The 131,791-nt window shown below is 37.6% G+C and overlaps 12 protein-coding genes across 31 annotated transcripts in view; 4 read left to right on the plus strand and 8 right to left on the minus strand.

Moving 5' to 3' along the window:
• Positions 1 to 4,424, minus strand: part of hjv (hemojuvelin BMP co-receptor) — a 4,629-nt gene extending 205 nt beyond the window's left edge. Inside the window, exons 1-5 of one of the 2 annotated variants that reach the window (XM_060870342.1) lie at positions 4,237 to 4,424; positions 2,447 to 2,473; positions 2,025 to 2,199; positions 1,399 to 1,910; positions 1 to 1,170 (exon numbers count right to left, since the gene is read on the minus strand). The exon at positions 1 to 1,170 is cut by the window's left edge and continues 205 nt beyond it. In XM_060870342.1, the coding sequence (XP_060726325.1) occupies positions 574 to 1,170; positions 1,399 to 1,910; positions 2,025 to 2,127 (1,212 nt within the window). In that variant the 5' untranslated portion in view covers positions 2,128 to 2,199; positions 2,447 to 2,473; positions 4,237 to 4,424 and the 3' untranslated portion in view covers positions 1 to 573. Of the gene's footprint in view, positions 1,171 to 1,398; positions 1,911 to 2,024; positions 2,200 to 2,446; positions 2,547 to 4,236 lie in introns of both variants that reach the window. The other variant, XM_060870341.1, reaches the window with a different exon arrangement.
• Positions 4,425 to 9,625: 5,201 nt separating this feature from the next.
• Positions 9,626 to 24,684, minus strand: thbs3a (thrombospondin 3a). Its single transcript, XM_060870343.1, has 23 exons — positions 24,453 to 24,684; positions 21,965 to 22,171; positions 21,333 to 21,586; positions 21,029 to 21,131; positions 20,857 to 20,883; positions 20,677 to 20,759; positions 20,486 to 20,537; positions 20,080 to 20,228; positions 19,849 to 19,989; positions 18,374 to 18,448; positions 18,084 to 18,236; positions 17,722 to 17,832; positions 16,734 to 16,841; positions 16,430 to 16,589; positions 15,270 to 15,388; positions 14,876 to 14,928; positions 13,846 to 14,048; positions 13,177 to 13,355; positions 12,941 to 12,989; positions 12,622 to 12,818; positions 12,226 to 12,398; positions 10,516 to 10,655; positions 9,626 to 10,323 (listed from the first exon to the last, which is right to left on the minus strand). The coding sequence occupies exons 1-23, from the start codon at positions 24,541 to 24,543 to the stop codon at positions 10,265 to 10,267; spliced, it is 2,886 nt and encodes a 961-aa protein (XP_060726326.1). The 5' UTR covers positions 24,544 to 24,684; the 3' UTR covers positions 9,626 to 10,264.
• Positions 24,685 to 29,805: 5,121 nt separating this feature from the next.
• On the minus strand, positions 29,806 to 42,474 carry mtx1a (metaxin 1a). Its single transcript, XM_060870344.1, has 8 exons — positions 42,363 to 42,474; positions 34,975 to 35,044; positions 34,334 to 34,413; positions 33,457 to 33,549; positions 32,723 to 32,905; positions 32,252 to 32,328; positions 30,936 to 31,093; positions 29,806 to 30,686 (listed from the first exon to the last, which is right to left on the minus strand). The coding sequence occupies exons 1-8, from the start codon at positions 42,441 to 42,443 to the stop codon at positions 30,472 to 30,474; spliced, it is 957 nt and encodes a 318-aa protein (XP_060726327.1). The 5' UTR covers positions 42,444 to 42,474; the 3' UTR covers positions 29,806 to 30,471.
• Positions 42,475 to 46,972: 4,498 nt separating this feature from the next.
• LOC132845936 (uncharacterized protein DDB_G0271670) lies at positions 46,973 to 51,942 on the plus strand. 2 transcript variants are annotated; one of them, XM_060870346.1, is made up of 5 exons: positions 46,973 to 47,231; positions 48,168 to 48,215; positions 48,443 to 49,752; positions 50,010 to 50,147; positions 51,529 to 51,942. In XM_060870346.1, the coding sequence occupies exons 1-5, from the start codon at positions 47,165 to 47,167 to the stop codon at positions 51,538 to 51,540; spliced, it is 1,575 nt and encodes a 524-aa protein (XP_060726329.1). In that variant the 5' UTR covers positions 46,973 to 47,164; the 3' UTR covers positions 51,541 to 51,942. The 2 variants fall into 2 exon arrangements, with proteins under 2 accessions (XP_060726329.1, XP_060726328.1); XM_060870345.1 differs by having other exon boundaries at positions 46,980 to 47,231; positions 51,544 to 51,942.
• A 1,092-nt stretch (positions 51,943 to 53,034) lies between these two features.
• nudt17 (nudix (nucleoside diphosphate linked moiety X)-type motif 17) lies at positions 53,035 to 57,807 on the minus strand. The gene is made up of 8 exons (XM_060870347.1): positions 57,553 to 57,807; positions 57,357 to 57,473; positions 56,920 to 57,103; positions 56,501 to 56,526; positions 55,269 to 55,364; positions 54,543 to 54,641; positions 54,264 to 54,400; positions 53,035 to 53,856 (listed from the first exon to the last, which is right to left on the minus strand). The coding sequence occupies exons 1-8, from the start codon at positions 57,625 to 57,627 to the stop codon at positions 53,685 to 53,687; spliced, it is 906 nt and encodes a 301-aa protein (XP_060726330.1). The 5' UTR covers positions 57,628 to 57,807; the 3' UTR covers positions 53,035 to 53,684.
• Positions 57,808 to 59,160: 1,353 nt separating this feature from the next.
• si:dkey-7j14.5 (uncharacterized protein LOC556563 homolog) lies at positions 59,161 to 66,085 on the minus strand. 3 transcript variants are annotated; one of them, XM_060870351.1, is made up of 8 exons: positions 65,775 to 66,085; positions 65,510 to 65,575; positions 64,774 to 64,884; positions 64,363 to 64,419; positions 63,498 to 63,614; positions 62,866 to 62,934; positions 61,498 to 61,611; positions 59,161 to 61,224 (listed from the first exon to the last, which is right to left on the minus strand). In XM_060870351.1, the coding sequence occupies exons 2-8, from the start codon at positions 65,567 to 65,569 to the stop codon at positions 61,138 to 61,140; spliced, it is 615 nt and encodes a 204-aa protein (XP_060726334.1). In that variant the 5' UTR covers positions 65,570 to 65,575; positions 65,775 to 66,085; the 3' UTR covers positions 59,161 to 61,137. The 3 variants fall into 3 exon arrangements, with proteins under 3 accessions (XP_060726334.1, XP_060726333.1, XP_060726336.1); XM_060870350.1 differs by having other exon boundaries at positions 65,510 to 66,085; XM_060870353.1 differs by lacking the exon at positions 62,866 to 62,934 and having other exon boundaries at positions 65,510 to 66,085.
• A 134-nt stretch (positions 66,086 to 66,219) lies between these two features.
• On the minus strand, positions 66,220 to 70,665 carry si:dkey-7j14.6 (uncharacterized protein LOC556585 homolog). Of its 2 annotated transcripts, none has more exons than XM_060870349.1 (7): positions 70,576 to 70,665; positions 69,070 to 69,279; positions 68,615 to 68,716; positions 68,099 to 68,155; positions 67,769 to 67,939; positions 67,477 to 67,596; positions 66,220 to 66,547 (listed from the first exon to the last, which is right to left on the minus strand). In XM_060870349.1, the coding sequence occupies exons 2-7, from the start codon at positions 69,244 to 69,246 to the stop codon at positions 66,464 to 66,466; spliced, it is 711 nt and encodes a 236-aa protein (XP_060726332.1). In that variant the 5' UTR covers positions 69,247 to 69,279; positions 70,576 to 70,665; the 3' UTR covers positions 66,220 to 66,463. The 2 variants fall into 2 exon arrangements, with proteins under 2 accessions (XP_060726332.1, XP_060726331.1); XM_060870348.1 differs by lacking the exon at positions 70,576 to 70,665 and adding an exon at positions 70,264 to 70,421.
• Positions 70,666 to 73,138: 2,473 nt separating this feature from the next.
• adam15 (ADAM metallopeptidase domain 15) lies at positions 73,139 to 97,763 on the minus strand. Of its 8 annotated transcripts, XM_060870354.1 has the most exons (26): positions 97,097 to 97,763; positions 94,526 to 94,620; positions 87,418 to 87,494; positions 87,211 to 87,289; positions 86,824 to 86,900; positions 85,664 to 85,868; positions 85,059 to 85,124; positions 84,751 to 84,816; positions 84,128 to 84,297; positions 83,937 to 84,021; positions 83,512 to 83,660; positions 82,517 to 82,694; positions 82,323 to 82,415; positions 81,990 to 82,185; positions 81,258 to 81,366; positions 80,846 to 81,041; positions 80,451 to 80,528; positions 79,566 to 79,677; positions 79,312 to 79,462; positions 79,120 to 79,179; positions 78,661 to 78,769; positions 77,719 to 77,787; positions 76,499 to 76,579; positions 75,439 to 75,507; positions 75,158 to 75,327; positions 73,139 to 74,036 (listed from the first exon to the last, which is right to left on the minus strand). In XM_060870354.1, the coding sequence occupies exons 1-26, from the start codon at positions 97,341 to 97,343 to the stop codon at positions 73,967 to 73,969; spliced, it is 3,057 nt and encodes a 1,018-aa protein (XP_060726337.1). In that variant the 5' UTR covers positions 97,344 to 97,763; the 3' UTR covers positions 73,139 to 73,966. The 8 variants fall into 8 exon arrangements, with proteins under 8 accessions (XP_060726337.1, XP_060726338.1, XP_060726340.1 ...); XM_060870355.1 differs by lacking the exon at positions 79,120 to 79,179; XM_060870357.1 differs by lacking the exon at positions 77,719 to 77,787.
• A 794-nt stretch (positions 97,764 to 98,557) lies between these two features.
• On the minus strand, positions 98,558 to 106,342 carry dcst1 (DC-STAMP domain containing 1). Its single transcript, XM_060870552.1, has 17 exons — positions 106,329 to 106,342; positions 105,969 to 106,036; positions 105,750 to 105,875; positions 105,549 to 105,623; positions 105,314 to 105,442; positions 104,746 to 104,885; positions 104,288 to 104,459; positions 103,969 to 104,112; positions 103,713 to 103,834; positions 103,356 to 103,513; positions 103,011 to 103,110; positions 102,848 to 102,943; positions 102,070 to 102,196; positions 101,855 to 101,971; positions 100,319 to 100,461; positions 99,066 to 99,176; positions 98,558 to 98,797 (listed from the first exon to the last, which is right to left on the minus strand). The coding sequence occupies exons 1-17, from the start codon at positions 106,340 to 106,342 to the stop codon at positions 98,558 to 98,560; spliced, it is 2,082 nt and encodes a 693-aa protein (XP_060726535.1).
• Positions 106,343 to 106,396: 54 nt separating this feature from the next.
• Positions 106,397 to 115,833, plus strand: dcst2 (DC-STAMP domain containing 2). Its single transcript, XM_060870553.1, is given in 15 exon segments — positions 106,397 to 106,643; positions 107,523 to 107,693; positions 107,870 to 107,971; positions 108,092 to 108,286; positions 109,199 to 109,264; positions 109,403 to 109,616; positions 109,979 to 110,136; positions 110,272 to 110,436; positions 111,742 to 111,909; positions 112,340 to 112,440; positions 114,340 to 114,470; positions 114,762 to 114,889; positions 115,176 to 115,266; positions 115,702 to 115,775; positions 115,778 to 115,833. Coding segments are annotated over 15 exon segments (2,067 nt in total).
• Positions 115,834 to 116,665: 832 nt separating this feature from the next.
• On the plus strand, positions 116,666 to 119,538 carry LOC132845942 (protein S100-A13-like). The gene is made up of 3 exons (XM_060870362.1): positions 116,666 to 116,816; positions 118,575 to 118,700; positions 118,888 to 119,538. The coding sequence occupies exons 1-3, from the start codon at positions 116,805 to 116,807 to the stop codon at positions 119,056 to 119,058; spliced, it is 309 nt and encodes a 102-aa protein (XP_060726345.1). The 5' UTR covers positions 116,666 to 116,804; the 3' UTR covers positions 119,059 to 119,538.
• Positions 119,539 to 124,156: 4,618 nt separating this feature from the next.
• trim33l (tripartite motif containing 33, like) overlaps positions 124,157 to 131,791 on the plus strand; it is a 15,542-nt gene continuing 7,907 nt past the window's right edge. For 5 of the 8 annotated variants that reach the window (XM_060870365.1, XM_060870366.1, XM_060870370.1 and 2 more), the window contains exons 1-3: positions 124,157 to 124,612; positions 129,116 to 129,192; positions 130,330 to 130,462. In XM_060870365.1, the coding sequence (XP_060726348.1) occupies positions 124,414 to 124,612; positions 129,116 to 129,192; positions 130,330 to 130,462 (409 nt within the window). In that variant the 5' untranslated portion in view covers positions 124,157 to 124,413. The remainder of the gene's footprint in view (positions 124,613 to 129,115; positions 129,193 to 130,329; positions 130,463 to 131,791) is intronic. The other 3 variants (XM_060870363.1, XM_060870364.1, XM_060870368.1) reach the window with 1 other exon arrangement.

Here is a 131,791-nt window from a genome sequence, read left to right on the forward strand (position 1 = left end):
CAAACTGTTTTAAAACTGGAAGCCATTGTTTCAGGTAACAGAATCCTTACATTCTAATACTGTTTAATCTTTATATCACAAACTGAAAAAGAAATACCAAATTTGACCAAGATTTCATTATCATATTTTAAAAATAAAAAATACTGAATTTCCAAGGCACAGTTCCAGACTGTATTCTCGAGTACATCCCATGAGACATTCATTACAGTTTTCAATGATCTTTCAATGAAGGATTCAAAAATCTAATCAAATTAGTCACAATAACAAAGATTAATACATTAAATAATATTCTAGTATTGAAATATTTTGTCACTTTAACTTAAATCAGAAAATAAAAATAACATCCCGTGTTCCTGGAGAATATTGCAGGTCACAGATAATAATACATCAGGACATATTACCCCATTTTTCGAATCGAAACAAAAAATCTGTTTGATTGTTCAGTTACCAAGGTTCTCAGAAAATATTATGTGAAAGTGGTATAACTAATTTTTTTTTTTTACATCTTAACAAAATGTCACAATATGAAATAGCTGCCATTTTAGTGATATCAGTATAATCACATTTAATGATTTAAATTATGAGTCTAAATGTAATTAGTGTCATAAATACTGTTATGAGACATAAGGGTTGCCTGCTTGCTGCAGCTGCCAGTAGATGCACCTTTTCTGGGTCAGCAATCATGGCTCGGGCATCCTCCAAAGCCTCGAGTGCAGATGAGCTGGAGTTCATGTCTCCAGTGGCCAGCAGATCAAAAAGGCATGCCTGGAAGTAGACATCCTGGGCTGGTAGTAAAGATGAGCAGTGTATGTATGCAAGTGTGGTGGGCCAAACAGACGGTGTGTTTAAGCGCTGAGAGGCCGGACATCCCCACAAACACAGCTGCAAGTCCTGCTCAGGCGTATATGACTCAATAATAGCACGTGGAGTGCGCACAGCCAGCCCCAGTGAGTGGCCGCTTTGACGTACCACCACTGTTGTGCCGATGTGCGCTGCCCAGATCTCCGCGTGGCTTCCCGGGGCCTGGGAACGCACCTGCAGGCTGTGCTGACCTCGTCGCTCACCACTGCTTGTAGAACCATCTACAAATGCTGCAGGGACATTGTCCACCTCTGCCTGGTAAATCTGCTGCTCAGCACACTCCCGCCAGTTCTTAAAAATGATCGTGATCTGTGGATGGAAAGTATATAAAATGTACCTCTATTATATTACATGTTGATCATCCTAGCTGTTTGAAAGCACACAGTTCACTTTTAGAATGTATGCTGTAGCATTATGCCATTACAATTTCCTTTTATTGTAACCCAACAGAGGTACAAGCAGATTGCATCATGACAATGCACTTGTGAAAGTTCATGCCATGGTTACATATACAGTAGTGTATTTGTCTGTACTCACCTTGGTGAGTGCAGTAGCATGAGAGCTCTCAATAGTGTGTGAGCTGGTGGCCTGTATGTACAGAAATTGGTTGTCAATGAGGGGCCAGGCACCAGGTACAGCACACGTCTGGAACTCATTGTTAAAAGTGCGGATATGAGGGTCTCCAAACACACCACAGTGTAGGTACTCTGGTGCACGGCCTTCACGTTGCACATAGCTTTTCTCATAAAAGCAGGCCTCCACAGATACCGGGGCCTGAGGTAGAGGCCGGGGTTGAGCTGTCGGCCCTGACTTAGGACAGTGGTGTTGGATGAGCAAGTCTTCGATGCCCTGCACAGCAGAATGGTATGCCAGGTCACCACGGCAGGCGCTGGCAGTGCGCCGAGTACAGGTGGCATAGGAGCGCAGGGCACTGCAGTAACCCACATTGCCTGCATCTTTCCCACCCCCACCACCACCACTGCCTCCCAGGTCTAATGTTGCAGCTACAAATTCTGAGTTACACCTCATGATCCTACACTCTGCCCTTGCTGCAACAAAGGGTAGTCAGACAGATGTAAACAAACAACATCCAATGCCAAATAATTGCTTCATATCATCTTAGTCTTGATATGACAAAAGGGAAAACAAATAAAAAGTCATACCTTGTGAAGCTAGAAGGAGAACAAGCAGCAGTATGATGAAAACATGAAGTTTCCATTTAATTTGTTCATGGTTACTGCAGGTAGCCCGTGTTCCCATTCCCATCCATACAGACAAAGCCTTAGTACACTGCTGAACTCTTTACACTTTGACTTTGACTTGGAAGACAGAGGTTCACTGCACCCAATAGCCACGTGATGGAGACACGTGCAAACACAAATAACATATAAACGCTCTGCATGGCCGTTAATCTGTCAGCATTTACATGTTTGGTAAATTACCCAATAACAAAAATATTGATTGTCCCTTTTAAGCAATAGGTTTTAAGATGATGTACAAACTGTTTTGGAGTATTAAATCAAAAGAAATAATGTGACATTATCATGCAGTTCATTATCATAATATGCACATAAACTATTCTTACCTTAAGAGTCAGACTGATGCTGTTGCTCTGCAAAAAATTTAATAAACCAAGGTGAAAAACCCATCCACTGAATTGTGACATCCTTAGCACATTGTCCAACCTTGGAAAAATAAAAGAAGCATAAAAACACATGTAATGAATAACATCCAGGACCTGAGGACTAGCATTTTGGATGTGTAGACAAGGGGGAAAAGCTTATACTGTACACACACAGACATCATGGTTCAGTGCAATTTAAATAAAAATGCTGCAGTTGACTATTGAAGTGACTGGCCTGCCCTATCAACATGGACATGCTGCAGTTTGGACCTTGGCTACAGTTCTGTTATTTGCAGAGTGTAGAGCAAACACTAAAATAAAGCAAGCACACTCCTGGGCATTTGTGTGTATTTGCATTGAGATCACAAGCACTAATTTAAAGTGGTTGTGCCAAAACTCTGTAAGCAAATGATCTGAATATAATAATAATATAATAATGATGAGAAGGATAGAAATCTTTTGTCAAATGTGCACAAGAATACCCAGGATCATATTTCAGATAAAATGTTTATTATAGAGTCCTTCCTATTACATTCCAGTTGATTGAATCCTAAATGGGGCAGTAGGAAGAGGGGCAGTTGCAGGACAAAAATACAGGGTGCTAAACAAACTATGTCATGTTAGTTGCACATAACTACACACCCCTTTACCATCTGAAAAAGCATGACCAGAAACACTGGGTGAGTAAGACAGGTGTTGGAAACACAGTCGAGCTTCCAGCATTTTGGCTCACATGGGCTATCTTCTTCCCTCAGCAATCTAATTTCATCTGGTGTCCCAATGAGTAGAATAGCTGAGCTATTTCTGACATCTGCCCCTGCAGTGGGTCTCTACACTAGTAAAGACCATGTGCCCCATGCTTTTTACAGTTTGGTTGGCCAATTGTTGTGTCTATAGAATGTTAGTGGTTTTTATTCAGCAGCATTTCTGAACACAGACACTTGAATAACTGAAAAGAAAGCAAACAGCATTCCTTGATATGAGAATTCCCTGAAGAACACTGGATTCCTTCTCCCACCAGTTACAGGAACCTCCAATTCACTGGTGAAATGTTAATTCTTGTGCACATTTCTTTGTAAATATTTTTGATTACCTGTATCAACCTATTGCTTGCTGAAAATAAATCAGTTTAATAATACCAACCATACACGATATATGTCCTTCATCTGTTATTGTCAGACAATATATATATTCATATACATATTCACCTCTAGCTTTGTTTGCAGAGAATAATAATAACCTCTCAAATAATATCATCAGCAACACTTTATGTTCTACTGTTTGAGTGCGTAATGTGAAATATGTATATCAGGGATATTAATAAAAACCTTCAAATACCAAGAGTGAATCTGTGACAGCTTCAGTTGCAGAGTCTTTCTCACAAACTCTTTAAATATTAGGTTTAATAAAGCCTACATACACACACACACACACACACACACACACACACATATATACATATATACATATATACATATATGTATGTGTGTGTGTGTGTGTGTCCAAAACCTGTCCAAAACTGTCACCAGTTGCAACTTCTAAGTTTCAACTGATCCAAACACTACAGTGTTCATTCTGTTTGTCTTTTTGACAGTACAGTCTTTTTGGCAGTGTATTAAAGCTTTCTATTTAAACTTCTACTGCATAGAGACGAATGTAAGGTAGTTACCATCCTCACGTGACTCTACATACAACAAGTTTTTCTTAATAATTGATTGTTGTTACTTAAGGGCTTTACGAGGATGACTTACCTCTGTCCACTCCGTTAATCGAGATGTGTAATCACCGCATATCCCGCACAAAGACTGATAAAAGGGCACCCAGTGCAGCAGCGCTAATTGTGCCAAGCCGTGCTGGTCACAGCTGAATGAGTGGGAGAGCGCCTCGGCTGACTGCGTAAATCACCCGCAGCGCACACCTGCCGCTCTGCGCAACAACTGCGCCGCTCAACACGCGTCCAGAGCGCAGGGAGGCTATTTTAAACAGAGCCCACACCAAACCACCCTCCTCTGTGAGCGCACAACAAACCTTAATTTATATAGTTTGTTAGGTTAGAATGGAGTGAAAACGCTCATTAGATAAGTGAACAAAACATGAGCTTCTAAAGTGAGCTTCGTTGTCTTTATCTGTTAAAGGTTATATATCATTTAAAGGCTATAATTAAAAAAAAAAACTGCTATCAAAACGCCTGCTGTGAAACATGTGCGTCTGCTCATCTCCATATGCGAAAAGTATCAGTTTGGCGTGAGCTGTGATCGTATAAACGTGTGGACAACAAATCAGTGCATTAAAGCTCTCAGGAATTTGCAGAGCAGTCTGTGTTACTTCCATCTTTACTAAAGGAAGAAAGGGAACAAAAGACGTGTTGAATACTAATTCATTTTAAAGTAGATTTCTTCTGTATTGGTCACCTAAGATTGGGTTCAGTTCTTACTCTTATGAAGAGCAAGTCATTGTTATTGATTGATAAACCTTAGTATTGACACTTCTGTGACATCAGTGTCTTTGGTACATGGATTCATGCTGTTTTTGGTCAAAAAAATACTCAAAATACTAAGCCAGCCAGTCAACGTTTTTTTGGTCGAAAACTTTCCCCAAATCCAATTCTCACCAAATTCACAACATGTGTAAGGGAACGCAATATTAACTTGGGATGGAGATTGGTTTCATCCTATTATACATAGATTCTGCAATATAGCATTTCAAATTCATTGCTGATACTGTATTAGATATGAAAACGCATTTCAGCTAAAATCTCAGCTTTTGAGCATGATAGGTGCATATTAATGATACCAAAATGTTAGTTTTAACCACCTTTTTCACATAATGCAATTTTAAAGATCAGACAATGTAAATATTTTGGTCAAAAAAATACTCAAAATGCTAAGCCAAAGGGGTCAATGTGTTTTTGGGCGAAATGCTGCAGTATGAAATGCTAAAATTCTTTTAGGCTAGTAAAAGCGAAATCAACATAGATCAAAATAAATAGCCATGTACAAAAGAAATAACCAACTGGAGTATTGGTTAGGACACTGGACTCTGACCACAAAAACCCAAGTTCTATTCCGAAATGGGAATATTATTTTTGGCTAGTAAGAGAGAAATAAACATACTGTAGATCAAAATAAACTTAAAATTCAAGTTCTATAGAAGTAACTTAATGGTGTAATGGTTAGGACATTGGACTCAGAACACAACAACACAGGTTCCATTCCTGCAGAGTGAAATGGCAAACTTCTTTTAGGCTAGCAATAGAGAAATAAACATAGATCAAAATGAACTTAATATTCATGCTCTAAAGAAATAACCTAATGGTTTAATGGTTAGGACGTTGGACTCAAAACACAACACAGGTTCTATTCCCACAGAGCGAAATGCAAAATTATTTTAGGCTAGTAAGAGAGAAATAAACATAGATCAAAATGAACTTAAAATTCTTGTTCTAAAGAAGTAACTTAATGGTGTAATGGTTAGGACATTTCAAAATCATTGCCGATACTGTATCAGATATGAAAAAGCATTTCAGCTAAAATCTCAGCTCTGGAGCATGATAGGTGCATATTCTCACTCACTCATTTTCTACCGCTTATCCGAACTACCTCGGGTCACGGGAAGCCTGTGCCTATCTCAGGCGTCATCGGGCATCAAGGCAGGATACACCCTGGATGGAGTGCCAACCCATCGCAGGGCACACACTCTTATTCACTCACGCAATTACACACACTACGGACAATTTTCCAGAGATGCCAATCAATGTACCATGCATGTCTTTGGACCGGGGGAGGAAACCGGAGTACCCGGACGAAACCCCTGAGGCACTGGGAGAACATGCAAACTCCACACACACAAGGCGGGAATCGAACCCCCAACCCTGGAGGTGTGAAGCGAACATGCTAACCACTAAGCCACCATGCCCCCCAATAGGTGCATATTAATAATACCAAAATGTTAGTTTTAACCACCTTTACACATAGTGCAAGTTTAAAGAAGATCAGACAACATCAAGAAGTTGGACATCAAAATCCCACGAACAGAGCCGATCGGCCCTATACGCTCACTACGCAAGTTAATAAGACAATATGAAGTGGAGCTATCTATCTGGCCATGAAAAGAGAAAAAATAAACAAAATGAGAGTGAAATGCGAGAACAGCAATCAGGTAAACTTGTCTTCTCTTCAAGTTTGATGTCAGCAAGAGCAAATAACAGTAAAGTTAAGTTGATTCTGTCTCTAGTCTCTTTCTGGCTAGCTAAATTAGCTGTGCAGTGCTGCCGGTGCATCTCTTGGCCTGTCTGTCACACAACAATTTATTGCGTGAACATTCGCGTGAATAAACGCCCAAGGGCAAAGGTGTTTATATACGGCTGCTCGATAACCGCGCCGCGCGTGAATATGCGTTCATATGCGCGTGCAATCGTGCACGAAATGACACGCGCGCTTTCCAGCAGCAACATCTGTGTGGGGACCAGTACAAAAAGTAGCGTGATAGCACTCCTAAATGACAATGTTTATAGTCTCTCAATCAAGGTTACATCAACGTTAATGCAATATGGAAACCAATGGATTTACATTGGAATGGGCATAATTCCAGGTCAATATGAATGCACATCCCTCAGTAAATAATAACCATCAGGGATCAAGTATTGCTCTCATGCATACTATAAAACACAGTGATACGGTATGGCAAGCCATTTCAGCTTTTATACATTCACATGATATGGATTTTTGATATCAAGAATTCAGTATTCGATACTTAAAATGTAAATATTAAGAGTGTGATTTCTAGTAGTAACCATATTTTTTATACCAGGAATTACATTTTACACTAGTAAAAACATAATTTCTGATATCTGCTATTGCATATTCATTCATTCATTCATTCATTCATTCATTCATTCATCTTCTACCGCTTATCCGAACTACCTCGGGTCACGGGGAGCCTGTGCCTATCTCAGGCGTCATCGGGCATCAAGGCAGGATACACCCTGGACGGAGCGCCAACCCATCGCAGGGCTATTGCATATTCACTAGTTGAATATTGCAAGAGCCAAGTCATATTATAAATAGTATTTTATATTTGAAAATGGATAAAGAGGAATCTGAGGGAGGCAGTTTAAGTGGGGCTATTGCTAATATTCAACTCAAAATTCTATTTAAAATATTCCATTCAATAAAGATTTGTTTATACCTCATTCAATTCTGTATTGTTTTACTCTTTGACCGAGAGATGGAGCAAACTTTTTTAAAATGAGGGAGGTAGGAGGGCCCCTTAGCAGAATTTTGCTTAGGGCCCCAGGGAGGTCAGGATCGGCTCTGCCCACAAACAACAGAATCTGAAAAATGCAAAGCCAGTTCACTTGGCACCAACAACCATGTCCGAAAACTGATATCATATTTATATCTATGACATTTTCTTTGCTTTGTATCATGTTATGAATTTCAGAATGAAAGAAAATTGCACTATTAAGCATATTGCTTTGTTAATAGAAGTAAATAATAAAATAAAAAAGTACTCAATAGTGTAATGAAAAAGTATATAGTATATACGTTATTAAACAGTATAAGCTTTTTGGCAATTACTAGTTAGAAATATATATATTTTTCCTTCACACCCCTGTTTGTTCCTTCCCATTTAGTACTATTTTGTTTGTGTCCGTATTCTATATTTTCTATTCTATATTCTACATCACTTCACACCCTGAGAGCGCTCTGGCTGTGTGTGTGTGTGTGTGTGTGTGTGTGTGTGTGTGAGAGTGTCCGCGTGCACGCTTCACTGACCAGGCCACACTGCGCTTTGTTGGCCGTGGAGGAGGAGCTCGGCTCTGAGGTGAAGCTCCACATGACGGGATTCACATTGTGCATCGAGATTTGGAGGAAAAGGCATAAAAACGAAAACTGTACACAGGGGAAGCGGAAAAAAACACAAGGACACGGACTATACTAAAACCCCTAATACTAAAAATACTAACGCCGTTATGTATTTAATTAATTCACTTTTTGTGTGTATAAACAAATGGTTTTAATCTTATAAGGAAGGCTGTGACAACAATGGCTCGTTCTATTGTTATGGGTATGTAAATTATTTATTTATTTGCTTCACTTTTGGACGAATTTGACGTGTTTGTGTGTGTGTGAGGTGCAAGTTTATTATTGAAAAGTTAACTATTACATGGTGAAATTTGCTCAGACTCCTTAGTAGGCGAAGAACTACAAGGTTTCTAAGCAACCTGTTGTCTAGGCAACGCTCTCGCGGCTTTATTCATTCAAGTCCCGCTTTATAGGAGCGCACGTGCCCGCATTGTTTTTAGCTAAGTGCTTAGCAATGCACAGGAAAAACAACAACAAAAAAAACAAAGCAAACGAAGAACAAGAAAACCTATTTGTACCGTCATGTATAGGACTTAATTTCTGACGTTCCACTTGTTGCTTGTTCTCTGACCAAAACAGTGAATAAAACAAACCACTAACGTTCATCATGCTTTTAAATGTTGTGTGAGAAAGCCAAATATTGTATTATGTTACTCTATAATATGTTTGTTATGGGCGGTCTCCTCCAACTCGTTTGTTTTTGTTGTGTTTAGCGCTGCTCTGCGGTTGGACGAGCACTGTGTGGACAGCGCATGCGCGACCATCTTGTTTCCCGTCCGCCGGCAGGTGCGGGACGCTGTGCATTGTTGTACGATTTCCCGCCAATATTGCACTCGTCCCGGCCTCCTGGAGCGCGAGGACACCACAAGCTGGTCTGAACTAGATATGGCCGGATTCATTAGTGATGTCAGTGGACGCGCGTGAACCACAGCACAGAAGCAGCAACAATACTGACCATGGTTGTGCTATTGGGACATGAATAATGGCAGGAACTTTGATATTCTGACTGTCTTTAAAACCCTCCCTCATAAAAATAGTAAAAGCAAAAGATTAGGGCCAAAACAATACAAATATTATTTTAATACAAGCAAAAAGCCTTCCCTAGCTGAGGCACAAACTATTTTGTAGTAGTCTTAATCTTGCAATTTAAATGGAGCTGTTATATAATTTCGCCTTAGTTATAATACGTGTTAGAGTCACAAGACTCCGAGAATCCGCACTGTGAACAACCGTCACAATGATTGTAACCAAAGAAAAAAATTGTTTCATCACATTGTTATATATCTGAAGCTAATTCGTTTTAATTATATGTATATTTAATGGTCTATTTCACCTGCAGGTTTTTCATTGTACAGTTGGGACAGGTCTTACACAGGATGGCTCCTTACATGTTATTTTTGGCATATCACTTTCCTATATATTTAAAGGATTAAATTGATATTTACAGTAATAGGATGTCAGATTAACAGCAAGAAGTTAGATGTACAAATCAGTGATCATTAACACATGGTCATCTTTACACATTTTCCCTTTCACTTGTTCTCTCCCACATCATTACACACACGCACACCACACGCACACACACACATACACACGCACACACACGCAGACACGAATACAGCGTTTTGCTTTTTACATTGACCTGAGGCACCTCCTTACTACAACAGTCTCATTCATACAATAAAAAGTCAGTTGTTGATTTCTCTACTTTGATTTTGCGTTTGCGTCTTCAGACGGCTGGTGTCATTTTCTCTTTTTTTGATCTTGTGTTCCCTTTCGCACAAGAGCTTGACAGTCTGGCCTGTGCACAGTGGCTGGTTTGCAGACCCAGAGCAAATGTAGAGACTCTGTGAGTGTTTCTGTATGAAGTTGCAGTGTAGATCGGGGTGGCCAGCTTTGATTCTCCCACTTCTCACACATGAATGTGCATGAACTGTTTATGCTGTGATTCAAAGTCCTCCGGGACTGTGTCTGAAAAAGACAGATATAATTATTTTATAAATATTCAGCCATAGAGTAAATGATCTATACTCATTCATTTCTTATTCTATCATTAATGACTTTTATTATCTCAGTCACTGCAGACCATTACATGATATATGAAAAAGTGGCATTTCACAATTCACTGGATGTTGATCTGAAAGCATTTTAAGGGTAGCGTACCATTGCATCGGTAGCGTAGGTTAGACCAAATGATATTCTCTTGTGAAAAGCAGAATACTCCAAGCCGACCTCCTCTCATAGTCGTGTCAACCAACACATCGGAGTCAGCCACCAAATCCATTCCCTCGTAGAGTTTTACTCTGCCACACAAATACATACTTAAGTTATAGAATTCATATTTTTTAACTCTTATAATCCTGGTCTGGAGTTCATCCACAGACTTCTGGGATTGATTCCCATAATGAATAATAATATTACAAATAAATAGATAGATAGATAGATAGATAGATAGATAGATAGATAGATAGATAGATAGATAGACAGACAGACAGACATATAAAATGCTTTTCTATACCCAGCTAAGAGAGAATACCATCAGAATCCATATAACAGATTATTAAATTAAATCAAGCAGAACATAAATAAAAAGACAAAACAATCTAAATTTAAACACCCATTAAAGAACCCCCATTATCCAATAATAACTGATTCATATAAGAAACTACAAATGAATTAGATAATACTAAATACAAGTGGCATAAGACTGTGGGTATACAGGTAACATAAGCATAACGTAACATAAGTCAATGAAAGGTGCCTGAAATGTATCGCAATATGTCATATCCATGCTAGAGTTTGGTGAGAGAAAACCTGTGGGTGTTTGAAGACACAAGAGTATTGCAGGAGTTTGGAGGATGACGTGATGTTTTAGAGATGGTGGACTGAAGCTCAGTATAGGGTGTGTGTGCGCGCGTGTGTGTGTGTTTAGTTCTATTCACCACTCTAACGGAATACAAAGCAGGTGTTTCTCTGTGTGCCTGAAAGAGCCTGGAATTTCACAGAGAACTGGCTATATACACACAGCAGTCTGACAGAGCTGCCCCCCTACTCCCGGACAGCCCCCATCTGCTGTAAGTATTGTGACAACTTCTCTAAATTCAAATCCAAATTCAAGCCGTTTCTTGTTTTTGTCTTTGTAATTAAAATATTTGATGTTGGTTAGAAGGTACCATTGCATATTTATATGATTAAATATATAGCATACTTATTAGTCTATGACAGGTTTGGCAAACTTTTATTTTCTGAAACACTTGTACTCTGTCATACTGTGTGCATTTGAATGAAAGATATATTACACGAGTTTAGATTGTATATGTTTTTATTACATTAAATCACGCATATTCCTTGTTCTGTGTCGTCAACTTTCCTCACTGTCTCTTTAGCCTTGTCTACTACAGTAGTTTCCGTTGGATCTGCATATCAACAGGCACCAAGGAAATTCTTGCCAAGGATTTCATTGGCATGGCAACCGCAACAATGGAAGGCCAGGAGGCCCAGCCACTCACTAAAGTCACAGAGGTTTTGGAGGACTAGGGCTTTAGGAAAAGGGGGAAGCAGAACAAAAAAGAATACAAAGACAAGCATCCAGACCCCCATTTTCGTGCCTACCAGTGAGGATTTTGTTCACCTCATGTTTGGATCATTGCATCCATTAACTGTATACAGAAGGGCACCCTCTAATGTTTTACAGAATGTGAGGTAATGACAACATATTTCTGTAGATTGAACAAGGAATAAGACTGTAGGAATAAGACCAAGGTACTGTAGTTATGATCAACAATTTTAGAAAGGAAAATTTGTAATGGAAATTTAGGTCAAGATTTTTTATGGGGTGCAAGTCTTTAACCTTGCCACCTTCCATACTCTCACCTGATGTAGCCAACCTGGGGCCGGTGACTGAGCTGCCAGCGATAGGAGGTTTTGTCTTTCCAGCCGACGTTGCGTGGGTCTTTCCACAATAACTTCACCTCACCTTGTGTGTCTCCGGTGTGCCACAAAGCGTTGCGGAGAAATTCACCAGGCCCTGTACGGGACTTTACTGCCTACAGAGGGAACCAGGATTCCAAATCTTAGCCCATTCCTACATAATCTGAGTATACATGGCTCTATATAATGGGGTCGCTAATTTACAAACAAAACACATCACACTGATAATACAGAAACAAGTGGGAGAAGGCTGTTAGGTTAAATATATACATCTATTTAAATGTAACACTTCCAAACCAATGAAGCTGTTCTGAGCTGAATAGTTTTATGTATTGCTACCTTGAGTTGTAGGCCAGGCTCAGCCATGGCTCGAAATGGCACAGACTGCCAGTATGTCTGCTCTGTCTGCTTCCACATCACTACATAGAAGCTAGATGAGTCCTGATATCCAAAGATGAAGCCAGCATAGTCATCATCAGTCACTGTGTTTACATGGAAAGTGCCCTCAAAGTCCACACCGTTGAATGCTGTATAGCCTGCAAATGAAAGTTAGGGGGATTAGAAAAGACTATATGATATACTTATTTTGTTAATTACAAAAAGTGATTTTTTGTTGTTGTATACAAGTAGTGTTTAAATGTACTGAAATGGGACCTACCAACTGCTAATCCAGGGTCACTGTTCATCGTCTGAACAATCTCCATACCCTGAAATGTCACAAATGCATTAGTTTAAATTTGCAATATGCAATTTCTATTGTAGGTGTCAGGTTTATCAAAATAACAGGCTTTGGATAAATTAACTATGTACTTTGCTTGTTAAATGGTTGGAAGTGTATTATTCTCCAGCATTAAAGCAGCACACGAGTTCTATAGAAATGATCATCTGCCAGACCTGATTAAGAACCACCCAGTTAGGATCAATTTGGGCATCACCCTCTGGGTCCAATATGACAGTCTGATAGGCTCTGAAGTCTGTAAGTGTGACCTCAGAACTCTCTGGACACACATCAATCAAATCCAGTACTGCATCATTGTCAAAGTCATTCTCACACACGTCTCCAACACCATTCCCTGGGGAGATGGGAGAAATATATTAAATATAACAAAATCTTGATGGGGTTAAATGGGGATGGACTTTTAATAATATATGGATATTTTAAATTATTAATACCCTTTATTATTATTTTAATAATAATTATTACTTAATTATTATTGTATAGTTTAATTTTTATTCAATTATTATTGTTGAAAAAATGAGTAAACGATATTTACATGGCAGTGACTATGTTTTCTATTTTACCTTACTTACTTAATTATTAGACAGAATAATTTAAATATATTCTTTCTTTCTTTCTTTCTTTCTTTCTTTCTTTCTTCACTTGGTTTCTTAACTTTCTAGACATATACAAACAAATAATCACAATGTTGTTGACTACACTAGCCATTTAGTTAAAGCTCAAGAGTATGAGCTGTACAGAAAACAGGCTGCCTGGAAGCTGATAAACAACGGTGATAATTATCATAAACACTGGTGCAAATAACCATGAGATATGTTCATTACCATCTGAGTCTTTCTGGTTGGGATTGGGAATGAGTCTGCAGTTATCAGGACCGAGACCTCCTGCAGTCTCAGTGTCAGGAATTCCATCATTGTCATCATCATCATCACAGTCGTCTCCAATACCATCATTATCCGAATCAAGCTGAGAGCTGTTAGGGATGTTAGGGCAGTTGTCTCGACTATCTTGGTGTCCATCTTCATCACTGTCCAAACAACCATACAAACAGAAATCAGATATACATTGGGAATGAATACATTCATATAGCATCTGGTTTAGATACGTATATACTGGGATCCTGCAGAAAGCAACAAAAATATCACACAAGCAGGAAAGCGTTTATTTTATTTGCTATTTCTACGTTCATTTCCCCTACTTATCCATTTCTGTTGCATGAGATTATGAACATGAAGGCTAGTGGCACAGCAGGTAGCTATGTCCACCTCATAGCTCCAGAGTCTCATGTTTGAACCTTGAGTTTGTGTTACTGTCTGTTTGGAGTTTCTCACCAATCAGAGAAACTCCCCTCCCCGTGTCTGTGTGGGCTTTTTCTGGGGTTACAGTTTCATCCCTGACATTCGGACAAATACGCCATATAACACTGTCTATGTTGAATTATCCCTAGGTGTAAATGAGTTTATGAATGTGTGTGAGTGGTGCCCTGTGGTGAACCTTTTCCTTATTCTTCTGTATTCCTAGTGTCTTATATGTCTCAATGTTCCCAAGATAGGTCCTGCAACCTCTGCAACCCTGACCAAGTAATGCAGTTAATGAAGATAAATGAAAGAATGATTAGAAACAGATGTGAAATCGAACACACTAATTGTGCTATTGATATAAATTACAATTTCCTTCTTCAGTATACCCTGAGGGTATGCAAACATTTGCAACTCAGTGGTAAAGTATCAAAATATTACCAACCAGGCAGCAAGTCTAGGTGGCGCCAGAGTAATACATAATGTGCTTGTGTGTGTGTGTGTGTGTGTGTGTGTGTGTGTGTGTGTGTGTGTGTGTGTGTGTGTTTAAACTTACGAGTCCTGATTTGTGTCACACACATCTCCTACAAGGTCATTGTCTATGTCAGTCTGAAAGAATATAAGTAGCATTATGTGATTATGTGAACATTTTCATAGCACTTTGATTTGAACTCAAATTACAAACCATTCACTAATGAAAAATTTAAACAAGTCCTTAAAAAGAATTTAGAATTCTAGAATTTATTTCTAATTCTACACATGGAAAAATTAAACCACATTTTGATCATAATGCCATCTTTTTGGTACAAAATAATCATTACCCACCCACTGTGCCCTAGACCACTTCCATAATTGCTGAATGTCCAACAAAGATTAGTCCTGCAGTGGGCTTTTGAATGATTAAACAGATACATTAAAGCTTAGAACAGTGCTTGGTAAACTGTGAGAACCTGCATAGGGTTGTTCATCTCAGGGCAGCTGTCACAGGCATCTCCCACTCCATCATGATCCCGGTCTGTCTGCATAGGGTTCGGCACTTTGGGACAGTTATCCAGCACATTCGGAACACCTGCAATGCACAGATATAATTGCAGTAGTGTGATTCAAAGTTTGGAAAACTAATCGTATGCTTACTTTGGCCCAAAGACTAATATCCACTTCTACCTAATACTAAGCCTAAACTACAAAATTACATATGAGTTTTAAAAATGAAAAAATCTTTACACATATTGTATATGCATTTACAAAAATAGCCCCTGAAAACATTGTTTTAAATTTGCTCATTTAAAGATATTTGGCCCTAAGTAATAATAATAATAATAATAATAATAATAATAATAATAATAATAATAAAAACGATCAAGCTCAAAGATGGCCTTGTAAATATTTAAAGTAAAAATTTACTGTGAATTATATATGGTTACATATATTTATATATAATGTTTTAGTGGCATAATTATTTGAAATTTAAAGTTTAATAAATTTATAGTTTTACTGTTTTAGTTGAAACTTCAGTCACTGTCATGTCGATTTATTTCCACTTGGTTAACAGTTTTCATCATTACCCATGATGCTGATCAACTATTTATTTATACTGATGTCAAATTTATCTCTAGCTAAAGACTGCAATTAAGCAATGAATTTTACTCGTTTAATCTGTACAGCTCTCTCACGTCCTTGCCCAAATGCTCTACTCAAACAGATCACGTTCAAAAAAACTAATGTAATAAACACTATCATACTCGTCATCTTGGAGATCTCTAACTAGCTGAACCGAGTCTCTAATGAGGCTGAACTGCATCATAGGGCTATGCTGCATATTGCAACTTCGGGTTTAACAATTACTTACTTCTACACTTCTACTTTCTCATTAATATGACATTAAAGATCACCGAACAATGGTGTGTGAGAAGAGAAACATGACTGTTATTATTTATTTGTAAGATTGGTAAAAAATTTTTCTCCCATTAAACACCATTGTCCAGTGTCCTTCTGAGTCATCAGAGCAGCAGACAGCTGCTGATTGCTTACAGGGACAACAAAAATGAGCAACAAATATATTTAACGTGCTTATGCTGGTGGAAGTCTGAAACAGAGAAATTGTAATGACCGTCTCCATCAATATCTTGGTCACAAGCATCGCCCTCTCCGTTGTTGTCTGTGTCTTTCTGGTCAATGTTGGGCACATTGGGACAGTTGTCACATGCATCGCCAAAGGAGTCTGTGTCTGAGTTTTGTTGGTCTTTATTGGGTACCAGCCGGCAGTTGTCCTAAAACAAAATGATTAGGAAAACATTTATGTTTAATCTGTGCATGGTATCATTACACTGTCACAAAGCCAGGAAGAAAACTTGGGGTAAATAAATGAAGAGGTGTGTTAGAGAATCCTTATATAATAAGCTCCATTATTATACCTCCACATTCTTAATACCATCCCCATCAGCATCTTCATCACACTGGTCACCTATGCCATCATTATCAGCATCTTCCTGGCCTGAGTTTGGTGTGTATATACAGTTATCCTGTACAAGAATAATTATGAAAACAGACAGTATTAATTTTTATTATGTCAATGTCTGAACTGTTCAAAAATGTGAACAGTTGCAAAATACATAAAAGCAAATCATTAGAATCAAAGCTGTATATTAGGCTTACTGGTGTGTTGTAACAAAATTTTAATTAACCACATTAATGCCAATATAGACTTAATGATTTGATTTGATTATGATTAACATTTAAATACATTTAAATAGATGAAATGTAATTTGTTTATATAGACTGAAACCTCCATGAACACAAAGGCACGATGTATATTTCGATGCACCTATGTATGAACATTTTTTGTGTATTATAAAGATGTATTTTCTTTATTGTTTAAGCAATTTGATGTTTCTCCTAGACAGTTTCTACATACTATCTGAACTAAATGATAGCTTGGTGTGTGAACAGTTAACACATACTTTATATATCACACATCCAGCCAGTAAATAAACATAAAGCTCACATACGTAATCGTATAGCAGCTAAGGAAAGCATCCTTTAAGGAAAGTGGATGTTTGGTACATTTCTGGAAATGAAACACAGAGTCTTGCGTATTTCACCACCTTCAAGCCAGAAAGAAACGAACCCAGCATATATGTTTAATATATGTTTATATTTATACCCTCATTTAGAGCAGTTCAGGGTTAAGAGCCTTGCTTAATGGCCAAGCAGTGGCTGTAGTGGCAGCTTGGCCTTGTTGGGATTTTAACTCACAACCAATAGTACAACATTATAACCACTGAGCGTCCACATCACCCAAGAATTTGAATGATGATGATTTTTTAAATATATTTTACTTTCAGCTGTAAATATGAGAAATTAAATATATAAAAAATGATATACTATGTGATGACTTCAGACCTGTTTGCAGTGCTTGTTATTGTCTATGCAGGGCAGAGCACGGTCAGGGTAGCCATCAATATCTGTATCTACACCACAGGTGTTGCCGTTACCAGCCCAGCCAACATTACACTGAAAAAACACAGACCAGATATAAGACATATGAATCGCACAAACATCCTCGATCATATCGTACATTCAACACTCAAAGTCATTCAAAGTCCAAGTACATTCAACATTCAAAGTCCAAGTAAAAATAATCACGAGTTAATAAGTTAATAAGGCATAATAAATCTGGTATGCACTTAGATGAGGTCTCATTTAAAACAAATGTGATTTACCCTTTATTTTTTAATTTAAAGTGGTATTAGCCATTAGCATACCGCACAAGACACTCCACCATTCCTCTCAATGATACAGTGAGCACGGGAGTGACATGGGTTAAAGTCGAGTGTAGAACAGGTTTTCCGAGGAAAACAGCCTGCCGTCTGATTTCCCACATAGCCAGCTTTGCATTGCCCACATTTAAATGACCCCTGAAAGAACATGAAGAGGAAAGAGTAGGTGAAAGTGAATTGGAACTTTCTTGGCACTTTGACTGACTTCATCAAAGCTTCCATGTCTTATTAGGACATTAGGCTGCTGAGGTCTAAATAAGAACCTTAATACTTACAATGGTGTTTATGCAGACAGAATTGGCTGTGCATGCATTGGCAACTTCCACACATTCGTCTATGTCTAGACATTCCTGGGAAGGAAAAACCCAACAGAGAAAAGAGCAGTTTGACAACTAAAAAATATACGTACAATATCCTCTGTGTATATCTAAGCAGCAGTTGTTTTGTTTTTATTTTTACACCATTTCCCACATTTAGTCATTGCCAGTTCCCAGTTCTCCCCTACTGCATGACAGCTGCTGCTAACACAATGTCAGTAACCGCTCTTTTCCATATACATGAGCTCACAGAACCCTATGATTAGCTAGTGTTCTACTGATAGTAATTTAGCTTTGTACTGAAAATAATAGCACTCTTCCCTCCCAGAAAGCAGGGCAAATTATGTTTCCTTGGACCCCCCAGGCACAGATGGTTGTGGCTTCATCAGGATTAGATGTGACATCTAACTGACCATTTCCCTATGATAAGCCGAATGCTTTTCTGATTATGTAATTATGTATTTATGTATAATGTGAATAAGGTTGCAACCCTCAACATGCTAAAAGTGGACACCCTATGCCCTAACACTCAATATCAAAATTCCATTAGACAAACCTGTAATGTCTCATTCATTCATTCATTTATTCATTCATTCATTTTCTACCGCTTATCCGAACTACCTCAGGTCACGATGAGCCTGTGCCTGTGCATCTCAGGCATCATCGGGCATCAAGGAAGGATACACCCTGGACGGAGTGCCAGCCCATCGCAGGGCACACACACACACACACACACACTCTCTCATTCACTCACGCACTCACACACTACGGACAATTTTCCAGAGATGCCAATCAATCTACCATGCATGTCTTTGGACCGGGGGAGGAAACCGGAGTACACGTAGGAAACCCCCGAGGCACGGGGAGAACATGCAAACTCCACACACACAAGGCGGAGGCGGGAATCTAACCCCCAACCCTGGAGGTGTGAGGCGAACATGCTAACCACTAAGCCACCGTGCCCCCCTCCTGTAATGTCTCTTTCAACAAAATTGACATTTAACCATGGCGAGATAAGCAGTTACTTGTTCTTTAAAATAGTCTTATGGAATTCAGCTCAATGAGAATCCAAAATGAAAATCAAATTCAGATTTCTTCCTTTACATGGTTAGGACATTTTGTTTCCTTTTTGCTTCTTTTTAGGGATTGTTTTACATTTTTAGACTTTTACTGCACATTTTAGACATGCACTGTGGCATACTACAGTTCTGTGTATAAGTGGATGTTGCTTTAAAATAAATGCCAATTATGCAAAATGACAATTGACAATTTGATGACAATTGGCATAAACATTTTCTGTGGGATGGGGAAGTTGGGACAGTCATTTTATATCATTCAATATCATTTTACTGGTTGTTTTTTCCATCTGGAAACCAGAAGACTTGGGTGGGCAGCTACCCTATATAAGTGTGATTGTGAGTGTTAGTGAGCACCTGTTTGTGGTTCTTGGCGTATTCTAGACCAACCCCTAAGACAGGTTTCCCCCAATATCCGGCTGGGCAGGGCTCACATCTGAAGCCCTTCACTGTGTTTACACATGCACTTGTAGAGTAGCAAGGCTGAGCCAATGAACACTGAGAAAAACGCAGAAAGAATACACCAGCATATGCATGCCTTGAATTTATATTTTTAAATGTTAGGTCTTATTATAATGACATACTCACTTCATTAAGATCTTGACAGTGAGTGCCATTGCCTGTCATTCCTTCAGGACAGGGCCCACAGCGATATCCTGGAAACTCAAAAGTCTCCATGCAGGGAACTTCCTTAAAGCAGGGGTTGGGCTGGCAGCGGGAGCGAGGTTCATGAAACCCTATAAAAAAAAGCTAAGAGCTATTGCTGAAAAATAAAAACTCCAATGTTTGTCTTTGTCTTTTCTAGTTTGTATAAAATCATAAATTTATTATCACATTATATTATTAGTAGTAAAAGGATCATTATAGAAGTAAAAAAGTACCTATTCAGAACAGAAAAAATCTGCTCCATTAATGACAGAGTTAAGACTATGTTGGAAATTAAATGAATGTAGTTGTCTTACTTCTAGCTATAACCTGGGCAGAGAAGACTTACCGCATATTTGGCACTCCATTATGGTATTCCTAATAAGAGACATTTCCTTCACCTAAAGTAGGCAGAGAACAGAGAGATATGCACATCCACATACTATCAAAACACAAGATTTTAGCCTGTAAAAAAGTATAGCCAAGGGCCAGCTCATATGATTGATTCTAAAATACACACATACACACACACACACAAACCTGTTCTCTGATATCTTGTCGAAGCTCACCCAAGATCTGATTAAAGATAATGAGTTGTCCAATCAGAGCTTTGGTGTGATCACCTGTGACCAACAAACACATTTCTTTATTATATGCATTCACAAATATGCTATAATTTCTATAGTGTATTCTGTTTTATAGTTGGTTTATAGCACTTACCAAGAATAGAGTTCACTTCCCCATTTACTGGGAATAGAAGCAAAGACAGAGTGAAAGAATACCCCAATAATTCCTTACAGACATTTATTGATACTCTTATCTTAGAATAAGAATATCAGATCAATATTAATGTACATTTCATTATCTAGCAGAGTATCTAATGGTGTGTTACCTATATTGTATGAAGAGGAGTCACCCTGAAAAGGGCAGTCAGTGAGAGCACCTGCACTGGCTACAGTCCCCCCTAGAGCTAGTTTGAGGCTCTCTACTGATCCCTGTAACCAAACACAAACATTCTCACATATTGTAATACCCCCAATGTATTTACTTTCTCCCACAGGTTCAATTAAAAATAGAAATGTCGGCCAAATTAAGTAACTCAAAGCTCTCTGCTGTATAGAGACACTTCTGTTGATCAACATGTTTTTATATGAGCTATAATAGATCAAGTAAAACCCTGAGCAAAGCTACTATACCTGAAGCCGAGCATATGCCTTGTAGCCATTTCTTATCTCCACCAACTCAGCCTCTGCCGGCAGGGTGACCAATTGAGGCAGGCGCTGGGCAGAGTCAGCCAGGCGGCAGTTGACATAAAGCTCAAGGCTGAGGTTTTCTCTTTGCAGGCCTCCTATGCGGAGGATAATGGATTGCGCACGCCCGTCTGCCAAGTTAGAGCTTTGCAGGTTTACTGTTTGCAGCTTGCCGTCTTCACGAACATACCGAACAAGAGCTGTCAGAACAGTAATTTAATTAATATAGACTTTATTATGAATGACCTTAAAAGTTGATCTTACCAATTATAGAGCAGTCAGTAATAAACCAAAGATTATAGTGCCATCAACACAGTTATTATGTTATTAAGGGTGATTTATGCAATGGGGCCTTTGTGGAAGGTAAAAGAGCATCTGTGTGTATATACTGTATGTGTGTATAATAGCAGAGTATTAAAGCTACCCTCTGATGACAGTATTGTTTTTTTTTTTTTTATTATGGAATAGTTCGAGCATTGTTCTGGCTGTCTTTAAAATGTATTGCGCTCTGGTTTGTCCTACCTTCTTGCAGCAATATACAGACACCAACTTAGATCTGATCCTATATCTAAAAGTACCTTTGTTGATTTTGCCCATGATGGCAAGCTCCAGGTACTTTTTATTGTCCTGCTTATTGTAGAAGCCAAGTAGCACTCCACCAAGTTTGGGTGGCAGGCGGAAGGTAGAGACGATATAGAGATCACTAAGAGACTTTAGAGCTCCAGACATCTTCTCCACTGCAGCCACATTCTGCTTGACATCCTGTAGAGCCAGCATGTCTATCACTGAAATACAGGAAGCATGGATTTTAGTGTTTATGCAGGCATTTGAAGCAGGCATTATGATAAATTCTTAATTTTGAGGAAAATCCATTATTCATTCTGCATGTTTCAGTGTTTTCTTTCTTTCTTTCTTTCTTTCTTTCTTTCTTTCTTTCTTTCTTTCTTTCTTTCTTTCTTTACTGACTTACTTACTTGCTCGTTCTACTTTTGCACCACAATTGTATTTCTATGTATTGCTTTTAATCTCTAAACTATAAACAGCTCTGTAGCCTGTGAAAGCTTAGGATATATATTTGGCTTACGTTGTATATTCCTGTAATAGAAGTATGTCCTACAGCTAAACAATGATTGATTATTAAATCCTTAAATCTTTCATTCAATTCAATTTAAATTTATTTGTATAGCACTTTTTACAATTGACATTGTCTCAAAGCAGCTTTACAGAACATAAACTATGTTAACTAAAGGTTATTATAAAGAATAATATAAAGATTAATATAATACAAAATTCAAGATTAATATTAGATATATTTAAGTGTACTGGAGGGTGTGATTATAAATATACAGTCTGGCAAATGTATTGATGAGGATAAATCTTAAATCATTGCAATGCAATAAAAATGATTAAATGTGAAGGGTGATACTGCCATATTTGAAAATATTATAGCCAAGTGGTCTATACTTAAGCTTATATTTTTGTTAACTAAAAATATAAAAAAGGAAAATGTCCTTCCTTCCTTCCTTCCTTCCTTCCTTCCTTATTTCAGTCTATAATCATCATAATATATATTGTTGTCAGATCCCAGATCTAATTACAGTATGAAAGTTTCAGAATATAACTTTCCATTACTAATACAGCAGCAGTTTGCCATCTATCAAGTAGTTAATAAAGCTCACCTTACAAGGCAGGTGCCTTTATTGGCCTGAATTTCTGTCCTTGTGTGTTTGGGTCTGTTGTGGAAAGGGGAGGTTTTTTTTTTGTTTTTTTAACAGAGCCTAAATATTTCCAAGTACAATGCCCAAAGAATTTATAAACAACATGTCCTCTCAATTGCAGAACAAAGTAATGGGAAAAAGAGGAAAATATTTCTTTCTGTATTGCAACATGAATATACCAGTGCAGTTTTAACAAATGTACACATAAAACTTACATACAGTACATACTATTTACCCCGGTATCTCCTCATGGGGAAAATCACCTACTTTTGCTTTTATTTTATTTACAGAATGTACACTAACTAAGTCTACTTTGACAAAAGCATTATGCATTATCAACCATATAAGCACTTACTGTATATGAATATATTTAAGCATATATTCAAGTTACTCTTTTCCTTAGTCATTTCTCACATGTTGACTCACTTACAGGACAGCAGTACTGCAAGCCAGGACAAGGCTGTGTGTGTGTCTTTGTGTGTGTTTGTGTGTTTGTTTGTGTTTGTGGTAAAGAAAGAAGGAAAGAATCTGGCAGTAGACAGATTCAGGGTAGTGGGAAATCTCTGTGTTGTCTCACTCTGTATTCATAGTCCTTAAGTCACCACACAGATACAGCTGTGTGACAAATCAAAGAACAACCCACCCTGATATCTTTCTCTTGAGAAATATGACTTCAACAGTAGATAAAGCTATAGATGGATCAAGTATTTATGAATGCATATGTGTAATCTTACCTTATCTTAATAATAATAATAATAATAATAATAATAATAATAATAATAAAAAGAAGAAGAAGAAGAAGAAGAAGAAGAATTATTATTTGTATTCATATTATATTTCTCAATAATCTACAGGCTTTGAAATCGTCTTGATTTCTCAAAAGGTCCTATCTGGAAACATTTCAGAAGGGGAAACCCTATGTTGTGGGTAATAACCTTTGATGATACTTGGCATGTACACAAAACATAATAATATTTATATTATTTGATGACAAAGCAGGATTCAGCTGCAATGTCCTAGGTCACTGAGGATACTTGAGGATACCTTTGGAAGATATTAAGAAAACCATGACATTTTTAAATGTCTGTGTGTGTGTGTTGCATAGTTTTTTATTATAGCCTTCAATTCTTCGATTCTTCCATTTTTATCAACATGAAAAGACATAAATCATAAAGAAGTCCTACATCCGTCTCCAATGTTTATTATAGCAAGCAGTTAGACATAGAAAACTAATTCTAATTCTAATCAGAAAGACAGTTTCTTTTTTTTTTTGCTTAAATCCATTAAGCATGTAATTTAGCACATGTAGTTCAGCACATGAGACACAGTAAGTTAGTTATAATGATACCTTGTGTGTCTTGTTTCTCCAGAGGTTCACATAAGCAGATCTGCAACATGATCAACACAATCCAAACTGGCACAGAACGCATTGCACCCATGTTCTTGGGCAAAGCGTGACAGGAAGAACAGGATAATGCAGTGGAAGAAGAAAAAAACGAGTTATAAAACAGAAATATTCCTTATTAAACCAGTGCGGGTGAAGTTGCGGGTGCGCGTTCAGAGCGCGCTCCTTCTGACCAACTGGCTCGTGCGCTCAGAGAGAGAGAGAGAGAGAGAGAGAGAGAGAGAGAGAGAGAGAGAGAGAGAGAGAGAGAGAGTGTTGTGTCCAATTAAGCGCGCCGCGATGGGTGTCTAGCGGGTCAATTGTAGACAGTTGTAGACTTTATGACTCACTTTACTGAATCGGTTCTTTTGATTCACCCATTTAAGTGAATCTTTATTGGCATCCAGAAATATTGTGTGTGTGTGTGTGTGTGTGAGATATATATATATATATATATATATATATATATATATATATATATATATATATATATATATATGTATATATATATATATATATACATTCTATATATATATATATATATATATATGAGAGAGAGAGAGAGAGAGAGAGAGAGAGAGAGAGAACAGTATAATATATGGACAAAAGATTGTTTGAAGCCAGTGTTATTCTATGGCTTTGTTCTTATATTTCACAGTATCTGTATAACGATTAAATATTTCAATAACCTAGCTTTTTTCGAGAGTTCTATTTTTCATTATTTTGTAAATTTAATATCCAAACTTCTACATACCCGAAGAGATATTTTGAGATAAACTAACAAAACCCTGAAGTTCTATAATGGTTGTGTCAAATTTACATTTTCAACATGCTGAGGCAATTAGAAAGACTGGCCATAGATGCATATCTATTATTCACTAAGATAAAGTAGAATAGATGTGCGCTGTAACTGTTTTGTATTTAATTTTGTGTACATAATGGAACAAATGTAAAATAACTAGAGATAAAAGGTTTATTTCTTCTAAGAATTACTTAAAAAACTAAGTTGGTAAGTTTAGGCTGTAAAAAATAGCCAAAATCTCACCATGTGATCCATATGTGGTTCTTCCTCAAACTGTTCCCCCAAATGTCTTTCAGCATGACAATGCCCCTTTGCACAACGTGAGCTCCATGAAGACATGGTTTGTGAAGTTTTGTGTGGAAGAGAACCCCACTAAACACCTTTGTGATGAGATGAAACACCAACTGCACCCTAGGCTTTCTCACCTGCCATCAGTGCCTGACCTCAATAATGTTCTTGTAGCTGAACTGACAAATTCCTATAGAGATATAACCCAAAATCTAGATTAAAACCTTCCCAGATGAGTGGAAGCTGTTAAGTATGCAAAGGGGACAAATTAGAAGAAGAAGCCATTATTTGTCACATATACCTTATAGCACAGCAAAATTCTTTTTCTTTGCATATCCCAGCTTGTTAAGAAGTTGGGGTCAGAGCGCAGGGTCAGCTGTGTTACACCTCCCCTGGAGCAGAAAGGGTTAAGGGCATTGCTCAAGGGCCCAAACAATGGCAGCTGAGTGCTGCTAGGGCATGAAGCCTTGACCTAATGATCAGTAACCCTTAACCACTGCCCAGTAAATATCCCACTAAATATCCATGCCTATGGTTATGAAAGGTGATGTTCAACAAGCAAATGTGTATGTAATGGTCACATGTCCACATGCTATTAGATCGGTTATTTTAACAATGCAGTAATAAATATCCCTATATTAATGTAGTCAGCCTATAAACTGCACCTTTGACAGTCAAAGGGTTAAAATAGTGACATTATGTTTTAAAGAAATTTTTCTGATTATTCTGTACTCTGTTTCATCAGATGAGGATACAGGGTGCAATCTAAAGTTAAAATAAACCAGGTATTGTAATAATTAAATGATGGGCTAAACATGCATACAAATTAGATTAGATTATGTCATTTAAAATGGAAGCTAAAAAGACCTGAAAAATATGAGTGTAGTAGCTTTTAAATCTACTGATTTAATTAAATGGATTAAATTTAAATTTAAAATTTAAAAGTTTTGGTTAATTGAAAAATGTAATCCAGCTATTCAGATGTAAAATAACAAACAAGAGTAGACCTGTATGATACTATAAATACTATCATTTTTGTTTCTTATTATGGGGAAGCAAAGTGACCTTATTGAAGTTAAAGTCATATTTTTCTAAAAACATAGTTGGAAAAAGTAAAGACATTAACATAGAATCTCAGCAGTAGTAATAAGTGCAGTGACTGGAAGAAAGCTGAAAAAAGTGTATCAAGAATGCACAGAAAAATGCTTTTCTGGATTTCCACAGTGTGCAAACATATAGTAGAAGAAACAAAAGAGAGAAACAGATGTTGAGGTTGCACACATAATGATTATACACATGTTCTGTTGAGCCAAGGCTTTTTCCATTCATCACCAGGATAAATCACTCCTGTGATCATTTGTGATTGGACTAAATTCAATAGTCCAGTCACAAACATCAGAAAATCACTGTAGAAAAATAAAATGCACTGTTGAGACCTGAGACCTGGCTGTTGACCGCTTCAGGCAAACACTTAACCCTTGATATGACCTCATTGTCCTTTAAGAGTCTTTATAAACACACATCCTTGAAATTCACTGTAGTGTTAAATATAATGATGCTCTTAGATTGATAGATATTCATTCCAAGATGTGTTTAATAAAGACATAATATTGTGAATAGTAATATTAATAAAAATGTGATTAATAGAGCTTGAAGTTTTAAACTAAAACTTTTTTTGCCAGGTTTTAGTGAGGGCAGGCTTGACATCTCCCTCCCATGCACTAAGAAAGTGTTTATTTTTTATTGCTACTGTGTTGCCTCGGCAACGGCTTTTAACAGTCTGTGCCAAGGAAATATTTCCGCTCATACTTCATTATTGCTGGACCTTGAAAGCAGGAGATTTAGAAATGAATGGCTGGTTCGTGCCCATTTCAATCATCATTACACAATTTGAAAGTGTGTTCTAAAAAGGCATGCTAAACATGAAGCAACCTGCCTGTATGGAATGGGCGACTTGTTAAAATCATTCTCTTTCAGAGAAAAAGAAATCCAGCGTTTCAGGAAAAATGTTAGAATGCTTAGCAGTTGTCTAAAAAGGATGACTCACACCTTTTAGTTCCTGAACTAAACTAAAAGCAGATATATTCATGACATACTTGTTCAGGCATTAAACTTCGTTGTTCCTGTTCTATCTTAATTGGAATCTCATACAGAAGAAAGCTGCAGAATATATTTTTTTATACAGTGCTGATTTTTAATGTCATCAAATACACCCACCCACCCACACACACACACACACACACACACACACACACACACACACACACACACACACGCATGCCAAAGAAATACAAAAAACCTGGAGTGAACAGGAGCCAAGGTGGGATTCCTGGGCTGTGCAGTAATACACAGCTGTGTGTCCATAGGGTGCAGTGGAGAGACAGCCCTCAGCCCCTAGATTTTTAGATGTCCTTTACAAAGAGGAGAAGAAATATAAAAATTAAAAGCAACTAGAATGCTGAGTTTTTTTTATTGTGTTGCAAACGCAAAGTGTACTCTAAATTCTCCTGAGATAATAGCTTGCCAGTAGTATTGCACAAAACACTAAGACAAATTGATGAGTTAAAGAAAAAGCCAAAGCCTGTCAAAAATCATTTATCAAAAACTTGATATCAAGTGTCCACTGACCCATTGCCGTACACAACACGTACCGGGTGTTCCAAATGACTTATATAGTCTAACTCACCTTAAGTCAACCTAACAGTCAGTGTAACATTGTCCGAGCAAACCAACATGAAAATATCCCAGGGAAAATAACTTTAGGTCCAAATGGACCAACATCAATCTCTGCATAGCTGATGTGTTCTGATTTTATATATCACTGGGGCAGCACTCATCATTAATGACACTTTCAGTAGGAAACACTTGCATCTGTAGCAATGTAGAGACTGAGTCACTCTCATTAAGACAACTAACATTTGTTTGTGGTGTATGAGGTCATAGTCTGATAAGCCACTACTGAAGGATAATAGCTCCATTAAGCCTAGAAGGATTTCTTCTATGGATGCTGTTATCAATCCTAACATCCTCAACAGCAGCTGGTACCGCACATGGTGACCTGACTGAATCTGATCAGCAAGCTCAATCATTTCTACCACATGTTGAGTTAACAGAGTGGCTACTAGTTTCAGTGAATCAAGCTGCCTGAAAAACAACCATGATTCTAGGAATAGACTGAGGACTAAAAGACTGTTTGATGAGTAGAACCCTTATTTGAATGCTCCTTAGAATTCATGGGTTAGAGCAACAACTTTGTCTGCAAAGCATCCGACTGCCCTCTGTTTCATGGGCAGGTATTCTGTGGTATGGCTTAATGGTTAATGACAATCATTTGCCTTCTAGTGCTGTGAGGCCATTCACTTTCTCTGCCTATGGTGTGTATGATTCAGATGGTCCTCTGTGTGCTGTGGCAATAGGTTGCCACACGTTTCCATTTTTATGTTATGTTGATGATTATGAAAGCTGCCCTCTCCTCTCCAGGTCCACGGTCACTTTCTGACCAAACTGTTATGGGTGAGAGTGCAGGCTTTATAATCACAAAACCAGCACAAAAATAAAACACCTTCTATCAGCAGAGCCTACTAGTTGGCATCCACCAAGGCCATCCTAGACCCAGTCTGTCCATTTCTATTATAATCAGTTTGTTTATTCAGCCACAAGGAAATCAGCTGCATTCAAAGATGCAGATTCAGCCATGTACAAACAGCAGCAGAGTTATACAACTAAGTAGATGTAACTCACTATAATTCATCTGCCAGTTCATCAATTGTTTGTCCTTGATTAAGTTTGTTAAACTTAAAAATGGATGATCCTTTTTTTGTAGACACCTACCCCATGAAGTCACCATAATTTACTGCTGAATGTGAATTAAAATGAAATGGAGGTAAGGACATGCATGAACAAAACTGTGATGGATTTTAGATAAACAAGACAGAAAGAGAACTGCTGGGGGAGGAAAGGTTTGAATACCAAACAATGACTTATAGACCCCAGACAAATTACTTCCTTTCAACACTACTACAAACTCTCATATTGCAAGCAAGTATACACATGCAAGTGTACATACGCGTGCGCGCACACACACACACACACACATACACATATACACACACACACACAGGTTCTGAAGATTGGGGTGAATGCATTTGGACTAATCATGTTAAATAAATTATACACCAGAAATTTAGATGCCACTTTTTAAATACAAAAGAACATTTTATAAAACACTTTGCAACAAGGCAAATAACACTTTATTAAAGCTCCTGTTTCAAATGTTACTTGCAGTGTTTTAAAAGCTTTTGGAACAAACCTAAAAATAAAACAAAAATAATAAATTAATCAGTTACCTAAGCACTTTGTTACTAACATTATTACTAGTGTGAAAATTGCAACGGTCAGCAGAAACGTGTGTCTCAGTGAACAAGGCAACAAGGCGAACAAACCTGTCATCCAGGTGCTAGGAACAGAGACTATTTATCGAGCTGTGATACTTTAATTGGTCCACCAATGGAGTTTGACCAAAACATATACTAATGAACCCAATATGTCAATTAAAATATACTGCATTTAGCACTGATCACAGAACATAGTAACTTTAATAATACATTTCACATTTAGTGCAGTGAAAAGCTAATGTTACTAATGTAGAATTTTAGAATAGGATGAACTGGAAAAAAAAAATGTCATGGATTGTCATATACAGTATGCAGGGAAAGAAAAGCAAAGCCCAAATCTTAGCCCAAATCTTAACCCAAATCCAAAGCCCTAGTCATATTTCTCTGATTAGAAAAAGACATGATAATCTTAACCTTCCTCATAGTAAGAATCTCCAGTGAAAATTTCTGTCTACCAGAAAAATAAAGTGTCATCTTATATTTCCCACTTCTCCCTCCATCATGCATCCTCTTCATCCTGAAGTTCAATGGAGGAGTTTCCTGTTGTCCTCTCCTCTTTAACATGCTCAATAGCAACAATGCCGGTGAGGAGAGCATAACCCAGCATGGCTGCTACAGCTACCAGGACGGACAGCACCTGCTTGTGTCTCTTGTAAGGCTCGTGGTCAAAGTCACTCCCTTCAGGCATCTTGGATGCCGGCTGACCAATTCCTTCTGTTGACAAATAAATAAAAGAACTAAAGAAATTAGTCGCTTTATCCTGAGCTGACTCGCGGTCATTTTGTAGCTGATCCTGATAACACTGGCCACAAGGCACCAAACCGTACAGCATACCACAATAACAGCATCTCACCTCAAGCTTAAACAACAAAGAGTTTATAAACATTGTATGTCATACAGAGGCAGGACACTTGGTTCGTGTGCAGCAAACAGTATTCTCTTTAATAGCGACTGGTAACTCACCTCTATTCTCATCAGGGAAGTACAGGGAGAGGATGTTAGAGCAGAATTTGGGCAGGTTGTCCAGAGCCTTCAGTTGCTGCTGTAGTCTGCTGCAGGGCAGAATGATCTTCAGTAGAGGTGCCAAGTGACCAAACACATAGGCATCAAGGGAGGAGGGCCTGGAGGGTAGATCTCAATGTGAGCACTTTATAGCCTGCTCTTCACAACTAGAAGGAATTTATATAGCTTAATGATTAAAGCAACTCTACAGTAGCCCTCAGTAAGCACTTTATTAGGAACACCTGTACACATACTTATTCACGCAATTATCTAATCAGACTATCATGTGGCAGCATTGCAACACTGATTTAAGTAGTTTTCATGCACATCAGTCTCGAAAGTTTACTTAGAATGGTGCGGTAAAGAAAAGTATTCAGTGAGACAGACAGACAGACAGACAGACAGAAACACCTCGTTGGTGAGAGGTAAGTCATAGTGGTTTGAGCTGACAGAAAGGCTACAATAGATCAGAAAACCTCTGTGTACAACTGTGGTGAACAGAAAAGCTTGAGAAGATGGTAGAGTGGTGTAATGATGAGGGGAATGTTTATACCAATCAACTGCTTGAATTGAATTTTGCTAAACATGTGAATCCCTTCATGGCAACAATTTACCACCTTCTAATGACCACTTTCCACTCGATAAAGTACGATGTCAAAGCAAAAGTCATCTCAATCTGGTTTCATAAACATGACAGTGTTATCCCAGTTACCAGAATCATAGTCCATATGTGCAGAACTATTTCTTAAATTTAGCGAATAAATTTGACACAAATCCACAACATAGATATATATGCAAAACTTTGCGTATAATCTGCAGAAGTCAGAGAAATGCAATTTAATCCAACAAGACTCCTGCATTGGCAAAAAGAAATAAATATTCAGAAAAAGTTCAGTTCAAAAGCCTGCATTGCATTTTCTGAATGTGACACAAATATTGTCTAATAACTTTTACGCATTTATATCTGCCTCTGATGTCTTTTACAACCTCTGAGCTTTTAGAGCTTCCATAACCCCTTCCTACTGATATCTTACAAGTTTTCTAGAACTCGTATATAATCTTCTTTAAATTAGGTCTGCAGTTACATTTGCGTCAGTTAATCCTTGGACGAAGCTGGTTATAAATCTGTACAGACTTATTATTTAACAGATTTACTAGCTTACAAATAAAGTAGTCATCACTTTAGGAACTAGTGCTGTGTGACAAAGAAGGAGGGAAGATTGTTAAATCCATTTTGAAAAGGCCTAATTTAAGCCTTTGTGTGTTGAGTAACTTACGAGTCCCCAAAGAAAAATCTGTTTGAGCCGAGGCGCTGAGAGAGGAGGTTCATGCACTCCAGAGCATCACTGTATAGCTTCAAAGAGAAAAATAAAGAAGGAGGTTTTTTCTTTTCAGGGAAAAAACACAATTACTGTGTCTGTGATATCATGATTAGATAAATCAAACTTGCAGGTGTCTAAAAACGTGTGTGTGCGTGTGTGTGTGTGTGTGTGTAGAAAGAGTCTGTGGTACGCAGAGCAGCAGTACGTCTCTCAACACCTCTGCCTGTAATATTCTGATGATCATCAAGATCCTGTTTGGTTGGATTATGTTATTATATTAGCCGTGGAAACAAACTTGGCCGCAGGGTCGATCCCCAGCTGCAAGTATGGACACCTGGGCTTTAGATTGCTACAATACACATTCCCACTCTCAAAGTCTCAGCCCCAAACTCTCCCTTTCCAACCCATAATTCCATGCCTGTGCACCTCTTCCTCAGCCTCCTCGCCGGCCTCCAGAGTGCTGTTTCCCAGCATGAGTCGCAGTCTCTCCAGCTGCTGGCACTGTATGCGGCCCGGCAGGAAAAAGTTCAGTGGAAAGGAGATGTTCTCTGCATACCAGCGACGTGTCACATCAGCGTAATTCTTAGGATCAACCCACAGAGCATAAATCTGCAGGCGTGTACACAATAGACAAAAGTGAACAGACAGAATAAAATGAAATATGTACAGAAATGTGTGAGTGGAGTATCATTCGTGTAAAATCGCGACATATTAATAGTATAGTAATACCCTTATCGACATGGTTATTAACACAAGGTTTCTATAAAATTCGCTTCATAACAGTTCTTCGGGTGATGGAAGAGTTAAAGCCCCACTGGCTCCAACTGCGGGGAAACTATCTGGAATTGTTATACAGCAGCTATTAAATACCAGAGATAATAACCCAGTAGTGTTTACCTACTAATGAATCGTAGGAAAAGCATAGCAGGAGAGAAAGCTTGTTAAGCCAAACTGCATATAATGAGAAGTAATTAAGAAGATATTTTTATGTAATACTGGCCCCCTTTCAACATTGAGGGAACATCGAGGGAACACCAGGCTCCTTTCTCACCCTTTCAGTCCACCTTTCTTATCATTTGTATCGTTTTGTTTTCACTAACAACACGACTGGTTCATGTATCTCTGCAGACTAGTTTCTGTACTCCTCATGTGAATCTTACCAGAGCAGGCATCAGCTTTTCTTCCAACAGTGAGATAAAAGCGAGTGTATCGGCCCCTTCTTTTGCTGACAGATCGTAGTCCGCGTTGTATTTCTGAAATAAACACCACAATTGTCTCGCACATTAGCAGGCATTCAGGAGGATATATCTTCTGTGTCATCATAATATAAACTAAAGCCAAGAGGTAAGACAGGCGATGTGAGAAATAACACAAAATATATAACAGCAACTTGGCAACAATTACAATTCATATAACGATGAATGACATCACATATTTTTGAACATTTGAAGTTACATTTAATGTTGTGCAATGTCCATAAGACACATTACTTCCTTGCAGTATCACATCTACAATCATTCCCACAGTAGCTTATCTTTTTCCCTTTTACTTTTTAAGTTGAAACCAAAAATGTAGCTCAAAAGCTGCACTTAAAACAAAATGCACTCAAAAGAGCAAAAAAGACATCTTCATCCTACATCTTAAACCTTCACAATATCAAGTTATTTGTTATAACTTGTTAATTATTATCCTTAGATCATTGTGGACTGTCCATCATACAATATAATCATTTATTTAATCTAAATATGTTGCTTGATATTCAGCCAGATCTACTGTTAGAGCTGTGCTGCTATAAAACAAATGCACCTACTGACCAATCAGATGTATGTGCGTAATATGTGTGTAGTAGTCATAGTATGTGCCAAATGTCAGGAAGTAAAGCAAATATTGTGCTATAATGGATTCAATAGGAATAGAGGAGACTTTTTACTGATATTGTTACTGTCCACAATCCACAATGTACAGCTTTTCTTTAAAAGTTAGCTAAGCAAAAATTGGCCAAGAGCTGTGGCTTATGGGTCAAGAACAGTGGGTTACCTGTTTCCTGAGCTGGATGATAATCTTGCCGGGTTGAGAGAAGCTCCCGTCCTCTTTGGTCTTCAGGGCAGGGAGTGAACCTGGGAGCATAGAGTCACAGCACACACATCAGTCTGTGAATACACCTGCTACAATATTCTCCTCACATTATATTATGGCTACTGTGTATAAAATATGTTTTGTGAGTGAGTGATTTTGATTTTGAGTGAGTGAGTGAGTGAGTGATTTTAACGATGTGGTCATGTTACGCAAAAAAAGCAGTTACACAACAAAGTTAAGAGAAGTTGAACTCTCTTGTTCATGGTGATGGTTGAACCATATGCAAATATGGAATGACCTGGTGCCAAGACCACCAACAGGATTAAAGACAGTTGATATCACTAATGCTACTCATACTTATCCTGGCAGAAGAGTAATGCTGAGGAAGAACATAAAGCCTGTGTTGTTCAGTATACAGTGAGCATATACAGTACTGTAGGATAAAATTTCTCATTCCTTTTGCTGCTATTTGTTTATTTCACCATGGTCAACCTCTGTTCCAGTACGGATCAGTCTTCAAAAATTAGTGGTTTAGTCACTTTCTGCAATGTGTGGTAACCTGTTCAGGCTGAAAGCAAAGGTTTACATTAATAATGTATTACCTGTAGGACTCCTCCAGGGGTTGGAGATCTTGTGAACTTTCAGTGGGGTTCCAGCAAATCGAGCATATGCCTGGAAGTAGAAAACATCAGTTTAAAAGCCAACAATGTTATGAGTAAGACTTGTGCTATAATCCAGGCTGGAGCTGCACAAAATTGCAGAGGTACAGTAAGCATTTCCCTTATTTAACACACTCAATTCGACTAGTAAGAACTTTTTAGCAGAAAATGTTGTATTTTGCTATGTTTACACATATGACACACAGACAAGTGAACGGAGATCAATCATTTTCAGTGAGAGCTTTCAACGTGGTCTCCAGTGATGCAAAAAAATGTTATGAAAATATGGAGCAACCTGCTGCAGCAACTACCAGTGGAAGTGACTGGAAGACAAGAGAGCATGTGACCTGTGTAAAAAAAGCACACTTCTTCTCCTTCAGCTCATATGAAAGGATGCATATACAGTATACACTGATGAGTTTTATATGCGAATGCCAAATCTCCCTAAAGAATGTTTCATTTTAGTTACAAGACCTCCTTTTTATTGTAAAATGCTAGTTACACCACCCAAGGTTCTGGATTGTTTGTTGATGAGAAGGTTGGTGGTTTAAGCCCCAGTACGACCAAGCTACCACTGTTGGGCCCTCTGACCTCAGATTCCTAAGCGGGGATGTGTGAAGAAATGTATTTCACTGTGCTCTAATGTAAATGTGACAAATAAAGGCTTCTTTCTCTGTGACATTATGTTACTACCATGGCAACAACTAGTTAGAACGACAAATGATGCGATCATAAAAATCGATAGCTTAAGAAAAAGGAAACCACTAAGGGATATGACGCACCAGGCCCTTTATACTTTTACAGCATTTTGGCAAATGCCCTTATTCAGAGTGACTTACATTTATCTCATTTATGCAGCTGAGCATAAATGAAGGTTAGAGGCCTTGCTTGGGGGCCCATGGGTGGCAGCTTGGTGGTCCTGTGATTCAAACTCATGACCTTCCGATCAGTAGTCCAACACTTCCCCAGTTTTATTCCCCATTCATCTGGTAACATCATTATGTTTTTGCATGCATCTCGCAGAATAACGTTTTAAGCGTTTTAAGTTTACAAACGGTAAAGCTAAAAGTGTAATTAGAGCAATAGGCAGGCATCTGTTCAGTGATTATTTTGGCAAAGCCTTCCTTGACCGAGCTTGTAAAAGATCTACATTAATTGCACATTTAATCAAATTATAACCAGGCCAGACTGGAAAAGCACCAAAGGACCTGTGGACACAAAAAGCATTAACACTCTCTACACATCCTACCAGACATCTGTGGAAGAGAAAAACACAACCAAGTCTTCCTCAGGAGTTGGATATAGCAAAGTATAAAGCATCAAAAGCTAATCATAAACTGTCAATAATAACAACAGCCTTCTAGTACAAGCCAGACACAAACAGAGATGAATAACCATTTCAAAACCTTTTTCTACAGGCAATCTTTTTTTTTTTTTTAGTGTAGAACATTTAGGACAGGATGTGAAGCAATACAACAGTTCAACAGTTCAGCATATAAACCTGCAGGTACTGAGTCTAATTTTCAGTTATGTTATCAGAACGATGTTAAAGGAGCATTTACTGAGGAGAAAGACAGACCTGCGGTGTCTTAGACAAACAGGAATCACAGCATTAGTATAAGGTAACAATTCAAGTCATTTTTAAGGATATTCCTCATAACATAGTAGCATGAGGTTGTGATTTATTGCAACGATGATTTTGGGCTAAACAGACTTGGTAGTGGAAGACAGGAAGCCAAGCTCTGCTTATTTTATCTTGAGAACGGAAACACACTTGCAGCTCTTCTGACTGAAAAGAAAACAGCCACTTAACCCATCAGTGCATGTGGAGCATACTTGAACTTGCCGTTTAATTCCTGTCGAAGACGTTATAGCCACAGAGCCGTGTTATTAACTACTAAAAGCCAAACATTTTTATGTCAAAAGCATCCAGCAAAGAAAGCTTCCAGTTATTTATATCCCAGCATTTTTAATATTAGATTGAGTATAAACATTATTGGCAGAGGAATCAAGACAGAAAGAAGAATATTATTCTTTATAGCTTCAGAATAGTTTGGGTGCCATATACATTAGATGAGAACCATGAAATCTACTTGTATCGACGTTTGAAATTTTTGCTGCAAGACTGTTTTTTTTACGTGGACAGAGACACGTAGACTTTCTAGCATAAAGGACGGGTGAAAGTGCGAGAACGAGAGAGAAAGAGAGTGAAAGAGAAAAAGAGTGAGAGGAGAAGAGGACGTCATGGAAAACACTGCTAAATTTCTTCCACAATGTCTGCAGGTCTTGAGACGACGACCCCCCCCCCCCTTTTTTTAAGCCGCTTCAGGAATTACAAAGAGAATGGACTGAGGAAAAAACAGCATGCCAGAAGACACACACACAAAAAAAGTTAAGTAGTGGTGAAATTACATATCTAGTACAACCACAAACAGAACAGAAAAATCACTGGTTTTTATTTCATTTCAAGTGGTAATAAAATTTTACTGCACGATCATTGTGACAGCAAAACCTCCCCAGAGTCTAGAGCACTAAAAGGCTTATGAATAGTTTATATAATACCAAAAAATCTAACAAAGCAACAAAAATCTTTAAAAGAACAAACACTGTCTTTTGAAAGGTTGAGAATTATTTTCAGTTTTCTACTTTTAACGACAGAACACACAATGAACACAATGAACCTCACAGAAATATTTGTACATTTCTGAATAGAAACACCAATGAAAATCCAATGAAAAAGATAAGAATAGATTTAAATGGTTAGTGTGTAAACACTGTCAGAAAGTCCAGGTGTTTTTGGGCTAGTCGAGGCTGATTGTATACATATTCTACAATAAAAGTCCTGGAACTTTCCATCTTTTTTTTTTGCAGTTTTATAATTCAGAAATTAGAAGTCAAAAGAAACCAAAGTGTCTTTACTGTCACTGTGCGGTTCAGCGTTACTGCCAAAATGAGCAGGGCAGTGGAAACAGAAACAGATCCGACGTGATGTAGCCACCGTTACCCACAAAGACTGACATCATGCTTTTCAGATTATTGGAGAATTCCTGTATATTTTTAAACTGTGTCGTAAAACCAGAGACGTGAATGCCCATGTGCTGTCCAACAGAAACACGAACAGGAAAGTCGCTGCAGGCCAAACTGCTTCTGCTGACAGTTTAGTTTACAACACAGCACCAGTTCATATAAAAATGCCATAAGCACCATTCCAAATAGACTTTCTGCTATAAACCATGCTCAGCTGCAATTTCACCACAGTATAAATTGAGAGATTTAGCTGTGAAAATAAATCATGCATAATGAATGAATCTATGGTTTCACACTGGGTGTAACGTGTAATCTCTTCAAATATGATCATGAGGTGGCAATAAAATATTGAAACTGAAACTGGATGGCAATGTAACCAAAATGAACGCGATCAAAACAAGCTGTACGGCTAAGATTGTTTTCAAAATGGCAGGCAGCTGACTAAAGACTAGTACAGTATTAATAAAACCTTCTGGCCTAGATTAAGAGATTAATTGAACTCAAGTCCTCCAATCCTCACTGAAATCAGCTGAAGGTGATCCTTTACACAGATCCCACATCACTACGTTCAGCGCACGTGAACGTTTGGTCTTCGGCTGCCTCCGGCGTACTGTTAGTTTATTCGTTACAAGAACAAGCCAGAAATCATGTGGAAAACTGAATGGAACTGGGCTATAATTTTCCAGACAGTCTGTGTGAGAGTACACCGATGTGTCACGAATCAGCCTGTAGTTATAGACCCTACTACACAAAGGAAAAACTGCCACAGGCATTTTCCCAACCACCAAGTAGAGGAAAGTTCTTCTGAAGGCACCTCCTGCAAGTACGCCACATCATTTGAAAGCTTAAAAAAAGGTGGGGGATCCTGAAACTACGGAAATTAATTCCATGTGGCTCCTACAGCGTTACTGAGATATGGACAGGGATTTCCTGGTGAGGCTGAGACAGAGTGGAAAAGTTTATATATAAAGAGAAAAAAAAAACCCACAGAAGAAACTCTTTCCATGAAGAGAAGAAGCTCCAGAGCCACAGACATGATCTCATGTGATTCATGGTTTTATTTATGAAATTAGTTTCATTAAAACAAAGAAATGCAAATATCAGCCAACTGCTATGCTGTTCTTGATAGCTGTATTAATCATATGTAATTATCACTTAATTATCTATTTCCCTCAAAAGCAAACTTTTCTAAACGCTTTCACACTGTGAGCTCAACAGCACTGTACGAAGATCAGATTTCTTAGGAATCAAAAGCATCCAGGAAATTAATATTTCTATAATTGATGCTACGCAAAACACTAAAAAAAATGGTCACAGTGAATATTACAGCTCAAAGCATTCAATGCAGGAATATCAAACTATAAACCCCAAAAATGAGCAATCTTGGAAGCTTGAGCCAATGGAGAAATAAAGCTAGCGCCATGTCCTTCTGGCAGATTGAGCATGTGGAAGGGTGGAGTATGTACATTTAAAGTGTAAGGTACAAACCTGTCGATTCAAGATACAGGATTCGATAATCATGGAATATTTGAATTAGGAAATATTTGAACTGAAATGACTCCTTTATAACTTTATCCTTTAAAAATGTACTACACTATAACAAGTAAATAAAGAAATGTATACTCATTTATATAAAGTCTCTGACCAGGGAAAATGATTGTTTTAAATATAATAAGGTAAGGTAAGGTAAGGTAAACTTTTATTGTCCCCAGTAGGGAAATTTGTCTTGGGCCATCACCCCTGCTGCAATCATACAGAACATACATTAGACAGATACAATTCACAGGATACAGAATACATAAAATAGCAACTATGTCCTTCCCCTATTTAACTTCACCGACACTGGGATAAAAGAGTTTTTAAATCTATTTAATCTGCAGCGAGGAACCCTGAACCTCCTGCCAGAAGGCAACAACTCATACTCCATATTCAAAACATGGGAAAAATCACAGACAATCCTCTCAGCGTGTCTTACAGTGGCATGTTCGTACATAGTTTGCAATGGTGTCAATTCTTTCACTCCTATAATTTTCCAAGCAGTATATATCATTCGTGTCATCTTTGATCTCGACTGCACAGATAGATTCCCAAACCATACTGTGATAATAAGCTCTGTAGCAGCGCATGAGAAATAGAGCTTCAAAGTTGGTAAAAAATTCAGTGCATCTTTCTAATGCAGTGAAGCTCACAAAGCTGGAGTTGGTTTCATTTTTTTTATGTTGTCCTTTGGCTGCTCTCTGTTCGGCATCACCACAGCAGAGCATTCCGTCCACATATTTTGATTTGGCACAGGTTTTTTTACGCCGGATGCCCGTCCTGACACAACCCTCCTATTTTATCTGTTCTTGGGACTAGCACTGAGACTTAACCCCTCAGTGGCTGGGTTTGGGGCAGTGACAGCACAAGGTCCTGCACTGGACCACCAGGGAACTTTCTCTTTTATGGTAATTATGTGGTCTGAACGTGTAAATGATTCCTGTTTGTAGCAAACTCTCCATGAAAGACATGATTACATGACCAGTGTGCGCTCTGTTTATTTTAAAGCTAAAGGACACACAGATTAGGACCTCTGGTGTGCAAAAAGCGCAAATGCAGTACATGCATAATTAATTGAATTTTTATGATGCACATCATCCTGTTTTTGCATCGTTATGCAGCACGAAACAATGCTAACACTACCTAGATAACTGAACCTTCTAATAAAAATGTAATAAAATTTGCAGAATGCAGATTAGTCAGAATACAGTTTCTTACCAACAACAATCTAGCTAGCTGGTTAAGTGTTCAAAGAACATTGTACTTTCTTCAGAAATGCATCACACCAGGACTGACCATTAACCAACCATAATGCAAACTGCACGGTTTAAATTTTAAGAGTAAATAAGAAACAAAAAAGTATACTGCTGTAGTTAGATCAAGTCTCAGAATATTCATGAAGCAGTACTTTGTATCAGGCAGCGATTTAACATGTAGAAACTGTGTTCAACTAGAGAAGAAGAAGTGAAACAGTGAAATAAGAAGAACTTCCCTGTACTGTATGTAGGTGCCAGTGCAAGAGTCTGTTTACTGGTTGATACAGATGTTTGCTATTTGCCATTTCTCCCTCATTTGTACTATCCTAGTCATAATCTAATGTGCTGTATTGTGCATTGCTGCTTCTCGAATCCCTCTCTTGTATTTTCCTGATTTCAAGCACAGCCATAAAAAAAGTCATTTTCTTAACTCCTAGATTAATGCAACAGTTAAACATTTATTTTAAGCAGTGTTTAAACCCAAACCAGCTGTTAGACGAGTCATAAAAACACTGCCCATGCATCCTGCTGTGGAAGTTTCCAAGTTCCTACATGAATGAAACTGGAAAAATCTGAAAGCATGAAATTTGTTTTTCTTAGCTGTAGTTGTTGTAAAAGAGGTCAAACTTTTTAACGCTTTCAAATGTGAGCTTGAGTAAGATCCAGTTATCCATAATGAGAGTGTACAGGTATGTTGTAGCCTAGTGGTGAAGGTGTCGGGCTACCAATCAGAAGGTTGTGAGCTCGATCCCAGGTTCGGTCCCAGGAACACAGTTTCCACATGCTAAATCGCTGCCTGACACAAAGTACTGATGCATAAATATACAGAGACTCGATCTTTCTACAGCGGTATACTTTTTTTGGAGATAATGTAAGTCGCTCTGGATAAGCGTGTCTGTTAAATGCTGGATGTATTCCTACTTAATGCCCAATGTGCTTTCGACAGACTCCAGAGCCAATGCAAATCTAACCAGAGAAATACAAAAACACAAAGCTGGATCTGTTTACACATTATTATGAGTGAAACTGTGCGGCTTAATGAATTCCAATGAAAGATTTATCGATTTATTATTATAACTATACAATTCCCAAATCTTAAATAATTGTTTGTTCTGCAAATAAAAGTGCAGTTTGTATATGATGGGCCAGAAGTTTCTATATGTTTCTCCTCAGCATCAGAATAGCAGTTTGTTCAGTACTAAAAACTGACTGTATAAAGAAGCTCAAAGCTGCTGGAAAATAGCAGAGCTTGTTTGGGTTCATTTACATTCATATTTAACACCCGAAGCCTAGTATCTGAGCATGACGTGTGTTTTCCTAACAGAAATAATTCTGTGTAAGACTGCAGCGTTATTAAAATCCTCCTGTATATAAATGCAACCCTGATGCTGAGAAATGTAACATCCAGTCAGTGCTAACAGGCAACAACAAGCTGGACCTCAAGGGGAATAAACGCACGCTGATTGAGTTAAATCCGGTTATAGTAGAGAATAAACCAATATCACGGCTTACCAACACAATTAGACTGTCAGTATCAACAGAAGGTAAACCCCAACTCCCTTTCCAGCAAAACAACTCTAAGGGAGCCGCCATCTTGTTTAACTTAAATGAACTTTGACTCGGAAATAATCTTTCACCGCGGTGCATATTAAATTGTTGTATAATTAATAAAACAATATAGAAAATATAAATATATATATAAATAAAATTAAATATTTACTACGTGGTTTAGTCTATTATTTAATTGAATTTTAATTGTATTTGTTTAGGGAAAATAAACGGATGTATTTTTTTTTTGTTTTATGTTTTATTAGTTTTTTGCATTTCAATTACTTTTACTTGATTGATGGCATGTAATTGACCAAGATGTGTTACTGATAATAAATGAACAAATGAACGAATGAATGAATAAATAAATAAATAAATAAATAAACGAGTAAATGAACACATGAATGAATTAATTAATTAATTAACGAATGAATGAATAAAATAATAAACGAATAAATGAATGAATAAATGAATAAATTAACAAATAAATGAACGAATGAATAAATGACTGACTGACTGAATGAATGAATGAATGAATGAATAAATGAACACATGAATGAAAGAATGAATGAATGAATGAACTAATAACCGAATACATAACTGAATGAATGAATGAATTAATAAATAAATGAATGAATAAAATAATAAATGAATAAATGAATGAATAAATTAAATAATTTAACAAATGAGTGAATGAACGAACGAACAAAAGAACCAATGGATGGATGAATGAATGAATGATTGAATGAACGAATGAATGAGTGGTGGTCTACCTGACCAGGACTGTCTACCTGACCAGGACAGGATTGTTGAATATGAATGTAGAAAAGAATTACTTAATGAAGAGATGTTACTGAACATGAATGGATGAATAAATGGAGCTCTACATGTAGTTCTAATGAAAAGTCTCATCTGCATTCAGAGAAAACAGAAAAGATTCATAAATCAAATCATACAAATTTTAATTATAAACAGAATCATAGACTGTTGTGGCATTTAATATGCAACAATAAAAACAAATTTATAAATAACACATTTGCCCAACAGCCTCAGTTCACATGCAATTCATTTTTGTTGGACAAAACTAGAATTCTCTAGCCATGATGCTAGTAGATAATGTTTTATATCATGACCTAGTATTAGTATACCAAAATCTGAAAACAATTTAGGCATATGATGGTGTCATACATGAGGATGTTGTTTTATAGATGCAGAGGGACATTAAGCTAGACATTAATATGAATCTGTGTCGCAACAGTTGAACATCGCCGCTGGCAAGATGTGGGCCAGAACATTCACAAGACATGACATCACATGCTGTGCTCAGAGATAAAGGGAAGTTCTGCTTATTCGTTTTAGAGGCCAGAAAGGTCTACATGTTTCTGGATTTCTTTTTGCAAAACTCATATGATCTTGGTCATTTTGACTGTTAAATTTACTTATGTCTTGACAAATAAAACACATTCACAACCACTTTGTATTCTCGTTTTTTTAATTAAGGCCAAAAAAACAAAATGTCAAAAGTAAAATCACAGCTCAAAGCTAGCCAAAATGTAACTCTACTCTAGAGACGATGTACTTTACTGGCCTTTCGATAAAGGCAAATCTGCTGCCTTCTTGTTGGGACCTGGCTGATAGACTTGGCCAGCGTCCAGAATAGCACTTGATTTCCTGCCCAGAACCAAATAATTATTGTGGGTTCAAACAACAATGAACCGTTATCAAAGTTATTGTATTTATTATTGAGTTCTTATAGTTGTTAGCTTGATTTACTCATATGTAATGGGTTTAAAATACAAGCAAACAAACCAAAAAAAACAGAACTCTATGGGTCTAATATTGTAATATTGAGCCTAATTATAGTCAATTTAATAAAATAATAATAAAATAATAAGCACAATTATTTTAGAATAATTAGAAATAAAATTATATGTGTATGTCAATGGATAAAAATACTTCCTGTGGATGTGGAAATGTTTTTGCAGGTTACAGCTAATCACAACACTTTTAGAATTAAATCACACGTAGGGCTGTAAATGAGCACATCTATAGATTTTTACTCAAGTTACTCAGTCAAGTTATAAATGGCTTTAGAATTGCTCACTGAGTAAAATAAGGTTCGCTGTAGTATAGAAAGCAAGAAATATTTCAGTACATGAAGCATTAAGAACTGGCCCTGAGCATTGAACACGTTTCAGTTACAGTGCTGACATTACTGACATTTAGCAAAAAGAGTAAATGTACAAAGTAAAATTAGGTTCATGCCAAGATAGATGGTAAAGTTATGCTACAAAAAAAAGCAGTCATACAGAATGTACAGGACCCTTCAAAAGTTAGATTTAACCAATGATTTTTACCACTAAAGACTTACAGTAGGTTCAGGATTTTGCAGGACGCTCATGTCTCCAGTTACAAACATCAGGGTAGCGTACTGGGTCTCACTGGAGGACTGTGGAGAATAATTAGACACATTTAAATAAATATTTTTGAAAGTAAAACAAAAATGAGCAGATCCAGGGGAGTAATTCTGTATTTTCCACCGATTTGTCCCCAAAAGTACATTAATTGACAAGCCATGGGCTAACCCTAGATCTTGTTATTTATTAGCTCTCAAAAACAGTCACATAATACAATTTATACAAAATATTGTGTTGACCTAATGACTAGGAGTAAAGTCTCAGATCTATCATAATTAGATTTTATTAACTTTCACAACATTTCAGTAAATATACAGAATGTGTAACTGTTACTTCGCTGGCTCTGTAAAAAGATATTATTATAGCTGTGCTTTACTTGTTGATGGCTCTGTGATACATTATTGTCCCACCGATGCATCAAAATAGCTAAAAAAAACAATTTTTCCAAATACCATAAATCTACATTTTTACATTATACATATTTAGTAGGCTTACAATTTACAGACTACCGGTAATATCTTAATCCACATGATATAATCTTTTTATTTGTTTGTTTGTTTGTTTGTTTGTTTGTTTACATTGCATATTCACTACATATCTCTACTGTGGTATACTGGTAGACTAAACACTGATGCTCATTAACTGCAATAAAATCATTAAATAGATGGTTTATAGATTATAGAGATCATTTAATCAGAGCTAACACACAGAGTGTTCCTCAGTTAGCAGTATTTAAACACTGTACTTCTAAATAAAATTATAATGTTGTAAATAATAGTAACTTGGCATCAGAATTGTTATTTTTGGCTGAGAAAGAGCAATTTGTGAATTAGCCATTAGAAATCTTGTGGGCAAAAAACCCTCCTTAATTATTCCCAGTAAAAATTAATGTATAAAATGTAAAACAACATTAAAATTAAAAAACCCAACAAACTCCTATAAACAAAATAAGGCATTATTCTGCAACAACAATAATAATGAACATTATTTAGAAAAAAAAACCCTTGTTCTAAATCAGTCTTGTGGTCATAAGTGTTCACTTTCTGCTTGTTGGTTATATCTGGAGCTGTAAAAAAAAAAAAATGAAATCAAACACAAACCACACTAGAGACCCAAAAACAGACTGTAAGTCTAAATAAAAAAATAAGTAAATTTATTAATGAAATTTACCCAGGACTATCAGCACTGTTCCATTACCCATAAAATCCACACCTTCATTCAGGAGTAAACAATAAAATGTGCCCTTATCTGAAAGACGGACTTTGGTAATTTGTAGTCTACATAGTGTGTCCTGCTCTGCCTTTCTATTAATGGTCCTGATGCCTGAGATGTAGATTTTAAGGCCATTTTCTTGGTGGTAGAGCAGCCATCTCACAGAGGAACACTGACCAAATGCATTTGCAATATCACAAATTAATGCGACGTTTGTTTTAACCTCCACAGTCAAACTGGAAGACTGGAAGACCAGATAACCTCCAGATAACACAAAGAAGAAAAAAGTCAAACAAACAAGCAAACAAAGAAATTTTAATTGTTTCAGTGAAGTATGTACATAACTTTATATATATAAACATATTTTTAAAAAAATAATAAACTGCCGTACCAGTACTGTACATATAAGCTGAAAGAGAAAAATCAGAAAGTAACTGTAAAGGATCTTGTTATCTTGACTAACCACTTCGACCGATGCTTAAGAAAAACAAAAACTGCTAACATTAGCATGTTACTTTTGTTCAACTCATCAACAAAGCTTCTGAAGTGTCGTGACCTCAATTTAAAAACCAAATTCAAATTTTCCATAACTGTCTTTTATTGTTAATATTATCACACAGATTGTGCGGCACACGTTCACATGTTTGAACTGATCCCTATCTGTGACAAATTTCCTTGATCTACATTTATTTAACTTTTGAACATGGACTCAAAAGTAACAGCTATGTGATCCTCAATAAAGCTCCACAATGGATCACTAGTGGGCAGTACTGAGCATCAGATAAGGATGAACACCTTGAGGAGGTTTGCTTTATCTTATTGGTGACCTCTTCAAACAATACAGGAATATTTCACAGTTGCAGAAAATATTCTTCATTCAATCTCGATCTATGATCTATGATTTTTTTCATCATTTGCATACAGGATCATTAGTCCATTTAGCTGCCTGTGTAAAATAAGGTATCCATGTGGATGTGGCCCACTGATTAAGCAGATGGGTCCCACCCCAGTGCCTGCTCAGGTGCTCAGACAATAAAGAGACTGTTCACTCTCAGAGTGAGGCACTGCATCTAAAGCACTGTTTCTTTTAGGACAAAAGCTGAGCAGAAGAGTTTACAGGCTGAAGGATTAGCACTAATGTGCATAATCATTAGAGAAATAATGAATCTTTATTGGATTATTGGGCTCCTAGTGCTGTGGCCAGGTAAGGTATTAATATATTCTGTATCTACAGGAGAGAACAGGTATTTTTGCAATTTGCAATATTTTTTTTACAATTCTGAACTTTTGTGAAAGCTTTGAAAAATGTTCCTCTTAAAAAGTCCTAACACAAATGTACTATATAGTATAAAGTACAATGATGAAAGCAGACCTGTTCAATATAATGTATAAAATCAAGGACCACTAGACAACACGTATAGAATGAATACAATGGAATTTATTCCAATTGTTCACATCTTTAAGAATCTAAGACAATTATTATTATTTTTTATATTATTATTATTGTTGTCTTTGAATATTAATTAAGAAAATATTATTTTAAACCGGACTGGAACGTACACAGTGAACAAGTGAACGCCCTCGGCAAGTCAAGTGGTACAACTTTTGAATCAAACAGTGAAACCCATGGAATAATTTACTCACCACTACTCAGCAAAAACTTTCAGGTGCTGTTGGGCTTTTGTGTTCTACTTTTCAACTTGCCAGTCCAGCGATTCAAGAGGCACCATGTAAAAGCTGTTCACAGACTGTAATACTAAATGACCAGCGGGGATCATACTGTACAATACTCTGAATATATAACACTGATTTAATAATAAAATTATAATATTGTTTTTGTTGTTGTTGTTGTTGTTATTATTATTATTATTATTATTATTATTATTATTATTATTATTATTATTATTATAAAGGAGATGATTTAGTTTTTGTAAAATATTCTCTGATGTCATTGGCACACATTGTCTATCTACAATCCAGTTGTCCCAAAAGAATTTTGAATTAAAAATTCTTAATATAAAAATTATGCTGCATTGTCTTTATGTTTTATCTCAAAATGTCTTGCGATAAGAATGATTTGACCATTTGACAAATAGGTGACTATCTTGAGTAAATATTTTCCTTGGCTTTGTTTGTACAGGTGTAATTACCAGTGGCAATGTCACAGCAGCTCCTGCAGGTTCTGCAGGTAAAAACACCCCTCATATTGTTAAATCATCTTTAATGACTTTTTTCTGCAATTCAACAAGCTGGTGAATGACTTCGAGCTACAGAATTAGACAACAGTTACAGGCGTTAACTTTAAAACATTAGTTCTCAGTACATGTAGACAATACATTATGGATTATAAATGCATTACAGAGTAATGCATGTTTGTAAAACCTTAAATACTAGTATTCTGTCTTCCCCTTGCAGATCAGGAACCCATTCCTGTCGCCTTCCAAGAGATTTCCGATTCTGACTCCTCTATGACAACATCCATCACCAGCACCCAAACCCCTGCAGTTACTACTACAAAATCTACAATTTCTACAACTTCAGCCTCAACCACAACAGTACATCCAAGCACCAAAGTTTCAGCCATGTCTGCATCCAGTTCTTCAACCACAACAGTACATCCAAACACCAAAGTTTCAGCCATGTCTGCATCCAGTTCTTCAACCACAACAGTACATCCAAGCACCAAAGTTTCAGCCATGTCTGCATCCAGTTCTTCAACCACAACAGTACATCCAAACACCAAAGTTTCAGCCATGTCTGCATCCAGTTCTTCAACCACAACAGTACATCCAAGCACCAAAGTTTCAGCCATGTCTGCATCCAGTTCTTCAACCACAACAGTACATCCAAGCACCAAAGTTTCAGCCATGTCTGCATCCAGTTCTTCAACCACAACAGCAAATCCAAGAAGCAACGTTTCAGCCATGTCTGCATCCAGTTCTTCAACCACAACAGTACATCCAAGCACCAAAGTTTCAGCCATGTCTGCATCCAGTTCTTCAACCACAACAGTACGTCCAAGCACCAAAGTTTCAGCCATGTCTGCATCCAGTTCTTCAACCACAACAGTACGTCCAAGCACCAAAGTTTCAGCCATGTCTGCATCCAGTTCTTCAACCACAACTGTACATCCAAGCACCAAAGTTTCAGCCATGTCTGCATCCAGTTCTTCAACCACAACAGTACGTCCAAGCACCAAAGTTTCAGCCATGTCTGCATCCAGTTCTTCAACCACAACAGCAAATCCAAGAAGCAACGTTTCAACCACCTTTGATTCCAGTTCTTCAACCACAACAGTACGTCCAAGCAACAACATATCAACCACAACTGATTCCAGTTCTTCAACCACAACAGTACATCCAAGCACCAAAGTTTCAGCCATGTCTGCATCCAGTTCTTCAACCACAACAGTACGTCCAAGCACCAAAGTTTCAGCCATGTCTGCATCCAGTTCTTCAACCACAACAGCAAATCCAAGAAGCAACGTTTCAACCACCTTTGATTCCAGTTCTTCAACCACAACAGTACGTCCAAGCAACAACATATCAACCACAACTGATTCCAGTTCTTCAACCACAACAGTACATCCAATCACCAACATTTCAGCCGTGTCTGAAGGATCAGACACAGTTTCAACAGTGCAGGGTGTGCCTGGTTGGGGCATTGCCATCCTCGTGCTGGCGGCTATCATACTATTCTTCATGCTTGTCCTCCTCATACTGCTGGTGAGCCTTAAATAATATACCAATCAAAACATTAAAAAATTTACCTAAGCTGTATCATAATGTAACATTCCTCCATGTTTCTTTTCCATAAATATATTGTTACATAGTGGAGCTCTTGTCAGATTTCTTCACTAAATCCTTGATGTCTATACAAAGTCTGTTTTTCACACTGGTGCACTTTTACTGTGAATGGAACATGGTTGTTGTGTCATTGTTGTTTTTCTGAAACATGAAATAAAGCATGCTCCTCCTCACAGCTGCTGTTTTGGTGCTGTTGCTGGAAACAGCGTGGCTTCGTGCATGTGTCTGATCCAGACCCAACAGGCTATTATAATCCCGACATTCCTATGTACTCCTCTCACAGCACGTATGACTCACACAACGGCAAATCACTGGTGAGTGAATCTCCATCTATACCTCCATCTAATTTTTGGCTTTACACTCTTTAATTTTAATTTAATGGAGCATTCACACCAATCGGAACCTCAGTGTCCTTAGTGTAAGCACAAAGTATTAATGGAACTTTTTACATACTGGCAAAAAAGTTAAAAGACAAAGAACCTTTAGGAGTCCTGGGTACTGTGTGAAAGTAATCTGGCATGAAGGATATAATGGCATGCTGTTCTTTAGACACCTAAAAAAAAATATAATCTAACCTGCCTACCTTGGGACTTCTGCTTTCGAACTATAGATGCAGTAAGAAATCACTACTTCCTCTATAAAAGTCATAATATTATGTCACTCAACTTAGAGATGAACTCAAATTAAAAAACTCAGACTTCCAAATATATACAACTCTAACAACAATTTGTAGTTGACTTTGTAAACTAAAACTGTGATACAGATTACCCAGCATGTTGTTTAGTCACACACATTTACACTTTGTCATGTATGCAGCACTACATATCCTACATACTTGGCAATCAGATATAGAGTTGTGGAAGTAACAACAGACTCTTGCATGGACTCCCCATGCATCCCCATCTCCGTGTTCGTCCAGGCAAAACTGGCTGCAATTACTAAACAGCTTGCAGTCCTACTTCCCTCCCACCTGTAAAGGGCTCCCTTTGTGCCCAGCCAGCTTTGACAGGGAAACCTGAGGCGTGGGAAACTCTACTCACACTCTGTCTTTCTCTTTCCCGCAACTGCCCTGGAGCTAGCGCTTTATCAGACCTCACACTGCACTGTCTCCATTCATCTACAGATAGAAAGAACACTGCCTACACTCACGCACGCATACACACATCATTTAATACACAGTTGTTTTCATCAATGAGAATTTTACAGTCTCAAACATTTCTGCAGTTTAATATCTATAAATGCCATAGAACTGACCTCATTCTTTTTGGCCAAAGAGATTAAAAATGGCATTCTGTGGGAGGCCAAGTGGGAGGGCTCTGGTACAGACAGTAATATATGCTCCTGGGACCATGTTACATATTCATTAAACAAATATATTAAAGAGTAGCTATATACCCTTCATTATACGTATGATATTGAAATGTCTAAATTATGATGCTGGGACTCTGTTTGAAGTCAATGAAGACTGTTGCTCCATTTCTCCCACACAAAGAGGCCATTGATAGGCCATAAATAAGCCTGCATGCTGTCCACACTACAACAAACTCACACACAGCAGCTCACACAGAAGGGGTTTTGCCCTTTATTTACTCACTGGAACTTAATTCGGTGAACTATGAAACTATGGGAAAAGTCAGTGAAATTGTTGTAAATATTAGTCATTTCAGTACATAAACAGCACTAATTCTCTAACAGAATTTTAATTAACAGGATTCAGACCCAGAGAGACTTCAGAAAAAACGGACTGGAACGTACACAGTGAACAAGTGAACGCCCTCGGCTTAAAGTCAAGTGGTACAACTTTTGAATCAAACAGTGAAACCCATGGAATAATTTACTCACCACTACTCAGCAAAAACTTTCAGGTGCTGTTGGGCTTTTGTGTTCTACTTTTCAACTTGCCAGTCCAGCGATTCAAGAGGCACCATGTAAAAGCTGTTCACAGACTGTAATACTAAATGACCAGTGGGGATCATACTGTACAATACTCTGAATATATAACACTGATTTAAGAGCAATCACCAACCACTACATATAACCTTCACTTCGTACTGTTTGTTGAGACAGTACTTTAAATTGGTTTACAATAGTAAACTGAACTGTTTCCAACTTGCTAACAGTTTTGTTATTTTTTTGGTCTCCGAAGCTTTGCAACAAAGAATGATTTAATACAATATATATTCTGTCTGGGGGGAAAAAGAGGAAAATGTGTCATTTTAAAAAGGAATATGTTTAATAAAAATATAGTCAGCTTAAAAAGGAACGTTTAATACAAATATACAAATACATTTTTTACAAACCTAACCAGAGATGTCTCTGTTTAAACAGTGTAGAATGGGAGCAGGTTTAGCGATAATAAGCTGTGCCAGTGTCCAGATCACCTCATCCCCCATGATCATTGCTTCCTGAAGCTATTGTGCTAATAAAAAGGTTTCTTTGTGTGGATGGGACCAGCTCAAAGATTCTCCTACAGGTCTCAAAGGGAAGAAGAGGGAAAGAGACAGAATGGTGATAGACAGACTTTCAGTACTGTTAAGAGTGCTGTGGAATCCTTTCTTCTAAAGAGCTGTTCTTCATGATAGAAAGAAAAACATACAGAAGTGAAGCAAATGTTATTCCAAATCTAGATCAAAGTTTGAGTGTGCAGAACAATCTGCAAATCCATTAATTAAATCTATTTAGAAATGTAGTCTTAAATGTTTTGTATAGTCAGAATTTATTTTGTGACTAATTCCATATCTCATAAATCCTGTTACACCCAGGTCTAATCAGGGCAGGCGGGACTGAAACTGATAAACATTCACCCGTATCAAGGTGATATGAAATAATGAAATAATCAACAGTTAATTTATACATTACTCATTGGTTGCACCTACAGTGGAACTGTGCCAAAAATATCTTTAGAATGACAAAATCGAATTTTTTAATGAGGCTTTCAATAAGATTTAGGATTTAACTACCCAAAGGACCATTTTTTTGTGTATTTGTGTGTAAAAATATCCTACATTCCTGTTAATGTCTCTCTTTAATTCAAACTGAAATTGTAGTAAAAATTACATAAATCATAAGGCATTTTCATAAACGCTCATGATGTGCTTGTATGTACAGATTCTTTTTTTCTGAGGCTATTCTGTTATACCTTTTTCATTTTTTTTTTTTTTTATAAATGCATACAAATGACTATAATGAACATGCCAATGATTGTAGCAGCTAATAGGGTTTTATTTTCTAAAAAACACATGAGGTTCCACTAGGATTCAATAACCTACCAGGACAGATCAGCTTTTTATGGTTTTACAAGAAACAAAAGCACAACAGTTCAACTAATCAGCATGGCCTTTGTAACACTGACTGTGTGACATGCTCTAAGTTTTGATCCTGTTGTATCCACAGGCCTTGCAAGGTTCCTAGTGCTGTGGAATGAGTTTAAGATCATTTGTGTATAATGTACTGAAAAAAAAAACAAACAAACAAGAAATCAGTACTATTTGAACACGATAATGAATTACTAAATCAACACACTGAATTAACTATACTACAATGTAAAAAAAAAAACTTCACATTTCAACAAACTGTAGTATATTGAACGTTCGTTTCAGTAGTAAGTAAGCATCTTTACTGCCCCCTTGTGGTTGTCAAACGTTTCATATTAGATTAATTAACATAGCTAAGAAAATGTTTGAGAAAAATGAGCAGAGACATTATAAGAGCTTATCAGACACAAGATCCAAGCATCTTTTTTTTTGGGTGGCACTTAAAGTAAACAACTTCTGTAGATTATGAAGGTAAATATCAGGTGCTTATTTGGCTTCCACAGATCAGGCCTGAGAGTGAGGACACATCTGCTGCTGTTAACCCTTTTCACAGCTAGCGCCCAGAGTATTCAGCCACAGCTCTAAGGCATACTTGGTTCCGGTGCTGACCCGCTCCACATCCTCGCCTTCGGCTGGAGCCCGGTTACAGAACACTGACACAGGCAGCGTGGACTCACTTAGCTCACCATCAGGGGACACCTCAGTAACACTAACATAAAAAACACCACAGCATCAGAAGCATTAGAAAAGTGATAAAAACATTAAATACTAAATTCTGTGACTTATGATCTGCATTTACAGATGCTCAACTATGAATGATGTTCACAGGAGATTTTACAGTGTTCCCCAATATTCTGGGGAATGCTTGGGCTCCGAGTGTCCTGTGTGACTGTTTTGGGAGTAAAATACTAATCAGGCAGGAAAATCTATGCATTTGACAAAACAAAAGATGATCATAACATTTACAAAAGACAGCTGAACTGCTCACCTGCATGCTGCAAGTTTCTATTCTAAAAATATATATGGTGCAGCCCTAATGCATATTTAAGAAGATGTGTTGATAAGTTATGCTTATTGCAAAGCACACTTCTAATTTGGAACGAAGCATCTTAATACCTGATAGATTGAGGAAGATCAGCAGGTAGATGAAAAGAGTTTTCCTCCCCATCCACGGCAGATACAATAGCCCTGACCAGTCGTGCATCAACCCACACACAAGCACTCACTTCAGCAGGCTCTGGTTTCATACAGGACTAAAAAAAGAAGGGACAAGTTTACAGTTATTAAAGATACACACACAGTCCAGTTACATGTTTTTGTATGTATCTTCCATCAGGAGATAAAAGGCATTTTTGCTGCAAAGGGCTGAGCTTAGATGACATAGACTGGCAATACCTGTAGCTGCAGGTGTGTCTGGTTACTGCAAAGCAGCACGTACGTGACAATGTGATGTCTCTGGGGCAGTCCTCGAGACAGCATGGGTGGGTATACAGACTGTGGAAGAGACAGGATGTGAGAAGAGTCTTCATTCATTCATTCATTCATTCATTCATTTTCTACCGCTTATCTGAACTACCTCGGGTCACGAGGAGCCTGTGCCTATCTCAGGCGTCATTGGGCATCAAGGCAGGATACACCCTGGACGGAGTGCCAACCCATCGCAGGGCACACACACACACTACGGACAATTTTCCAGAGATGCCAATCAACCTACCATGCATGTCTTTGTACCGGGGGAGGAAACCGGAGTACCCGGAGGAAACCCCCGAGGCACGGGGAGAACATGCAAACTCCACACACACAAGGTGGAGGCGGGAATCGAACCCCCAACCCTGGAGGTGTGAGGTGAACGTGCTAACCACTAAGCCACCGTGCCCCCCACGAGAAGAGTCTTATTGAATGTAATTAAAAAACAATACAACACATAATTCCTGGTGACATTTCGATAGTAATGACCCCTAATTTCACTGTAGCCTTTTGCAACATTCATACTTTTATTTAAGTATTCATTCAAACTATTATTTAAAATATTTTTATGCAATTGCTTTTTAATCTGTGTTGCAAACCTAGAGACTATTTGCTTTGGTCCAGTGTGTCTACACATCAGCACAATCAGCTCACCTCCCAGAGGCCTAGCAGCTGAGAGGAGGAGATATCCTCAGCGTCTAGTTTGAGTCCGGTTTCCTCCCTCAGCTCCCGCAGGCCTGCATCCAGCAGCTAATTCAAAACGAGTAAAAAGAAAGAGTACATTTTTAAGTCCAAATGAGCTGATCTTTATCTGAATAATGAGCTGGTTAATCTGCAGAAGTAAAATATCTGTAAAAGTTGGTTAAACATAAGAAACCAAGAACAGAAATAGTTTCAAATGTGTACAATCAGCTCCAAGAGCACAAGAATGATAACATATACAATATTTTTTCTCCAGTTTTTTTAAACACAGCTTTGAAAAACACTGGTTTCAAAATTATCCATACCCTTTATACATTTTGTGACACCAGCCCTGGTCCTGAAATACCTAATAAAGCTGGATTGCACAGGTCCACCCCTCTAAGCAAAAAAAAATTTGTGTTGTTGGTGCCAAATTCCGACCATACCATCTGTGTGATTCAGCTGAAATCAAGATTCATCAGACCAGGCTACATTTTCACAGTCTTCAATTGTCCAGTTTATTGAACCTGTGCCCACTGCAGTCTCAGCTTTCCATCCTCCTCATTCTGTGTAAACTCTAGAGACTATTGTGTGTGAAAATCACATTAGATCAGCAGTTATAGAAATACTCAAACCAGCCTGTCTAGCACTAGCACTCATGTCTTGGTCAAAATCACTGAGATAATTTTTTTTACCCATTCCTATGGTTGATATGAACATTACCTGAAGCTGATCTGATTTCAAATCTGCATGATTTTATGCACTGCGCTGTTAAATCAAAACTGGCTAATTAGATAAATGCATGATAATGCAGGTGTACGGGCATTCCTTATAAAGTTCTCTGAGAGTGGCCCAGATATTCACTAAACCAAAATTGCCAAATTTTGCCAAAAAGTTCACACAAGTTTACAAAAGTTCATAACAAACAATTCCAACAGCACAACAAGAAGCACTAAATTTCCTGGCCTGTTATCATCAACCTCTATAATGCATATAGTCTGATATTGTGTTTTATTGATTGATTTAATAGGTGAATTTAAAGCCTGAGAACACGACCGATCTGTGTCAAAATGAATTATTTTTATAAATAACTTAAACTGAATGTAAAACTATGACCTAAAAATCAATGTATTCACATACTTTATAAGCATTTTACTGAAAGTTGCCTATAGTGCTCTAGTTGGCTCTAGTAATTCAAATCGTACCTTCTCATCCAGTTCCACATGGCCTCCTGCAGAACATATGAACATTTAGTTTATAATATAGCTATGTTAACAATCTGTAATACAGCTGAAAGCATCATTGCTCCTTAGGTATTAAGAGATATTAAGCATCTCAGAGTGACACTTTGCTCTATTGGTTCTTGGATTGCAAAATTAAGTCAGCAGATTTTTTCCTGTACAGTTTAGCTTAACAGGACATTCCATTTGTTCTCTCCTAAAGCTGCAGTTTAGTGATGAAAACACACACACACACACACACACACACACACACACACACACACACACACACACACACACACACACACACACACACACACACACACACACACACACACACACACACACACACACACACACACACACACACACACACACAGCAGTCTCAGCAGCATCACACTCACCAGGTGGGACCCAAACATTAGGGAAAATCCTCAGGGCATGAGTGCGCCTGGTCAGCAACAGCCTCTGATTGGCTGATTGGAGAAGTATAGCCACGCCCACATCCACACCTCTCCGCAGAGTGTCTAGAGGAATCGATGCCGCCTCTGAAGCAGAGAGCAATTTGATTGGGCAGAACCGCGCCCTCTAGAGGCAGAAAGTGAATTTCATCCACAAGCAAAATAAAATCTGCTGCAGAACCCCATACTAAAATATTATATCAAAATATTATCCTATCTAACGTTAAGAACTGTGTTTAAGAACTGTTTAATAAATATTTTAACAATAAATCTTTAAACAATGCAACCCTGAAATCTTTAATGGGATGAATAACGGCTCTTCATGACGTGCTGACGTAATGACGTGCTCAGCAATGACGTAACCCGTGTTGAAGTCTAACCTTAAGAGCCACGCCCTTCTCCTCGCTTCCCTCACACAAAACAAATCGGTTGTTTTCCAAGGAACAATTCACGGTTGTTTGGTCGTCCAGATGTCCAATAAAATGGCCAGTAACACTCTAGGTATATAAATACATCAGTCAAACTAATTGTACAAGTGTATAATCAATGACACTCACAGCAGCTCGTTTAACTGACCTGAATAAACTGGGCAGGTTGTGGAGCTGCACTTTGTTTAGATAAATGCACCAAGATTCTTCGTACTTTCTCCATTATTTTCAATAGTTTTTAACAACATTTAACATCGAATTGACATAGCTCCCAAATGTAAATTAGCTATCATACATTTATTATAGATAATCAGTCAAAAATGACGTTTCATTTGGGCAAAATCAACAACATTAAAAACAACTGTGCCTAGCACTCTCCTCCAAAATGGCTGCTGAAATTTCAAAGTAAAAGTCACGCACGCACACAAAATGAACTCGCCACGTTTGAAATGGTGGCCTACGCACAACAATTTATCGTTACGTTATACTATTACGCTGTTATAGGAACAGAAATGGTTCGCGAAGAAAAAATATTTTATACGCTACATTACACAAACTTGCTCATCACTCTGACACTTGTCATGTATCAGCCTATACCAAGTATGTTTGAGTACACCAAACAATTTAGAAGAAATCTGAGAAGTTTAAAGTTGCAGTGAATTCTTAGCTCACTGAGTATCTAAGAAGATCCAAGAAATCCGGTGCAATATAGGTGCCGTTGTATACGTCTGTGCGTTGTGAAATTAAATGCACACAGGATGCTTTTTTCACTAGTGATGCTTTCAAATCCTCCTTTCTGTTCCTTCAGTTTACCTCATCCAATTGAATCAATCAAAGTTTGGCATCATTAGGAAGGTGCCAGTGCAATTCTTAAACAATTGGATACAAATAAAAGCTCTAGGTTAATATATGCATTGCATAAAATTTCCACGTAATTATGAGAATCTAATTTAGTCTAGGGGGCACGGTGGCTTAGTGGTTAGCACGTTCGCCTCACACCTCCAGGGTCAGGGTTCGATTCCCGCCTCCACCTTGTGTGTGTGGAGTTTCTCCCCGTGCCTCGGGGGTTTCCTCCGGGTACTCTGGTTTCCTCCCCCGGTCCAAAGACATGCATGGTAGGTTGATTGGCATCTCTGGAAAAATTGTCAGTAGTGTGTGATTGCGTGAGTGAATGAGTGTGTGTGTGCCCTGCGATGGGTTGGCACTCCGTCCAGGGTGTATCCTGCCTTGATGCCCGATGACGCCTGATATAGGCACAGGCTCCCCGTGACCCGAGGTAGTTCGGATAAGCGGTAGAAGATGAATGAATGAATAATTTAGTCTAAAACATTAACATTTAAGAGTGTATGGCACACATGTAATAAGGTTTTATTTAAAGTTAATCCACAGTGCAATCAATATTGACCGAAAGTGACGCAGCTTATAACATTGTCACTTCACAACATCAGAGTCCCTGGTTTGATGCTGAGCTTCTGTGCGCGTTCTCCTTGTGTCCAGGTGGCATTTCTGAAAACATAACTATAGGTGGATTGGAGTGAGCATGTGAATGTGTATATGTGCATTATGCTCTATAGAGAGTGGTGTCTCATCCAGAATTCCCACCTTCAGCATCTCATTTAGTACATATGTTTGTTAAGTTTTTGAATTAAGAATGAAATACAATAGCAAATGTCTCCACCTGCCTTATCGAACATAGCAAAAGCATTGCTGTGTCAGTGTCTGACATTTTGTTGTAGTATAAGATTAACAAGGGGTTCTGAGCCTCCGTGTTTCCTTTACTTGAATCATTTGCGATATCTCAGAAGGAGGTTCTAAGCATCAATAAAGAAAAGCAAGGAAAGGAAAAAGAAGGCACATTTTAAGAAATGAGAAGCACCATATTTTTTTCCTGCTACCACTAAAAAATGGCAAACCCTGAGAATCGTGTACTATATAATGAATTGGAGATGGTTTCAGTTTGAGAATATAAATAAAGCAGGGGAAGACATTAAAGAGTTTGTCATCATACTGCATTCTTTATTAAAATCTTTAGCTAAAAATAATTAATGATGCATCAATGAATAATTTATGCATTATATCTCACAAATTTATACCGTAACTTACTGTAAACTGTATTTGGCAACAAAATTTTGCTTCCTCATTTTTGTATTGTTGCTGATCTGGCTACCAGTTTACCAGATTATTTTTCAACTTGTCTTTCAACAATTATTCAACCTGAACCATTCATTTAATGATTGTGAATATGTATCATTAAGCCAGCACACTCACTGTGACTACAACATAGCATAGATTCAGTGTAAAATCAGAGCAGGATAATGCACCTTTTTAAAAATAATCATGAAGTATTTTACATTAAGACCATGCTAGCTTTTTAAATAAAACAATAAATTACCATAATACGTTTTTATGTATACCGAATATTTACTTTACTTTGTCGGTGTGACAATTTACTTTAACACAATTTAATTTATTTGATTTTTTTTATTAATGCAGAAAATATTCCATTGCTGTTTGTCTAGCAAATCATGTTTATTTTAAACATCAATCATCCATAAACACGCATAGAACTGTCTATGATTTTCAATTCCTACATATAAAGAAGTTGAAGAATACAAGCACAATGTAAATCTGACATGCTGTTGTAAAGGCAATGACACACTGACACAAACAGTACCATGAACTGATAACATGCTTCCACAAGAGGAGATTACACCGGTTGAGCCCTTGAATGAGGCTTCAACCTCTTACTTTTTTGTTGTTAGTGTCCATTAATTTTGGTCACAAGTGGTGGCACTTACAGAGTTGGCAGTCATCATAGCTTTCCTGAAGTATCAGTAAATATAAAACAGGATGTCAAAAAGAAGCCAAGCTATGCCAGTCATTTGTTAACACTTACAGTAGATGATCTTGTCACAATTCTCTCTTAATAGAAACATCCTCACTTTTGTGTATACACTGGACAATATTCATCAAGCTTTTGCTCTTTTGTAAAGTCTGTCAACTTTGGGTGGCTAAAAAATATGAAATGCAAATGTTCTTACAAATACATTCACATTACTAACATTGATTACATATTGTTAGTGTGAAATGTTAATGTTTTTTTTTTTTTTTTTTTTGAGTTTGCCAGATTAATTTCTTGGATAAATTATTTAGGACCCAGTTCTTTTTTAGGAAAAGCTTAATAAATATTTTTCAGTATATTACCTCTTTGCTAGCCTTATAGTTTGACTGATGTTTCATGCATATGATGTTCTACTGCACCCCAGCACAGACTTGCATTAATACTACACTATACTATATATCTTCACTCATATTTCTTTCTTTATTTTTAAAGCAGTTGAAGTCCAGTACAAACATGGATTTTTGTGGACAAGCTGTCTAATTTGGACATTAGTAAGCATATTAAAAAGAACTGCTACCTACATTTCTAAACAGTCTCACTGCATTCACATCTATGGCCTGCTGATTACTGACTACATAAGCATTTTCATGCAAACAAACCTGTTTATTAGTGGGATATGAATAATGTCCTAGCAACTGTGTAGCCATCAAAATTCATTGCAGAGGGTGAAAACAGCCAAATAACAGGAGCTAACAATTTTATAAATTATTTACATTGTCATGAAAGTTTTTTTTAATTGTGTGAGATTTAGAGGTGAACCAGTTGTTTCTTTTGATTGGTATGAATCTGTGCTAAAATCGTTGACCTTATCTTGTGAGAGATTTTATTCTGTTAGTTCCCATTACGCACATTAGTCCTGGCCAGTTCTCCAGAACCATACTGTGATTTTGCATTAGAGTTGGGAATAGGTGTCAACTCCTAGAGGCAAATGGCAAAAAGAAATGTAAACATTAAATGCAGAAGTTTTAATTAAAGTTAAATTATATTAACATTTAATTATAACTGTGCATTTCTATAATGAAGAAGATCCCATAAATTATTTAGTCTGCTATGGAATGTTTAACTCCCATGCATAAAGCTTATAGTTATAGTTTTTAACTGAATATTTGCCAAATACTATTCTACAAAGCAGCCATGACAAAATGTGTGCATGAAAGTATATTATAAAGTATTTTATAGCAGGAATCCTACCTTAATAGCACTAACAGATAGGGCATACACTCCGAAAAGTGCCACAACCAAACCGATAATACACACTAATACCAAAGAGCCAATCAAGGTGCCCAAAATGCCATTCACCAGGAACTATATAAAAAAAAAAGTCAGAAAAGATTTTTTTAGCTAACAAAATATCAGAAATAGTATAATGCTATCCAGAGCTAAAGGCATATACAGTAAGTATACACTCACAGAGAAATTTATCAGGAACACTATACTAATGCTGGGTAGGACAGCCTCAGTTCCTTGTGGCATAGATTCCCCTTTAGAATCACACTTTCCCTTGAGAATCTGGTCTATGCTGACACGATTTCATCATGCAATTCCTGCAGATTTTTCAGATGCACTTTTTATGCTGTAAATCTACCGTTGTACCACATTCCAAAAGTGTTCTACTGGATTCAGATCTGCTGAATGTATAGGCCACTGAACTCATTTTCCTCTTCATGAAACCAGTTTGAGATGATTTTGCTTTGAGACATTATGATATGAAGATGGTAAATTGTGGCAAAGAAGGGATGCACATTGTCAGCAACAAATTACTCAACTAGCTTGTGGCATTCAAGTAATGATTGATTGGTATTTACTGGTCCAAAGTGTACCAAGACACATTGCTCCACTTCCAGCTTGGACTATTTACACAGTCATGTTGGGTCCATAGATTCATGTTGTTGGTGCCAAATTCCGACCATACCATCTGTGTGATTCAGCTGAAATCAAGATTCATCAGACCAGGCTACATTTTTGCGTCTTCAATTGTTCAGTTTATTGAACCTGTGCCCACTGCAGTCTCAGCTTTCCATCCTCAGGGCTGCCATTCACTAGATGTATTTTTCTGTATGGCATACTATAGAGACTTTTGTGTGTGAAAATCACATTAGATCAGCAGTTATAGAAATACTCAAATCAGCCTGTCTTGCACCAGCACTTTGTCTTGGTCAAAATCACTGAGATAAAATTTTTTCTTACCCATTCTGATGGTTGATATGAACATTACCTGAAGCTGATCTGATTTCAAATCTGCATGATTTTATGCATTGCGCTGTAAAATCAAAACTGCCTAATTAGATAAATGCATGATAATGCAGGAGTACAGGTGTTCCTTATAAAGTTCTCTGAGAGTGCATAAAATACAGTCCTGTGTGAGATGCTCAAAAGGCTAAATTGGAAAATGTTATACTTTGTTAGAAAATACAGTCTTAAATTGTTTAGATTTTTTTTATTGATGGTTAGACAAAAACCTTGTCATATCCAATAAAATCTTTCTATTTTACTATACTGTGTAACTACTGTATTAGACTGGTCAATGGTGCATACAATAAAGCACAGAATATAACTCACCTCCTTCTGTCCCTTTTTATCTCCTTCGCCACAGCAAGCCCACAATGAATGGCGTGGGTCACAACACCACTGAAACGAGCAGGGCAGAGCCTGGAGTCACACCTTTCTCAGAGGTGATACACACCTTTCTAGATATCCATCTACTTATTCAGTTTGGAATATGGTTCATCTAAATGAGAATTTCTTCATATTATAACTGGTGCTTTCTATATACTGTAATGTATTATAAACAATGAATGAACCACAATCTAATGGATAATTGTTAAATTAATTTAATTAAAAGAAAATTCCACATTTGCAATCAAATAAGGAAAGGTCTTGCTTCACAGGTAATAGTTGGCAAAACAAAACATATACTCTTGATTACATATTTGGTATGTGATTGACACTACATGAATAATTGTACTGTAAGTATAACATTTTCCAATTCGAGCATCACACATTTGAATATAATGAAACTTTAATCATGCACACATATGTATATAACAACAACACAAAAAGTCCATAACTGGTGCAAAACATACAATATTTTTTCCAGTACAGTTAGTTCTAAAATTATATTTGTGTTTTCTTGGCATTAGCATATTACGTAGTGGGAACAGTCTCAGGTGTGTAAAGAAGCAGATGTTTACCTCAGTGTCTCTGTAGTAGTACGATTCCCCACGAAAGGGTACATGTCGGGCTATGAGACCAAATCCGACAATATCAAATGCTGCGGTTAGCAACTGCAAGACAATGGTTGTACCCACCTGTAAAAATAAAAAAAGACAAATGTAAAGTCTCTGTATAAAAATGCTTATCTGCTTGCAAATTGCAGGTATATTGTATACTGCAGTGTTGAGTTCAACAGAGTTCTTCCTTGAGTCCAGAGTGAATGAAACTGGACACATTCCCAGAAGAGAGAGACTGAGCAGCAGAGTGACAAATGTGTTGTACACAGATAGTATTGATATTGGCATGAGCCGGAAGAATCAAATAACAATAATATATAACAAAAAATAAAAGTAAAAAGTATAGAGACCATGAAGCAATGTAAGACATGGCAGATCTTACATTTTGACTGCTATAAAGCTTTGAGATTGAACATTCAACAATAAATCAGCCTTTTAGCTGAACAGCTGAAGTACATCAAGGGAAGTGCAATGAAAGATGAGTAGAGAAAATCTAAGTTAATTACTGGCTTCACTGAAATGGTATTTTAGTCACAGTGCTAATACTGCTAAAAATCATCATCATCATACTCAGCATCATCATCATCATCATCATCAAGAAAGACATTTACCTATTTACCTCAATAAAGAGGCTAAAAACACATGTCTTGGATGCTGAAGAAGCAATATTCCAGCTATAGGTCAGCACTGGGTGCTGTCCAAAGTGCTAGATTGCACAAGCCCAGCATTTTCTAAAATACAAGTACTTAACAGTTGCACTTTATGAATTTATTATAGACATTATATGGAGAATGTCTTTTACATTAGGGAATACAAAATATCATACCAGACATTTAGTGGGTCTCCTACCAGTATGCACCAAGACAATTCCAGTGATAATGAGCTGCAGGAAAGAGCAATAGAAAACACTACATCACTTCAGAAAGTCAAACTAAGACAACTAAATTGTTTAACAACCCAAAATATGTTATTACCTGACACGTGAAGCACACTAGATCTTTTGCTTAGTTATTTATAATAAACACTAAGAAAAAGCACTCTACACCTTTAAATATACAACTATAATGGGACTTAAAAAGACTTTAAGTGTACATTGAAATTACAACTGACTATTAATATCTGCACTCCTTACTCCATTGAAAAGTCAGCCTAGGTACTGTTTGAGTTATTGTCACAATTGTATGTTATAGTGAAACATCTATTCAGTATTCATAAGTTGATAGGAGCCAGGCCTTACTTGAGCACCATTCAGGATGAGAATGATGACCTCCCGCTGGATGTGATAGTGCAGTTTATACACAATCGTGCTCAGAGTGAGCGTCAGCAAGCCAATGATGATCTCAACTGCCTTTTGAACAGATAAGCCACTTATATCAGCAAATACACCACTCTTTCATAATTAGTTCAACTGCAATACAATTAGTAAAATTACAGTTATAGACTTCAGAACTATTAGGGCTGCAGAAAAGATAAGGTTACCTATTATATTGCAAATAAATGCAATTTGTAGGTAAATGTAATTGGCAGTTATTTACAGTGACAGTGGATTTTCATTGAGTTATTTTTTTTATTTATTTTATTTATTTAAAATGACTGTATAATGCACTCCACGTGATCTAAATATAAAAAAAGAAGTCTGGCTAATGGATCTACTCCAAAGCACTGCTGCATCTCTTTGCTTACGTGTTTGTTTATTTTCGTGTGTGTCAGGGAGAGAGAAAAAGAGCCAGAGAGAGAGAGAGAGAGAGAGAGAGAGAGAGAGAGAGAGAGAGATATGGGCGTTTCCTTGTATAGTCAGTGGAATTTTAATTATATAATTGAATTTTGAAATGAACAGGACTGATGTCTGACACAATTAAGTGAAACTTCTATGCTCACTAATATATAGGCCACTAATCGCATTGCTGTTGTCCATGGCGTATAGTCACATACATTGTATATTCTAATCTCTTCCTATCAGAAAAACAACTCACCCCAAGGGTTTTGGGCTCGCTGCTCTTGAACGCCTTAATCTGAGACGGATACAGCGACATGGTGCTCTGTGTGTGAGCCAAACACAGCAGGCGACACGACATTAATCAGCACAGCAACATCACAGCATCCCAGTCTGGGACTGAACCGCATCACACACGCACACACGCACTCTTTACATTTTAAAGTTAACACAAGCGCAAAAGATTAAAAATCAAAATGCTGCCACTGCATTGGCATGCATGGAGTTCGAAGAAAAAGCCCTACCTTGAGCCCTGCAGAGGCGATGCTGAGAAACCGAGGAGGGGTCCAAACCGCTGCAGTATACTCTGAACGCAATGAGGTGAAGGCAATCGAATGCGAAATGACAGCTTAGGACTTCTTTAATCTAGAGTAATCTTGACTGCAAGTGCAGAGCTATCGGTGTGGTCTTGATGAGTATGTACTATGTAAATGCTTTTGGGTTCTGTAGTGTGGTGTGGCGAACTGCAGTATTTACACTAGGGTTCTACGTCGTGGGTGTGGGAGGAGAAGAAAGTAATGTGATTTTAAAGAGCCGACACTGTATCAGCCTGTGTGTATAAAAAATGACATGCTCTAAATGCAGACCCAGCAAATGAGCAAAGGTATTGCCTCAACCCACTACTATGCTCTGAAGATAAATCTGTTTGTACTGTATTACTATATCACACAATGACAAGAGGAACAGACATGTGATACACTTCTGGATTTATTGAAAAATACAACCATGCAGAATATCAGCAGGCAGTTTCAATGGTTATATCAAATGTTATATCAATTTGTGCAATGTCAAAAGCAGAATACATGAAACTTAAGTGCAATATCAGTTTATTGTATTTGTGACTTACTTTAGTGTTCAAAATGGTGCAAGTACTTTTCTAGGCTAGACAATACTATACTCTTCACAAGGAAGTGCTTTTATATTATGGGTTTGCTCAGGGCTCATAAACTGGAGGGGAATCCACTTCTGTGTTTAGTAGAGCATCGTGGATGCTGCATTTCCCCTGCACCACCTCCTCCTGCATTCAAAACAACAGTAATGTGGCATGCATGATAACTCTGTATTTCTGAGAGCCATTTTAGGAGTAAGTTAGTTAGAGGGTAAGAGATGGAATGATTATTGACTGGATAAACCACTTTTTCTGACATATTACATTCATAGGGACACCTGTAAACCACAGAGTATAAACCTAACTCATGTAATAACGAAATACAATTATTAAACTAAAATGTGTGCTTTAATATTATCTCTGGTGTGAGGAAGTATTGCATATCATTGGATGTTTAACCCTCTATGGACATTTGTCATTCTTAAAAAAAACATGCTGTCAGTTTTATGACTTAAAATCAGCCAACCTTGATTTTTGAGGCAAGGTAAACAGAACAACTGCTCATGTTTGCAAACACATGGGCAAATCACAGCATGGTAATCACATGTTTACATCTTTATGACATTTATGACAAATGTACAGTGGCATTTTAGGACCACAGTTTAAAAAGTAAAAACAGAATATTTGGTATATAAAGTCAAAATATATGAAGATTAATGTCATTATAAATCAAGAAAAAAAATATGTTGTAAGTGCATCAGAAAATTTAGTATTTCTTTTATTTGTAAACCAATACTAAAGTATACTAAATACCAACAACCAACACATTCCTCATTTAAACATTTGAACAATGCTTTGATATGGCCCATTTTGTCATAGTATTGTGACTATTCTGAAAATATTGTAACATTATTATGAAACCATCACAACGTTTATCTCCAAATATTCTGACTATATTCACAAGCTATTGCAAGGGTCACAGGAAGCCTATCATACATGTGGACTGGGGAAGGAAATCAGAGGACCCAGAGTAAGCCCAAAAGCATGGGGAAACTCTGAAAGTCAGACGGTTGAGTCATAGCAGTAGAAAGCTAATACTAAAAGTCTAAAAGTCTTACCATTTTGGTCCCAGAGGCTTGTATATTAGCCTTGCATGCAAAGACGATAGTTGTTGTACACACACACACCTCCAGCATGGACAAAATCAACAGTATGCCGTTTATTCCACTTATTATATCCTGAAGAATGTCAGAACAAAAGTATGATTGTCAGAATAGGTCAACTAATACAAGCCAAATAACCATAAGAGGAATGGCTGTGAACAATAAACAAAGATATTGAGCAAATTTACTCATTTCTACAGGTTACAATATTTTTTAAAGAAAAAAAAATGGTAGTGAGAACACTTACCTTCAGTTTCCCAGTTATATATTGGCAGTCATAGTACCGGGTGTAGTAAGTGTCACCTGAACCTTTACAGGAATTCAAATCAGGTTGGATAGTAAATGCAAAGCAAAAGTAGCAGATACCGGACAAGGCCAGCAGAACACTGATGATGTTCACAACAACTGCACTTTTAATCTAACAAAAGAGAAAAAAGAAGAACTGAACAAAATATTCTTAAGTGATACAATGATTTTAAATACACACTTGTACTTGTATAACAATGAAATGGCACAAAAGACAAACATTTAAAGTACTACAATGACGTTTGTTGAATTCATCATATGGATTACTTACAATTGGACGAAAGGTTCCCTTGTGTGAACCCAAGGTTACAGATCCAGAGATGATAAACTAGAAAATAAAAGTCATTTATTAATTGTTTTAACTTGTGAATAAGTTATAATGTTCACCATCTGTCTCTGGTCACTGAAGTAACAATATTGGGAATCGGAGACGTCTCTGGTAAAAATGTGTTATTGCAAATAACATGAGTCAAAATTTCATCATGTGTTGTAACTGTAGCAAGTTAAAAAGTAGGAGAAATTATCACAATTGGCATAATAATAGCTGGATAGCCAGGCTTACAATTAGTAGTTAATAGAAATAAGTTTTCATTTCTTATACTACACCCTTAATTGATACAAATACACTAAATCATAAAGCAGTCAACTCCTACTACTGTTACTGTGCATTTAGACATGTTCCAGAATAATCTAAAATGATTTTAACAACTTTTTTTTTTAAATTCTAGACATGCTTTCAGCCGTCATACGTAAGGATACCTTTGGCATTAAAGCTGCTAATACTCACTGAGAGTCCAAGGCCCAGAGGGATTTCACCAAACAGAGTTTGTGTAAACCAAGTAATTGCTCCCATAGCCATCATTACGATCCCAATCATGATCTGCACAGTCTAAGAAAGGCCAAAACCCCAAATCAGTCAATTTAGAATTACACACAACTTATTTCAATTAATAGTAAAGGCTTTTTACCACCACCATGTGTAGCATACATTTTCCCTTGTATTACCATTTTTAGGCAAGCTTCAAAACATTTATTTAAGTTGAATATTCTAGAACAAGAAAATGAGTAAGAAATAAATGCAAGTAAACTGATTAATATGAAAAAAGATCTAGATTTCTCTAATTAGTTACTTATAGCACCTGAAGCCAGAGGTGATGATGGCATGAAAAAATCCAGAGTCTGCTGTTATATTGTGACTTACTGTACACAGGAACTATTTCACTGATAAAAATGGGTTCTTACCCCTAATGCTACAGGCTCTCCCTTCAGGAACATCCTGGTCATGTAGGGTGCATCAGGTACTTTAGTCTTGTTGTTTTTCTTCTCACTGGGAAACTGGACAGGCTCTGGACTCACCAGAGGGATGATCTGGGTCACCACCCTGACACCATGAGCGTCTGTGGTAAATGAGGTGGCCATTTCTCAAGTATACAAGAGCCAAGCCCACAGTGTCTGTAAAGGACGGATGTTCATAAAGCATGCTTACAGTACCTACTGACAATGTTATTTTGACAGATATCTACATATTACACATTATTATATTGGAAGTGTTAAAATATGCATATATTAATATATATTAATAAGCAGCAGGTAGACTGTGTGTGTGTGTGTGTGTGTGTGTGTGTGTATGTGTGCGTGTATGTCTGTGTGTATGTATGTGTGTGTGTGTGTGTATGTATGTGTGTGTGTGGGGGGGTGTATGTATGTGTGTGTGTGGGGGGGGTGTATGTATGTGTGTGTGTGGGGGGGGGTGTATGTATGTGTGTGTGGGGGGGTGTATGCATGTGTGTGTGTGTGTGTGTGGGGGGGGGGGGGTTATGTGTGTGTGTGTGTGGGGGGGGTTATGTGTGTGTGTGGGGGGGGTTATGTGTGTGTGTGTGTGGGGGGGGGTTGTGTGTGTGTGTGTGGGGGGGGTTTATGCGTGTGTGTGTGTGTGTGTGGGGGGGGGTTATGCGTGTGTGTGTGTGGGGGGGGGTTTATGCGTGTGTGTGTGTGTGTGGGGGGGGGGGGGTTTATGCGTGTGTGTGTGTGGGTGGGGGGTTATGCGTGTGTGTGTGTGGGGGGGGTTATGCGTGTGTGTGGGTGGGGGGGGTTTATGCGTGTGTGTGTGTGGGGGGGGTTTATGCGTGTGTGTGTGTGGGTGGGGGGGGTTGTGTGTGTGTGGGTGGGGGGGTTATGCGTGTGTGGGGGGGGGGTTATGCGTGTGTGTGTGGGGGGGGGGTTATGCGTGTGTGTGTGTGTGTGTGTGTGTGTGTGCGCGCGCGCGCGTACAAGCTTATGGCATGCCAAATTTACATGGATTCTTTTTAGCATTACTACATGACTACTGAACAGCACATCAGAGCTGCTTGTTTTCAGGTCAGTAGCTGTAAACAAAGCGTTTACGACAAAAAGGAAAACAAGCGGAAATGTGGAAAATTAGGACAGGATACAAACCTGTTAGTACATCTACGTCATTACTTTTTGAGAAAAAGTCCCCACAAAAGAGATTTTTAAGTTTCAAATTGTCCTTTTAATGCCTTTTTAATTTTTTTTTTTTTGTTTTTTCCAGGTTCCAAATCATTTAATTTCAAACTTTAATCATCTGAATATCTGGGTTAGCAGCGACACGTATACTCCCAAACAATAGCTTATATTTTTTCATATATTTGTAAACGTCTAAACTGCCATTTGACCACTGAGATCTAGCAAAAGTCAATTCCTTTAGAGCAAATAAAAATCCGAAGCGTTTAGAAGACTTCAGCTTACCAATCTGTCGTGTGTATAAAGACAGTCAGCTTGCAGTGAACGTATTTGTCTGATCTGAAATTTGAGACGTTTCATTTCACTGAGGTTGCCATATGCCTTACTTTTCAACCCTACAACCAATATATTACAGAACATAAACACAAAACAAAAGGTTATTATAAAGAATAATATAAAGATTAATATAAAGATTAATATAATATAATATAAAGATATAAAGATTAACCCTCCTGTTTTCCTACTTTCCTATGCAAATTAGGAGCGCCGAGTCAAGTTGGCCTTGTCTGTTTTGACTGCTTATAAAAAATGAAGCATTTATGATAACCATAATTTTTTTCTTTCAACTTGTAATATTTGGTATAAATAACCTCATTAATATGCATTAATGCCTCATTTTCTAGTAAAACTTCAAAAGAAATTTTGAATTATTTTCACTATAGAGGCACAAAATGCACAATTACAGGTTGGTATATTTCAAAGCCAGGAGATTGTTTTTGTTGTGATTTTGACCATTTTTAATGTCAGCAAATAATAAAACCTGTTTTTTCCAGGCCAAATTGTCTTGAATGCTTATAAATCAAAAATTATACAATTATCACCATTCACCTATTGCCCCACTAAATGTGGCGAGGTCAAATTGACCTTGGAGGACAAAAGTTGCACAGTGCTTATAGGTACAAACACATGACATGGTTCAACAAAAATAGAAAAAATTAATTTTAGTTCATCATTTTGAACAATCCTGGTAAATGTCAGGCAAATATGTGGAAGAAAACCCAAGTTATGACACATTAAGTTTCCAGCAGAGGTCAAAATTGTCCTGAAGAAAACAGGAAGGTTAAAACACGTCTGATTTATGATCAACTACAAGAAGTTATATTAAGAAAATAAGTCTGAACGAAATGATCAAAGTAACAATAACAATGAAGTAAATACGAATTTTTTTCCCCATCAAATCAAGTAAAATCACCTCAGACTTGTTCTTTGGGGATAAACACATTTAAATATATCTAATATTAATCTTGAATTTTGTATTCTATTAATCATTATATTATTCTTTATAATAACCTTTTGTTTTGTGTTTATGTTCTGTAATGCTGCTTTGAGACAATGTCAATGTCTACACAAATAAATTTGAATTGAATTGAATTGAATCTGGCAAGAAGATCTATGTGCTTTAGGAAAACTACCCTTCTCCATCTTCTGTTTTGGGGATCATTGAATTTAGATCATGTTATCAAAATTTATGTTTGATTGTTTATTTCAGGCATTTTTCTTTTTTATATAGCTCTCGTTAACTTTGAATACCTTCTTCAGTAGAATTTAGCTAGCTATTTATCCTCCTCAACATGGCAAACTAATAATTTTGTAAACATTTTTCTTTGATTTTTAGAAAGAGTGCTTTTTTTTTTAATGCTTTTACATATGAAGAAGGACTGAGAATTTAAAAGAATGCCAGACCAACATATAAAACAGTTCACACATAGATATATATATACTTTAATAACAGGTGTCTGTGCTTCCTCTGTTTTAAAATCCACCACTCAGCACTGCTCTGTTCCCACCCCTGTATATATTAGTTTCATTAGGACAAGTGTAATGTTGTCCAGCAGCAAGCAGGTTTATCAAGCTAACGTGGAAGTGAATTATTCTTTGGCTGCAGCGATTATACTTCTTGAAGGAAAAACTATTTTCTTCAGGGGTACGCCATGACCAGGTTCAGGAACCTGTGGTTTAGAATATATTGTAAGTAACAGGAATCTATAACACCAATCTTTTCCAGAAAAGACAAGCGGGACTGCAGGTATACACCCCTTTGGTAGGCTTGTTAAAAGTTTAAAAAAAAGTGAACACAGAGAACTCCTAGCTACAAATTTTATAATCATGTGCATGGAAATGTCTGTGTAAAGAATTGGAAATGTACATTTCTGAACTAATGAAAGTTTGATATTAAATACAACACTTGCTAATTTTGCTAATTCTTATTTATTTTTAAGGAGCAACTTTGAGAAGGCAAATCGATCTTCTCCGCATATGAACTGTAGTAACAGCAATCAAACAAAATAGAAGCGAGTCAACCACCTCCTCTTTATAATAACTCTTTTGTTAGTTGTGTTACAGAAATGATCATCTGTATTGTAAATGGATCCACCCATATATTTAGGGGTCAGTTCTATCTCTTAACCCCTATGTAGCCTGGTAGATTGCATATCACTTAGTGAACTCTGTTGCAAGCACTGCTACTTAAAAATAGTACCACTACAGAGCAGTGCTGCCAGTAGAGGGAACACTGTAAATAGTTTTTACTACAGCGTAATGTTACGTTAAGAGTACTGTATAATCATTTAAAATGCCTATGTTATGGAGCACTGTTGTACTGACATTGCATTATGCACATCATACCAGTAAACCAGTAAATGACTAAATCGTTCTGGCCATCAGCAGCCAGGACCTGCTGTGCAGTCTAGAAAACAGTATCATTAGACAATTAATGCCAAATCGTTTAAATATGCTTTCAGTTGCTGAAAAATAACACTATGTGATTGCAAATAATACAAATTAATCATTTTTTAAAAACTTGTTCCTTGTTTATTGCATAAAAATACTGTATTTTGCAAAATAAACAATGATATCCCCAACACAATTTCATTATTTACAAAAGGCAAAGAGTCCAGACCAGCAGCATCAAATTATTTCCTGCTTCAAAAATGAATGACCATAGTGTCTCGAATGATAGACATGTGAGATTTATACACTGAGATAAGTGCCTCATAGAAAAGCCTGGGCTCCACAGTACAATAAGTTCAATCCTCTTTACATATCCTGCATTAACATGACAAAATTAACAGAATTAAACTTTCCTAAGACACAAACATATTAAGTAGCTTGCTCATGGTAATCGTAGTGCTTCAAGAGACTATCAACAAACCTTGTGGGTCATTTCTGAATCAGTAGTTCATAGCTACTGCCAAATCAAGTGGTGTGCCAAATCCTTAGTTATTGGCTGGAAGATCAGGGTAGGTTTCTAGCCCTTTTACTGCAGAACATTGGTTCTTAACCCATGTTAAACCTACACTTATTACCAATGTATTGTAGCTTCCAATGGCACACAGAAATAAAAAACTCTGTTTAGCAGATAACAGATGACTTGATCAGACAATCTGAATTGTCTGAGGTTTTCTTCTTTATAACTGAATTATTGACTGAATAATCATTTTGTGTTTGTTGTTAAAAAGAACTTTAGACATGTTGTAAAAACTCCATTTAGACAAATTTGCTCAAGTGCATGCCATTGTTTCCACTGTGCAGAGTTCCTCTTGGTCAGTGCACTTAGAACAGCATCAATCTTCAGCACAATACCAGGCCACAGCACACAGAATCTGCATTGTAGTGCTTACACTTGGGGAGGTGTGTGGAACTTCCTGGGCTGATGTGCTGCCCTAATGGGGGGTGCAAGGGGACGTCTAAATAAAAAATAGAAAAAAGAAATTCACTGTTCTGGTCTACTCACATTTTAACATTTACAAGGAACTGCGTTTCTTATCTTATTAATCTAGACATTATTCTGATCCCTCTTTTTAATAACTTTTTCTTTAATGTGAACATTAACTGAAGCTCTAACTTGTATCTGCATGATTTGCATTGCACTGCTATCGCATGAATGGCTGATTAGGTAACTGGATGAGTGTGCAGGTGTACAGGTGTTCCTAATAAACTTGACACTTTGTGTATATCATAGGCACTGTAAAACACAATTTTACAGAAGCAATAATTGTAATTTGAATGAGAGATACATATCTAAAAATATACAAAAATACAATTAATGACATGTTTAGAGTTTGCATCAAATTAGCATTGGTACAAAAAGTAAAATATGTGCTCCTAAACATTTTTCTATGTATGTACTACTCCATGCATGTTCCCTTTAAAATATTACAGTGAACACAAAACACAAATATTACAAACAAACACAAAACTGAAAATAAATTCAATAGTATTAATAAAATAGTATTAAAAGTGTAAATATATGGGGGGGCACGGTGGCTTAGTGGTTAGCACGTTCGCCTCACACCTTCAGGGTTGGGGGTTCGATTCCCGCCTCCGCCTTGTGTGTGTGGAGTTTGCATGTTCTCCCCGTGCCTCAGGGGTTTCCTCCGGGTACTTCGGTTTCCTCCCCAGGACCAAAGACATGCATGGTACGTTGATTGGCATCTCTGGAAAATTGTCCGTAGTGTGTGATTGTGTGAGTGAATGAGAGTGTTTGTGTGCCCTGCGATGGGTTGGCACTCTGTCCAGGGTGTATCCTGCCTTGATGCCCGATGATGCCTGAGATAGGCACAGCCTCCCCGTGACCCGAGGTAGTTCGGATAAGCGGTAGAAAATGAGTGAGTGAAAGTGAGTGTAAATATATGACTGTCCTAAAGTACAACTTCAATCTCTGTTCAATGTTTTTATTCAAGTGATTCTTAATGCTTTGGTCATCAAAAATAATGATGAGTGATGAAACATCTTCAAGATTATAACATGGCAAGCCCTCATATACTACTGCTGAGTGAACAGAAACAAACTCAGCTGGCATACACACCTTGCAGGAACAGCAGCAGAAGGCCTGAAGATGTCAGATGCAGCAGCAGCTGTGTGGTGTCCTGATGGCTGAGAGGGGGGCAGCAGTGGCAAAGGAGCAGGGTAACCAGAGGGGTCTGCAGGCAAAGGCTTCCTGGGAACTGGAGGTCTGGGGGGAATCTGTTTCTGGCTCTGAAAGAGAAGAGTGAATATAAGAATCCAATATGCTGTTCATGGATGATAAAAAGAAGACTAGCGCAGAGCCTGAGGACCGTCTCTCTGCAGGCCTACAGCTGTTGGTACCTGTCTGTCAGACAGGACAGGGTCGGGGGGGAGAGGCTTGCTTGGTGCAGCCGGTCGTGTCACCTTCAACTGGAGATCCATTAAAGATGCAGGAAATTAACAGAGAAAAAACGAATGAAACCAAATACCTCCTCTAACGACCACCACTTCCTTTCACAACATTTAACCATCCCAAATCAATCACAGAGAATCACAAGCCATGCTTTATTCCTGCACTCGAAGAGAGCAACTGACACATACCCATACAGATAAGGCAAGCAACATCTCTTGGCACTTTTAAATCTCTGCTTAAAACTTATTTTTTTAGGGTAGCTTTTAATTTGTCTAATGGTAATTTTACATAGTGCTTATGTTATTGTCTATTTTTGTTGCTTTAATTTTAATCATTATATTATGTGTGCAATTTTGTTGATTTTATTTTGCTTTTGTAAAGCGCTTTGAGATGTTCTTTTAAAGGCGCTATAGAAAATAAAGGTTATTATTATTATTATTATTATTACCCTTGATTCACTTAAGCATGTAAGCTTAGATACATTCATTTTCAACCACATGACCTGTAAAAGGTGACATAGCAAGCTTTAAGGTTTCAAAATGTATTCCAATTGACCTTAAATTAGTTAAAATTGAAGGCTATAAATGGAAATGTTATAAAGAGATAGCAGCCTAATAAATATCTAAGTATAGATGCATTTTTTTTACTTACTCTGTCTCCTTTTACAATAAACACAATTATTTATTTCATATCATATGAATGGTGACCAGCAGGATTTACAGCATATTAATACTCACTCCACTACATGATCAAAATGCTGCTGTGAAACACAGCATTAAAAAACCCGATTCGTTCCAAGCGCCCCTAAATTATAATCCAGCTACAGAACGCATGCACTGGCACACAGATCTCAGGCACAAGCTACACAACACTGGTGAACAGGCTCAAGCTAGAAAGCAGGAGACATAAATGATATCAAACAATATCAAAACAAGCGCTGAGGACTCTCTGCTGTGCTAGATGAAGCACGGAAACAGGAGTTCATGCGTTGATATTACCCATCTCTACCTTTCGCTGCATCTTGCTCTCTGAGGGGGCAGGGTCAGGAGGGAGGGGCTTGTTGGGAGGGGCAGGCCTTTGCCCTGCCGACTGCGGCAACAGAGAAAACATGATCCAATATTACTATTAGTAGTAACTGAATATAATATGGATGAGTTCACGTTAGGACTCAGAGCACGGAGCACAGATACGCTAAAAACAGGCATCCAGGGCCAAATAATTTTTTGCAGCATTAGAATCACTCCAACATGCTTAAAACTATGGGGTCAAGTCATGAAGTTTGATCTTGTTCTGCAACCTTGATCACACTTCTTCAAGAGGGCTAGATCAGTTCTACTTGTCAGACACATCTGACACAGGAAAAATGTAGAACTGACGATCCTGCTAATGCATCTTAATGTAGGAGCTCTGTATTTTACAGTACTTTACAGTAACTACCAGGTTTTAGTTACTGACTCCTTCATTTCATTTCCTAGTTTACACCTGGGAAGTCAATTTCCTAGTTTCCTAAATTACACCTGGGAAGTCAGAACTTGGAAGTCAGAAACCAAAACTGAATTCAAGCCAGTTTAAATTCCAATTCACGGTCATGAATGCAGCATTAGCTTTCATTTATTGAGAAATGTTCTATCATTTAGGCATATCTGCTTAATTGTATGTTAGAATAAATAGGTTTTCTTCATCATTCAGCCAAGTCTACATTTATGGAAAGAAGTGTGCACAGTTCTAAGTCCCTAAAAGGGATCTTCTTAGACGTAGAGTTGTGTTTTAAAATAAAAAAGGGTTCTCCTAAAGTGATGACCCACAAACCCCTTAAGGCTTCACAGATACATCACCACACAGAGGTGCATGTAGAGAGATGATGCTTAGTGGGTAGTTGGTGATCTTTGACCTTTGTATTCAGAGATTGCAAACTAGTAAGCACGTAGCAGCTTTAGCGTGGGACTGTGGTCTTTCTGCTCTGTAAACAGCAAAATGGAGAAATTCCTTATTGTTGAATGACACTAGAGACATATGGTGCTTTCAAGTCATGTATTCAATTTATTTGAATTTATTAAATAAACTTAATATTTACACCTATTAAAATGAATGTATTACATTTTTAGAGAAATTTTCGTCGCAAGTGCTTAATCAATATAGAGTATATGGATGACTTGGACTGTGAATAAGAGTAAGAAATATGAAGTCCTGTCTTTCTCCAGGAATCTCTCTAGAGAAGTACAGTTTACCTGCACAGGCTGTTTAGAGACAGGGTCAGGTGGAAGAGGTTTAGTAGGAGGAGCAGGCCTTGTCTGAGCCTAACCAGAGAGAGAGAAAGAGAGAGAGAGAGAGAGAGAGAGAGAGAGAGGTGGGGTAAAGGGGCTAAAGAGGTAGAAGGCAGGCAGACAGCACATGCATGCATGTTCTTTAAATATTAAGTGTCAGTAAGTTTCAGTTATAAGCAAGTGAGTTAGAAAAAGCATATAGTGCTTTTTACATAACACCATAAAGCAGTGCTTTATAGATGAGTGAAAAATGAAAAGAAAAAAAAACTACAGCTGTGGGAAGTGAGATATTTATAATTCCTATAAAGCTGCCATGGTCAGTCTATGGTCAATGTAGCCCTAAAAGGAAAATAAATAGAAGCTGGAATCAAGTGATATCGCTGTCACTTTGGGCTTAGTATAATAAACAGAATACCAGTGAGTGTAACACAACAGTCTGTTGTCTTAAAGTCAGTGTCTGCAGGACAAGTGTGAGAATGTGGGAGCATCACAGTGATAACAAAGTCTTAGCATGTTACACCCATACAATTTAAGATGCTCTGCAAAACCAATCTTTGTTTAATTACTCGTGGCAATTTAGTTGAGAGGATTATACTATATAATAGAAATAGGCAAAAGGGACAATTAATATAATTAAGCCTGTTAATATTTCTTTCAAGACTATAACAAACTATCACATGTTACTGTATACAGGCTTGGGCATACAGTGTAAATTACACTAAAAAACAGAATTTATTTCAATTTACTATATTAGTTATTAGACTAAATAACTTTTCTTTAGTATTTCTCATAAAGTGAGATTTTTTTTTGTATTTAAGGGTCATAACTGACCACAGGTTGCATTTTGTTCTTTTCAAGGAGATCGAAGAATGAAGTAACAACAGCATAAGTAGCAACACCTTGTACCTTACTAATGGCTCGTGTGAGTGGGATGTCATTCTGTGGGGTCCACTGGTACCTCAGTGGCAAGATCTGCTCTCCATTATGTGCGTTCAATCGCTCAGTAGCAGGGGTTCTGTAAACAACACACACTCAGTCAGCACTATTGATTTTCGCTATTGACTTGTGAAAATTATCTAGCTAAGGTCACTGTACTCATAGTAGTACTAAAATGACATGCCTTATGCAAAATGAGTCTCAATACAAACCTCTGGAAACCTCAAATATTTTATTACAAGTGACTGCAAAAATCTAGCAGTACACACTGCACTGTAGCCATTATACTGCTCACTGTATTTATTTCTTAATTTATAGAACAAATTCATATAAAGCACATGCTATCTACCAGTAACACACTACATTACATACACATATGTGCAGCAATATTCAATATAACTAACCTGACTGCACAAATGAGTCAAATACCTCTCAAAGTGTTCCTCTGGTGGATTCATGCAATTTTCAAAATGAGCCACAGAAAGATTACTGTGTTATGGGTAAAACAAAGAAATGTGGAAGTCAAAAAGTTCTCCTTATTAGTAAAAGCAAATATGAAATCATCAGCTCGTTAAGACAAACCCAGAATATCAAGACTGCATTTCTTTCTTATGCTCTCACCGGCTGGGCTGTCTGGCCTTGCTGAAGGGTGTGTTGTTGAAACATAAGATCCTTCGACGGCATCGAGGGAAGCGGAGTGCCAGGAATAGTAGTATCACTGGCAGCACGAACAAAAAGATGACAAGCAGGGCCACACGAATATGATTGGAATCTACACACAAACATATGGATAAAGATACATTAATATACAAGGGTTATGTGTAAAGAGATATGCACTTTATATAAACCAAACAAGCAAGCATGCAATCTGAAACCTCTAGGCTGTTGCGCAGGCCCACTGTCCACACTGCCTCCTGTCCCTGAGTATTTACAGTCTGGTGGCGCCCAGCCCACATCACAGTGACAATTCTTATTGCTGTTACACACCTACACATAAAGACAAATAGCGAATCGATAATGCCTCTTGGTACCTGCTTGATATATCAGGCTGCTATAAGTATTATAAATTTACTTAAGAATACATAGTGCTAAATTAACTAAAATGACTTACAAACTTAAAATACCCTCTATGGCATGGCTATGTTAAGTAGATATTACTGTACAAAGGTGGAATATCTAAAATGGATCTTGCTAGCTTCTTTATTTCAGGATTTTGCTTACATTTTACAGCCCAGAAATTAACCCTGCCTCCAGTGTCTTCACTTTAAAACTAAGTTGCTGTGCTGGATAAGAGAAGGTGAATGGCATGTCAGTGTTTTAATTGTGAATTAGCTTGCAGGCACCTAAGAACTCTAAAAATTACAAACTGACTGTTTCTCAGAAACCAGCTCATCTTATTTCTTTTTCAGTTCCACTTATTGTACATAGGGTCACATGGAGATACCCTGGATGGAGACAGAGACATACCACACACCCGCTCACACACTACAGATAATGTTGAAAATTTCTAGAGATGGCAATCAGCCTACAATGACTGGGGAGGAAACTAGAGCACCCCGAGGAAACCCTGAAGCATGGGGAGAACATTCAAACGTCATGCACAGAGTTGCAAGGCAAATATGCTAACCATTAAGCCACCGTGCCCTATTTACAGTGGCAAAAGATAATCAGATATATGAGTCATAATCAGATATATGACTCATACTTTTATAAAAAAAGAAAAAAAAAAGAAAGTTGAGCTGCATATGTGAACATCTCACCCCATGACCATAGCACTTCTCACGACACTCCTCAACACCAAGGACAGACACATCCTGACAGTGCTGGTCTAAACAAACCTAAAGAGAAAGATAGTATATTGATATTACAATAAAAACTAATACTCAGTGCCATTATAGCATACCTAATTAGAAAAGTAAAAGTGTAAACCAAAGTGTTAAGCTAAAATAATTCAAGAAACCTCAAGGTGCATTTTAATGTAGACAACAATTTTTTACTATTTGCACTCATTTGACCAAAATAACTCTACAGTAAACGTGATATATATTTATATATATATACACAAATTTAGTATTAAGAGAGAGAGAGAGAGAGAGAGAGACAGACAGAGAGAGAGAGATTATACTGTACAATGTGTATGTTCTTTACAGCTGACCTTGCCAAGACCACATGCAGTGCCCTGAGCTACCATGGCTGGATCAGAGACATCATCACCCAAGTGGAAATATGCTCCTCGACAGGTGAATTCACTGTGGTTCAGTTTTACCTTGGTTGTTAGAATCTTTGCATTTGCATCTATCAGGGGGCGATCACTGCCACCCTGACACTGGATTCTACCACACTGCACATCACTGAAAAACAAAACAAAATTAAACATCACTTGTAAGCTTTCAGCTGTCATAATTTCATTCACCTATTAAAAAAACAACAACGTGATATTCTTGTTTTTTCTGTCATTCTTTATTGATACATTCTATACAAATAACTGTTTGAATTTTATTGCATTTTAACTATCATCTGAATTTTAGAAACTATTCAAGCAGAATTGGGTACTTGAGGACACCTACCCATTTAAGCAAGGTATATAAGTACCATTGGGCATCTGGCCACAGTTGCCGAACATGTTGCCCTGTTTGTTAACAGAGGAGAAGCAGACTGTAGGAGCACGGCTGGAGTCTGAAAAAAATACACAGATTAGTTCTAACACGTACAACAGACAGGAGTAATTCAGACAGGAACTAAATGATGCCCCTTTGAAATATAATTATTAGTTTGAGATTAACCCACAAGCTGCTTTTACTGTGCAAAAAGCAACTTAGCCACTTAGCCCCCCCCCCCCCCTTTTTTGTAAAATTTGTGTTATTGATGTTTATTTTATGACTCCTGCATGTTTGAGTCATAATCTTGGAGGGACTTGCTAATGTATTATGCAGAGAAAAAGCATCTGAAACAGTCAGAATGTCCAGGAGACCTGCGAAAGGTTCTCCAATATACTAGTAAAAAAACGCTGACTAATTTTCATATAAACAATTTCATGCAAATTGTTCCTGAAAAAAAGGACCAAATATTGACTTTGCTTTTAATTTATTTCTGTTCTTTCTGCTCTTTATAGTATTTTTAATATAAAAACAATCAATAAAATTTTTTTCAAAGCATTTTTACTATATTGCATTTCTTTGCAGGTGACCAAGACTTCTGTGTGGGATATTTAACATACTAAGTAAATATTCTTACAGAATATTAATACAAATGACTCATTTATGTTTACATGATTAAATTAGGGAACAGGTTTCACTTACTGGCTCCCCACAGCATATGACACTGCTCATCTATAGTGGTGCACACTCCGCTGTAGCAGTAAGAGGTGCCATGCTGACATGTCTCACCATTTTGAAGAAAGACATTAGGTGGGCAGTGTGGGGAGGAACCGGTGCAGTACTCTGGTAGATCACATTCACCCAGAGGCTCTCGGCACAATGATCCAGCAACACGCAGCTGCCAAGAGAGAGTAAAGGAAATCAAGCAAACAAGAAATGAGAGAAACAGGGATATTAGTTAAATCTATTATTACAATACTAGTTAAGAACATAATCATGTGTGAATGGTAACAAACATAAAAAACTCATACATACTTTGCAGTTCTCACAGCAAATGCCATCAGAGGAACACTGGGCATCTGGAACTAGCTTACAGGTGCTTGCATTACAACATGGATCAAAACATTCCTGCACATATACACACATGCCAGTGCTTTAGAAACTTACAAAGCACACTATTCTTTAGATAAATTTAGTTGAGTGTCAACAGATTCAATACAAGTTCTTACATCAAGTAAGCCACAATCACACTCCTCTCCCTTCTCCACATACAGGTTGCCACAGCGTGGTCCTCCCAGCATCTTTTCTGGCTGAGGCACGTTAAAAAGACACATACCACCACCATGCATCAGGCTCAGAGAGAGATCTTTCTCACTACAGCTGCTAAACAGCTGACCGGGCATAAACCTGTGAACAGAACACACACAGCTTAATGTGGAGAAAGCTAATTGTCTGATAATGCTGGACCTTCTGAAAGATGCATCTAGCTTCCTTAGTAAACTGTGGCTGTGGAATTTCGCTCATTCAAGAGCATTGGGGAGGTCAGGCACTGATGTTGGGTGAGGAGACCTGAAACATTCAGTGTTTTAATTCTTCCCAAAGGTGTTCAGCAGTCTTAAAGTCAGGGAACTCTGTATGCCTCTCAAGTTCTTCAACTAACCATGTCTTTATGAACCTGGTATTGTCATACTGGAGCAAGTTTGGGCCTCTTATTTCCAGTAAAGGAAAATTGTAGTTGTACATTTGAATATTGCCTTCCAATATTGTGGCGAAAGTTTGTAGAAGATCCACATACACATTTGACCTTGCTGTGACCTTGACCCTGTTTTGATCAATTCTAAAATCAAAACCTAATTCACTTCATCTGCTAATTACAGTGAAAATTTCAGATCAATCCTAGAAATATTTAAGCACTCATCCTTGTGATTTCACACTAACAATAATGTTGGACAAATGCATGGATGGACAGACACATATGAATACACTCTGTATTGATGAGTTATTCACTATTTACAGTAGCCCTAATAACTAGCTAGTTTTAGGAAATATTCATCGGTTTCCAAATCTACTCGAATCTTGTTGAACGCTGATTATACAGTGGAATGTCATCCTATTTATTTAAACTATAATCAATTCTGAAAACAGGTATTAGATTGATAGTGAATAGTCATTTAACATAATTATCATATACAATTCTTTCACTAATCTACCAAGAAGCACTCACCCTGTAGACGGCTCCATGATGCATCCCCCAAGGCGCCGTTCATTCGGGCACTGACAGCTACGCTCGGCTGTGTCATGGTTCATGCCCAGGTTATGGCCAAGCTCATGTGCCACTGTGGATGCAACCCCCAGCACACTTACCAGGTGATCCTACAGCATAAAAAAGGGTGAGGAGCTTGTTCTGGTCTGTGCTATCTCACTCATTCATGCTTTTTTTTTCAGTATTATATATGCCGCACTGACTGACAGTGATGAGCAATGATGAGCAGTTTCAAAACTGCTGCATACTGCCTATGAGAAAACCATAGCACACTTTTTACTAGCACTTTTAATAGCAGCAGTCTCTCAATAACTGTTAAATACCAAATGGATGCTCCACAGCTTCTAAAATGCAAATACCTTTAAATGTAAATAGAAGAGCCTTACCACATTAACTCCTCCAGATCTGTCTTTGGTGCACATTGAAGACTGAGAGGCCATGCCAACTGTTGTACCATCAAATGACTCTCCCCTTAAAAATATTTTAAAAAAATCAGCTTTAACATCATACACTGTTATACACATTGTTTGGACTAACACAGCACATGCCGCCCAAACCCAAAATGATTAAAACCTACATGATTAGTTGTGCATTGTCATGCCGTAGTCGTGGCAGCAGCTCTCTAGTCCTCCAGTCCAAAAAACGGCTGAGTGTGTCACTGGGGCTCTTATCTATCAGGATTTTATCTTGATCACTCCAGATCTCCAGCCCCACCAGGGCTACTCGCACATTCAGTGGCCGGTAGAACTGAGATACATACAGGACAGGAGAACAAAACATCAACTTGTAGATCTTTTTTTTTACCCTGATTTCACTCTAAACACTGAACTGAAGTCTCAGTTTAAAGACAGTTTTTTTGTTGGTGTACATTACACAAGCAACTAAAAATTCAGTCTTACTACTAAATATCTATTTTTATTTGTTCAAGAGGCCTTTTGTTTAATTTAGTTAAAAACTAATCCACGTCGGTGGTAACATGGCAAATGATGCAATACGTAATAATAATACCATACATTCAGGTCCACTACAGAACAAATTTACTACCTCCTTATAAATTAAGGGTATCAATGCTTAAATGTGTTTTGCCTAAATACACTTTTGAATTGACTGAATGCTGCTTATAGCTGTGCATTTGTATTTGGACATGCATATAAACAAAATAGAAAACATTATTAAACCAAATTCTCCAACTGAACTCACCCAGTCTACCTGGTTGGCCACATCCAGCATGCGATAAATAATAGTGTTGTTCTGATAGGTTAGGTACTGTGACAAAAATATGCAAAAATAAATAAAATTACCAGTAGATGGTGCTGGAGTAACAATTATGAATATTACTGTGCTGCATGTTTTTTTTTTTTATATCTGACTAATATATAAATACAATTTTTTGACATTACTTTCAAACAAAACACAATGGACTACCAAGCCCTTCATGATAAAGTGAGAGCTGTGACCATTTAGACAAATACATTTACATGTACACTGTAACAGAAACATACACTTACCTCCTTGCGATCAACCACCAACACCAGTTCAATGTATTTGGTCTCTAAAAGAATATCTCTTTTAGTCTATGAAACAGAAACACAGTGTACAGCAAACTGATTCTCTTTGTTATGATTAGAAACAGCTATATGAACATACTATACACACACACACGCACACACACACAAATATTCCTTATCACTTCTTTTTATTTATTATTCATTTCTTTATTTAGTTATTTATATGCACAGTATAAGAAGTAGGCCAGATTCTGATTTCACAAGTTGTCTAAGGTATACAACTGTGTATGTGACAAAAACACACACAGACACACAAAAAAACACACACGCACTCATGCACACACACGCACTCATGCACACACACGCACTCACACACACACAATCACACACACACACTCACACACACACTCACACACACACTCACACACACACTCACACACACACTCACACACACACTCACACACACACTCACACACACACACACACACTCACACACACACACTCACACACACTCACACACACTCACACACACACTCACACACACACTCACACACACACTCACACACATACTCACACACACACTCACACACACACTCAGCTCTCACCCTGTGTATTTGTGGAATAATCTGAATGGGTGGAATAAAGGTATGAGAAACACCACATCCCCCAGATTCAGAGCTCAGCTGCTGGGTTGGGTAGAGCATGTGAAAGTCCTCCTCTTCTTCTGAACTACCACTTCTCCTTGGGTATTCATCACATTTTTCTGGTAGCAGTTCAAAACTCAAACTTTCATTGATTACAATCACTCCCCTGCAGAAATAAGAAGTGTTACTTTACTAATATAGATTTCCCTTTCCCCACTATATGTCAGACTATATTACATGCACATGGGCTTAAACCCAACACTTGTGCATAAATGATACTTATGCATTTGAAAAATTTCCTAACTTTCTTGTACTCATAATGCATAGAATTATTCTAATCATATGTTAGAATGTATTTCTGTATTTCACATAAAGAAATGCCTGTCTTGACACTAAGCTGACCTGGTCCTTTCCTTTAATCTACAGGCCATGTTGTGGTCAGACACATGGTTTACCAGCATGAAAAGAATACAAGCAGTAATTAAATTTCTGTGTATAATTCTGGAGCAGCACTTTGATGTAGTTGGTAGCAGTTTGGCAACATAGCTCCAGAGTCAGTAGTTTGATTATGAGCGTGTGTTACTGTCTATGCTGAGACAGTAGATGGATTGGCAATGGCTGTATATGGTTTGATTGTGCACTTAGAGATCTTGGGACACATCATATCTATTGCTCCTAGAATAGCTTCTGCATCCACTGCCACCCTGATCAGTATAACGTGATTACCGAAGATTGATGAATGTTTCACTCTGCACAAAACACGACACTTTTTCAACACACAACCAGGAACAGCTCTGTACTAATTCAGCACTTTTTGGAACTAGAGACAGAATCAGATTTTGTAATGGTTATTTAAACATATTCAGATGCTTATATTCCTTTCAATACTTACCTATAGACTGTGTTTACTTCTAATAGGTTGTTCCAGTCTCTCTAAAATACATAGTCACACGCACTCTTTTTGCTACATAACTAAATGTAATGCAGAGTAATTTTGCTTCAGAAAAATCACACCCTTAAAGATTATATCAACAGGGCTATTACAGGAACATGACTGCAGAAGCACTATAATCTAAATTAAATCAACCTTAGCAGACTGAATTTATAGAGAGGAGTCTTACCGTAAACCATCGCAGGTGCTGACAGCCACACGGGACTGGGAGAACCCTCTCACATTGCCATGATAGTAACACTGAGCCTAACAAAGAACAGGTTTAGTTAAATATTTCAGGCTGATTTGCCGTTTCCCTGTTCCATCTCTATATCTATCTGACATACAAACACACAAAGGTCTACTTTCAATGACACAGAGCCCATGAGCAAGTGCCTCAGCATTTCTGAGACAGAAGCAAAAGTTACAGTGTCTGTGAAATGCAAAGTGCTACCAGCTTTACATCTGCCAAAGTCATTTCTTTAAAGTATTAAAATGAATCAAAACATTTTACTTTGTAGAATTTAAAGTGCATTAATTAATGTGCACATTAATGAATGAATAAAAATGAACTTACCACCTGGCTCTCCTCCATGGACACCCCAATTCCATTTGGCAAGTAATAGAAGACATTAGGCGGCTTACGCAACAGCTCTCTGCAGAATACAGAAGATCAACACGATTGAGGTGGTAGAAATAAAGATAAATAAAGAAAATGAAAACATAAGATAAGCATAATAATACATTGCCCTCATCTGCTGTATATCAGTGATTGCACACTTACTGGTTCTTTTCCAGGTCCAGCAGAAGGAGACTGTCTCCCACTTGCAGCCCACACAGCAGTCTGTCTGGGTGACCATTCTGCAGAAGAATAAATCATGCTTGATAGGCACCATTCAGTGATTTTTTTTTAAAATTACATTATTTACAAAAATATAAATGAAAAAATATAAGCATATGGCTATATACCTATTGTGTATATACACTACATATAATTCATATAATTACAACTGCAACATTAAGAATTTTGTACAAGGTATTATTTAAAATATCATACTGCAAAGTCTGGAAGCAAATTGGCATTATGAAAGCTAAGTCCAGCTTAAAACCCTGTATTGCTAATGCTATTGTGAAATCCAGCATAGAGATTAATCCCATATTACTGGAAATACACTGGTAAGTGCTAATATATTATGTATGAGAATAAAGTTCTGCATAAGGATTTTGTGTGTTTTTAACTATCCTAATTCTATACAGTATTATAATACAGGTGCAATTTGAGCAATTTTTGGTTGTGTGTTTTGGGTATTTTTTTTTAGTAAGTTATAGTTATTGAGATATTCTAATACAACTTATCTAGTAAATTTAATAGTACATTAAAGCATCCTTTTTTAAAATCATACGTTTAATTAAAGCCTATCCCTGCACAAAAAAATAATGCATAGAAGTCAATATACAGTACATATAAATTGCTTAGCAGTGTGATAATCTGTATTCGCTTTAACATACAGGAATGCTATCTCTTTAATGAACCAGGCCCTTTTTCTGCTGCTAGAAAGATTTATACTCATTGATGAGTTCTGGTGCACTCTAGTGAGATGTCTAATATCCACTTCTTTTCCCCACACACATCACCATTAAGAACAAAAATATCTGCTGATCTTGCTGCTGACAGAGAGTTAAGTGAGGCAGGCAGTGCTGCACTATAAGCAGACTTCACTTCCTTTTCTCTCTCTTAACAATCATCTAACATCCTTTACCTGAGTCTTGCTTGCACAAATCACATTTCCCCTACTTATGAGTCTCTTTCCTGCACAGAGGAAAGCCAGTAGAGTAGGAAACGGGCAGATCAAGTGATTGCAACAGACATGTACTGTAGCTGCACTAACACAAACACATACACAAGTGATAACCACCACCACCACCACAGAGGACTGGTGAAAAGTGAAATCTCAGTCAGCTTCCTTCTGCACAGTCACCTCAGTTTCCTGTCTTTCTTCTCTCCCCCAAATGGGAACAGAGGCTTCACACAAAAGCTATCTCAAAAGAAAACTGCCAATATCACATATTCCAGACTGAAAGGCACCAGGAGACTTATTAGACTTACAGCACATATGTGAGCTTTTAACCATTCCTTCTGTAAGATTTTATTTAATTTATTTGACGGTCATTCTGTTTGTCTATTTTTACATTTGAAACTGGTGCCGATCGTACTAAACCACAGAGAAACAAGAAACAAGAACCTTCTCATGGAACAAGGTAATGGATGATGAGAATAAGCAAAGAATGGAAATCGAGAAAGAGGAAAATCAAAGGGTAACTGAGAAGGTATAGGAGCTGGGTAAAAAAAAAAACTGTGTTTAAAAAAAAAAAAAGAGTTAAATGAATGAAAGAATATGAGAGGTGTGAGCTGGCATCTCTCAGAAGCAATTGCAAGACAAAAAGAGGTGTCAAGAGACAGAAACTAATTGCAGGATGACACACACAACTAAGCAGCTAAACACCTCCCACATCACATCATCTTCCCCTCCTCTTCTTCTACATTTTATCCATCCTGACTCCTTCCTGTCTCCTTCCTCCAGTTTCTTTCTGACCTTTTCACTCATTGCATTTTTGTATGCCTTTTGTTCTCCATGTTCACACCGCTATCTCCTGACTCTCTGGAGCATTTCGACCACTTATGCTGATGACTGCACCACCCTTTGCTACTCTGGCTTACTATCGTGCATACACCCCACCTCCTGTCCATGATGCAATGTCCCTACACACATGTTCCAGCTGGCGGGATGACCTCAGCAGCACATGAATGCTGGGTGTGGTTCATAAGCAAGGCTCAGCAAGAACTTAGAAAGGGAGTGGGTAACATTAGTGGACGGATGCGGGGTGAGAATGATCCGTCTTTCTTACAATCTCTCATAACAGGAGATCTATAGTTATTGGGTATTACATTACAGTGAGATTGGTCTTGTGGCTACAAGTAAGTGATCCACCGTGGATACAGTAAAGCTAGTATTAAGGCACAGTATTACTACAATATGTTTTTTATAAAATATCTATTGCCAGACAATGTTGGTTTAGATGCTGATTACACTAAAACACTCTTTGATCAGCACTGTGGATCAAAAGCAAATGTTATGAAATTTTAATTAGATTTTTAGTTCCAGTAAAAAAAAAACAGACCACTCCCTGCCTCTGATGTTCTCTTGGCTTCCACACAAATATGTGAAGTTATACAACACATCATAATGTTTCAAGAATTTTAGAAAGATGGGAGAATGAGAGATGAGATCTCCATAAATCCTGATATTCTCCCTTGGGGAGAAATAGCCTATCTATCAAACACAGTGTCTTGATTTCATCCTTTCATCCATATCTGTAGCTGCATTGCTTCTCCTGTAGTACACTGGCAGGTAAATGAATGATTGTTCTGAGGTGTAGTCATGCTGCTAAGTAAATCAGTGTGTCTGCACCCTCAGATACTCACAAAACAGCAGTCAGGCATTTCAGACCTTAAGTAGGTCCAAATGCAAGTGTGTCTAAGTTTAAGTGCTTGATCAAATTGAACTAAGCAGTAGTGTTAAGAGAGATCAAGGCTCAGACAAACCAAAATGTGAGTCAACACCAGTATAAGCCTATTCAGAGTTTAGTCATAAAAATTTAGTCTCATTTTCTAGAGCAACACTGACAACAATTCCAGCTATAATATAACTGATTTACATATTAATGTGCTTTTTAATGAAAAGAAAAAAAAACAGGCTGGTGCAAATATACAATAGTTTATATTCTATATTCTATATTCTAAGTAATAACAGAAACTAACTTGTTTAGTGGGCACTGCACACCATTCAATGTAATAATAATCAACTTCTGGATGGTAACAGGCTTTGAGATTGTGTCAGGTCACATCACACCACCCTGACATTATTTTTCTTATAGCATGCCTGTCAATGTACATACGTGCAAAAACTGACAACTGACATCTAGTATTTCCTATTTTTTATTCCAAATTAACCAAATATAAGATTATTAAAAAATGAGACAACAACAATGAGACAGCCTACATAGAGCAGATTAAACTGTTGAATATATGATGCCAGGAGAACAATCTCTTCCTAAATGTCAACAAGACAAAGGAGTTGATCGTGGACTTAGACCTTTCATGGTCCTGTCATATCAACACCATAGTGAAGATGCCCAGGAGCGTCTTTACCACCGTAGATGCTTGAAGGACTTCAAACTGCCCTCTAAGCTGCTAATGACCTTCTAAACCTTAAGAGCACCCTGGCAGGAAGCATCACAGCCTGGTTTAAGAACAACACTAAGCAGGACAGGCAAGCTTTCCAGAGACTGCTGTGATCAGCTGAGTATAACACCTGCATTAAACTCCCCAACTTGCAGTCCATCTATAGCACATGGTGCTGGGCCAAAGAAGATAATGATGGGCCTTAGCCATCTGAACAATGGACTCTTCTCCCTGTTGTGGTCAAGGAAGTGTTTCTGCAACATGAAGGAATACAGAGGGAATGAGGAGCAACTGCTTCCCGCAGAGCAATCAGGCCCTGAACCAGGACAACACCTAGAGCTTGGACGTTTTCTGCTCTTGTCTGTACAACTCCCACTACCTCAACTGACCCTTTACACAATACAGACACTTTGTACAACACCCACTACCTCAACTGACTTTTACATTTTTTCATGCACTAAAACAAGCACACAATTTACACATATGCATTTTATTTAAAACAGTCATTCTATATTGACATTACTATATATCATTAGTTCACGTGTCATTTTCATATGATGTGTCTTTTATAGTTTGTATTTTACATTTATTTTCCTCTGGTCAATGTACAGCTAATTTGTATTATTTAATTTTATTTGAGTCTTGAGTTTTATTTTATTTTTCACAGCAATTTCCATTAATATGTATTTATTTTACCTTATTCTAATTTGTTTTTCTGTACTGTATTGTACCTTATTTACTATCAGTAACTACAGTAGAGCCGTATGGAGACGTATACAGGAGACGTATGCAGTGAGCAAAGTGAGGAATGTTCGTTTAGACCCAGCAACAGGCATTGGGAGTTTAAGAGGTTAATTGGGAGTGGGCTCAACTAATTCCACATCAACTGAGGTCAGACTTGGCACTGGCAGTCAACTAATTGTTAAAGGCTCAGGGTGGACCAAAGGATCAGACTTTGTTCATGAATGGGTGTCATTTAGAGTGGAACAGAAAAGGCTAATAAATAACACATATACATACATCCACATGCTGACACCCACACCCATGGCATCACCCTACCCTTCCTCTTTCTCTGAACACAGACACACATTGCTCCCCACCTTTCCTCACTTTTGGAAAATAATCTAAAAACAGACCACAGTTGCCATGGTTGCATAAGCAGCCTGATTCATTCAAACACACACACACACCCTCTGCATGTTAGAAATGGGCTTCCAGCTAATGATAGCTGAATCATAGAGACCCAGATGAGTGGCTCATTCGGTTAATGCTCTTGATTAGAGGATTAGGGTTCAAGCCCTAGCACTGCCAAACTGCCACTGTTGGGTCCTTGAGAAAGTCCCTTAAACCTCTCTGCTTCAGGGGTGCTGTATCATGGCTGACCTTGCACTCTGACCCCAACCTCCACAGTTGGGATGTGCTGTAATGTATATGTGACAAAATAAAGGCTTCTTTTCTATTCTAAGGACCATGTTGGAAACTTGGGTGTCTGCTAAATGTCTGCTAAATATAAATTAAAAAAAAGATGATTTCAAGTTGAAATGAGTTGAAGTTAAGGTCTAAAATAGGTTTAATTTAAATCTAATTTATCCCTATAATTTGGTTAATGATAATAATATAAAATTTTCAATTAAAATGATTTTCACTTGGGGGGCACGGTGGCTTAGTGGTTAGCACGTTTGCCTCACACCTCCAGGGTTGGGGTTCGATTCCCGCATCCGCCTTCTGTGTGTCGAGTTTGCATGTTCTCCCCGTGCCTCAGGGGTTTCCTCCGGGTACTCCGGTTTCCTCTCCCGGTGACATGCATGGTAGGTTGATTGGCATCTCTGGAAAATTGTCCGTAGTGTGTGATTGCGTGAGTGAATGAGAGTGTGTGTGTGTGTGCCCTATGATGGGTTGGCACTCCGTCCAGGGTGTATCCTGCCTTGATGCCCGATGACGCCTGAGATAGGCACAGGCTCCCCGTGACCCGAGGTAGTTCGATAAGCGGTAGAAAATGAATGAATGATTTTCACTTGCTAAGATTACAATCATTGTGAAAGAATTAATGCTTAGAAACTTTTAGATGTTAAAAGGCTCACAGACAAGTTGTTTTCTGTGCATGTCTGCATGTGTGTGTGCGTGTGTGTGTGTGTGTGTGAGAGAGAGAGAGAGAGAGAGAGAGAGAGAGAGAGTTTGATTTTGTGCTCCCAACACCTGCGTTTCCTCTCCACAAAGTTCTAAAGCTAAGCAGAAAACTACAGTGAATGTCAGGGTCTGGTCCAGTTCCTGAAAGCACAGAGAGTTTTCTTAGTCATGTCTTTACTTTGTGCTTTTTTTAAAGAGGGAACAAGAAGTGATGAGAGGTGGATCTGCTGGCTAGGTTCCTTTTTTCTGCCCTCCTGCAATGCAGGAAGGAAGCATGCGCTCTGGCATTTTTTACTGGAGACTTCCTGAAATAAGTCTGATCTGAAGAGAGGAAGTAGAGGCAACATTAAGGGGATGGTCATGTCCTGTGCAGCTGAGAAGACCCCTGATATCATATCCTGTTATATTAGACACACACACACAGAAGGCCCCTTAGAGTACAATAGTACTCCTAGTTAGGAACACAAGGGTAAACCTTATCCCTAATGGCAATGCTGATTAAGTTCTGTTGAGTTCTGTATTATAGGTCTTAGATTTTATCAAATAAATCTTCTTAGGGAGTTTTCCTTGCTCATTAGTGATCTAAATCTAAATCTTTCTCAGAATTTCTGTAAAGCTGCTTGTTAAATGAATTGAATTTAATATTTAATTACCAGCCCATTTTTTAAATTAAGCTCTAAGTTTTTTAGAATAAAAAAAAATAATAAGTGAATAACAAAATAAAAGTTTCCAATTAGTTGAGAATTCTGTCAGAATTCTGTAATGTGTTGATAAGACTGTTTGATATAAAAGTAGCCTAGAGCCTCGCATAAAATGTGTACAGATTATGAATCACGTGATGTCATTTGAAGCAGAATCTGTATATATAATGTACGCATAGTGTATAATAAAAAAATATCAAATATGACTATACTATATAATCCTGCTGTTATTGTAATTGGTAATTATCTGTTGGATATCGTGCTGGATTCCTAAATCCAAAACACATGACACTTAACCCGTGACAGCTGACAGTGACTTGGCTCTACCTACTGCTTGACTGAGAGCAGAGAATAGGTATTGCTTACATGATTAAATTAGTCTGTGATGATACTGCTGGAGCAGACACACAAAGCAGCGCTAAACTGATTTTCTATTTTGTTTTATTTGGTGTTCTATAAAACATCTAATGCACTTAGAAAAATATGACTAGCAGACAGAAAACAGAATCGCATTCTGTTTGTCGTTGGTAATATTGCAAGTTTGAATACTGACAAAGCCACAGTCATCTGAAGCCAGAAGTCGTAAAGAGCAAAAATTGGTCATGCTCTGTGTGTGGGAAAGATTGCTATTACTCATAACCCTGTCAGTCAGAGAGACACTAGACAACTGTAGATGTCTGTGAGCTCATGTATGTGGACGAGAGCAGTTAGGATGTTCTGCTGATTGTGTTCAGCTGCCATGTTATTCAGCAGGAATATTAAGCAGTTTGTTTCTACAGAAAGCTGATAATATAGTGCATACTCGTATTCCTTTCCCTCACCTGTAAAATGTTTCTCAGGCTCCTTCTGCGTCCATCCATGATCACAAAAGGTCTCGTCTTCCCCAGTGGCTTAACTCCTCTGCTACGACCTGCCACTACAGGGAGACAGAGAAAAAATAAGCAAGCATATAAAAAATATACCTGTGTGTCTAAATAAGTTATTGTTCAGCTATTATCTGTATTTCGCATTTTCACTGTGTACTGCTTAGTCTTATTTTTGTTCTAAGGCGGTCACAAGGACGACTTCCAGACACAGAGCTCCAGCCTGTTATGATAATGACATCATCAGTCCTACTGTACAAACAGTCTGACTGCCACCTCTTTTCAACATGTGCTTATCCATTACACAACTGTAACAGTTTGGAGTGTGTTCACATGTTTATTTTTGACCACAAAATAAAAAAAATTAAAAACTGGATGTACTATTTTACATGCAAACAATAACACTACATACTATACTATTACAGTACATACCATTAAAGCGACAGTCCATTGGGTTGTTAAAAATGAAAACAATGACATTATTTAGTTACCATTATCTAGAGCAACTTACATTTATCTCATTGCTGAGTTACAGAATGAAAAAATGCTTTATAATATGTTCCTGAGCTGCTGTTTGCTTCTCTGACAATCCTGTCAGCACAGTGGCAGGAGTATGGGGTTAGAATAGGTGGTATATTTGAACACATACATCATTCAGCAACTTACATAATGGAAAGTGTTCTTACACCCGAACTTCAAGAGCGAAAGAAGTCTGACAATAGCATGCCAGTCAAAACCGGGGGGAAGAGAGTGTGAGTCAAAGTGAGAGTCAGTATGATACTATAAAAGTAGAAGTATACAGTACTGACATTTTTTTTCCTGAACAGGATTTATTGAAAATGAAACGAATGACTATCGGTCATGGAATTTGTATTGTTACTGAGTTGTGAAGTTGCTGAGCTAGAGAACTCTTAATACCTGGCTAGTGACAGCAGAAGGTGTTTGAGCAAGCTAGAATATTTAGAAATTTCTAAATTGAGTTATAAAGGCAAAAATAAATTGGAGATTGAAACTAGTCAAAATTATTTACTATTTCTTATTATAAAATTGCAATAAAGAAAATCTAAGATAATTAAGCCTATTTCCAGGCATATTTTACTATTTTTAAGCTCTTATTATATTGGCAGATTATTTTGCTTCTTTTTTGAAATGCTTAAGATTGCAAAACAATACATTTTAAAATAAAGAAATATGTCGTCAAGGACATGAAAACAGCCCTCAATTCTCTCTGAAAGTGTTTTTCTGCTGTCAAATATTTTTAACATGCATTTGATCTGCATGAATAAATGGACACAGCATAACCCATAAAGAAGTGTTCCTCATAAGAGTGAAGACAGTAGTAATAGGATTTTTCAGCCACAGAGACAGAAAGTCTAAAATCCTGTATTCAGTATTAGATTTCACTTCTTTCTTTCACCCGTAAGCACTGCATAGCTCTGCATAACATGCACCATGGACTATACTCACTGCATGAAGACCAAATCTATTGTTTGATGTATTAATATTATTGTATTACCACATAGAATTATTATGTATATACCTGATGTAAACTGATGAGTCCCAGGATACATTCTTTCATCATTACCACTAATGCCCAACAGTTCCATAGAATATTACTTAACACTGTTAGAGCTCTAGGCATAAATGAGGAAAAAAATAATACAATAGTGGTGCCAGAATTACAGTTTGCTGTGTATATAAGATCAAAGCTCTGTTATTGCTCAGATACTGTCAATTTATGATAACGTTTCTCATCTTACTCTGATAAAAAGCAGATTGCTTTTTATGTGTGTGCCACATACAATCAGATACAACAGCATTAACAACACTGACCATTTTATCTTCTGGCATCAAAATGTACATGTTGTGACTTTTCATACTGCAATGTCAGTATTTATATTACTTTAGTTAAATAATAATTATTTTCATGTTAAACATTTATCTAGTGGTACATTTACAATGATGGTCATTGTAAATTTGTTTTGTGGAACTAATCGGTACATGTGTGTCTGCAGCTGTGTGTGTTTGGGTGGGTAACTGTGACCATCTGTGGTCTGCAAATTTTGTTTGTGACTGTAGGCTAAAGCTGGGCTCCTATTAACTATAGTCATACCAACAAAAACTTTTAAATACATTAATTACATGCTTTGTTGTTACCCACGATTTCTTATCTTAACATTTGCATTCACGTAAAGCGTCACCTCTCGTTTGGTAATAAATTTCAAACATGGCTCTTTATTAAATTTTACACTGTGCACTCTCAGAAACTGTTCTTTTCCTTGTTGCTGAGCAGTTAACATATAGTGTACACAAAATGTACCAGTGTTAATCTTTTATCTATACATATGCATGTAGGATATGTTTAAAAAAAAAAAAGCCTTCAAAGATTTCTTGTCAGTTTAGGTTCAATACATCTTTTGTAAAGGGGCTGTATACTGTAGCATGCATGTTGACAGGTGAAAGGTAAAAAAAGATGTACCTTGCAGTGTATTTGTGATCTTTTTGACTGAGAGTGTAATGATTCCGTACCTGAGTGAGCAGAGTGAGTTATTGTTGGTGCGACCCTCAGAATATCATCTTGGCTGTGTGTCTCTGTCCTTATGTCAGTGCTGAAGTCTTCCACAGGTAAAGCTGTAGTCCACACCCTCTTATGCTGTACAATCACTCTGCTGTTAACACTTTGTGTAAGTGTAGCTCTAAATGCTATAAAAGAGGTGCCGTCAAAAAGCAGCACAGTGACAAGGGTCCGAAACACAATAAGAAAACCGTGGTTCATTGTCTAGGTTTCCATTCGGTGTAAAAAGGAAAGAAGTAAAAAAAAATCTGCCAGAGGTTTGAACAACGACTACATCCAGGTGTCGGGTGTGTGAGTGTGTGCTACGTCTTTAGGGGACACAGTGTCCGTAAATAATGGTAGGTGGAAACAAAAGTATTTAATGAACGCGTACACCTTTCACCTGCTGAGCCTGCGGTCCGAACTCAACACTGTATATCGGCCCAGTGATCGCGCCTTCACACGCAGTCGTCATTTCCCAAGCAAAATGTCTCCGATGTTGTCAGTTTCAAAACTGGTAGAAAGGACATGACTCTTTGCTTCTCAGCGTGACACATCTTAACGTATCGCTGTGGTAGAACCAAGCGTGTGGGTCTTGCCGCTCTGACTGAACTAAATGTTTACAAGGTCGCTGTAGTGCTCGTCAGCAAGGCGGGATTTCCTCCTGCTGCTTAACCCTTTCATAGCCGACCACTAAAGCGAACACACAATTAATACTTAAAACATAAATTCTAGTTCATGCTTTATTAGGTTTTTTATTAATGAGCTTCTGCATAGGTTCACGTTTCTGTTACAGCTCTTTCTCGAAAAAAAAGTTTTTTTTAACTGTTTGTTTTGTTTTAAGAATAATAGCAGAAATTGTAGATATGGAAGTTTTCTCAAATGAAACATCCAACTAGTATTTCTGGAAGGAGTCTCCAGTGTCAGTGTTTTAGAACACCGGAGGTTTTCTGCCACAGGAAAGTCTTCAGGACTGACAAGATGATCAATGTTGTTTTTGTCTTATTAATTTCATGAAAGGAAAACAAACAAGGAATGCGTTGAATGTTGATGGAACAACTGTTTATAGCTGCTGTACCCTAAATAATAAGAACTGTGCATTCCTATGGATGTTTCACAGCTATAAATGTTACAACAAACAGTTAAAACATGATGTGTTGTTTCATTATTAAATACAAATTGTAATAAACAAATTGCTGTGGTATAAAAACACTTCTTTGTTTTTGGAAAGATCCAAAAACATTTTCCTAAAACATTATACCCCAAATTGCTTTATGGCCTGTCATTTGCTTTCATCATACAAATACAGTATACAGACTCTAATGCTTTTAAAATGTTTTATTTTTGATTAAAGGGAATGTGTAGTAAATAGGTTAAATAGCTAATTTGTGTACAGAAATATATCTATATATAAAATCATGTGTTCGACTATTTGATTAATGAACATAGTAAACAGTATCTGTGTCAGAATCACTTTCTTGAAGTTCCCTATCATTGGGGAAGGAACAAATACAGCTGCTCCCCAAATCCCTCCAGCACTGTGCACAGTAGATCACATTACAGCCAGCAACCAAACAATGCACAGCCCGCTGGTTCCTCATACACTCTGTACACACCCAACACCAACACACACCCCAACCCAATCGTTCCAGTGGAGCCAGCAGCACAGACAACACCTAAGAAAGAGAGAAAGAGAAGAAAATTAGAAGAAAGGTGTGAGAGAGATGGATGTTAGTATGTCAAACATGGAGAAAAAGAGACTGAGGACATTGAAATTGAACATATTGGGAAAAAGGGGAGAGAACAGAGTGACAGCAACAGAAAGGACACAGGAGGAGATAAATTAAAGCAGGGTATTCTGGCTCGTTTTTTAAATCGTCAGTTAAAACTGTGTGGTAATGTTTGATGCTTTTAGTAGCAATTGGAGAATAGCTTCATACACACCGTTTTTGGTTCTTTTCGTTGACGCCTGAGCTGTTTGCTCAACCGTTTGACAAAAGTAATGTGCCTCTGGTTCTGGAGGTTATAGAGGAAAAGAATCCGTTTCTTCTCTCTCTATCAAGGATCAAGAGCCCAAACAGATCAAGGCCATATGGAAGATCCAAATAGTCACAAGAGAAGACAATGAAGTAAAATGTAAGACACTTAAATATACTTTAAGCTAGAAAAAAATAAAAAAAATTAATGTGGTGATAACTGGAATAAGCTGGGTGAGATACAATGGTATAAGCAGTGATCTGTTCTGCATAATTGTGCTATTGATGCTGCAGCTGTTTCAAGCCTGATGGAGCCTCTAATCCTTTTCATAGGCACATGGGTCCTCCAAACAAAATGTGTCTAAAGCTATTAATGTAAAACGCTCTCAGCTTATTACTAGACATGCAGATACATATTTCTCACTACACAACAAAGCCTACAATAGTTGGATTAACACAAAGGATCCAGCTGTACACAAATGAACACTGTAAGAGATACAAGAATAGGGATTTTGCTGTGCTCATACTGCATGTTCTGTTCATTCTAATGAACTCAGTGAAACATACCGCAGCACACCACCAAGCGCTTAAGACCTGTGAATGGTACTCCAAGCGAAATCCTGTTGTTTTATGTAAGAGCTTTCCACCATTCAGCAGGTGAGGTAAATCAAATGCAGTGCAATGCTGGTACTTAATGGCTTTATTATTTATTTAGAATGAAATAGACCAGTTTCATAGACCATCATCAGTACTAATGCACTAATTCATTTTATCACAAAGCAACTTTTTATAAATAGGGAGCACTAGCCAATTTTATTTATTATTTAATATGATTTGGAATAAATGACAGAATATCTGTATGTTTAGAGAGAATATACATTCAATGATTAATTGTGACTGCATTCCTGCTGTTATTTCTATGCGAAAGTCTATTGGGGCTTGTGTCAGGGTGTTATGTAAGAAGCAGTAACTGTGTGAATATTTTGTGTCTGAAGCAGCACTAAATTAAATCTTATTTCTCTGAAATTGCAACTATTTGGCATAGACAGCTTACATATGCAGCAAAATGAGTCAGCAGCGCTGCTCTGTGCAGAGGATGGATATAAAGTTATAAATGACCAAAACACTTAATAATACACATTCATCTGATTACTGTAAATATATTAAAGATATTAATCTTTAGAACTAACTGAGCATATTGAAATATATACTAGATATTACCTTGGGGAAGTAGAAGGAGGTGATGACCCTGCGTAGGCGGTTTATATAAACCTGCAGGCAGCACATGAGGCCCATAATTCCCACTGGGAGGGTACTCCACAGGTAGTCAGCCTGACTCAGGGCACGAGGCTGTGGGAGACACTCTAGACACACATACACACCATCACATAAAGTGATGCATTTTGAGCTCATCTCATATATATAATAGCTAGTAAATGATTCTGATGATCCAGTCTTCTGAGACTGCAGAATTTAATGAGTTTTGAAATCTACTGCTGACATACAGTTGTGGTCAAACGTTTGCAGACGTTTTAAGAAAAATGTCAAAATGTATATGTATGTTTTTATATGTTATAATGTCTTGAATGTCCTCATGATATTCTGAAGGTACTCTACAATGGACTGGGGTAATTTCTCCTGCCTTATGCCCATTGTTGTCAGGATATGCTCCCGATCCACAGCAATCCTGACCAGGATATACTGGTCAGTGAAGATGAATGACAGCAATAGTTCATGTAAATTTACATTCAATTGTATAAATATGCTATTTGCTCATATTTCTCATATTTTCTACTCTAGCTTGAAATTAAAGTATTTTGTTCTACTGGGAGATAATTCTCTAATTTCTAACATTTCAAAACATTTAAAATTCAAGACCAATTGAATAAGACCAAACGATTATATGAAATATATCTAGAAAAGGCCTTAGTGGTCTTATATTTGTTTAGACCTTTTTATTTAGACATTTTCTCTTGCAGTGGTATAATTATGCAATGGGCCATTATTTATGTTATATAGCCAATAGAAATGTATACAGGCATGTGCAGCTTTGCTTACCAGCATGTAAAGGACAGACCTGATTAGACAGAGGCCAGGCTGAACTCTGAGCTTGTGTTTAAACTGCCCAATCCAGAAACTTTGATCAGCTTAAAATCACAAGCCATGCTAAATACGTCAGGACAGACAGGGTTCCAAAGCATGAGACTTGCAAATGCATGTGGTATTTATTTGGCTACATAACAGAAATAATAAAGTCAGAAATACTAAGAGCATCCTTAGAGGTATATGAGGACTCTGATGACCTTTGCATAAATCACATCATAGACAATCACATATTATTAAATCTGTGAGCAATACAGAAAGTGGTGAACAGTAAGCTTACTGTAAGCTATATTGTGAATGGACTCTAAATGGATAATGTTCCACCTCTCGAAGCCAACAGCTCATTAACTAAATCCAGATCAGTGGAAGTGCTACAGCCTGAGTGCTAAGAACTCAGATATAAATCTGCTGAGACCCTGCATGCAGATTATTAGGTTGTTTCTAGGATGTATTTGCTGTCTGGATCAGAAAACTGTAGTAAGGTTAGTCAGAGGTCAAATAAATGTTAATTTTTACACTAAGACAGAATATGCCTCTAGACCATATGACATGACAAGGCAATGCAGGGAATAATGTCCACAGAATTATATTAAGGGCAACCATCATAGCATAGTGTAAAGAATGAGTAACGTACAAAACTAAAAAGACACTTACGCCAGTTACTGGACTGCAGGTCTATGTTAGAAGAGGTGTTGAAGGCACCGATAGTTTTACGCAGAAGCTTAGCTAACATGGATTCTCCTTTAATGTCAATATGTATGTCATGGCTACCTGTAAAGCAAGAGGAATTAATAAGCACAAATGAACACTTTATATTTATACTGATTAGAGTATACTGAACATTTTCAATTTTTTGGAATTATACTCACTTGTGAAAGATTGTTCTGTAAAGGTATGCCTACGGATGATGTCAAAAATGTGGTAAAGGACTCTATCAGTGACCAGCAGAAGACATACAAGCAGAGCCAGAGATACAAACTGGAGCAGGCTTGCTTTCTGTTGAATTTTTTTAATATAGAATCATAAAAATAAAGCTACCATTTTCAAAAGTAAAAACCTAAGTGGACTTACTGGGCATACACTCACTATCCATTTTAACAGGAACATCTGTTCACATCAAACATTAAAATGGGGAAAGTGTGATCTCGGTGACTTTGCTCATGGCATAGATGTTGGTTCCAGATGGGCTGATTTGAGTATTTGAGAAACTGCTGTTCTCCTGGTCTCTAGAGTTTATACAGAATGCTGTGAAAAACAAAATAAAACATCCTGTGTATGCTAAAACACCTTACCTATGAGAGAGGTCAAAGGAGAATGATTCCTACATCCCTTTTTTTGCTTGGTTCTGTGTAAACTCTAGAGACTGTTGTATGTGAAATTCCCAGCAGAAGGGCAAATTCTGAAATACTCAAATCAACGCTGTAAACAAAGTCACCGAGATCACACTTTTAACTATACTAAAGTTTAATGTGAACATTAACGGAACATCTTGATCTATATCAGTCTTGCGGTGTATTACTATTGCATTGTGCTCTTGCCATATAATTGGCTGATTAGATAACTGCATGAATGTGCAGGTGAACAGGTGTTTCTAATAAAGTGGACAGTGATTGTATATATTACATTATAATACAACGAATATTTTACCACAAGTTGTAGCTCACTGGAATGGATTTTGAAGCTGCAGGGCTCAATGAAAATGCTCTTTTCTGCTTTCTTCAAGGGTAGCAGATACCTCTTACCCTAAAATGTAGTTAAAGTCAGCTTGGAATTATAAGAGAGGAGTTTTAGAGAAAAAAATAGATCTTACCCCTCTCTTTCTCCGCTCATCAATCTGTCTAAAGTAGGTTGTAATGTAGACATTGTCAAAGTAGATATCTCTGGTGTATTGTCTTGCATATCCAAAAGCCCTTTTAGTAGTTAATTAAAAATATAGGAAGTCTATAAAAATCTAATATAAATAATGTAATAATTATTATATGATGTAATTATATAATATATATTTTCAACAATGACAATTAGTTTTTATTTATTTACATTATTTTTTATGGGTGTCAAGTGAGGCACATACACTATGAGATTATTTCTATTATTATTATATTGTTTAAGCTATATATGAAATGTCTGAGGCAGGCGTGAAAATGTATGTACTTACGATTTGAAAACAGCTATAAATGTGAAAGTGAGCAGAATCTGTATGATCTCTAATATTTGCTCAACAGTGTTTCTTTTCTCTTCAAATGACCTAGTCAGCTCCTTGCGAAATTCATCCTGAAAAACTTTGACTCCAAACAAGGGTTGATCCTCAATTTTCTGCAGATATCACAGGACAAGACTGACAATGAATATGGTACAAACCATGCATATATGAAACGTATTTTTTAAGTAAGCTTCAGTCAGAAGTTATTTCTCTTTAAAACATGAACATACTTCTGAGCCTGATTAATGTTTATTGTCAGACACAGTAATCTAAGAATTGTGGTGTAGACAAAACTGTGCCTATCCACTGTACCTTGAGGAAAACATTGGTGGTAAACTGTTCCCCAAGTTTACTGATGGAGGAACTGAGTTTGTCAAAAGTTTGTCCAAAGTTTCCCTCCACTGGGATCTGATCCTTACACCATGGAGTCATTACTGAGATAAATATACAGTTAAACCAGTAAATACCATGATTAACGGAAAGTGCAAAACTCATCTATCTATCTAACTAAATGTGATAATCGTATGAGACAGATGCACAATGACTAAACACTGATTTAACTTCTTACCTCTCATAATATTACAGAGAAAATCAAACTTCATAGGCACACAAAGGAAATGGCTGATGACAGGGGATTTAACTGTGTCCATGCACTTCATCCATGTATCACTGAACCACTCGACGCAGCGATCAATGCCCTTCTTTACCACATCTGTACACAGCATGACAAGGTGTATATATTCATATCACAACAATGAGGAAAATTCTTAATGGTCACCACAAAATCCTTCATCAAGTCCACAAAATGTGGCTAAATTATTTTTGTAACAGAGGAAATCCACATAAAAGTACCATTTGTGTTGTCCAGCAAAGTATATTTCACTCACATTCACAGCGCATCCTGGTCTTTTCAGTGTACTGCTCCTGTGTGCTGTTGCCTGTAGCTGTATGATTCTGATCAAGGGAATCGTAGCCATACTGAACCATGACTTCATTTTTTATACCTTGGAATGCTCTACTCACATTCTGTGCCTCTTGCTGAAGTTGTACACTGTCAGCCTGATGTAGGGAAGAGAAGAATAGGCTTATTAGAACAGTGCAATGCAGTCAATTTGACAAAGATCAGCTTACATTTATACATATATATCTTCACCACTAGCTTCACCACTACTGAAGAACAACTATCTCAAATTAATTACATAATTTCATCAGTTTCGTAATCATGTTTAATCCTGTGGGTAATTTTAATTGATATGATGTGAGTATCATATTATTTTAGTCAACTGAGGTTCTTAGAAGAATAAAGCACAAGGAAGTAGAAACATCATTCTACTGTTGAACTCACCACAATCTCCTCTAACACCTGAAGAAATGGTTCAGTAACCGTTCTCCACATTATCTTACTGTGCCCGATTTGCAGGTCTATATTGCAGCCCATAGAAAAGGCCACATCCTGGACATTATGTTGAATATTTGAGATTGGACCTGAGAGCATACACTTTAGTAAGATGGCTTAACTTTCTTAAATGTTTTGAAGAACAGGCATATAATAACAGTACAGTATATTTATATATCAATTTTATATTAATTAATAAATGTCTTGGTGCTCAAAAATATGTTTGTATAATTACTCTGTAGCCTACAAATGAGTCAGTTTAAAATTAATGTCTTAAATAATCATGTCTACATTTGCTAACATTGAGATTATATTATTTGAAATAAAATGTGTCAAATTTCTAAGGGAAGAATATGGTAGGTATAAATCCTGTAGACATTTTATTGGGTATAATAAAATGCACGAAAGATCCTTCCTCCTAATCCAAGCAGGAATGCTAATTCTGTGGCACAAATTTGACCAGTGAAAATGATGTGTTCACCAGCATAAGGCAAAAGTATTCCAAACAAGTGTGTACCTTGATAGAGACACTGTATTATGAATAACATTACATAAGCCTGTCCACGAGAGCCAAGAATGCTGGGAAACATCAGAAGAACTGAGCAACGAAAATATGAAGACAGCATTCCACTTAGAGCACACAGTGCTATAAAGACACACACACATCATTAAATAAACATTCAAAGCTTATTTTGGTTCAGATTTCACATCATCAAATCAAGTGAAAACCAATAGAAAGAGGTGAGCCATACCTATAAAAACATATCCAGTTATAACTTTGTGAAAGGGGGTCAGTGAAATGTTATAAAGGAGTCCAAAAAACAAACCTAGAATAAAGATAATGATCAAAAATCATATATTGTGTATAAGATGTAAAATTCATGTTGAAATATATACATTTATTCATATACATATATATATTTCTGAAGCAAAACAAAAGAGTACGCTCTTACCAATCCCACAGATGGCTCCAAATGCAGCTCCTATTAAAAGTCTGGCCAAGAAGAAATCAGATGTTGGTCCAAACAGAAATCTGTGAGCCAGGTCAGGCAGAATCAGCTTACTGACCTTCTCCAATGCTTTATAGGTAAATAAAGAAATACACTGTCAAACAATAGGTTTAAAAATGATTACTTAATTTTGAAATAACATTGTTTAAAACAATAACATACTTGAATGGGGTATTTTCCCCCTATATTCGCGTCTAGGTTTCTCCATTTTTTTTGTTTTTCTTTGTCCACTGGAAAACTCAGCAAATGTTCCAAATTTTATCAGTTGAAAATGTTGTCAGTTGAAAAGTGATGTAATGTTTACAGATACTTTTGTTTAAATTTGAAAATGATCAGCCAATACTTATACTGTATATAGATTTACATACTAGAAAGCTGCAGTTTCTTGAACTGAAAGAAAGCGTTCCCAGAAATGGGCCCTTGATTTCGAGTGTTTTAATTACCAACAGTATAAAAAAAAGGGAATATACATAAAGGTTAGGACAGTGGGACTTTTGATGAAAAGTTAGAAAAGACAGTGACCGGATATGCGACATAAAGCTAATTTAAAGTTTGAATTTAACAGCTAAACATTTCTCTTTTTTTTCAGGATGACACTGGTGTTAAGGATCTTTCGCAGTTCAGCATGGAGTCGTGCCTGGCGCAGTCTAGCAGCCTTTTTGCTTGGTCTGTTTCTTGCCTTCTCTTATGGTGCAACAGCATTATACATACAGAAACATGCTCTCTGGTACTGCATCATCACCACGGTAACCATGGCCGGCTTTACTGCGTTTGGAATGGGTCTGTCCGTTAATGTACGTGCCAACATCACACTCATGCTTCCCATGCTGTGCTCCAGTAAGTAATCCTTTCCATAATTTCAGCTGTAAAACTTACAACATATATAACACAGGGCTATCAAGTGTCACGCATTGAGCCTTTTTTGGGTCTTTTGTCACGCTCTCCCGCCACACATCGTATTTGTCACGCAGAAAAAGTTTTTGACTATTTACCATACATTTAATATGCCGCAGCGCCCAAAATGTATCAGTCCGCGCCGCTGTCGCTATGGAACCGGGCAGGAATCAAGCGCGTCTCCCCTGGAGTTCTTAGTCGAGCCTGACACTTATCAGCCAATCAAAAAAAAGAGGCTACACAATAGCCAATCAGAAAATAGCACTTGGTAAGCGCTAAATCTGAGTAAGATTTAACGCAACAACCAATTAAAAAAACATTCATTAGAGTATTTTCGATGGTCGGTTTGAACCAAACCTCAACACGAAACAGCTTGTCTCTGGACGGGACATTGTCCTCAATCATGACCCTAAAAATGTCTGGGCTTGAGCCGAACTGTTTTATATGGGAGCAACTTTACAAATGATAAAGGAGTCCAAAAAGGCAACAAACACTTACAATAAACAACACCAGTCATAATCTCTCTCTCTCTCTCTCTCTCTCTCTCTCTCTCTCTCTCTCTCTCACACACACACACACATTAATAAATGGAAATTGAACAAATACTTTGTATTTGGTTAAATTGTGGTCAGTGATCCTTACCAAACACAACACCCCCATTGCTGTGTTATTTATTTATTTATTTATTTGGGGGGGGGGGGAGGGCTGGCTGATAACTGTACTAAACTCTATGTGACTGAGTATGTTATGCATATCATATATGTTATACAACAACTAGCTTTATTACTTTTAAGTCTTCATGTCTTTGTTCTATCTCTGAAGGGGAAGGTAAAAAAATCCTGCTCTTCCTCATCATTACCCTTGTGGTTCAAGGCCCGTTGAACAACACTCTTGAAAACTTTGATCGAGCAGCAGCCAGCGTATTGTGCGGAGCCGAGTTTGCCGTGAACCAAACCCAGCAACTCATGCAGAGAGCTGCCACTCCTCTGTTGCGTAAGTCATGCCTTCATTACATGTACCTAAATTTAAAGAGCAAGTGAGCATGGTGCTCTTTGTTTTCTAATTTGAGTTAGATCTGACTTTATTCTTTTTGTCTTAAAGGAAATTGTATATAATAATTAAACAATGACTGACATTGGTGCCTTTGTGTTTCTGATTTGTGAACATAGCTGTGCTAGAAAAGGTAAGGGAGGTCAGCAGGAATGCCTACTCACTAGCAGGAAGAGTGCAGAACTTCATCAGAGCCCTTACAGAGTCTGCACGTCATGTCTGTGAGTGAATTTCAGTGTATTTTAGTGACAGATGGACAAAGCAGAAAATCGTGACTTCTGGAATGATTTATAGTATACCACAGTAACCACTTCATCCTCTCTTATTCTAATTTTTTATAGCTCATTCTCTGAGAAACGTGCTGCACTTCTTAGCGAGCATCGGCGATATCTGTAACGCAAAGATGGGGACACCGTATAAGAAATGTAACTCGGTGTTTGATGAGGGCCGTGCCAACTGTATGAAGCTGCTCTCAGTGTTCTCCTTCCTCTGCCACATCGTGGATGGCTTCAGGCCTCTCTGTGGCCTCACACGTGGTCAGCATCTCCACAAATGTATTATTCTGACATTTGCAGTCCTGTAATTAACATATTTACAGAAAGCTTCTGATCATTGCCTTCTTACTCATTACTGTGGTGAAGTTTGTTTTTTCCTGTATTTTTTTGTTGGTTTTATTCTAACTTTATACTAGTCTCTCTCTCTCTCTCTCTCTCTCTCTCTCTCTCTCTCTCTCTCTCTCTCTCTCTCTCTATCTATCTATCTACAGTAATGAGTAAGAAGCCAGTGATCAGAAGCTATATATACACACACACACACACACTTTACAGTCCTCATATGTGTTGTCTTCAGTGTCTCCCTAAAAAGTAAAAATATGGTTAGTGCTATGTGTCAGCCACAGTAAGTGGTTTAAAATTTTTATATTGTCTAGGGATCTGTTTTAGCTTAAGAATGACTATGAATGCTAAGTCTGCACGATGGGGTTCTCATTTCCTTTCTCATTCTTGTGCTGGTTTACCATGACTCATTTACTTCCTTCTTTTGCCAGCATATTTTCATTTTGAATAAATTATTGTTTTATATCTGCCCTTGTGCCAAGACAAACTTATTGACAGTGCTGCTTCTAAATCCAAATATGACCTCAGATACATACAAACACAGCCTCAGACAAAGAGCTCAGACAATGTCGGGGGTAGAAAAGAAAAATTAAAAAGAAAGGGGAAAAATATACAATAATAATAATAATAATAATAATAATAATAATAACAACAACAACAACAAAAATAATAATATCCAGACGTTCTCAGCATTAATTCAACAAAATTAAAGTACAAGTGTCACCTGAAAAGTTTGAAACTGACAGTTTTATTGACTATGTACATTTGTATCACATTATAATATTTGAAATATTATGTATGATGTAATATTTCTCTTCACCTTATTCTGAACAGTTGGCGAGTTATTCTGTGTCATACCATCATATATTGGCAACCATCTAAAGACAAATCTGGCTGTCCGTAAGTCTCTTTCTGCAACTCCTTCTCCCTGTTCTTTCTCTACATTATTGCACCAAGTTCTTACATGCTAAATAGATATATATGTGTGTTTGTGTGTGTGTGTGTGTGTGTGTGTGTGTGTGTGTGTTATCATTCTAGCAATTATTGCAGCATTTAATCAAATGAAGAAAGAGTTTGAGTTCAACATGTCAGCCTCTGTGCATTTTGAGATGGATATAAACAGCAGTCAATCTGTGCATCAAATGGCTCAGAAGATCATGGAGGAGGTGTCACAAGACAGAGAGCGTATCCTGGATCTTATGGGTTTACTGACCTATGTAGGCCTGTTTCTCCTGCTGTTCATGTACTTACAGTGAGTCCATTATTCATTGTCAGCAAACTTCTCAGTCTGTTCAGGGGTTTAATAAACTGTTAGACTAACTTTAACAGGCTAATTTGCTTAAATAAAATGAAATCTGGATTTGTATAAGATATTTCTTTTTAGTTAGCACTCTAAATAACAGTTTGAGGATTATTTCTTTAATTAGTTATTATAGAAATGGTTATGTAAAAACCGTAATGCATGTGGGTATACATGTTTGTGAGCACCTACTGTACAGTATGTAAATTTTCCACGAAATATATGTAAGTACTAATATAATGCAGAGTAATCTGTTGACCTTGTATACTATGATACTTATGCTAGTTGTTTGTACATTTTGAACTTGTGAACAGGGCAGTCCTGTACAAAAAACACTACCTTCATGTCGACGATTTTGACAACCTCTACATAACCGAGCAATTTGAAGAGATGGATCGCAGGTTCTCTAGACAAGGAAAACCAGCAGTCCTGCCCCTCAGTGAGAAAGAGGCTGTGACCTACATCACACCCAGTGAGAACGCGCGTGTGTGTGTGTGTTTGTATGAAGTAAAAAAAAATCTTAATTGTTAAAGAAGCCAAAAATGTAGACAATCAGATTTATATCATTTATATAATCACTCCTCTTTACTATGTCACACCCCATAAGGTAATTTGCGGTTGATGGCCCGAGAGAAGAAGACAGTCATGACTGGCCTGTTGTTCATGCTTAGGCACATGGTAATGGGCTGTGTGGTGATTGCCTTAGACCTCATGGTGTTCTGGGTGTTTGACATTCTGCATTATCACTCCCAAAATGAAATAGTAGTAAGAGGTAAGTGGCTTTGGATTTTTCACTTCTTAGATATTCTAATACATTATATGCTGGTTTTGTTTTGTTTTGTTTTGTTTTGTTTTGTTTTGTTACATTATATGCTGATTTTGGTTTAACCTGAAAATTGACAAATTTGTGATGAATTATGAATAATCATTTCCAACATGCCTGCCCTCATAGTATATTGGGTCTAATTCAACCAAAATTAAGATGTGATACATCTTACTATAATGTTCATTCATCTTCTACCACTTATCCGAACTACCTCGGGTCACGGTGAGCCTGTGCCTATCTCAGGTGTCATTGGGCATCAAGGCAGGATACACCCTGGACAGAGTGCCAACCCATCGCAGGGCACACACTCATTCACTCATGCAATCACACACTAGGGTTTCCAGATTTTTCCAGAGATGCCAATGAACCTACCATGCATGTCTTTGGACTGGGGGAGGAAACCGGAGTACCCGGAGGAAACAACCGAGGTACGGGGGGAACATGCAAACTCCACACACACAAGGTGGAGGCGGGAATCGAACCCCGACCCTGGAGGTGTGAGGCAAACGTGCTAACCACTAAGCCACCATGCCCCCTACTATAATGTTATTATTGTTTGTTTCCATTAGACATTGCCAATCTCATAGATATTATACTTTAGTGTTCTAATTATCAAATCTTATTTTAATGAAGCAATTAATAATATACAAAGGAGTGCCTAGATACCTTTAAAAATTGATTTGCCATATAGCCATCCAATGCAATTTCATTTTATCATTTCAGAAATAAGCTCTAAAGTAGTTTGAAGTGAATTGCTTGGCTAAGCCCTTTAATCTTGCATGTGGTATATGTAGTATCAACAAAGGGGGTACAGTCATTTAGGGGCAGAGGTGTGCTGACTGTTTTTTTAATCCTAATTTAATGCAATACCAAAGAAATTCTGTCATACCATCTGTTCCAGAAGTTTTTTTTTTTTTTGTGCTCACAATAATTTCACAATAATAAAGTTACTTTAATTTGACTTAATTTGTGTTGCAAGCTTTATATCTGGTTACTTGCTCTCATCTGTATTGTTGGGTCCCATGGATGCCAACCTCAATGCAATTTTAGGAAAGTATTTTCCTAAAAACTCATCCTTTAGAATGCTGTGACATGTACAAATATTTACAAATAGAAAAAGATTTCACTTGCTAGTGATGACACTTCATAATATTCTCAATTTTCTTCTATTCCTTTAAAAGACAAAAAAAAGCCTTCAAATATTTTATTTCTAATGTTTTACATGCAACATTGTTTTATATGTTTTTCCAGCTCCTGTGGTTATGGACATAGAAGTGAATGGCTCAGGCTATGCTTCTGACATCTTTAAGGATATTCTGGCCTCCTTTGACATTCTTCAGAAAGGCAACATTACAATTCTGAGCAAAAAGTGCCTGATGAAACCTCTGGAGCCCGAATACCTGGTCTACCTAGTCATTGGTACATAAGTATGAATGCTTCATGTATTATGGCCCGACAATTATCTAAGGACATCTAGTGTTTAGGACCAGAAGTACTCTTGCTCTCAATATTTATCCCAGTTTGGTGTCAAGCTGTATTTAAGTTTGGCAATTGTACCAAAACAATAAAGAAGAAGTGATCAGGGGGAACTTATCACAATTGTGAACTTTTAAAACAACAGAAATATAAATGTTGTGGCTGCTAAACAGGAAGCTAACTTGCATTGACATTTGAAAGTAATACTTTTTATGTAACCATATATTTTTTTTATGAAATACAGCTTAATGTGTATAATAAATTACAATGTTCAAGTGGTGGAAGTCTTCATTTTAGGGTTTTGTTACGATTTTCTAACCATGAAATTTGTAACCATTATTTGGATTATGACACACTTTATGCTCATTCACAGGTTTTCTATATGGTCTTTTCCTTTTCATGGTGCTTGCTGGAAGTTATGCAAAACGACTGCAGAGGTTGGTGTGTGCACGGTACTACCCTCAGCGGGAAAAAGTAAGATAAATGACATCCTCACAACAAACAAAGGTTTTCTGTCCTTTGTAATCACCTTCACAGTATTGAAAAATTGCTAAATGTTTGCTCATTGGAAAATCATTTGGGTGATCAGACCTTATAACGGATATTTTCGTAGCCAAACTGATAGAACTTTGACTTTAAACATCCAATAAACATATGTTACATCCATATGTTTAGAAATTCTATTTGACAAACTATATGTGGCTAAATATCTTCATGGAGCTCGTTTTGTGCACAGGGGTCATGCTGGAACAGGTTTGGCATAGACCACTTTATTTCAGTGAAGGAACAGCGACAACATACAAAAACATTCTAAACAAATAGGTTTCAAAAAAGCTTTCAACTTTCAGCAATTTGGGGAAGCAACGCATATGGGTGTGGGTCAGTTGTCCACATACATTTGGCCATATTGTGGACCACTTTAAATAATGTTGCATCAGCTGTATTTAAAATGACTGCATAATTAGCAAAAAGCATCAATCATATTTACTTTGTTTTGGGTTCATTTTTGTATCTTTTATGTAATTAATTAGTACAAATATTAAGTTTTTTTTATAAAAAGTATTTGCTTGGGGGGCACGGTGGCTTAGTGGTTAGCACGTTTGCCTCACACCTCCAGGGTCGGGGTTCGATTCCCGCCTCCACCTTGTGTGTGTGTGTGGAGTTTGCATGTTCTCCCGTGCCTCGGGGGTTTCCTCTGGGTACTCCGGTTTCCTCCCCCGGTCCAAAGACATGCATGGTAGGTTGATTGGCATCTCTGGAAAATTGTTCCTAGTGTGTGTGATTGCGTGAGTGAATGAGAGTGTGTGTGTGTGAGTGTGTGTGCCCTGCGATGGGTTGGCACTCCGTCCAGGGTGTATCCTGCCTTGATGCCCAATGACGCCTGAGATAGGCACAGGCTCCCCATGACCCGAGGTAGTTCGGATAAGCGGTAGAAAATGACGATGATGATGAAGTATTTGCTTACCATAGACTATTGGGACAATATTGTTTAGTGTGCACTATAAGTGGTCTGAACAATAGATAGTTAGTCATATTACATCATATTAAGGTGCATGCAGCTGCATCCATTAATGACCTCAGTGAATAAGAAAAACAAATGATATTTCAACTATTAAGATTGCTACACATAGAATAGATTCCTTTTTATATACGTCTTTGCTTATATACTGTAGTTCTGTAAGCAATTAATCAGTACCATACAACGGCATAGATATCTATTGTGAAATGGGAAATTTACTTGTTTCTTTTTTTGGGAGGTCAGCAAAGTTTTGAGGCACATTTGCTACTCTGGAGTTTTTTTTCTTTTATTCTGTTCTCTTTTAGAAAGTTGATTTAAAAAAAAAGATAAATTATTGGTACAATGGATGTAACAACTACAATGTACACCCACTTACAGAAATAAAAGATTTTTATGAAAAAACATTTTCAGCAAATTGAAGTGTAGCTTTAGAGTGTTATACTGATCTTGGCAAATCCCCCAGATTTCTCCACTTATTGATGACAATCTTCAGAGTGCCCCATGGTAAATCCAGTGCCTTGATTTCTATTATACCACTCTCCTGATCAGTATCTTTAGACAACAAGTCTAAACCTGCAAACCATGGCCATACCAGTATTTAACAAGAAATTATTTTTATTTAGGGTAAATTAGAATCACTTTTATTGATGACAACTTTATACTGCTTACCTTTGGACACCATTTTTAAAGAATGGTTAACTCTGAACATAGTTACAGCACCCGTATTATAAAGGGGTGTGTAAACTTAGGCAAACAGAATATTTCTATATCAGTAATTTGCAATTATCTCTTGAATTTTATTGGTTTCAAGGTCACATGGACAATGTGCCATTGAATGAGTATACTTTTTGCAGTTGAGGATTCTGTGGCTCCGCAGTCGTATCCTCTCTCAGCGTGGCTCGCTAGGGAAAGCTTTGTTACGGGTGGTGGCCATAGAAAAGGACAAGCAGGGAAATGTCAGTGCACTGCAAACTTTGGCACTGCGGTGAGTCACACCCTATACTGTTCTAGGTGGAATTTATTAATAATTAACCAGCACAAGTAAGTACTGCATGTATGCATGCAAAAAATATGACTCAGACACAATAGCAGCTCGAGTTAAATAGCATCTATTAGACCTCTCACTTAAAATGATTTATGATAGCTTTATGATTGTTTGTGGATGAGGATCTAAGGAATGAGGGTGCACTGCCGGATCTGGTAATGGTCTTTCCTGTGGACAGTGTATACAGTGGAGCCAGTACATCCAGATTTGTGTGTCTTTATATGTTTGCAGTGTGCCAGGTGGTGGCACCATAGCCAGATTCCTGGGATTGAATGATAAGTCATGCCTGGCCTGTGGGAAAGCTGTGAAGGTCAAAGACAGCACAGATGTGTACATCTGCTCTACACAAACCTGCACAGGTCATAGTAGAATTCATGTTAAATAAAATATTGCATTTAATATAATAACCCATATATTACCCAGCCTCAATCATAAGGAGTCAAAGACATTTTGTTATAGTATTTACAAGGCCTTGATTAGCTTGGTGTTTTAGTTTCAGCCTGGACAAAAGGAGTAAAAATCTGCACGTGTAGATTCTGTAGATGCAGAGTTCTCAAAACTCTGTGTGTGTGTGTGTGTGTGTGTGTGTGTGTGTGTGTGTGTGTGTGTGTGTGTGTGTCTGTGTGTATACACATTTGTTTTCAGGGTGTTTCTGCATGCAGTGCTTCAGGGTAATGGGGAACATCTGTGCTGTCTGTAGGCCCCTGACATTCCAGGAGGACTCTGAGTATGAGCAGTGAGTCAAGTGTTATTGAACTTAGCACAAGTCAACACTTAACAAAAGCTGAAGTTTACAGTCGGTGCACAACACCAGAACAAAATCCAATCAGAAACATCAAACATCATTTTAGCATTACATATCAAAGGTCTGTGACCATATAATCTTTTCAGTAATTTACAAACTAGCACAGCACTGGTAAAATATATTCCTCTTATCATTATTTTTATTGTGGTGATGCCTTCCACAAATGCAATGCTCCTATAAAAACAAGTGACTACTTCTTATGAACACACATTTCTCATGCTCATGTACATGATTAGGATAAAGTCCTTACTAAAGATGAGTGGATGAATGTGTGAATTTATTTATTTAGTCAAGAGAATGCAACAATTAAAACAGTGTTAGGGTTGAACATGCGCTACCTTTAAAATAAAATGCATGGTATCACAGAGACTCCAGCGACGAGGAGCAGGTCAGTCTGAGGGAGGTGGCTACAACATCATCACACATCGATCAGAATGCTGACAGATGAGGCTGATAAACAGGCGTGTGTCTGTGGCATCTGAAAACTGTAAATTCTAGAGGTGACGTGATTTACACACCAGGATCTCTGAGCTCAGGTAGTGAGGTTACTTTATCACTACATATTAGGTACACCATATCAGCTCATGGGACTTGTATATGTTCATGTGCGTATGTGTGTGCATTTCAGTGACAGAGATAATGAAGACCAGTGCCATAACTCCATAATGAAGACCAGTGCCATAACTCGTATGTACAGATGTTTGAAAGCCTAGATGAGACCTCTGCAAGACAAAAGTCACTTTAATCAGCTCCTGTAAAAATCCAGCAATGTTAACACTATTTTAAGCATTTTTTTTTTTTTGTCTTAACCCAATAATTGTATAAAAGCATGATTCTCACTGAGGTGTTTGTGTTTTCATTGCAAAACGAAAATGCCATTGTTTTCAGATTTGTGTGAGAATGTGGTCGGACTGGTTGGGTGTTGAGTTATTGCTCCACTTTTTCATGGCCCGCGGCTTTGTGGAATTCCCGGTATGGCCGCTTCAGCACCAGCAAAATAATCTCAGGATTTCCAAATCCAACTTCGTCAAAATTCCTGCAAACACACAAAGCTTAACACTGATGCGTTGCGTCCTACAACAGTCGTCCTCCTTGTTTTTATAGTTGTTAAACAAAAAGTTTAACTAATATGTAAATTCAGGACAAACAGATAATCTTAATTAATCGTATATAAAATAACAGCGTATATCAATTCATTTGGGTGCCTACAGGATATTTTACTGCAGCGCTTGGTTTGGAATCAAAGGAATCAAAACTCTGACACACAGCGTTCAACATTACTTCAATGCGGTCATTAAAAAGAGTCGACTCAGTGAAGTGACTCGTGAAGCCCGTCATTAAAGTCCAAAGGACTGACGTGGAAAGGGAGGAAGATAAGGGGACTCTTTACACGCAGGGCGGTGAATAAACACCGTCACTGATCTTCACTCACGTAGTTTCCCTCGACATCAGGAGACTAAACGGACAGAATGGCACCAAAGGTAAATGACTGCTCTTATATTTTCTCCTTGAGCTTTACATTCTTGCTGCAGTTGCATCCTGAATATGATTATTGATTATAAACTAGCTTTCTATGTCATTGTGCTCAGCTCTCTGAAACTGAATACAGTGTCTGATCCGACTAATCATGAGAAATCGTTGCATACATGTGTGTAGTTTGAAACAGTTCAAAAAAAACTACTGTAATCCATGCTAACTTTTAGAATGATGTTCACCTGTAATGCATGATATGATAAAAAGCACAAATAGTTTACTTCCTTGCTTTAGACATGCTTTTCTAACACAATCTCTTCATAATGATCCCTTATTATAGTTAACTATAAGCTTTTTTTTTGTTCAGGACCAGTTTAAAATGATTCTTTCTATATGGTAATGAGCTCAGAAATGTGCAAATAAGAATCACATATTATGTTGTTCACACAAAATCTGAGATCTACATCACCTTAGGGAAGATTTCTACTACTATACTATACCAGAGTTAAAATTGGTTGCTGGCCAACGCCCATAAAGCAAATAGAACTGCTTTGTTACGAACACTCTAGCCCAACCTGGTGTAACTGCTTCCTGAGTTTCATTGTCAAGTCTCAGTTACCTGCTTAAGTAAAGCGGATCTTCCCCTTATCGTTCTACATGTTATGGGTAACATGGCGAGAAGAAATGATTCCTGTTTTACGAACAATACGTTTATTACACATGAACCCAGCTTTGACTGTCAGGAAAAGGCCAGGATCGACTCAAAATCAAGTTTGATTAACGAAAATATACATTTCTGTTTTTTGGCTACTAGCAATTTTATCCAATACTCAGTAGTTAAAGTTCAAGATTGTTTTGAAGCACACATTAAAATATTATATTACAGAGAGCTTATCCAGCAGCAAAAGAATTTGGGGTATGAGTCAAGAACAGCTGTTAATCTTTAAGGCATTCTTCTGAATAAGTTACAAATGTTGCTGAAATGTTGATCTCGTGGGATCAGACAGCACCCTAAACTACTGACTGATCTAGAGAGCTTTTCAGTCTAGCTCTAAATGAAGATTGTAGAATCAACAGTGTGTGGAGTCATTATAGTGCTTAATTCCTTATACCACTTTCCAATACTGAAATGTTCCTGTTGTTATTATATACAGTACACTTTTTTAAGAAAATCATGAAGTATCTCTCTGGGTCGTTTTTATATTTGTTACTACTATATGAGTCTGTGATGGTTATTTACTACATTAATGATATCTAATCAAGTGTAGACATCCTGAGTAAAGTAAATGGTATCTAAATTTTTATTTTTATGAGATTATTATCTAACAAACAGAGCAGCTTATGTCTATATCTAACAACAGAGCTAAGCTTATGCCTAGACATATTTATTTTGTAAATATTTATTTACATTTACTTATTTCATCCATCTTAAAATTGAATAGAAATAAATGATAGAAATAAGCATAATGATCTGCCAATAAAAAATCGTTTCAATCAACATATATTGAAATAAGTTATTAATCATATATTTGTTTAAAGCTACCTCTTTTTTTGTTAAAACTACCTCTTCTTCTTTTGGCTAATGAAGATAAATATCTGTTGAATTAGTCTATATTCAAGATCGTTTGCTTAGCTACATTTTTGGTAGCGTATTATTGCGGTTCTAAATTTAAAGTAAAACTATGTTTGCTTGACATGTTATAAACATGGAAACTGTAATAGCACTGACTACAGTCTGAAATTTTAAGATGCCTTTTTTTCTTTAGTACACAGATTTAGAGCTGGCCATCAACACCATAGTAACCCAGTTCCATGCAGCCTCTGCAAATGAAGCTCCTACTTTGACAGTAAAGGAGTTCCAGGAAATGCTTTCCAAAGAACTGCCTTCTGTGGTAGGTAGTATTTACTTCAGTAAACTCTCATGCACCTAAAGGCAAATACACCCCCCTAAACACAATTCCACGATCCATGCAAGACACACAAATTAATCATGCTGCAGTTACAACTGTATTCAGCAAGCTTGTGAGCTAACAGACCATCCCATGAAAATGAGTAAAGATTTATTTGCTTCTTTAACAGAATCCCAAGGATGAGGAAGGGCTTAACCAGATGCTGAAGGAGATGGAAGTGCCAGAGGGGCAGGGGGTCACCTTTGAGAACTTTTGGAAGCTGGTGAATTCCATCGCCAGCACTCAGTGTGGGCTGCTCCAGAAAGACAAAAGTGTTAAATGCACTTGCTTGCTACTTTGAAATCCAGTGCAAGTAAATAATCTATGCAAAGTGCTCATCTGCCCCTTCCAGTTCATGCAGGGGCAATGCTAATGCTGTCCCAGCAGGCTCTTGTTCAGACTTATTTTACCTTATCTTTTACACGTTATCAGATTCTCCAGACAAAATCTCAGCCACACCTGTAACCTAAATGGCTAAACAGTGCCAACATTATAAGGGTTATATACACATGAGTTTGTGTACAATATGTGAAGAAGCAGCTTTTTATGTACTAATATGCTTTGGTGCTGCAAGTATGTCGGTTAAACTTTTCTGATTTAACCTTCTCATCATGACATTTTTGTAGAATGATGATATTTGCAATAATTATTGTGTTGTATGACGCTTAGTTATTTTTAACAAGTGTCCTTTTTATACATACTAATACACTTTTGTACCATGGTAAAATATAAATAAGTATGTAAAGTAATAAAAAATATATGTTGGCATCCAGAAAAAAAACATGAAAATATATTGAATATTGAAACAATCAGTGAGTGAGTAACTAAAATGCACTTGCATACAATTCTGGTTTTAAGCTCATTAATTATGATCTCTTTCCTAGTAGCCTCCTGCCTGCCTACTAGTGTGTCTTACTCTAAAAGTACAGTGCTCTGTATAGAACGTGCCATAACTGTGGCACCAAGGTGGTTAGTAAGTCTGCATTTACAGCAGGGGTCAGTGTAGGGCTTATGCAGCCTCCAAAGACTCAGTGCAACAACTTCCCTACATTAGGGAAATTAGGTTAGTGCATCCAGTCCTTTAATTTATACACAAAAAAGTTTCTTTACTTTTGATCCATTTTTATTGTTTGGGGCCTGACAATTAATGCAATTCGCAAAAAACTGTATACTCTTTAGGTATCCTAAAGATGGAGCTGTCATGTTCATTTTCTTTAAGCCAGTACATTAGAGCAGTAAGAAGTGCTGCCTTACCTACAACACTGTCCTTTATATTTCATCAAGCCTTGTGTTATCATTTCCTGCTGTTCATTCTTACAATGGCCCTTTTGTCTTTGGTATTTCAGCGCATATTCTCATTCAGCTCATTTAGTCCTTTTTTTAATTTATATCATGAAGGACATAACGTAGGAGTCTTTTTCTCAGTCTGAATCTCAACAAGCATGACAGAATAAAACAAAACAGCTGTGCTGTGAAGTGTTCATTCCAAACAAGACTATCACTGTACATTTTAATCAGAACAAGCCATTTTAAATATGATCTACTAAAAGACAAGTGTGCAAAATGGCATTCAAATCCTAAATTCAAATCCCTTAATGAAAGACAATTTAACAGCCATCATATAGAAGTTATTAGCCAGCAGCCAGTTTTACATGTCACTTTGCTTTTACTGGCCTAACACAATGAATACATTTTTTTATGCATCACACATATTTGTCAAACTCTTGCCAGTTAAAAAAAGAATAATGAACTATTACTAAAATAAAAAGTCAAAATATTACTGCACACATTTAAATAACAATTACAGTATTTGATTACATGTTGTTTATGAAATAAGCCCCAACATCATTGCTTCTCAAATTGGATCCCATTATATTTAGATTTTGTTACAGCTGTTTCAAGCCTGTTATTACACTGATTAGCATGTATGAGCATGTTTGATTTAAATGAAGCCTGTTTGACTGCTTTCTTGAAATAAATGGCTTTAATCCAAACCTCAATAACTAAGAACAAGCAGGCCGATGAATAATGTGGTTGCTCAACATTTAAGAGTGTCAAACAGTGGTAGCTGTGTAAAAGTGGTTAAAAGCCCTGTGCTGTTGATCTAAAGTTTGTGGGTACAAGTCCAGAACCTGCCACTGTTGAGCAAAAACCTTTACTGTCTCTGCTCCATGTCTGCCCTTCTGCTCCGACCCCATAGGAGATACTCACAGGAATATATCGGGCATATACTGTAATGAACTGTACAAATAGGGGCAGATGTTGGCAATCATTAGATGCTTCATATAATGACAAGTTTTGACTGTTTGACTCAAAAACTGCTTTGCCAATGAAAAAGGTGAAGTCCTTATCCATCTGCTGGTGGTATTTGGGGATACTCACTCACTCACTCATTTTCTACCGCTTATCCGAACTACCTCGGGTCACGGGGAGCCTGTGCCTATCTCAGGCGTCATTGGGCATCAAGGCAGGATACACTCTGGACGGAGTGCCAACCCATCACAAGGCACACACACACACTCTCATTCGCTCACACAATCACACACTATGGACAATTTTCCAGAGAGGCCAATCAACCTACCATGCATGTCTTTGGACTGTGGGAGGAAACCGGAGTACCCGGAGGAAACCCCCAAGGCACAGGGAGAACATGCAAACTCCACACACACAAGGCGGAGGTGGGAATCTAACCCCCAACCCTGGAGGTGTGAGGCGAACGTGCTAACCACTAAGCCACCGTGCCTTCCTTGGGGATACTCAACTCAATTCAATTCAATTTCAATTCAATTTATTTGTATAGTGCTTTTAACAATTTCCTTTGTCTCAAAGCAGCTTTACAGAAGTATGGAAACAGAATAGAGAAAAAAAAATAAATATATAATAATAATAATAATAATAATAATAATAATAATAATAAATATAGCTGCAAGCAGCGATGACGGGCCTTCGCACGTTTGTTCATCGCTATACGGTGCCTTCCAGAAAACAATGCACGGTGGGCAAGTGCATCAAGTGGGTAAATATCAGTGGACTATTTTATGTTGTTACTGACCCATTTGGGGACTGTAGGTAAATGAAACCCCACATTATAGAGAAATGGGGGCGCTAGTGAGCCACTTAAGAGACACACCTTTGTCTGACCTCTTTGTCCACACTTAACAGCCGACAAATGTGATGTATGTGTCAAATTTCAAGTTAATACAAGCACGCCAAAAGCCTTAAATATGCCTGAAATAAAAGTAAACTTTGACACGATGCCATGGCAACAGTGTTTGAGATATCAAAAATCCGTTCGCAATTTCGCATCTGCAATATCTCTGCGTCATGGTGGCCAAGTCTGGTCTCAATTGCATGAATCCCCTAGGAGGAGTATTTAAAAGTTTACCGCATGAAGCTGACAAAAAATCCACCTTTGTGACTGACACACTTCCTGGGGCCTGTTGGTGGCGCTATACCCGGGACTCACAATAAGCACATCGATGCGATCGGAATCCTTGGCCGAACATACACACCGCGTGTCATCACAATAAGACATTTTTTGCTTTAGATATTAGACACTTTCTGTTTCTCTGAATTCGCCATAACTTTGTCGCCTCGCCATGGCAGCACCGTTCGAGATATCAAAAATCCCTTCGCAATTTAGCAAGTGCAATGTCTTGGCATCATGTTCACCACTTTTGGTGTCAATCGCATGAATTCCCTAGGAGGAGTATTTAAAAGTTCACCACATGCAACTGTTGTGACTGACACACTTCCTGGCGCCTGTTGGTGGCGCTATGTCCGAGATTCACAATAAGCACATCGATGCGATCGGAATCCTTGGCCGAACATACACACCGCGTGTCATCCCAATAAGACATTTTTTGCTTTAGATATTAGACACTTCCTGTTTCTCTGAATTCGCCATAACTTTGTCGCCTCGCCATGGCAGCACCGTTCGAGATATCAAAAATCCCTTCGCAATTTAGCAAGTGCAATGTCTTGGCATCATGTTCACAACGTTTGATGTCAATCGCATGAATTCCCTAGGAGGAGTATTTAAAAGTTCACCGCATGCACTTATAAAACAATCCAAAATGGCCGACTTCCTGTTGGGCGGAGCTCATAGTTTAGAGCGCGAAAGTTGTTCGGGTCGATGAGATCTATATGCGTACCAACTCTCGTACATGTGCGTACATAATTGCCCGATCTGTGCACCAATGTTTGTTTTTGCATTACAGGGGGCGCTACAGAGCCCCCCTGCCACGCCCGTATTCCAACCTTTGTCCAATCCTAGTGTCGCGCGACTCTGACGTGTGTGCCAAATTTCAAGAGTTTTCGAGCATGTTAAGGGACCCCAATTGGCCAATGTGTGGGAAAAAAAAAAAAAAATAAAAAAAATAAAAAAAAAAAAATAAAAAAAAAATAATACTCCCGAGGAAAAACAATAGGGCTTCGCACCATTCGGTGCTCAGGCCCTAATAATAAGAAGAAGAAGAAGAAGAAGAAGAAGAAGACGAAATAAGAATAAAAATAAATAATACTCTTTGAGTAAGAAGAAAAAATAAGAATAAAAATAAATAATACTCTTGAGTAGCAACAACCTAAATCTTAACAAAAGAACAAAAAGAAAGAAATGATGAACAACTAATGATAATCTAAGATGCACAAATAGATCAACAGACATGAGAAGTCACTTTGTTGGTTGATGCAAATCATGACTGATTCCTCACACGTTTTATGGTGCTTCAGATCAGAACAGAAAGTCAGGAAATGAAATTGTGGATATACTAGCAAAAAACTCTACAAAGCAGGAAACAGTTGATGTGCACATACCAATAAGTAGAACACAGGTCAAAACTATCATAAAGCAACACACACTTAAAATATGGCAGGAAGACATCACTTCTACAATATACAAAACCAGGTAGCCACAAGCATGAGGAAGGGCAGAAGCCCAAAGGAAGAGATGCTAATCTCACGGCTTAGAATGGGTCACACTGGTTTAAATACAACACTGTACAGAATAGGAAGACATCCCGCTGGACTATGCACTGATTGTAAAGTACAAGAGACAGTAAAGCATATACTGTTAGACTGTAAAAAGTATGAAGAAGATAGGGCAGAGTTAAAGGCACGCATGGATGGACAAAGCATGACACTTGAACATTTATTAGGTAAAGCGTCTATGAGAATACACAAATTAGTAATTTTGTTTTTGAAAAATACTGGGTTAAGTGAAAGAATCTGTTTTTTTTTTTTTCTTTTCCTCCCTCTGTCCTTTGATGTCATTATAATGCCCACACTCCAGTCTAGTAGGTGGCGGTACTGCATCTTTAAGCTGAGTTGCCAACCGCCATAAAACTCAAAAGAAGAAGAAGAACAACAGAAAGTCAGATGTACGCAAATGTTGCGCATGCGCGCTGCAAACCTTTCCGGGAAGTTACGTTTGTTCTCGATGAGCTTGTAAACCCAGTAAGCTAATGTATGAATTAGGCTTAAGCACTGACTTAAAATAGCATTAGGACTTTCTGTTGATATCGACGTTCAAAAAGACGACAGAACCGTTTTCCTGAGACTCTAAAATCGGAGGTGTGAAGACATGCGTTTAAAGCGGTCTAAAGTCAAGTGAGACTCAAGTATTCAAGAGAGGGTTTGTTTTTCTGTGTCCGAGAGAATGGAGGAAGAAAGAGAGCATGTCAGTGTTCACAAAGGGCGTACAGACTTTCCCTCCTCTCTCATGGTAAAGAAAGCAGAGTCGTGTGCGGTTTGCAGAACAAAGCTGAGCTTCAGCTCAGAGCCCAAACTTCTGCCGTGTCTCCACATGATGTGTAAATCGTGTATTGTAAAAACAACCGAGGACAACAACGCCAAAGGTAAACACCCTGTTAATGACGGTAATTATTGCTGTCTTAGAGAGCCGACACTAAAGCTCTATATCTAGCTTTGCGTTATAAAACAACTTAGAAAAACCACCATTTGATTTGGTTATCATTTTAAATATGTTTTTTTTAATGAATTGATGAATATATTAGTCATTTTCATTATGGTGTCAGAACTCGGTCACCCTCTGATTAGACCCATCATAGGGTGGTCCAGAGTCCTGGCCAATTACTTATTGTAGTAACTATTTAATTTCACTTATACAGTAGAAGACAAAATAAAAACTCTTCAGGCTTGGATGAGAAGGAACAAATGTTCAGCTTTATTGAAGTCAGGCAGATTTATTTATCTAGACCCCCATTTATCACTGGTCCTGCAAAGCACCCCATTCTTTTACTTTGCATATTCTCAGCAATTTACAATTATTTCTAATATTGAGGCTTTAGCCTGTCCTTCCTTCATTTACATACCTTCTTTGAATTCCCCTCATTTTCCAACTAGGCCTAATACGCCTTACTTGTGGTTTGGTTTACTTCACCTTTCTTCCTTATGTCCTTTTAAGGGCTTTCCTGTTTCTCTCATGTCCCCTTTCTGCTTGTCTCTCAAGCGCTCAACTTCCTTGATCCTGCACATTCAACTCTGAGCTTGTGTTGCAATTTAAAGTGTCATGGATTATTTTCTGCTCTTTTCTCACTATTAGTAAACTTATTTTTTAAATTTTTCCTTGCTTCAAGCCTTTTTATCATTTGTCTTATTTATTCTGCATTAATATACTGTTTGTGAGAGTCTCTTGCTTCTCTTGTGTGTTTATATTTATTCTCAGCCTCTACTTAAATGTCATAACACTTTTTAAATATCCACTTCAGCTACAGCATAAGAAAGTCATATAACATTTCAACTTTTTTCTCCTCCTACATTTTCTCAACATTTGTCATTTCACCCTCCTACATGCAGGATCACAGCCAGCGACTGTGATCATCTGAGTCAGTATCTTGCCAGAGGTGTAAAAACAGCAGGTTTGGGTATGTCTTTTATTAATGCCCCTTTTCCACCAAAAAGAACCGAGTGCTGGTTCAGAGCTGGTGCTGGTTCAAAGTTGGTTCCACTGGCGAACCTTCTGTGAACCGGTTTGCCTTTCCACTGGCTAGAGAGCCATCACAGAGAGTCACGTTACACAGCAACGTTAGCGCAGCAGCGACAAACACATCATCAATGGCGGATGTTGTTTTACTGTTAATGCTCATGGCTTTGTGAACTTACATTAACACCCAAACGCGGCGAATCCAACGTGTACGTGCAGCTCCGTGTAATTTGTATAAACGGAGGTTGTTATCGAGAAAGTACATAACGTTATTTTATCATTAACACAGAAAAAGGTTAGCCTTAGCATGTAGCTAGCTACTATCATGTGTGCTGATAATGTATCATATTGCGGTAAAGTAAAAGTGTATTAAACATTAGTATACTTAAGGTACATTATCAGATGCGCTAACAGTAGCCCCGCCCACAGCACCTGACACAAGGGGTTCTTAAGTCTAGACCAGCAACGTTTTGGTGCTACTTAAGAACCACTTTTCCTGGTTCAGAGCCGGTGCTTTGGCTGTCGAAAAAGAAAGAACTGGTTCTAAATTAGGCTCTGGCTCTGAACCAGCACTCAAACTGCTAAGGTGGAAAAGGGGCAAATTGTGACCTTCCTCCTTGGAGTAAACCTCTAGAAGACACACGACCTGTGTTGCCGTACAGTGGCGTGTGGATCTATCACAAGTCGGAAACGGACTACTCACTGGATAAAGGACTATCTGTTAAAATACATTCTTTAGTGCTCCATTGCTCCAGGCCTTTGAAACTAAAATGTAGTACGCCTTTCTTGTTTCTCAGCACATACAACAGCAAAGGATAGCACCGTTGTCTAGGATTACTTTGGGAACTGATGTAAGCAGATATTCTCCAGAGTGCTTGTGGCATATGCCTAGACCCGCCTTGTGTTGGTGCTCCTACTTTCCTCCTCCTCCTCAAGGCTTAGGGTGATGGCCTTTGGGTCCAGGGGGTCCATATGCAGCCGCATTTATTGTCCAAACAAATATTGTACAGTTCTGTCTATAAGGGCTTGTAACAGATGAATGCTGCAGCATGCCATGAAGGCCAGCACAACTAGTACTATGAGAATAATCTCACAGACACGCATGACTTTTGCCAGCCAGTCAGTGAATACAGCCATTTATACCAATCCGGGTCTGGGGTGACATTGTTGCCCACCATTTAAATTGTGGGCAGCCTTCATATGAGTGAGCAGGTTTCCAAAGGGCCAGTGTGTAAGGGAATAACCGCACAACACTCAGAGACAATCACAAAGTACTTGGTCGATTGACTTAATTACCTCATTTACAAAATTTGACCCATTGTCCAAGCTCAATTGGTATGGGATTCCAAAGTGTTGGATCACTTCCCTGCACAAGAACTTTGCTGCAGTCTTGGCATCACTCTTAGTGGTGGCTATTACTTCTACCCACTGATCCAAAGTGATCCATCACTACCAGGCCATCCTTAAAAATATTTTGGTTTGCAGTAACAGTAAAAAAAAAAAAAAGGGTCGGTAGTTAGATCTATATATATATATTTTTTTTTCAAGTTTCAATGTAAAAAAAAAAAAGTACAATTTTGGTGATGGTGATTATGTAGGTATGAATTTAAACAAATTAGCATATTGTGATATGCTATTGTGGGTCTTCAACCTGTGCCTTCAGGCGCATCATTCTCATTTTGACGCAGGCTATATAGACCACAAACAAATTTGTTTGAACGGTGACCGCGAACATTTGGTTTACTGCAGCCACAGCCATCATTATCAAGCACGAACCACTGACTCTGACAGTGAAAGAGAGTATGAGACGAATCGAACGCACAGGCCATAGAGTTAACCAATAGTGTAAACATAGATGACGTCACAGGTTTTTATTTAAAAGAAAGAACGTAGCCTTCGTTTGTATGTAGGCCTAGGCAATTTATATATTTACAATACTTACTAAAATATAATTAATATTATTTTATTGCTTTTGTATTAGTTCTGTATAAGTTAGTTTTGTATTAGTTACTCCGGTTTCCTCCCCAGGTCCAAAGACATGCATGGTAGGTTGATTGGCATCTCTGGAAAATTGTCTAGTGTGTGTTTTTGCGTGAGTGAATGAGAGTGTGTGTGTGCTCTGCGATCCAGGGTGTATCCTGCCTTGATGCCCGATGACGCCTGAGATAGGCACAGGCTCCCTGTGACCCGAGGTAGTTCGGATAAGCGTTAGAAAGTGAGTGAGTGAGAGTGGGTTCTGGAATGGTAGATGGTAATGGCTAGCATGGTAGACAAGGCCTTAATGCAACCTAAGTATGGAGATAATTTTGTATTGTGCTTATAACTTTTCTACTTTTACAATAAGCTTCCCCATGTGCCTTTTTAATCAACATTGGAAGGAGGGATAGTGGTGCAACCCACAGTCCCTCTCCACTCCTTTAGATTCCTATGTCTGGGTCTTAAATTGCACCTTTTTTCCCACAGCTCCACTTCTTCTGGAGTTGCAGTGCTTTGGTTGGCCCTTTGGTTGGCCCATGTCATCTATTGTCATTTCTACTGGTACAGGGTCTGGTTTCCCCACCTGCATTAACGCTATCACACAAACCTCTCCTATAGCCACTTTCTTAGCAGCCTCATCTGCAGCTGTATTTCCCTTTGTCACCAAGGTTCTATCTGATTTCTGTGCTTTGCATTTTATCAGAGCTACCTCTACCGTTAAGCTTGGTTCATCACACCTGGCTAATTTTCTAAAAAGGAAGCTAATCTTAAGTTACTATGGCAACATATCGTTGCTGTCGGGCGGAATCCTCATATCTCCAAAAGCGTTATTTTTCAGGAAATGAAAAAAACGCCCTACCTTATCTGCAGTGCACAGGGTTTAGTCTGCGTTGCAGTGGATTGTCTTGCGCTAAATTCCTGTCCTCAGACGAGCACCAGAACTAGCAGGGGTCAAGAGTTTTTTTTTTTTTGAGCCCAGTGTTTTGAAGACATTTAGATCAGAAGACGTGTTGATTCTTTGTGACTCTTATTAAGGAGAAACATGCCACGAAGCTCTCCCACGGAGTGAGGAAGAGGTGGACAGTTGAAGTGTCCAATGGAGTTATGAGATTTGCGCTCAAGCTATTTTCAAGACTTTAGATTGGTTAATAACTTGTAAAAATAACAGACCCACGTGGGGACTGACCAATACCATCGATATGTGGAAAAATATGAAATTGACCAAATTTGGACATATGAGGTTTCCGCCCGACAGCGACGATATGGTTTTGGACAAACCTGTTCAGTTTCACACTAATGTTGAAGCTTTTTATAGAATCCTATTGAACATTTCTGCAAAAAAACATTATTCAAGAAACAACAAACATGCTGTTGTACTCAGTATAACTTGTCTAGTTTAAACAATAAGTACTATTTATCAGATTCTCTCTTACTTTAGAATGTCCGGTGTGTGGCCAGTCTTTCTACCTGTCTGAAGTTACAGATTGCTTCATTTTTGAGGACTCTGCCCCTAAGGTAAGCTTATTTATACTATTCAAGGGTGTGCCTCAATATTAAGTTTGTGTTCTGGAAGTATTTAATATAAACAATCTGGTGCATTAGGAAGTATAGCAGAACTGATATTGTGGCTAACATTAGCATTAAAATGACATAACTAAGCTACATGCAGCATGTTTAACCTAAAGCTTTAGTTCAACTGCAACTGAGAGATATGTTTGTGTGCCTGTACAGAAACATATAGCCCTGTTGCATGTTTCAGTACATTTTAACATTGTTAAATGTTGTACCATTGCATTTCATGTTTCAAAAGCATGGCCATCATTTTAAAATCGTTCATTAAAAATCTTCTTTAATAAAATGTTATGTATGAGTAGGTTATTTGTTAAATACTGAAAGAACATTTTTTATGTAACTTCAGCATTTGAAATTAGTTTAAAATATGTATTATTTCAAGAGATCGTATGCTCACTGTTTGACATTACTCTGTAAGTCTGCTACAGTCATGATCAAGCAGCGAAACATTCTGGGGCACAGAACAGAAAAAGAATGAGGGGGAAAAGAAAATGATCACTTGTTACCTGCAAGACCGAAGTGATCAACATTTAATATCAATTCATTTCAAGTTATCTGTTCTTAAAAAAAAGTCATGGTATGTTTGAGAGTGTTCTAAATTTCTCTCTAATGATAATCATTGTTAACTGAGCATCCGGCCACCAAGCACGACCTAGTTATTGGTTCGTCTCTGATAATGCACACGCTCATGTCTTGCAGTGTGCAGTCAAACACAATGTCAGACACCACTGTATGTGGTGTGAATAATTGAGCTCATCCAAATGTAATTTAAAAGTTCGATTGACTTGCTTGTAAAAGAGAGATTTGCTTAGAACCAGTTGTTTGAAACAAGCATGTTTATCTGCTTTGGTTTCTATTGAAATTAATAGTGTGACCCGCATCTCATGCCATTTGAAATGTCTTTGAAATTCTTTGTTAAATGCCGCCAATAAACATGAGTGAGTGTCACTTTTTTAATCTAAAAAAAAGATCTTTTGCTTTGCTCTGTAGTTTAGCAGATATAGGCACAGCATTTTTCTTGTGTCTAATTGAATTGGTCAGCTGAATCTTTGGTTGTAACTATGAGTTTTCTGTCTGTAGTGTGGAGGATGTGAAGAATCTGCCCTTATTGGATGGTGTCAGGAGTGTGGGGAAGCTTTGTGTTCAGATTGTGTATTTGCTCATCAGCGAGTGAAGGTGACACGCAACCATACAATCATACCACGGGAATCAGGTCTGTAAACCCATGACTTAGTTCATGTACTGTTTATTGTTCACTGAAAAAACAAGATTTGAACATTTATATGAAGTTTTGATAAGGTGAACTGGGTTTTGCAGATCTAGAAATAGTTAAAACACTTGTAATTTTGAAGGTAAAGGCTAATTTCAGAGGTAAAAATTTCAACTGAAAACTTGTAATTTCAAAAAGAATAGGTGTACACTTTACTATGATAGCATTTGACACATCAGCTCCACCGTGGGACTAGAGTGAGAGAGTAACGAGCTTTTTATTATTTTTGCTTTGAACTTTAACACAGTTTAATTAGCAGTTACTCTGAGGTTGACAAAATATAAGACTTTGAGGCTGTTTATTAGTTTGAACACTGTCTTATTGAGGTTGACTGCTCTCAGTAGTGTTGGTTCTTTGGGAAACTGAAATCGGAGGGAGTCCACGCTCGCTTTGTTGAAGCACTTTAAAAATGCTTGGGATAAGTCAAGCTCAGCACGGTTCCAAGCTAGGCCATGTAACACAAGAATGCACTCATTAACTATAAATATCAAATATATCAAATATGTCAACTCAAATATGAATGAGAGTGATTCACAATTCAAGCTGTCAAAAAAAATCAGTGATGGGGATAAGAAACACATTTTTTTGTATATGTTTGCCATTTAAATATATTATAATGGATATAAGCATTATATACGCACATTTACATGTCTAGGATTACACAGACTCTAGTTAAGGATCAAGAGTTGTTTGTCATTTGCACAGATTGTGTGGGCACACTGGGCATTGCAGTGCTTGTGATGAGGCTCAGATTCAGACAGTGATAGTCATGAACAAAAGCATAGCTTAACATAAAGGTTTAAGATACTTTGGAGTAATATGGTAAATGAAATGAAAACCGAGATGGACAAATGGCAAAATAAAAAACGGCCTGCTATGAAGTATGCAAAACAGTAAATATAATTACAAAAAGTAGTAAATAGTACATTAGAATAGAAAGTGTCCAGGGCTTGACTACTAGATGAAGGACTACTGGCTGTTTAGTAGTCTGATGCCTTAAAGATAAAATTTATTCTTCAGTTGTCTCTAGTTGTCCATGGGTGGAATCCATATTGACATATTGAGAAAAACCTTCAGAGGACAAATAAATGTGATTGACAAAGTTATATTCAGCTATTCTCTTGTGTTTATTGTAAACTCTGCTTTCTTTTTTGAATATAATCTTATAATATTTTGCTTTTTATCTGCATTGCTTGCAAGTGGAAACATATTGCACCTAACAAATTTGATGAATGGACTAATCAGGGTATGACTAAAAATGTCTTTCCCTTA

Source organism: Tachysurus vachellii, chromosome 5, assembly GCF_030014155.1.
Source record: "Tachysurus vachellii isolate PV-2020 chromosome 5, HZAU_Pvac_v1, whole genome shotgun sequence".
In the NCBI taxonomy this organism is placed as follows: Eukaryota; Metazoa; Chordata; class Actinopteri; order Siluriformes; family Bagridae; genus Tachysurus; species Tachysurus vachellii.

Coding starts and splice junctions, on each gene's coding strand:
- LOC132845942 (XM_060870362.1), top strand. Junction 118,701..118,887: donor CCAAAGAACTGCCTTCTGTG/GTAGGTAGTATT, acceptor CTTCTTTAACAG/AATCCCAAGGATGAGGAAGG.
- thbs3a (XM_060870343.1), bottom strand. CDS start 24,543: ATGGGTGCAATGCGTTCTGTGCCAGTTTGGATTGTGTTGATCATGTTG. Junction 15,389..16,429: donor CCAAGATATTGATGGAGACG/GTCATTACAATT, acceptor TGTGCATTGCAG/GTGTTCCGAATGTGCTGGAT. Junction 12,990..13,176: donor ACTGGGTGGTTCTTAATCAG/GTCTGGCAGATG, acceptor GTGACATTTCAG/GGTATGGAGATTGTTCAGAC.
- si:dkey-7j14.5 (XM_060870350.1), bottom strand. CDS start 65,611: ATGTCGTGTCGCCTGCTGTGTTTGGCTCACACACAGAGCACCATGTCG. Junction 64,885..65,509: donor GCGAGCCCAAAACCCTTGGG/GTGAGTTGTTTT, acceptor TCTGTTCAAAAG/GCAGTTGAGATCATCATTGG. Junction 61,225..61,497: donor TATCTGTTAGTGCTATTAAG/GTAGGATTCCTG, acceptor ATTTGCCTCTAG/GAGTTGACACCTATTCCCAA.
- LOC132845936 (XM_060870345.1), top strand. CDS start 47,165: ATGTGCATAATCATTAGAGAAATAATGAATCTTTATTGGATTATTGGG. Junction 47,232..48,167: donor GCTCCTAGTGCTGTGGCCAG/GTAAGGTATTAA, acceptor TTGTTTGTACAG/GTGTAATTACCAGTGGCAAT. Junction 49,753..50,009: donor TTGTCCTCCTCATACTGCTG/GTGAGCCTTAAA, acceptor TCCTCCTCACAG/CTGCTGTTTTGGTGCTGTTG.
- nudt17 (XM_060870347.1), bottom strand. CDS start 57,627: ATGGAGAAAGTACGAAGAATCTTGGTGCATTTATCTAAACAAAGTGCA. Junction 57,474..57,552: donor AACCTGCCCAGTTTATTCAG/GTCAGTTAAACG, acceptor TTATATACCTAG/AGTGTTACTGGCCATTTTAT. Junction 53,857..54,263: donor GATCTTCCTCAATCTATCAG/GTATTAAGATGC, acceptor TTTTTATGTTAG/TGTTACTGAGGTGTCCCCTG.
- dcst1 (XM_060870552.1), bottom strand. Junction 104,460..104,745: donor AGGTGTTAGAGGAGATTGTG/GTGAGTTCAACA, acceptor TCCCTACATCAG/GCTGACAGTGTACAACTTCA. Junction 103,514..103,712: donor CCACCAATGTTTTCCTCAAG/GTACAGTGGATA, acceptor TGATATCTGCAG/AAAATTGAGGATCAACCCTT.
- adam15 (XM_060870354.1), bottom strand. CDS start 97,343: ATGAACCACGGTTTTCTTATTGTGTTTCGGACCCTTGTCACTGTGCTG. Junction 86,901..87,210: donor CCATGGAGGAGAGCCAGGTG/GTAAGTTCATTT, acceptor GTTCTTTGTTAG/GCTCAGTGTTACTATCATGG. Junction 79,678..80,450: donor AGAAGTGCTATGGTCATGGG/GTGAGATGTTCA, acceptor CTTTATGTGTAG/GTGTGTAACAGCAATAAGAA.
- si:dkey-7j14.6 (XM_060870349.1), bottom strand. CDS start 69,246: ATGGCCACCTCATTTACCACAGACGCTCATGGTGTCAGGGTGGTGACC. Junction 68,156..68,614: donor CTCTGGGCCTTGGACTCTCA/GTGAGTATTAGC, acceptor TTTATTTTCTAG/TTTATCATCTCTGGATCTGT. Junction 67,940..68,098: donor AGGGAACCTTTCGTCCAATT/GTAAGTAATCCA, acceptor CTCTTTTGTTAG/ATTAAAAGTGCAGTTGTTGT.
- mtx1a (XM_060870344.1), bottom strand. CDS start 42,443: ATGGCGGCTCCCTTAGAGTTGTTTTGCTGGAAAGGGAGTTGGGGTTTA. Junction 34,414..34,974: donor CCCCTGGAGGAGTCCTACAG/GTAATACATTAT, acceptor CTATGCTCCCAG/GTTCACTCCCTGCCCTGAAG. Junction 32,329..32,722: donor GCGAGGAGGCTGAGGAAGAG/GTGCACAGGCAT, acceptor TTCTCTTTGAAG/CTATACAGTGATGCTCTGGA.